General features: G+C 41.0%; 3 protein-coding genes and 2 long non-coding RNA genes across 10 annotated transcripts in view; 1 reads left to right on the forward strand and 4 right to left on the reverse strand.

Annotated features, from left to right (window-relative positions):
• Window positions 1-8187: 8187 nt before the first annotated feature.
• On the reverse strand, window positions 8188-31379 carry LOC110137547 (uncharacterized). Its single transcript, XR_002313955.2, has 4 exons — window positions 31202-31379; window positions 25332-25534; window positions 24457-24583; window positions 8188-16263 (listed from the first exon to the last, which is right to left on the reverse strand). It is a non-coding gene; the product is annotated as an uncharacterized lncRNA (long non-coding RNA).
• Window positions 31380-31470: 91 nt separating this feature from the next.
• Window positions 31471-70357, forward strand: LOC110137543 (uncharacterized). The gene is made up of 5 exons (XR_011484967.1): window positions 31471-31686; window positions 35063-35167; window positions 38061-38195; window positions 66602-66684; window positions 67871-70357. It is a non-coding gene; the product is annotated as an uncharacterized lncRNA (long non-coding RNA).
• On the reverse strand, window positions 44292-47167 carry LOC110137548 (spermatogenesis-associated protein 31E1-like). Its single transcript, XM_020893980.2, has 4 exons — window positions 46907-47167; window positions 46114-46171; window positions 45499-45559; window positions 44292-45223 (listed from the first exon to the last, which is right to left on the reverse strand). The coding sequence occupies exons 1-4, from the start codon at window positions 47093-47095 to the stop codon at window positions 45124-45126; spliced, it is 408 nt and encodes a 135-aa protein (XP_020749639.1). The 5' UTR covers window positions 47096-47167; the 3' UTR covers window positions 44292-45123.
• A 2111-nt stretch (window positions 70358-72468) lies between the features above and the next one.
• On the reverse strand, window positions 72469-79143 carry LOC139032425 (spermatogenesis-associated protein 31E1-like). Its single transcript, XM_070459423.1, has 4 exons — window positions 78919-79143; window positions 78185-78242; window positions 77542-77602; window positions 72469-77267 (listed from the first exon to the last, which is right to left on the reverse strand). The coding sequence occupies exons 1-4, from the start codon at window positions 79102-79104 to the stop codon at window positions 72998-73000; spliced, it is 4575 nt and encodes a 1524-aa protein (XP_070315524.1). The 5' UTR covers window positions 79105-79143; the 3' UTR covers window positions 72469-72997.
• Window positions 79144-102100: 22957 nt separating this feature from the next.
• The window catches only part of ZNF169 (zinc finger protein 169), a 47614-nt gene continuing 5535 nt past the window's right edge, over window positions 102101-144179 (reverse strand). For 3 of the 6 annotated variants that reach the window (XM_070459424.1, XM_070459425.1, XM_070459426.1), the window contains exons 2-6: window positions 139163-139248; window positions 132392-132433; window positions 118747-118873; window positions 118164-118259; window positions 102101-104125 (exon numbers count right to left, since the gene is read on the reverse strand). In XM_070459424.1, coding sequence (XP_070315525.1) covers window positions 102576-104125; window positions 118164-118259; window positions 118747-118873; window positions 132392-132433; window positions 139163-139240 — 1893 coding nt within the window. In that variant the 5' untranslated portion in view covers window positions 139241-139248 and the 3' untranslated portion in view covers window positions 102101-102575. Of the gene's footprint in view, window positions 104126-118163; window positions 118260-118746; window positions 118874-132391; window positions 132434-138705; window positions 138933-139162; window positions 139249-144179 lie in introns of all 6 variants that reach the window. The other 3 variants (XM_070459427.1, XM_070459429.1, XM_070459428.1) reach the window with 3 other exon arrangements.

Here is a 144179-nt window from a genome sequence, read left to right on the forward strand (position 1 = left end):
AAATAAGGATCCTCCACGACTTTCTGACTGTGAATAGTGGGAGAGAGATGGGTGCTGCAGCAAGAAGCTGACTCAGGTTGGAAAAGGAAAGTAGCTGCAGGTACCTTATGACATCCACAGAGTCAGAAAGCTTACACACTCTGAAAAAAAGAAGGCCATCTTCCCTCACTCTAATGGAAAACTCCACTTAACATCTGGAGCTAAGATCCTGTTGTCCAAATCCACATTCACTTCCAGGAATTTTCACCTGGCCTCTGAGAGAGATGCTAGTTCCCAGTTATGGTGCTCCCCCATGTTCTTGTCGACAAAATGAATATGAACTATGAAATACCAACACAAAGAAAATAAGTAAAGAGTCATTACAAAAAAACAGATGAAAATGAACCCAACTCAAGGAAGGCAGGGATAGAGAAGGTAAGACCTGATATGAGCTATTGTTTTTTCCCTGGGTACAGCTGTACCTGAAGCTTAATATTGAGCATATTGGTTACACAAGGTGAGATGCCCCTCCTGCTAGAGCAGGTTTGAATTGCGTCTGTCATCCATATTCAAAATAGTCCATGTTCACTGATATATCTAGTCTTTGGAAATTCAGGAACATTCCCACAGTTGCCAGGCCTGTAATATATCAATTTCAGGAAAAGAAATATTGAAATCCAATGGCATTGTTTTTCTGAAAATTATCTGTAACACCAAGAAATAAAGGAACTGAATAGAATCAGGGGATTAGTTTATGCAGAATCAAGCATAATCTTCAGAAAGGAAAAAACATAATTGTTTTGTAATCCATTTAATAAGCTATTGTCATTAATGATGACCTGCAGCTTTTCATAATTTTCTCCAAACAAATCAGTCCACTATAACTCTGCTACTAAATATTGTGTCATTTATTTCATTATTCCCTATTTTACTTTTGCGGTTCGTTGATCTTCACTCATTAATAAAAGCTTTTTTGTGTTTGTTTTTTGTATTTTTTGCACTTGTTTGCCAACACCTTGCATACAACAGCTGGCTTTCTTCCCACTTCCATTTTTAATAACTCAGATAATGTGGTGAAGATCAGAGGTCCCATAGTCTTAACAATGAAAGTGTTAGAAGAATGACTGTCTTCTGCTCTCATCTTTGTGAACACAAGATGCCAGATCTCTATTTTGTATCCATTTTCAACCTCCAGTTCCTGACATATTGTTTCCATTGTTAGGTCTGAGATTCAAAACTCAACAAGGTTGGGGATGATAAAAGCAGAAAGCCCTGTGGAGCACAAAGCTTGTTCCAAGATCAATGGTTATCAGGAATCTTTGTTTTCTCTTTCACAGCACACACTCTCTCATTTCTTTTGAAATGGTTATACTTTTCCCTTCAAGGGAAATAATATTATAGTTCACTTTTCAGGTATAAATCATCTGGCTGATGCAGATTGTGAATTTAGTGTTGAATTTCAAAAGATGCGGTTTCAATCTAGGCTTTAAATTTGAGTCATTTTCACTGCTTTTTGGAACCCTGAAGTCTTAACTCTCTCCATCAAACTGAGGAAGAGACAGGAGGTCCTGAGTCAAAGAAAAGACTGAGGATGGGAAAGGGGAGAGCAGAAAAGTTTTACCTTAGAGAAGCGAGTGTGTTGGGATCCCTGACCAGATTTGGAGGAGGTCTAGGGACAGGCTTGGCAGTGGCCCTGCCCACTGCTTCCCTCCCCGGCTTTGGCAGATGATCACCAACTGTTTGTACACTATTTCTAGACACATTTACTTATTTAATTCTAAAGTTCATGAAAGGATGAGCTTTTTCGTGAACTTAAAAGGAAGGACTGTGAGGACCACAGACATAGACGGTGGTTAATTTTCCTTCCCTGGGTCTAAAAGATATGAGCTTTCCATATTTTTCAGTGAGCTGATCTTACTACAAACCAGCCCCTCCCTCCCAAAAAAGGGCTGTAGTGGAATGAGATAACTGTAGTAAATACTTTTGATGTGTCTAAAAGTAAGAAAGTGAAAGTGGTTTAGTCCTGTTCGACTCTTTGTGACCCCATGTACTGTATCCCACCAGGATCCTCTGTCCATGGAACTCTCCAGGCCAGAATACTGGGGTGGGTAGCCGTTCCCCTCTCCAGTAGATCTTCCCAACCCAGGGATCAAACCCAGGTCTCCCTCACTGCAAGCATGTTCTTTACTGTTTGAGCACTAGGGAAGCCTGCTCTGTTCCAATTTTCTGACTCTGAAGCCTGCTTCACCCCCACCTCCAGGTTGGCTATATTTTTATTGCTTGATCCTATGTCAGCCAGAGCTGAGGTCAAAGAGGAACAACTGTCCCTAACTAGGGCAACCACGTTCTCTCTCCAGAACTTGGGAATTGGGATTGGAGGATGCTGGTCTGTCCTTGTAGATTACTTTAGAATATTTAAATTTAGGACCTCTCTGTTGCCATATTTGCCAAGTACATAGAAAAGCAGATAGATCGAGTCTATAAAGAAAAGCAACGCCATATTGGGAGAGGACCTGGGAAGATAAGGCAGAGGCCCTAGGGGAGATTAACTTAGAGCGGCTATGTCAGATCCTGAGCTCTTCCAGCTTCTGGTTCTGGTTCTTCTGGAAGCTTCCATGCCATTACAATGATGCCATCAGAGAAATCTCTCCCTTTTTGGATTAAATCACTGTGAGTAGATGTTCATTGCTCTCAAACAAAGAACATTAGTTAGGATAGTAATATGGGTAGAACATTGTATTAAACAGAAAAAGAATTGAGAAATACTTCTGGGCAGAGATGACTTTTACCCGTCTCCTCTGCTTTCCTCTGTCAAAAATCACTTAAATAGCCTGTTAAGTCTTACTTAATAATAAGAAGTAATCAGCCATTTCAAAGTTAAACTGGTTATTGTTTATCAGATAGTGTGTTTAAAAGGACCAAAAGTTAAATTTGGGGGATTTCAAGACAAGATGTGGTGAGATCACAGGATCTTAGTGCTGAAAGGTCCATGCACCTGTGCTCGAATCTGCCTGCCATGTCCCCTGAGTGCTCCCTCCATGTGGAGGAGTCCCAGTCATTGTCCCCCTGATTTTCTCAGTGTCTCAGATGAGGAAGAATCAACCCAATCCCACTGCAAGTCACTGCTGTGGAGCTTTTTGCCATCTTTGGACCCAGTCACCTGTAAACACACATTCAGTGGTCATGATGCTGAAACTGTCCCCAACATGATGCATGAGACCAAGGTGGGCACCTAGACATTCAGCCGCTTAGCTGTGGCTCCATACTTCTGAGCTGGTTTCAGTCCCTTAGGAATTCCTGAGATTTCAAGTGTTCTTGTAGTCACCCACACCTAAATGGGGTTGACTTGGGTCAGATGTGACTTCAAATCAACTCAGAAAGCAAATTCTTGTAATTATTTGCAAAAGAATCTCTATACTACAAATTCCTTCAATCCTGCCTCCACAGCAAACCATCAAAAGCCAGGACTTGCTGAAATACTTTTTTAACCCTTCTTTTCTTTCTTTATATTTTAAAAAAGATATTTGTGCCCTTCTGCAATATGCACTTGTATAAGCCCCAAAATCTGAACTGGTCTACTTTTGCACATTTACAGTGATGCCAATTTTTTCAAACAGACAAATATGCAAATGTTTAAATTGGGTTTTAAAATTCAGAAACATTTTTTTAAACTGAGATAGGAATGAAAATAAATTGTAGCAGGTGTAATAAAATGAATTTTGCTGGGCTTCCCTGGTGGTCCAGTGGCTAGGACTCCACACTTCCAATGTAGGCTGCCCAAGTTCAATCCCTGGTCAGGGAACTATAATAAATCCCATCTGCCACAACTAGGAGTTCACATCCTGAAAAGATCCCACACGCTCAAGGAAGATACATCTTGCATGCCCACAATTAAGACCTGGGAGAGCTGAATAAATAAATGTTATTAAAAAATCTTTTTCCAATCTTAATGTCGTTTTAAGCTTAAACACTTCAACAGTGACACCAATAATCAGTCATGCATTGAAATAGCTGTTTCCTTTACCAGAAAAATCAAAATATTTCAGAAAAAGCTAAATTTTGAGTCTTTGGAGGAAAATCTGAAACAAGTTGAACCTTTGAATGACATCAGAATAGAATTCCCTGTCACTGTCGTTGGAGAGCTGTGTAAACCAGCTGGATCTATAAATGTACGGGATTTGGCAGAAGATGCCATCCTATAAGGAATGTGCTAGAATCCTGTTATTCCTATCGATTTGACAAATTGTACTGATCATCCAGAGGGGAATTCTTCTGCCATATCCTGTTATGGACATGGATTGTGTCCCTGCTAATATTAATATGTTGAAGTCATAACCCCCAGAAACTCAGAGCGTGACCTCATAGGGAAGAAAGTTCTTTACAGAGATTATCAAGTTAAACTCAGGTCATTATGGTTGGCCTTATTCCGATATGACTGGTATCTTTATAAAAAGGGGGAAATTTGGACACTTGACACACACACACACACACACCTAGAGGGAAAAAATATGAAGACCTAGGAAGGAAGAAGACAGCCATCTACAAGCCAAGAAGGGAAGCCTGAAATGCATCCTTCTGTTATAGTTGCTAGAAGGAATCAATTCTGTCTAAACCCTGACTTTGGACTTCTGGCCTCCAGAACTGTGAGAGTGAAATTTTGTTATTTAAGCCCCTCTGTGATACTTTGTTATGGAGCCTTAGCAGACTGACACATGTCTTGTCACAATAGAACAATAGAACCATAGGGTGGCAGAGCTGGGAGGGTTTGGGGTCTCCATTTAGACCAGAGCTGTGCAGAAAAATGACAGCGCAAGCCTAGAATGTAAATACATATATAATTCTAAATTTCTTAGGGGGCATATTTTTTAAAAATAAACAAGTGAAATTAATTTTGATAATGTGTATATAATTTTTATATAATTTATTTAACCCAATATATTCAAATATTATTCTTATGAGTTATCTTATGTACTAACAAGACATTTAATAATCTATTCAATGTCTTATGTCTTTGACTTATAGTATGTGTACTTTGGAAGTACTTTTGGAAGTGTCTATAGTAGCTCAGTGGTAAAGAATCCAACTGCCAATCCAGGAGATATGGGTTTGATCCCCAGGAAGATCCCCTGGAGAAGGAAATGGCATCCTTGCCTGGAAAATCCCATGGACAGAGGAGCCTGGCAGGATACAGTACATGGAAATGCAAAACAGTCAAACATAGCTTAGTGACTAAAAACAACACATGTGAAATTTACGCTTATAAAGCATCTAAATGGTAGCAAAAGTTAGAGATATGTTGACCAATCAAGTTAAGTTTGAAAGAAAACTTGAGAATGAAATAGTTTCTCACTGCACCATTCTTCCTAAAGTTTAGTGTTGTCACAATTTGCTATGGAATCATGCTCATTCTTTTTTGTGTGTGTGCTAATATCTCATCTTGGTAAATATTATCCTTCCTGATATTAGGGGGACTGGTCACTAGACAATCAGAAGCACATGACAAGCCTATTATCTTTCATTTTCTCGCGAACAGTAAAGAGGTTTCTAAAAAGGTAATGCCAGGAATAGGATCAGATCGCAGCATTTGACACAGTGAGGACTTCAGCCCTGCTTCACACCTCACTGCCTCCATCGCTGATCATCCTGCTCACAGCGCCAATCCTCTTGCTGTTCACACGGCACACACGGGGTTCGTTGAACCCAGGGCAGGCAAAGCACGAGCTAAGAGGCTGAAAGGAGGTTCGAGGAGGCAGAGGAACTGCAGACACATTTATTCTCTTCTGGCAATGGTCATGGCATAACCTATCACAACACAACCTCTCTCCTGGCTGACGCAGCAGCCTCAACTGTAGACACGCTGTATTCTCCCCTCGCCTCTGGAGGCGGACCCAGCAGACACAGCCTGGTCGCAGCAGCAGTAATGCCCATGGCTATACGGGTGGAGGCCACACCGGTGTACTGCACATGTAACCCAAGATTGAGCGAGCACCTCCTGACGGGCACCTGCAGTGCTATAATGATCTCAGCTGTGACAAGGTTCGGTTCAGTTCAGTTCGTCACTCAGTCGTGTCCAACTCTTTGCGACCCCATGGACTGCAGCAGACCAGGCCTCCCTGTCCTTCACCAACTCCTGGAGTTTACTCAAACTCATGTCCATTGAGTTGGTGATGCCATGCAACCATCTCATCCTCTGTCCTCTCCTTCTCCTCCTGCCTTCAATCTTTCCCAGCATCAAGGTCTTTTCAAATGAGTCAGTTCTTCCCATCAGGTGGCCAGAGTATCAGAGTTTCAGCTTCAACATCAGTCCTTCCAATGAATATTCAGCACTGATTTCCTTTAGGATGGACTGGTTGGGTCTCCTTGCTGTCCAAGGGACTCTCAGGAGTCTTCTCAACACCACAGTTCAAAAGCATCAATTCTTCGGCGTTCAGCTTTCTTTATAGTCCAACTCTCACATCCATACATGACTACTGGAAAAACCATAGCTTTGACTAGTTGGACCTTTGTTGTGTGTGTGTGAAGTCACTCAGTCATGTCTGACTCTTTGCGACCTCATGGACTGTAGCCTACCAGGCTCCTCCATTCATGGGATTTTCCAGACAAGAGTACTGGAGCGGGTTGCCATTTCCTTCTCCAGGGGATCTTCCCAATCCAGGGATCGAACTCAGGTCTCCCGCATTGTAGGCAGACGCTTTACCATCTGAGCCATCAGGAGTCAGACCTTTGTTACAAGGTCCTTATTTACAAAACATAAACAGGCCACCTTGGCTAATTTGCTGTCTCCCCACAATGCCTATTCCTCTTTCATTTTGAAGTAGATTCTACTTTGGTCCTAAAAGGAGTGATGAGAATGCAAGTGTGGCCCTGAGTGGCCTAAGCAGCAAAAGATTTTGCAGGCCTACATGAGCTGAAACCTTGTTATTCTGTTCAGAGGCAATGGTTAAAGAAGGACAGAGAGGCGTGGTCATTTCTGCAAGCAGAGAACCCAGTCTGGGGCAGTGCTGACCATACCCGGGTGCCGTGGAGTTCTGGGGGTTTGGGGGCGGAGCGCTGTCACTGGGCCTTCCCCTGTGCCGGCAGCGTGTTAAGTGACATCACACCCACCTTGAAGGACCTGTCAGTGGGTGGATACTCAGATCATGAAGAACACCTGTGAGGTGTGTGTGGGAGGGCTCAGAGAGAGGTCACTGTGGGATGCTCTGAAAAGTCTCTGGGGGAGATTTCTCAGAGTGGGTGTGTGGGAAGTCCCTGACTGGAGCCAGTGTGGGTCTCTGTGGCGACTCCTAGTGAGGAACACCCCATTACTGACTTCTGCCCATGAAAGCAGGAGAAGGGCTCAGAGACTTTCTCCTTCTGGTTTCTTGCTGTTCTGTAGGTGTCCCTCTGTGTCACTCCTCTGGACAGGTGTCTAAGGGGTTCAGATTCCCCCCTGACTTCAGCACTCACCTCTCAATGCCTCCGAGAGGGCCTGGAATCAGCCAGGCTCAGGGTTCCCACTCTGTGCCCCCCTCTCCTGAGCTCTGGAAATCACTCTGTGGCCTAGGTCTCAGTCCCCCCACTCCATAGGCCCCAGCTGGGGCCCAACTGTTGCGTCCGCTCTGGAGAATCAGACCCAGAGTCAGGACCTGGATCCAGGGAGAAACCACAACACAAGCAGGCCTATCCCCGCTGCCCCTCCCCCCCTGGTCCTGGTCCCACATGTTGGTATGCTGGCAGACATGAGGGCAGAACCAGTCCTGCTGTCTCCTGGATCAGGGGCACCTCCTGGAGCAGGATTCTCCACCATGGGAATGACTGTGACACTGAATTGCTCTAGGGAATTGCTCCCGTCTTCCCACTTTCCCATGTGAACAGGCCTGGGGAGGAAAGCTGACGGCACCTTCTACCTATAGGTCACTTCCCACCCACTGGGTGACACTATCTGCTAGCCTCTTCTACCCTGGGCTCTGGGGTGAGCAAGGCTGAGGGCAGGTGAGACTGACTATGACCTCTGCTATGTCCTGCTATGACCTTGCTATGACCTGTTGAGTCTCACCATTCCCCTGGAAACCTCCTTGGGCCACACGCATAGGTAGAGGTCATGGACCACGAGTCTGTCCCAAGCTTCTGAAAGGTTGTTGCTGACACATGAAAAGCCGTCGGGATTCTTGGCCTCCGGTGGAGAAGAATTCAATCCCGGGCCAGAGACAAGGCTTGATCACTCAGAGCTTTGTGTAATAAAGTTTTATTAAAGTATAAAGGAGATAGAGAAAGCTTTTGACATAGGCATCAGAAGGGGGCAGAAAGAGTACCCCCTTGCTAGTGTTAGCAATGGAGTTATATACTCTCCAATTAGTTATTACAGTGAATCAAAAGAATGTCTGGAGGTTGTAAAGACCTCAGTAGACCTACTCCATAATTTACATTTTAAGATAATAGGATTAGCCAGAAAGTTTTTTTCCAGAGACTGTCCTCAGGCAGGATATATTATTGTTATATAATCCTAAGGAATGTAGAGGGGAAAAGAAATTTGTCCTTTCTTCCTCCTTGAGAATTCCAGACCCCTCTCTCTTTGGGGACCCCTAGACTTCTTATCAACCCAACTAGGAACTGACTCTCTCACTTCCAGTCTTGTGAAAGCTGATTATTTGCATTGTGGAGAAGTGAAGCTTCCCTTCTCGGAGGCTCCACTGCCCCTGGGAGCCTGGCCCTCTGTGGAGGAGCTCCAGGTGGCCTCACACAGTCTGGGCTCTGGGAACTGGAATAGAGGGGAGCCTCTGGGGCAGGGCTGCCAGGAGCCACCGGGCCCCTAATTTCTCTCCTCTGGGCCTGTAATTTGTGGTGGGATGCCAGGGGCTCCTTGGTCACTGCACCATCTATGGACACCTCTGCCCCTGCATCCCACACTAGGGGCACAGTGTCCCACCCTCAGACAGTGAGGTGACTGCACATGCAGTGACACCCCTACTCCTTCCCCAGGAGAGGTGGGCGTTGTGAGCAGGGCTGTCCTCTCCTCCGTGGCAGAGGTGGACCGGCCCTCGGGGGCCTTCATGCTCCACGCTGCACACCCTCAGAGCTGGGAGTGTGTGGTCCTCATCCTCGCCTCTGCTCCAGAGCACGAGAAAGGCAGAGGGAGGGTGACGCTCCTGGCCAATCTCAATCCCAGCTCCTTCTAGAAGAGAAGGGGCTTCCAGGGCAGTGTTTTGTAATCCCACCTTGACATGGGAAAGAGGTTTCTCCATCCTCTGGTCTTGGGCCAGCACTGTCCGCAAACTCCCCTCCTTATTCCAACGTGAAACTGTCGCTGATACTTTCTGAGCCTGAAGGGAATTTCAGCCTCTGAAAGCCCTCCCCAACAACCGCACAAGTCCAAGGTAGACAGAGAGATGGAGAGGACTGAGATGGATCCTGAGAAGGGGGAGGTCTTTAGGTTTAGTTCACCCTGGCATGTCCTGAATGCTGTTGCTCCTTTCTGTAATGCTGGCATTGTGGAAACTGAAGGTGCAGTGAGAGAACCGGGGTGAAGGGTGAGCATCCGACTGAGGTCCACCTCCCTCCATGGCCCTGTCCCATCTGGAAATCAAAGCAGTCACCTGGGAAGAATGGACCCTCATCCCTTCAGCCAGGACACAGACAGACCACCATTTCTCATAAGGGAAGACATTGATTTCAGGAAACCATAGAATTTGTGGTAGGAAGAAACCATTAGCACACAGAGGGCATGCTAACATGAGAGAAAAAATGTTTTTTTTTCTTCAAGATATGCCTTTTTTCTTGGAGAAGAATATTCCTACCAGGATACTTTGACAAGCATGTTCTGAGAGACCAGAAGAGGTGTGTTTCTGAAGGACACATTGCCTTGGAGAATAGAGGGGACAGTCTGGGACACTTGTAGCTCTGATCATGCTAGCAGGCTCTGCCTGGTGGGGGACCTGGCTCCCTGGGTGGGACGGCCCACTTACTGTCCCTGGGACTGGTCCACTTATTCTTTTTTGGACAGATGTGGCCAATGGGGGTAGTTTGGTGATCATCAGCTGTATTTCTCCTCAATATCCTTTGCTCCTGGAAACAGAGCAACCTATGTTGGCAGCAATGTGGACCTAATCAGTTCTGGAGTTCTGGTTTTCACCAATGTAACTCCGAGACATGAGGTCCATGGTGAAACACCATCTTCTCCTTTAGGATCCATCCAACAGCTGTCATGAGAGTCTGAGCCTCAGCAGTCCTGCTGTTCATCATCAATCAGCTTTTGACTGGTTCCTGGCTCAGGGCAGTGGCTGCTGCAGGCTTGCCTTTTTGCAGGGGCTTTTCTTGTCCTTTGCATTTACTGGAGAAAACCCACTGCAGAGGCTGCTTAATTTTTTTTTTTTTTTTTGAAGTGGCTTTCTGAAAGAACCTGTCCCTTCTTTCTGGGTTAAATGTCACAACTTGCTTCTTAGGGACTCAGCTGATTCCTTTTTTCTGGCCAGGGTGACTCATCCTATGAGTCTGGTAGGTGCTCCGTTCTGCCAATCCTTTTGTATGCTGTCCTAGTTTGGGCCTCCTCTACGTCTCTCTCCCATCAGTGGGGACAAACTTCTTGCTCAGGCTCTTTTATTTGGGACTGCCGTCTTGGGGCCACCTGCTTCCCTGGATTATCCCTCCACTCGATGCAACATCACAGTGTTTCTGGGAATTGGACATGTCTCCACTGGACAAGGTCTGGGAACAGGACAGAGGAATGATGTTTGCAGCAAGGAACATATTCCAGTGACAGTCTTTGAGAAACGTGTCAGTTGCACACTCTTGAAGGAGCGCAGCAGCGGCACAGACTTGAGCCTCTTTCTGCTGGTCTGTGAACCCTTAGAACTCAGGCTTACAACACTGCCTTAAAGCGTAGGTCTTCTGGATTTGAGACAATGGACTTCATATTGAACTTGGAGACCGTGATCTCCTCAAATCCATATTAATGATTAGGGATTTGATCAGAACTCTAGGTCCCAAGGTACCTTTCCAAGCACGGTCCCCCTCCAGGATGTCTTGTTCTCTGGAAGAATGGGAACACTCATCAAGTCCCATGACTGTCACACTAGAGCAAGATTCTGGGGAGGCTCACCCCTCAGATTCTGCCTGTCGCTTATTCCTGACCCTTGCTGGATTTGAACTGTCTTTGTCAGTCCCCACAACAGATTCACAGGCCAGATTCTGCCCCACAAAGTTTTATGTGGAGGCCCACGAATGTGGCTTGTCTTCCTGTCCAGTCAGAGGGAACTCTGAGTGCTTGTGGATGTCACCAAGCGTGGGTCCTCCCGGAGATCCTTGGGTTTCCTCACTCACCTGTGTGTGAGCTCAGAGGGGAATCTCAGGATTGAAGTGGGGGAAATTGTTATCACTTTCTCTCCTGAATGGGGCAGAGGAGGTTTCCTCAAGCCCTCAGTTAACTGGGCTTTTGAGTGGTCCCAGATTCATAGGTGGCCTTCAACGTGGACTCTTGAGCCTTTTTCAAGTTCAAGCTAAGTATGAACTTGAGGACCTTGAAGGATAGGTCCCACCTGTGCCTCACCTGAAGCCTTATTTTATGTGCTTCCAGCTCCTGTTGAACATAAGGACTGAGAACAATAACTCATGGGAGGTGTTCATGGAGGGTTCCCCATCCTGAGAGGAGTCTGGGATTTTCTGTCTCCATGGGAGCATGTGTCTCTCCAAGAATGTCTAAAACAAGGTTGGCAGCAAGCCTCAAATAATAGACACTCACAGGGATCTCACTCTCAACAGATTTGCTCTGCCTTCCTCTCTATAAGGACTCCTGAGATTTCTGGATGCCTCCTGCCTGGGCTCAACTCTCTCCCTGACTCGGGTTTCACTCTTGGATCCTTCACTGGGGGGTTGACTGAGATCATACACAGATCTCTTAGGCTCCTCCCCACGCTCTGCCCATCATCGTGGCGCAGTCTATCCCTGGTGGGATCTGTGCTGGGCACTTAAACCTTGTCTTTTGTGTGCCCTCGCTGCTTTTTCCTAGACCCACAGGGGGCCATGAGGGCTGCTTCCTGCCCTGTGCCTAACAAGGTCTTGGGAATTGATCCTCAGACTGTATCAGTTTCTGAGATGCTTGGATTCTCCAGGGCACACATGTCTGTTCCTGTATGAACCTTTTGGAAAGATGGTGCTCCAGTTTCTCCAAAAAATTAGGGCTAATCAAATCCTCAGGAAGGATGGAGACAGAACTGTGGGCCTGGGAAGACCTGTTCTCCTGGGGAAGGTTGAGAGTGACCTGGCTAAACACCCGCTGAAATCTTTTGACCAAATAAGGTAAATTTCTTCCACTCTCTAGTTGCTTTTATAAAAAAGTGACACTCCAGGTTTTCAATTGCATTTGAGATGAAAGATTGTGCCTTATTTTGTTTGGACTGCAAGATATTTCACAGGACCTAATCTGGTTTTGAGAAGAAGATGGTTGGACTGGGAGACAGGTGAGAGATGGGCAGTGGTCTCTAACTGAGGTTGAAGTCGTGGTTGACATCAGGGCATGGTTGGGAGTCAAGGGTACAGGTCAGACCTGAGTCTCCACCTGAGCCTAAGTTGGTGGTTGTTGACACGGAAGCATGGTTGGAGCCATGAGGTGTGGGTGGGCCTGGGTCTCCATGGAAGCCTCAGATGATGGCTGACATTGGGGCATGGTTGGAGTCAAGGGTAGGGGTCAGCCCTGGGTATCCAAATGACCTAGAGGTGATGGTTGCAATGGGGTATGATTGGAGTCAGCGACTGAGTTTGAGCCTGGGCCATAGGGTGATGAAAGGCTTGACCACTGACATGTTGTGAAGGTAAATTTAGCTTGAATTTGAAATGGCTCAGGCCTTAGAGCATTCACTGAATAAGATAGGGTATAACTCTAGAGGGGACCCAGGTACTGTGACAGTAATCACCAGAGACTCACTGTACAGAAAAGGGAGACCCCAGAAGAGCTGGCTGCCTGTCTTCTGTAGATGGTTCCCCAAAATATCAGAATATGGGGGCTTCTTAGGACCAAGTAGCTGTCCGGTTTGCCTTTTAGCTCCAGAAGTTTTGGCAACTCAAGGTGTCCTTCATGTCATCCGGTGGCTGAATCTTCTTTTTCAAAGAATTCAGGTGGTAGCCTGACTCCTCCTCTTTTTCATTCTCTTTCCAAATCTTCAGTTTTACTCTCTTGTGATTAGTATCTCCAGCAGTTTCTGGACATCCAAGTTGACATGGTATCTGCCTGCCTGTTTATGGGGTCTTCCTGAAATGAAGCCTCTGATGGGTGGAGGGGAAAGTGTTCTTGCCTGAACTCAAATTATGTCAAGGTAGAGAAGCTCCAGGCACTGGGGGCTGCCAGCAAGAGGGGGTTGAAAACGGACAACTTGAATGGACATGTGCTGAGATGACTGGTCTCCAAGAGGCGAGTGATGACCTGTGTGGGATGAGGCTCAGTGGCAGGGCCACTGGGTCACCCTGAGTGAGATTCAGCAGGGCAGCTGATGGCGGTGAGGCAGAGAGGGCTGTCAGAGGTGGAGGGCAGGGCCCTACATGGGGAGCGGGGAGGAGAAAGAGCAAGTGACCCTAGTGAAAGGCTGTCCAGGAGAAAGAAACTCTCTAGTGTTGGAGAGGCGCTAAGGAATGAATGGAGGAATGGAATCACTGAACCTGGAGAAATGATAGAAGCCCGAGGGAGTGGCCACTTGGCCAGAGGAGCTGGGGACATGATGGGCAGGCCTCTTCCCTGCATTGTTGATGGGCTCCCGCAGATACTGCTTTGCACATCTAACCAGGTGTCTTCACCTGATGAAAGCTATATACTTGTCAGCAATCTTCCCCAGGTGGCTGCAGGAGACATGAGGAACAAGTTGCAGCCAGGAGCTGCCCAGGCCAGGTGAGCTGGGCAGGCCAGGCAGGGGTGGGCACCTGCAGCCCATGGCCCTCCACGGCCCCCAAGCTGACTTCACAATATTACTGCTGTTCGTCACACCGGAGCTTTTACCATGCCCCGCCCCCAAAACTCCCCCTCCCAGCTCAGCCCCAGGCTCCCTGCAGCCCTGGGCTCATAGCAGAAACTCTGGGGAAGAAGAACCCAGGAAAGAAGGAGAAGATTCTTTACATTTGCAGAAGTGAAATCAGGCCCAGCCTTGTTCCAGTTCTTCCAGGCCATTTTGGCAAGCTGGAAATTGGCAGACTGGGTCATGGTGGTGAAGGCAGCAGCCTAGGGGTCTTATAGGAGACTGAGTGCACTGTCCCTTTAAGCGGGGGGTACAAGCACCAGCATCTAAGGCTACATGATCCCTGATAGTATTGATGAAAATTCATGAAAGGATGTATCATTTACCAAGTGCTTCCACATCCTTCACCCCTTACTGATCTCACAACCCCTGCTGTGCAGGAAATGGGCCAGGGTCACTGCATAGACCAATCTGAGCAAAGTTCAACAACTTGTCCATGGTCGAACCCAGCGATCTCACCTCCCAAACCAGGGGTTACTGGTGCAATGCGTTCCACATGCACCTACGGGGCCACACCCTTTTCCAGGTCCTTCACAGCTGCATCCTGCACATGGAATCTGGGAAGTATCTGGGTTCTGCTTTCCTACCCAGAAGCCTCCCTGAGGGTTGTGTTTTCTGAGTGACAGGCCCTGCTACCTGTGTTCTCAGAGTGCATAGACCTGGGCCCTCATGGCCACAGTCAGTTCAGTTCAGTCACTCAGTCGTGTCTGACTTTTTGTAAGCCCATGGACTGCAGCACGCCAGGCCTCCCTGTCCATCACCAACTCCCGGAACTTGCTCAAACTCATGTCCATTGTGTCGGTGATGTTATCCAACCATCTCATCCTCTATTGTCCCCTTCTCATCCCACCTTCAATCTTCCCCAGCATCAGAGTCTTTTCAAAGGAATCAGTTCTTCAAATCAGGTGGCCAAAGTATTGGAGTTTCAGCTTCAGCATCATTCCTTCCAATGAATAGTCAGGACTGGTTTCCATTAAGATGGACTGGTTGGATCTCCTTGCAGTCCCAGAGACTCTCAAGAGTCTTCTCCAACACCACAATTCAAAAGCATCAATTCTTCGGTGCTCAGCTTTTTTTATAGTCCAACTCTCACATCCATACATGACTCATGGAAAAACCATAGCTTTTACCAGACAGAGCTTTGTTGGAAAAGTAATGTCTCTGCTTCTTAATATGCTATCTATTTTGGTCATAGCTTTTCTTCCAAGGAGCAAGCATCTTTTAATTTCATGGCAGCAGTCACAATCTGCAGTGATTTTGGAGCCCCCAAAAATAAAGTCTCTCACTGTTTCCACTGTTTCTCCATCTATTTGCCATAAAGTGATGGGACTGTATGCCATGATCTTAGTTATCTGAATGTTGAGCTTTAATCCAACTTTTTCACTCTCCTCTTTCACTTTCATCAAGAGGCTCTTTAGTTCTTCTTCACTTTCTGCCATAAGGGTGGTGTCATCTGCATATCTGAGGTTATTGATATTTCTCCCGGCAATCTTGATTCCAGCTTGTGCATCATCCAGTCCAGCATTTCTCATGATGTACTCTGCATTTAAGTCAAATAAGCAGGGTGACAATATACAGCCTTGATGTACCCCTTTCCCTATTTGGAACCAGCCTGTTATTCCATGTCCAGTTCTAACTGTTGCTTTTTGATCTGCATATAGATTTCTCAGGAGGCAGGAGGCAGGTCATTCCCATCTCTTTCAGAATTTTCCACAGTTTGTTGTGATTGCCCACAGTCAATGGCTTTGGCATAGGCAATAATGCAAAAGTAGATGTTTTTCTGGAACTCTCTTGCTTTTTCGATGCTCCAATGATGTGGGCAATTTGATCTCTGGTTCTTCTGCCTTTTCTAAATCCAGTTTGAACATCACGGTTCATGTACTGTTGAAGCCTGGCTTGGAGAATTTTGAGCATTACTTTGCTGGCTCAGTCAGTAAAGAATTTGCCTGCAATGCAGGAGACCTGGGTTTGATCCCTGGGTTGGGAAGATCCCCTGGATAAGGGAGAGGCTACCCACTCCTGTATTCTGGCCTGAAGAATTCCATGGACTGTGTTGTTCATGGGGTCACAAAGAGTTGAACACAACTGATCGACTTTCACTTTGCTAGCGTGTGAGAGGGGTGCAATTGTGCGGTAGTTTGAATATTCTTTGGCAATGCCTTTCTTGGGGTTGGAATGAAAACTGACCTTTTCCAGGGCCAGAGAGGTGGAGAAAAATGCTTAGGGCACACAGGGCTGAAGGTCAGAACTCGCCTTTCAAAGCTTCATTTCTCTTCCTGCTCCTGCTTCTCTCCCTTGGATCCATTTGATGCTGAGAGAAAAAAAAGAACAGGGGATCATTTTCTCTCTCCCCTCTCTAGACAAGCATCAGACACTCAGTGCCCATTCATAATATGATTTTCTATGTTTAACAGAGCTCCATTGATTTTCTTTCCTTTCACTCATTTTTAAAGCAGATTACAAATATTTTCTGTTTTCCTTATGTGAAGAACATAAAGAAGGATTTTCAACATGAGATTCATGCTGGACTTCTTTCGTCACTGTTCCTCAGCTTAAGAAATGCACACATTCTCAGACCTAAGAGTGAATGTGAGCTCTGTCAGTTAGGTCTCTGCTTCCTGAGAGCCGGGCCCCCTCCAATCCCTGCTCTGAGGGTCTCGTGGCCTCAGCAGTGACCTCAGATTAGTCCTGGTCAGAGACACCTGTTCACATCTGGAGAACTGGTATCAGAGTCTGTCCTATGGTAAGGCTGAACTCAGTATCTAGTCCTCAGACCCTGTATTTGGGGACTTGCCTGGGAGCCCTCCACCACACCTGGAAACTAACTTGAGATCTTTGGATTGAAATCCTAGTGTTTACGTTATGCCCTCCCATCCTGGTTTGTACCTAAAGGGATGATGCTCTATTCTTGCTTGAGAATAGATGTCCTGTTCTTTATCATCCCAGGAGTCTTTCTAGTTGATTCAGAAGTTTGGAAATAATAATAGTAAAGAAGAGAGAATCATGTACTTGTGAGTCTGGGCCAAGGGTCCCTTACCTTCCTGATCAATCATTAATCACCTCCAAAGTGGAACTGGGGCCAAGTATCAAACTTCAGCCAAGTATCAAAAGTACTTTTCAGAGAACAGAGAGGATTCTCCATCATCCGACTTACACTGCTGCCTTCAGGAAACTGAGCAAAAGGTGTGCACTGGGGGCTAAAGTCCTAGACCCCCATCACAGAGCTGTGGTCTGGTCAAGAATGGTTCCTGAGGGTGGGGAGGGAGTAATAGGGGAGGAGGCTGGACTGTGGTCCCTCCCAAAACATCCAGCCCCACAGCTCTATTCATCTCCCTTTGCTGAGCCTTCTGATTCTACTTTCTCATCATGTTAGAGATAGATATTATTCAAGTTTCAATTAATCCCACCTGGAACTCAGACAATACTTGGTTCCTCTGAAATCTCCACTTGAACCTCATCAATAGCTTTGAAGAATCTGGAGTTGTCCCTATAATTTTGGTTAATCCTAATAATTTTTACTCTCAGGATATTCTTGTCTGCAGCCCCAAAATTTCCATATAGTATATTTGTGACATGCATCAACCCAGACATAGAATTTATATTTCTTTCATACATCTTTAGCCATGAGAATTTTTAGAGCATTTTTTTAAATTAAAAAATTTCAGCTAATCTTCACTACATTCATTTATAGGGCCTTAAAAATTAAATCAATAATTATTCAAAATTTATAGTGATATAAAGTACAAAACAAATTAAAAGAGTAAAACCTTCAAAGTAACTTTTTTGTTAAGTTTCCAGCAGCATCCTTTTGTTTCTGAAATCAATAAAAAGTTTGAGACATTCTGTACACATACACAAAAACCCTGTAACAAACCAGTCCAGCATTTTCAAATCTTAGATTCAAGCTTTTTATTTTTTTCAGTTTACACATTATCCTTCAGTAATTGTCATATGTGGGACAGCTATTAGTAAATTTTCCTGGTCTTTGTTTATCCGGAAATATTTCCGGAATATTTTTATTTCTAGAGATGGAATCCTTGGTAGACATTTTTTTCCTTTCATTTCTTTGAATATGTCATCCCACAGCTTCCCTCTGCTGTTTCTCATTGGAAGTCAGTGATTATATTGTGGTCTCCTCATATATGTAGAACAGCATTTTTCTTACTACTTTCAAGATTTTTGCTTGGTCACACTTTGACCAAGATAAATCTTAGAGTGGATCTATTTGCTTTCATTTTATGAGAGATAAACAAAGAAATAAAGGAAATAATAGAATGGGAAAGACTAGAGATCTCTTCAAGAAAATCAGAGATACCAAGGGAACATTTCATGCAAAGATGGGCTCAATAAAGGACAGGAATGGTATGAACCTAACAGAAGCAGAAGATGTTAAGAAGGAGTGGCAAGAATACACAGAAGAACTGTACAAAAAAGATCTTCATGACCCAGATAATCACAATGGTGTGATCACTCACCTAGAGCCAGACATCCTGGAATATGAAGTCAAGTGGGCCTTAGGAAGCATCACTACGAACAAAGCTAGTGGAGATGATGGAATTCCAGTTGAGCTATTTCAAATCCTGAAAGATGAATGCTGTGAAACTGCTTCACTCAATATGCCAGCAAATTTGGAAAACTCAGCAGTGGCCACAGGATTGAAAAAGGTCAGTTTTCATTCCAATCCTGAAGAAAGACAATGCCAAAGAACGCTCGAACTACTGCACAATTGCACTCATCTCATATGCTAGTAAAGTAATGCTCAAAATTCTCCAAGCCAGCCTTCAGCAATACGTGAACCATGAACTTCCAGATGTTCAAGCTGGATTTAGAAAAGGCAGAGGAACCAGAGATCAAATTGTCAACGTCTGCTGGATCATTGAAAAAGCAAGAGAGTTCCAGAAAAACATCTATTTCTGCCTTTTTGACTATGCCAAAGCCTTTGACTGTGTGGATCACAATAAACTGTGGAAAATTCTGAAAGAGATGGGAATACCAGACCATCTGACCTACCTCTTGAGAAATTTGTATGCAGGTCAGGAGGCAGCAGTTAGAACCGGACATGGAACAACAGACTGGTTCCAAATAGGAAAAGGAGTATGTCAAGGCTGTATATTGTCACCCTGCTTATTTAACTTATATGCAGAGTACGTCATGAGAAACGCTGGGCTGGATGACGCACAAACTGGAATCAAGATTGCCGGGAGAAATATCAATAACCTCAGATATGCAAATGACACCACCCTTACGGTGGAAAGTGAAGAAGAACTAAAAAGCCTCTTGATGAAAGTGAAAGAGGATAGTGAAAAAATTGGTTTAAAGCTCAACATTCAGAAAACTAAGATCATGGCATCTGGTCCCATCACTTCACAGCAAATAGATGGGGAAACCGTGGAAACAGTGCCTGACTTTACTTTTCTGGGTTCCAAAATCACTGCAGATGGTGACTGCAGCCATGAAATTAAAAGATGCTTACTCCTTGAAGGGAAAGTTATGACCAACCTACACAGCATATTAAAAAGCAGAGACACTACTTTGTCAACAAAGTTCCGACTAGTCAAGGCTATGGTTTTTCCAGTGGTCATGTATGGATGTGAGAGTTGGACTATAAAGAAAGCTGAGCACCAAAGAATTGATGCTTTTGAACTGTGGCATTGGAAAAGACTTTTGAGAGTCACTTGGACTGCAAGGAGATCCAACTTGTCCATCCTAAAGGAGATCAGTCCCGGGTGTTTATTGGAAGGACTGTTGTTGAAGCTGAAGCTCCAGTACTTTGGCCACCTGATGCAAAGAGCTGATTCGCTGGAAAAGACCCTGATGCTGGGAAAGATTGAGGACAAGGGGAGAAGGGGACAACAGAGGATGAGATGGTTGGATGGCATCACTGACTCAATGGACATGGGTTTGGGTGGACTTCAGCAGTTGGTGATGGACAGGGAGGCCTGGCGTGCTGTGGTTCATGGGGTCGCAAAGAGTCGGACACAACTGAGCAACTGAACTGAATGAAACATTGAACCTATAATGTTTTCCATCAAATTTGGTAAGATTTCAGTCATTATGTGTACAACTATATTTTCTCCCTCCTTTCTCTCTCTACTTTCTGAGGTTTTTTCCATGTATGTCGGTATGCTTGGTGGGTCCTATAACTCTTTTTTATTTTTCAAAATCTTTTCTCTTTATATATGTCTATGAATCCACCTTCAAGTTTTATGGATTCTTTCTTCTACCACCTCAAATGTGTTGTTAAGCCCCTCTAGTGAAATTTCATTTCAAATGGTTTAGTTTTCAATGACAGAACTCACATTAGCTTCTCTTTTTATAATTTGTAGCTCTTTCCTAATTTCTTTGAGATTCCCAGGTAACACTAATGGTAAGGAACCCTCCTACCAATGCAGGAGATATAAGAGACGTGGGTGTGATCCCTAGGTTGGAAAGACCCCCTGGAGGAGGGCATGACAAACCCACTCCAGTATTCTTGCCTGGAGAATCCCAGGACAGAAGAGCCTGGCAGGCTACAGTCCATGAGGACGTTAAGAGCTGAACACTGCTGAAGCACCTTAGCTCACAGCATAGCACTGAGCTCTTTGTTAACTTATATTTTCATCTAATTTTTTAAACATGACTCCTTTAGTTATTTTTGTAGGTATAGTTATTTTTAATTCTTTTATCTTTTTTCTTTACACTGGAATTATAAGTGATATATTTCTGTGAGTTATAAGTGATATGTTATATATTAATAAATGATTTACTCACCACCATTGCAACATTTAGAGTGTTCTGAATTTAACTACATACTTACTTGTCCCAGGGTCTCTCAAAGAGAGAGAATTTTCTTTTCTTCTCTCAAAGAAAAGAAATGCTTTTCTTTTACTAGTTAGTATCTCTCCATTGCAGTTTATAGAACTCCCTTTACAATTTGCTGTAAGACTCATCTAGTGGTCAAGAACTCCCTCCTTCAGCTTTTGTTTGTCTGAAAAATTCCATCAATTCTGAAGGACCACTTTGCTGGGTATTAATTCTTTGAATAAACTTTCTGCCCCTTTTTCTATCTCTTCTCCTGCTGTGGCCCCTGTAACGCATATCACTGATCCACTTGATGGTGTCCCTTAAGGCCCTGACTCAATGGACATGAATTTGTGCAAACTCCTGGAGATAGTGGACTGAGACGCTGGGTGTGCATGGGGTCGCAAAGTGTCAGACATGACTTAACAACTGAACATCAGCAAAAAGGATAGGGTCCTTAACTATCTTACTATATTCACTATTTCTCATTCTTTTCTCTTCTTGCTTTCTCTCTGATGAGGGGAATCCCACTGTTTTGTCCTCAAGTTTGCTGATTCCTTCTTCCACTAGTCTGCTCTTGAACCCCTCTGTTGAATCTTTCAGATCAGTTGCTGTATTCTTCAATCTGTGATTTCTGTGTGGTACTTATTTAAAAAGTTTTCTTTCTCTTCATAAAATTCCTTCTTTGTTCATGCTTTGCTCTTCTGACCTTGGCGAATGTCTTCATAACCAGTAGTTTAAACTCTGCGTCAGGTAAATCACTTCCCCTCACAATGTAAAGTCTGTTTCTGAAGTTTTATCTTATTCTTCTCTTTGGAACCTAGTGTCTTATGTTCCTTCAATTTCCTTCACTCTCTCTGTTTTTGGTTTTGCACATTAGAGAAGACAGCCACCTTTCCCAGTCTTGACAGAGTGGTTTCACATAGAAGATGAAACTTCTCAATCAATTCAGCCTGGGTTTTTAATTGTCTCTCAAAACCTTGCGATTGTTTCAGCCACACCCTTTGTCCTTGGTACCTCTCAGTCATTGAGGGTGTTCAAGCTCCCATCAATGTCCCAAAGGGAAGGATCACAGTCAGCACCTGGAATTTGGTTAAATGGAAGCTGGGAAAATATGTAGTTAAGCTCCTACAGGGATAAAATGGAAAGCTGACATTTTGCCTATTCCTTTCATGCTTGTATAGTTGTGAGGTGGTAGGAGGTACTGCTTCTTTGCCCATGAAGAACTGCACCTTTGTCTGCTACAGTTCTGTGGGATATGAAAGCAAACCCTATTCAGTGTCAAAAATCCAGAGGCCTGTCCATTGGGCGGCAGCCACAAAAGCTGGAGCATATGTGGACAAGCATATGATGACTTAACATGTTTATTCTGGAAGATTACACAGACATTTTTGGTAGCTCTTTACACTGCATCACTCACACACTGAGAAATGTCATATCCTTTTAACAATGTAAGAAATGTTTACATAAATTAAACTGGTCTCATAACCGGATAATCTGTAACATAGAAAACTTTTGACTTTAAGTAATTCAACCTTTAAGTGAATGAGGCTTTAGGCATGAAACACCCCTCAGAGGTTTATATTTCTCCTCATCTCACTAAAATAACTCTTTTAGGGCCAGATGATGTTGTAAACATGTGTCATATTTTTATTTTCACACTGGTTTGAATTTTCTGGTTTTTTTCTTTTTACCCTACAGTGGTATACCACCTAACCTGCACTGGGTTCCAACATCCTCCCCTCCATAATTGTTCGGCAGCTAGTTGCGATTTTGGTGTTCTTGCAGGAGAACATACACACATGTGCTTCTACTCCACCATCTTGCCACAACTAGTTGCTGAACAACCATCGACAGGAGGATGTTGGATTCTTCACATCCAAGGACAAAAGAGATGGGAATACCAGACGACCTTACCTGCCTCCTGAGAAATCTGTATGCAGGTCAAAAAGCAACAGTCAGAACTGGACATGGAACAACAGACTGGTTCCAGACTGGGAAAGGAGTACATCAAAGCTGTATACTGTCAACCTGCTTATTTAACTTATGTGCAGAGTACATCATGTGAAATTCCAGGCTGGATGAAGCACAAGCTGGAATTAAGATTGCTGGGAGAATATCAGTAACTTCAGATAATACAGATGACATCACCCTTATGGCAGAAAGCGAAGAAGAACTAAAGAGCCTGTTGATGAAAGTGAAAGAGGAGAGTGAAAAAGTTGGCTTAAAACACAACATTCAAAATGGCATCCAGTCCCATCACTTCATGGCAAATAGATGGGGAAACAAAGGAAACAGTGACAGACTTTACTTTCTTGGGCTCCAAAATCACTGCAGATGGTGACTGCTGCCATGAAATTAAGAGATGCTTGCTCCTCGAAAGAAGAGTCATGACCAACCTAGAAAGCATATTAAAAAGCAGAGACATTACTTTGCCAACAAAGATCTATCTAGTCAAACCTATGGTTTTTCCAGTAGTCATGTATGGATGTGGCAGTTGGACTATAAAGAAGTCTGAGAGCCAAAGAATTGATGCTTTTGAGCTGTGATGTTGGAGAAGACTCTTGAGAGTCCCTCGGACTGCAAGGAGATCCAACCAGTCAATTCTAAAGGAAATCAGTCCTGAATATTCATTGGAAGGATGGATGCTGAAGCTGAAGCTCCAATACTTTGGCCACCTGATGCAAACAGCTGACTCACTGGAAAAGTTTCTGATGCTGGAAAAAATTGAGGGCAGTAGGATAAGAGGGTGACAGAGGATGAGATGGTTGGATGGCATCATCAGCTCAATAGACATGAGTTTGAGCAAACTCAAAGAGATAGTGAAGGACAGGGAAACATGTCCTGAGCTTGGAAAGAGTCAGACATGACTGAGCGACTGAACAACTGAACAACATCTACACTGATGTGTTCACTGGCTATGTTTATTGTCTACTCTCTAGTGGTAAAGAACCTGCCTGCCAATGCAGGAGATGTAAGAGACCCGGGTTCGATCCCTGGTAGGGAAGATCCCTGGAGAAAGACTTGGAAACCCACTCCAGTATTCTTGCCTGGAGAATCCCATGGACAGAGGAGCCTGGTGGGCTACGGTCCAGTGGGTTGTAAAGAGCTGGACACGAATAATGCAACTTAGCACACACGCAAGCATAATTCTCATCCAAATTATTGAGGTATGATTCGCTCTGTTTGTGGTGAGAATGAAACAAACTGCTTCACTAACTAACAAACAGAATGGAGATAGGCACCCTTTAAAACACACACATATTGCCATATACAAGTTACATGTTGTAACTAAAAATGTGTGGAAAACAATCTTAGACTGTTTAGATGTTAAAGATCTATGGGAAATAGGCTGCATTTTGAGCTTGCCTTATTCTATTTTCATTCAAAAATTTCTTTTCTACATATACTATATATCTCTTACTAGAGGATTTTGGGTGCCTGTGAATCAAGGAAAATTTGCAAATAAGTCAAAATCTAACAGTAACTTCATTCACAGATAGTTCTGTTTTCTGTTTTATTGATACCGCTTTATAGATGGGTTGGAATCAACTAAAGCCTGTTGAAAATATATATGTTAATAGTAACTAATGGCTTTCAAATTTTCACTACTTTTTGTTCCATTGAAAAAAAATCTATTCTTTTTTTAAAAGTAAATTTTACCAAGTACTTTGCAAGCAGATCATAAATCAACTTTTTAAAAAATGGCATCAGTCAGTCTCACCAGTTAAAAGTGACTGGAGCAGCCTCTGGGAGGATCTTTCAGGAAATTCATCCACATACAAAGAGGACTCCAACGTAAGCATAGCTGACATATCCAGTTTCTATCACTCCATTGCCCCTGGCATTTTCTACAATATAAGTAGGTTTTGAAAAAAAATTAGTAGGTTTTGATTTCCATTTTATATTTACAGAAATTTAAATCACATCTAGAAAAACTTAGGAGGTTCTGTGGACTATTACTTTTCCTGAAGAGTGAATAGAAAAACAGATTAATATGTTATTTTTGATTAAATTTGGAGATAGAATTTAAGATTCATGTGAATAGTCTCAGGCTTCCCAGGTGGCACGAGTGATAAAGAAACTGCCTGCCAATCCAAGAGACATAAGAGATGCGGATTCCACTCCTAAGTCAGCAAGATCCCCTGGAGGAGGCCATGGCAACTCATTCTAGTATTCTTTTCTGAAGAACCCCATGGACAGAGAAGTCTGGCAGGCAACAGTCTATAGGGTCACAAAGAATCCGACATGACTGAACCTACTTAGTACACATATACCTGAATAATCGCATTTTTATGCTTTATGATAGCTGCCTCCTCACCCAAAAAAGTCAGAGCTGATCTCTTATGAAAAGACGTTCTTTAGGTTTAGATCTATATAAACTAATATTATTCAGTAAATTTATTATCATTGTTTTTAATTTTATTTTTTTTCTTTTTAATTCTATGAGCCTTCCTCGTATGTGACTGAAACTCACTCTTGCTTCTATAACCAAGCTGGAATTTCTTAAAGACTCCACTTCTTTGGTTATTTCCTAAGATCAAGTTCTGGGCATCCTGTTCATCCTTGATGCTACAATATAGAAAGTATGATGCTTACATGCTCAATTGCATCCAACTCTATGAACTCATGGACACTAGCTTGCCAGGCTCCTCTGTCCATGGAATTTTCCAGACAAGACTACTGGAGTGGGTTGCCATTTCCTCCTCTAGCAGATCATCTTGAACCAGTGATTGAACACGCCTCTCTTGGGTCTCCTGCATTGGGAGGTGGATTTTTTGCTCCTTCACTAGTGAAGACCTCTATAAAGTAGAAAACAGATGTAAAATGCAAACATTGAAAAATTAATCAACCTAAATAAGGATATAAGAAAGACACATGACAGCAAATCTTAGCATAAGACTATTTAAGAAGTCATAACAAATAATTTATGACCAACAGAAAAGAGTAAAAACCAAAATAATCTAGAAATGCTACCAAAATATATAGCCGTAGATTTTCACAATGCTCTTAGAAAATGTTAAGTGAATGGCTGAATTTAAGACACATTGGACAGGAGATGAATTTCTCATTTCAGATCACATAGTAGGAGAAATCATTAATTCTATGCAAAGGCAGTGTTACTGACTTAGTTAAGAAAGGTCACTATTCCCAACCATTTATTTTTTTCATTTATTATTTTTTTTTTCAGCTTCACCACACAGCATAAGGGGTCTTAATTTCCCAACCAGGGATTGACACTGTGCCCCCTGCTGGTGTAAGTGGGGAGTCTTAATCACTGGACCACCAGGGAAGTCCCCCAAACTGTTTATTCTTAATTAGAGATTAATTTAAATATTAACATAGGCATTGAAAATCTACAATATACCCATCTGTGGAATAGATTACTGGTAAGCATTACCAGTTCCAGGAAACAGTACCAGAGTGGGTTGCCATTGCCTTCTCTATACTGGTGTGTGAGATGAATGCAATTGTGTGGTAGTTTGAACATTCTTTGGTATTGCCTTTCTTAGGGATCGGAATGAAAACTGACCTTTTTCAGTCCTGTGGTCACTGCTAAGTTTTCCAAATTTGCTGGCATGTTGAGGGCAGCATTTTCAAAGCATCTTCTTTTAGGATTTGAAATAGCTCAACTGGAAATCCATCACCTCCACTAGCTTTGTTTGTAATGGTGCTTCCTGAGGCCCACTTCAGAGAAGGCAATGACACCCCACTCCAGTGCTCTTGCCTGGAATATCCCATGGACGGAGGAGCCTGGTGGGCTGCAGTCCATGGGGTCGCTAAGAGTCGGACACGACTGAGCGACTTCACTTTCACTTTTCACTTTCATGCATTGGAGAAGGAAATGGCAACCCACTCCAGTGTTCTTGCCTGGAGAATCCCAGGGACGGCAGAGCCTGGTGGGCTGCCGTCTATGGGGTCGCACAGAGTCGGACACGACTGAAGCGACTTAGCAGCCGCAGCAGCAGCAAGGCCCACTTGACTTCACATTCCAGGATGTCTGGCTTGGTGAGTGATCATACCACGGTGATTATCTGGGTCATGAAGACCTTTTTTGTATTGTTCTGTGTATTCTTGCCACCTCTTCTTAGTATCTTCTGCTTCTGTTAGGTCCATACCATTTCTGTCCTTTATTGAGCTCATCTTTGCATGAAATGATCCCTTGGTACCTATTTTTCTTCAACAGATCTCTAGTCTTTCCCATTCTATCGTTTTCCTTTATTTCTTTGCACTGGTCAGTGAGGAAGTCTTTCTTATCTCTCCTTGCTATTCTTTGCAACTCTGCATTCAAACTCTGCATTTCAAAAAATAAATAAATAAACAAACTCTGCATTTCACAGCTATGGGTAAGGCCTCCTCAGACAACCATTTTGCTTTTTTGCCTTTCTTTTTCTTGGGGATGGTCTTGATCCCTGACTCCTGTATAATGTCATAAACCTCCATCCATAATTCATCAGGTACTCTTGTCTATCAGATCTAATCCCTTGACCTATTTCTCACTTCCACTGTATAATCATAAGGGATTTGATTTAGGTCATACCTGAATGGTCTAGTGGTTTTCCCTACTTTCTTCAACTTCAGTCTGAATTTGGCAATAAGGAGTTCATGATCTGAGCCACAGTCAGCTCCTGGTCTTGTTTTTGCTGACTGTATAGAGCTTCATCTTTGGCTGCAAAGAATATCATCAATCTTACTTCGGTATTAGCCATCTGGGGATGTCCATGTGTAGAGTCTTCTCTTGTGTTGTTGGAAGAGGGTGTTTGCTATGACCTGTGCATTCTTTTGACAAAACTCTGTTAGCTTTTGCCCTGCTTCATTTTGTACTCCAAGGCCAAACTTGCCTGTTACTCCAGGTATCTCTTGACTCCTTACTTTTGCATTCCAGTCCCCTATAATGAAAAGGACATCTTTTGGGGATGTTAGTTCTAGAAGGTCTTGTAGGTCTTCATAGAACCATTCAACTTCAGCTTCTTCAGCATTACTGGTCGGGGCATAGACTTGTGTTACTGTGATGGTTTGTCTTGGAAATGAACAGAGACCATTCTATCATTTTTGAGATTGCATCCAAGTACTGCATTTCAAACTTGTTTATTTACTATGATGGCTACTCCATTTCTTCTAAAGGATTCTTGCACACATTAGTAGATATAATGGTCATCTGGGTTAAATTCACCCATTCCAATCCATTTTAGTTTGCTGATTCCTAAAATGTCAACGTTCACTCTTGCCATCTCTTGTTTGACCACTTCCAATTTGCCTTGATTCGTGAACTTAACATTCCAGGTTCCTATGCTATATTGCTCTTTACAGCACTGAACTTTGCTTCTATCACCAGTCACATCCATAGCCGGGTGTTGTTTTTGTGTTAGCTCTGTCTCTTCATTCTTTCTGGAGTTATTTCTCCACTGATCTCCAGTAGCATATTGGGCACTACCCACCTGGGGAGTTCATCTTTCAGTGTCCTATATTTTTGCCTTTTCATACCATTTAATACAGTATGAAAAGGTAGTATGGGGTCCCAAAGAGTCAGACAAATGACTGATTGACTAACACATTCACTTTATTTTTTCACTTGAGCACCTTAGAAAAGATGTGCCCTATAAAAATAAATTACACAATTTTTAATATTTTTATTGTTGTTGAAAACTGAAAACATATTATATCCTTACCATAAGGGGTAATAACACAGATTCTGAACTTAATGTACTTGAATAATGCATGCACACATGCTAAGTTGCCTCAGTTGTGTTCAACTCTTTGTGACCCTATGGACTAAAGCCAGCCAGGCTCTTCTGTCCATGGTATCCTCCAGGCAAAAATATACTATAGTGGGTTGCCATTCCCTTCTTCAGGAGATCTTCCCAACATAGGGATCAAACCCACATCTCCTGTGTCTCCTGCATTGCAATCAGATTTTTAACCACTGAGACACTGGGGAAGCCCCACTTAAAACATTTCTCCAAATCTGATCTCCAAAACTTTGTTAGGCTCAATTATTATGCTTTTTAAAAAATTAATATTTATTCATTTTTAATTGAATGATGATTGGTTTACAATATTGGTTTGATTTGTCATACAACAGCATGAATTAACAATAGCTATACATATGTCCCCTACTTCTTGAATCTCCCTCCCACCTCCTGCCCATTCCCACCCCTCTAGGTTATTATAGAGTCCCAGTTTGAATTCCTTGAGTCATATAGCAAATTCCCACTGGCTATCTATTTATCTGCTTTTTTATTGAGTGTAATTTAGGTGGAATTTGTTGAAATGAGGCTGCATCTCACATATATTTACATGTGACACCTGATATGAAGTGCTTTTAGGTGAAAAAAATATGTTCTAGAGTAGGCTTTCCTGCATGTTAATATTCAAAGAAGCAAACTTTGTTCAACATTTGAACAAATTCTTATGGAATTCAAAAGGAAATAGCTGCTTGTGAACAAAACACACATAAAAGAGTTTTGAGAAGACACAAGACAAACACAAATAAAAATACGTCCTGAGAAGAAACAACAGTGAAACTAGTGTTGGCACTGGGCCACATTCCTGGAAAGCAATTTGGTTCCAGCTCCTAGGATTGATGTGAACCTAAGTATATTAAAACCATCTCTGAATTAGGACACAAAATGAAATATTAGTATATATTTACCTGGCAGACTGGTTAGAAGCATCCAAAATATATATTCAGAAAAGTGTGTTTGTGTGTATGTGTGTATACAAACACATTGTTGTTGTTGTTGAAGTCATCAAATCATGTATCATTCTTTTGCAACCTCATGGACGGTACCCCACCAGGCTCCTCTGTCCTAGAGATTCTCCAGGCAAGGATTCTGGAGTAGCTTACAATTTCCTTCCACAGGGGATCTTGCTGATCCAGGGATCAAACCCAGGTCTCACGCATTGACAGACAGGTTTCTTTACCCCTGAGTCACCTGGAAAGCCCCTATACAAACATGAGGATATTTCCCCATCTATTCCTCATCTTTGTATCTGTATATTGTGGGCACACTTTGTTATTATTGTTAAATATACAGCAAAAAAAAAGAGGTAGCTTTCAGAAACTGTCATTATTTTAAACCTCAGTCAAAACTTTACACTTGATAAATCAGGAGAATGAGCTGAAGAATATCTAAGAGTAATTGCCAGAAGCCATTATGGGAGGTCCCGCCCGTGACGAGGTCATGAAGAAAATACCGGGCAGGCAAGGCCGTCTGCGACCCCATCCATGACGAGGTCACGAGGGAAAAACCTGACAGGCAAGGCCGTCTAGGATAAGGGACCCTCCAGGTTGGCCTCGGCCTCTACCCCACCCTGTATCCTCCCCTCTTTCTGCTGTTGGTCTTGTTCGCCCTGTGGCAGATTCTTGTGTTGCCTGCCGAGAGCTCTCCTGCTCCTCTTTCACTGAATGAGGACCAACTTAAAACCCTAACTAATAAACCTCCTGGATGCTGCTACCCTATGAAGGGGCCAGGGATGAAGAAATGCTTCCATTCAAACCCTTTAGCTGGCATTCTGGCTTGTTTGATAAAGTGTGTGCTCTCATTGCAAAAAATGCTCTTGATTGTTCTAAACATCCTAAGCACAATACGCTAACAAAAGAAACTATTAAGCATAGGCCCCTTCACGGGGTGAGAACAGCTCCACAAATATTATAGCCACAAATGTGCCTAATAGAAAATACTTTAGAGATTAGCTGGCGACTTCTTGCAGGTAGTTAACTTTTAGACTAAGAGCCTGTTTTGTGCCATATCTGCTGTTTTTGCAGTCCTTTGCATTTCTGTCTGTAAAAATGCAATTCTATCTAGTTCCCATAGAGATGACGCTTATTAGAAAGAAAATAGATTAATTATAAGAAAAACAGGGTCAGCTACTGAAGTTGCTTAAGTCACACCAGGTGCAAGCCATAAAATGTTATCAGGCCTGAAGGCCAAATGATAAGAAAGACTCTTGTGAAGGAAAAGTATGTGGGTGACATCCTGTTTCTGTTGAAGGTCAAGTTGCTATAATGTTTTGAGATGCCCTGTGTGTAAGCAATAGGCACTTCCCCCAAAAAGATGTTGTTAAAGGTATAAAGGGGTCATGCAAAAATAAACTTCAGACTCAGCCCCGAGCTCTGTCTCACTCTCTCTCTCTCTCTCTCACTCGCTGACGCCGTTCATCCTGAGGGTTCCCCTGGATCCTGCTTGGGCTGAACCCCAACAAGTAATAAACAGTTAATTTCCCAATTCATTAATTTCATCATGTGTTTAAACATAGCACAAGTTGTGTTTCAAAATACCATTTCCTGTTATAATTTGTAAGAAAAGAAAATATAAATTCAGCTAAAGAATATTCTTTTGAAAGCAGAATCCCTGAAACCCAGCTCTAAGTATATCTCTGAGTTGATATATTTTTTAAAGGTATAATTGAGTTATTACTGGTAAATTAATAAGAAAAGAACTACAGATGATGTGGGCCTTACATACCTTCTTGAAATGTTTTGTAGAGGCTTATAATCATCCACCCTACAGAATAAGGTAGTTCTATCTTTGCTCATAGCGACATGATCAGTCCCAGGGTTTCCCCTCCTGGAGATCTTGGTGGAGCAGAGAGGCCTGAAAGTCTAGCTCCAAGCCCTCCAACTGTCCAAAGAAACTGCCGGTATGAGGCCAACTGCTGCTCCTTGGGGATGGAAGGGTCCTGCCCCAGGATTCCAAGGATGGTACTGGCCTCAGTGGCAGTTAAATGAGAAGACTGTACTGTGCAGGCTTGATGGGCATCCATGTGTAATGGCCAAGCCTGTGGGAAAGGAGAAAATCCTTCCCTGGAGACATCCAGTGGGAGACATCCAGAAGGGCATTCTGCTGAGGACATTGTGGGTGGATCATTCAACATAGCCTTTAAGATTTTTGTTTTTAATGAGAGGATAATTGCTTTACCATGCTTGTGGGCGTTTCTGCTGTATAGCCATGTGAGTCACTCATCATAATTATATTTCTGCTATACAGTTATGTATATATATATGATATAAAGCATATACATTATGTATTCCCGCCCTCGTGAGCCTCTCTCCTACCTCCTACACCCCATCCCTCCAGGTCCTCACCAAGCACCAGGCCAGGCTTCCTGTGATATATAACAGCTTCCCATTAGCTATCTATTCTACACATGGTAGTATATATGTCAATATTACTTTCTAAATTCAGCCCAACCTCTCCTTCCCCTGCTGTGTCCACAAGCCTGTTCTCTATGTCTACATCTCTGTTCCTTACCTGCAAAAAGATTAATCAGTACCATTTTTCTAGATTCCATATGTATGCATTACCCATATATAGGCATTAATATAGAAATGTGTTTTTCTCTTTTCTGACTTACTTCAGTCTACATTCATTCACCTCACTACAATAGAGTCAATATCCTTCCTTTTTATGGCTGAATAATGTTCCACTGTATATATGTACCCCAACATCTTTATCCATTCATCTGTCAATGATGTCTAAGTTACTTCCACATCCTGGCTACTGTAAATAGTGCTGCAATGAGCATCGGGGCACATGCATCTTTTTGAATTGTGGTTTTCTCAAGGTATATGCCCAGTGATGGGATTACTGGGTCATACGGTAGTTTTATTCCTAGTTTTTTAAGGAATCTCCATACTGCTGTGCATAGGGGCTGTATCAATTTACATTCCCACCAACAGTGCAGTGCAAGAGGGTTCCCTTGCCTCCACATTCTCTGTAGCCATTCTGACTGGTGTGAAGTGATACCTCATTGTAGTTTTGATTTGTATTTCTCTAATAGTGAGTGATGTTGAGTATTTTTTCATGTGTTTATTGGCCATCTGTTTGTCTTCTTTGGAGAAATGTCTGTTTAGGTCTTCTGCCTGTTTTTTGATTGGGTTGTTAGTTCTTTCTGATATTGAGCTGCATGAGTTGTTTATATATTTTGGAGGTTAATCCTTTGTCAATTGTTTTCTTTGCAATTATTTTCTCCCATTCTGACAAGTGTCTTTTAATCTTGTTTATAGTTTCCTTTGTTGTGCAAGTGCTTTTAAATTTAATTAGGTCTTATTTGCTTATTTTTGTTTTTATTTCCAATACTCTATGAGGTGGGTCAGAGAGGATCTTGCTATTATGTAATCAAAGACTGTTCTGCATATGTTTTCCTCTAAGAGTTTACAGTTTCTTGCCTTACATTTAAGTCTTTAAGCCATTTTGAGTTTGTTTTTGTGTATTGTGCTAGAAATTGTTGTAATTTCAAAGAGTCCTTCATCCATAGTTCTCCAGGCAGTCTGTCTATTTGATCAAATCCCTTGTATCTACTTCTCACTTCCTCTATATAATCATAAGGGATTTGATTTAGGTCATGTCTGAATGGCCTAGTGCTTTTCTCTATTTTCCTCAATTTAAGTTTAAATTTTGCAATAAGGAGCTCATGATTGGAGTCACAATCAGCTCCTAGTCTTGTTTTTGCTGACTGTATGAGCTTCTCCGTTTCCGACTGCAAAGAATATCATCAATCTGATTTCAGTATTGACTATCTGGTGATGTCCATGTGTAGAGTCGTCTCTTGTGTTGTTGGAAAAGGGTTCTCTTGGCAAGAACCAGTGCTTTCTCTTGGCAAAACTCTATTACCTTTTGCCCTGTTTCATTTTGTACTCCAGTCCCAAACTTGGCTGTTACTCCAAGTATCTCTTGACTTCCTGCTTTTGCATTCCAATCCCCTATGATGAAAAGGACATCTCTTTTTGGTATTAGTTCTAGAAGGTCTTGTAGGTCTTCATAGAATGGTTCAACTTTAGCTTCTTCAGCATCAGTGGTTGGGGCATAGATTTGGATTACTGTGATGGTGAATGGTTTGTTCTGGAAAGGAACCAATATGATTCTGTCATTTTTGAGATTGTCCCCAAGCACCACATTTTGGACTCTTGTTGACTATGAGGGCTACTTCATTTCTTCTAAGGGATTCTTGCCCATGGTAGCAGATACAATGGTCATCTGAATTAAACTCACCCATTCTCGTCCATTTTAGTTCACTGATTCCTAAGATATCGATGTTCACTCTTGCCATCTCCTGCTTGACCACTTCCAATTTGCCTCGACTCAAGGACCTAGCATTCCAGATTCCCATGCAGTGCTGTTCTTTGCAGCCTCAGACTTGACTCTCACCACCAGACATCCACAACTGGGTGTTGTTTCCACTTTGGCTCAGGCTTTTCATTCCTTCTGGAGCTATTTTCTGCTTTTCTCCAGTAGTATATTGAACACCCACCGACCTAGGGGGTTCATCTTTCAGTGTAATATCATTTTGCCTTTTCATACTGTTCATGGGATTCTCAAGGCAAGAATGCTAAAGTGGCCTGCCATTCCCTTCTCCAGTGGACCGCATTTTGTCAGAACTCTCCACCATGACCCGTCTGTCTTGGGTGGCCCTACAGGGCATGGCTCAACATTTTATTGAGCTACACAAGGCTATGATCCATGGAATATTGGTATGTATAGCAAAAAAATATTTTTTTCTTAATGTCTTTGAAATTTTGCCAAATTTCCTGAAACTCCTGCATTTACTGCTAATTTCTTGCTATATTTTTTCTCCATGATATTTGCCATTATTCAAGTCTATATACTTATAAGCTCTGCTCAATGTGCTACGTCTTCACTTACAATCAAACGTTATTCCTCAGTAACATCTGTAAGCTGCCGATTCTTTACATTTCAGAATGTGTTTTCTACTATTTTCTAGGGAAGAAAAATTTTATATCCTACACTGCTAAATTTTACATACTTTTAAAGTCTAATTTAAGAAATGTAATTTAAATTACCTGAGCTTATTTTTAGATTATTATTCATAAAATTTTGCTGAATCCTCTATAACTGATTTAACATATTTCTACATAGTCATGTATACCTTCTACAACATTTAAAAGACAAGCAGTTCAAGGAATTTTTGACAATTCTGATCATATATCTACTTATTGAACAAACCTTTCAAATCTGTTTATGACTAATATTCTCCTTTTAATGTGGTCTACATGGTATAACTCAGAGCTTAAAATAGCCAAATTGAAGTGAAGTATATAAAATGCACATATTATTTTGTTTGTAGAAACTGAAAGCATAGATTTAATTAATTTTATTAATTATATAATTAATAAATAATTTGTTATTAACTATTTAAAATAATAATCTTCAGCTGTGACAATTTTAGTTTTACTGTGTCTTTTCTAACAAGTATAATTCCTTTGCCTTACTCAAGAAATAATTTAATTCTTATAATTTTAGTCATATGGGTAACTTGCCTATATAGTTTTATCTCTGATTCTGATCCCAGATTCTGTTTACCTTCAGGTTCACACACCAACAATAAGAAGAAAGGAATATCATGGTAGAATCCTCTTTCCAAACTAAGACACTTGATATGGTACAAATTTAGCAGGTCCTTGAAAAATTACAGTAAGTTGGTTTTGGTCTCTAATTCACCCCTTCCTTCCTTTCTCCCTCCATTCTTTCCTTCTTCCCTTCCTTCCCTCCTTGCCTTGCTCCTGCTTTCCTACTTTCCTGCCACCCCCACTTCTTCTATCTCTCCCTCCTCCCCTCCCTCTTTTCCATCCCTCCTTCTTTTCTTTCATTTTCTCCTAGAGACTTCTGGCTAAAGATAGCAGATTCAAAAATGCATACATTTTTTCTTTCTTATGAAATTCATTAAACCAACTAAAGAGGGAAAAAGAGTGCACAAATAAGTCAACATAATTTTGCAAGAGAGAAGAGCCTGAGTGTAGGGTTAAGAGGGCTGAAAAATCTATCAGGTATTTAGAAAGGATTTGCCAGAAAGTCACAAGATAATTAATATCTTGGGAACCTAGAAGGATTCAGGGATTAGGGACACTAGATTACGAAACTGACCAATTTCCAAGAGCCAGAGACAGTTTTGAAGCTTCTGAATCATCTAGATCTTGATGCTCCCTGCTGTGAGTATGGCAGAAATTGTATATATGTGTGAACACTACCAAAACACTTCCTGTGGGAGTTTGTTAGAAAGTAAAGGTATATGAGACTGAACATAGCATTGTAACCTATCAAGGGGAGTTACAGAATTAAGTGTAGACTGAATACTTTTTCTTTTTTCTTTCTTGTCCATTTGGTAAAAAAAAAAAAAAAAAAAAAAAATTTACCCTTTGGAGTATTAAGAAGTCATCAACTCAGTTGGTAAAGAATCCGCCTGCAATGCAGGAGACCCTGGTTTGATTCCTGGGTCAGGAAGATCTGTTGGAGAAGGGATAGGCTACCCATTGATGTATTCTTGGGCTTGCCTGGTGGCTCAGCTGGTAAAGAATCTATCTGCAATGCAGGAGACCTGGGTTCGATCCTTGGGTTAGAAATATCCTCTGGATCAGGGAAAGGCTACCCACTCCAGTATTCTGGCCTGGAGAATTCCCTGGAATGTATAGTCTCTGGGGCCACAAAGAGTCACACACGACTGAGCGACTTTCATTTTCACGTTTTTCCTAGAATGCCTAGTTCATTATAATCAGTCTGAGAATCATTTTAAACATAATCAACTTCAAAACCAAACTTTCTGAATATAATGGAGACAGCCATTTATCTGTAGATAAAAATCACGTTTTTCTGAAAAATGTCAAAAGCAAAGAAATTATTATTTTATCCATTATCTTATTTTTTGGTATTCCTTCTGTTGAGATATATATATATATATATATATATATATATATCATATATATGGTAAGACGTTTATAAGAATATAAGTGAATATTTTAAGGAAAAAAACTACAGGTGACCATGAAGTCTGGCAATAGTGACAATGTTTTTAAAATAGAATCCTCTTAATTGCTTCATCTAGGATAAAGGGCAAGTTTATACTCTGGAAACTGGATCCGCAAGTCACTTGAAGCAACATATGACAGATGCAGGTGCAATGACTAATGAGAATGCTGCTTTATCGCACACTGTTCATTACAATTGTGCAATTTATTGAACTATACATTGCTAGTGAGGGACGATACATTCATACACCAAAGCAATAAACTATTTATTATGGATGTTTGTTTATGTTCTGTTTTCAGCTTGTTCAACTTAAATTCAAACAACTGAATAATAATCAAATTGAAAAGGAAATAACGCACTTTGCAAACCATTTCCTGTATGGAATTTTTCCTAATTTGTCCCATTTTGTTAACGTCATGAAACTCACCTGCATAACCTTCACTGCAAAAAAATACCACCCTGTAGAATTCTACAGGACATCCATGACAACATTCCATCGCACTGTGATTCAATGAAATTATAAGGAATTAAGGTTGAAAATTAATTATAAATTTGTAAGTCATGGAAAATACAAGAAGGGATTTTTTTGTTGTTGAAATAGTTAGGCCCAAAAGGGGCCTAAATGATGCGATGATACTATCATCCTGATAGATAATCTAACTCAACAATGATAAATGTGCAACAGTTATGATCAATGTAAATTTTATCAAGGCAAGGAAAACTAGTTGTTTATGAGCAGTGGGAAACATTATGTATTATTAGTAAAGGGTTCCCTTTGTAAAAGGCTGGATATACAATGTGAGGATTTTGATGACTGTTGGATATTTTGTGTATGTTAATGCACACTTTGATTATTATATACATTTTCTTCCAATCTGATATGAAGAAGTTTCTTCAGGTAATTTTATTAGGCCATGTGTATATATCAAGCATAGGTGAAAAGATATCTTCTATAAAATTCCACACTATTTGAAGCAAAGTGTCATTTTTTAGCCCTGTAATGAACATAAAATAGAGCCTGCCTGCATCTTGGAAACTGTACGTTTTAAAAGAATTATTTTAAAAATGAGAACTCCTATATAGTTCATTCATTTAAACTATGTTATCTGAACATTTGGACCTTATTATATCTTGGAAACATGCATAATACTATTTGAGGGCATTACTACATTTTAAGGGAAAAAAGTGTATTTTTGCCAGAGGACAAAAGAGGAGTTTTGCTAGATATCTGATTCATTTGAAAAATCTTCATGATATTTTTAGCCTGTTTCACTTGAAAATAAAATAGAACCCACAAAGTTGACACAAACTGTGTGTCCAAAATAATGTGTTAGTTGCACAGTCCCCTGGCAAATGAGTGAGACACCACACGCCTTATTATTGCTGCTTTATTTTATTCCTAGAACCCATTTACCGCAGTTTTTTTACTTTGTTTCCAAAGTAAAGAAATCTGCATCTTGAAATCAGATCTTATCCCCAAAGAAATTTTTAAAAATATGATATGGCACCATCTGACTGGAATATGAATAAAATAAGACAATAAGATATTTGACTCTCATTGCAGGTTTGGCAGCATTTCACTCGTGTTTAAAATTTGTGATTCCCGAATCCCTGGGGCAGAACTCAAGCTACTGAAGATCTCTGGAGCAAAGACTTTTGCAGGCCTGCAGGTGGTGAACGCTGTGATTCTCCTGTTCAGGTACGATGGTTGCAAAGAGTCAAGAGCATGATCCTTTCTCCAAGCAGAGAACCCCATCTGGGGCAATGCTGACAATGGCTGGATGTCTTAGAGCTCTGGGGGTGGGTCAGGGCAGCGTCACCGGTCCTTCGCCTGTGCTGCTGGCTTGTTAAGTGACATCAGACCCGCCTTGAAGGACCTGGCAGTGGGGGGATACCCAGATCCTGAGAACACTTGTGAGGTGCGTGTTCGGGAGGGCTCAGAGAGAGGTTTCTGTGGGATGCTCCGAGAGGCCTCTGGGTGGGGTTTCTCAGAGTGGGTGTGTGGGAGGTCCCCATGTGGGGTCAGTGTGGGTCTCTGTGTGGGGACACAGTGGGGGACACCCCATTGCTGACCTTTCTGCCCAAGAAGGCAGGCGCAGGGCTCGGGGACTTGCTCCTTCTTGTTTCTTGTTCTGTCGGCGTTTGCGGGGAGAGAGCAAATTGGCCAAGAGTGCGTGTTCAGGTTCTCTCGCCCCACATTTTGTAAATAATGACTATGTAACAGCTGAGATCATTTATAGCACTGCACATGCCCGTCACGAGACACTTTCTTGGTCATGGACTGCTTTATGCAGTACGTCTGTAGAAGCTTCACCTGGAAAAGCCTGGAAGGGTTGTTGTGTTAGGTTATGCTATGGCTGCTGCATCAGCCAGGAGAGAATAAATGTGTCCTACAGCTCCTCGAGTATTCTTCCAGCATCTCAGCTCACGCCTTGCCTACCCGGGGTTCAACGAACAGTACAGACAGTGTGAACAGGAAGACAATCGGCGTCACGAACAGGATCAGCAGTACAGTGTCCTTCTGTTTCATTGCTCTGGGCCGGTGCCTAGCGGGCCCAGAACCCCCACACAGCACTCTCCTCGATGCCCCTCAGAGGACCTGGCAGCATCCAGGCTCAAGGTTCCTGCTCTGGGCCCCCCTCTCCTGAGCTCTGGCGGTCACTCTGTGACCTAGGTCCCAGCCATTCCCTCTGGCCCCAGCTGAGCCCCCGCCGCCGCGCCCACCCTGCAGGGTGAGACCCAGAGTCAGGACCTGGATCAAGGGAGAAACCACGGTGTAAGCAGGCCTGTGCCCACTCTCACACCCCACCCAGGTCCTGGTCCCACCTGTGGGGGTTCTGACAGGCGTGGGGACAGGACAATTCCTGCTGCCTCCTGGATCAGGGGAGGCCCCTGGAGCAGGACTCTCCACCGTGGGAGTGACTGACATGGAGCCCTGAATTGCTCTAGGCAATTGCTCCTGTCTCCCGGCTTTCTTGTGCTAAAAGGCCTGGGGAGGAAAGCTGACAGCACCCTTGTTCCCCACAGGTCACTTCCTGCCCGCTGGGTGACACATCCAGTCTGCTAGTCCCTTCTCCATCTGGGCTCTGTGGTGAGCAAGGCTCAGGGCAGGCGAGACTGGCTACAACTCTAGCACAGTCCCTGGGCCTGTTGAGGCCCACCTGTTCCCTGGCAGCCTCCTTGGGCCACATGAGTAAGGTAGAGGTCACAGACCGCGAGTCTGTCCCGAGCTCCCTGTCCTGTGAAAGCTGATTATTTACACTGTGGAGAAGTGAAGCTTCCCTGCTCAGAGGCTCCACTGCCTCTGGGAGCCTGGCCCTCTGTGGAGGAGCTCCAGCTCGCCTCACACAGTCTGAGCTCTGGGAACTGGAATAGAGGGGAGACTCTGGGGTGGGGCCACCAGGAGCCACCGGGGCCCCTAATTTCTTTCCTCTGGGCCTGTAGTTGTGGTGGGTTGCCAGGGGCTCCTTGGTCACTGCACCATCTATGGACACCTCTGCCACCTGCCTCCTTCCCCTGCATCCCACCCTAGGGGCACAGCATCCCACCCTCAGACAGTGAGGTGACTGCCCACAATCCTGCCCCTGCTCTTACCCCAGGGGAGGTGGGCGTTGTGAGCAGGGCTGTCCTCTCCTCCGCAGCAGAGGTGGACCGGCCCTTGGGGGCCTCCATGCTCCACACTGCACACCTTCAGAGCTGGGAGTGTGTGGTCCTCATCCTCGCCTCTGCTCCAGAGCACGAGAAAGACAAAGGGAAGATGATGCTTCTGGCCAATCTCAATCCCAGCTCCTTCTAGGAGGGAAGGGGCTTCTAGGGCAGTGTCATGTAATCCCACCTTGACATGGGAAAGAGGTTTCTCCCTCCTCTGGACTCAGGCCAGCACTACCCCCAAGCTCCCCTCCTTATTCCAACATGTGAACCTGTCTCTGATGCTTTCTGAGCCTGAGGGGAATTTCAGCCTCTGAAAGCCCTCCCCACAGCCGCACAAGTCCAAGGTAGACAGAGAGATGGAGAGGACTGAGATGGATCCTGAGAAGGGGGAGGTCTTTAGGTTTAGTTCACCTTGGCATGTCCTGAATGCTGTTGCTCCTTTCTGTAATGCTGGCATTGTGGAAACTGAAGGTGCAGTGAGGGAATGGGGTTAGGATGAGTATCCTACTGAGGTCCACCTCCCTCCATGGCCCTGTCCCATCTGAAAGTCAAAGGCGGCACCTGGGAAGTGTGAACCTTGATCCCTTCCCTTCCTCCTACCAGGGTGCAGAGAGGCATTCACCTTTCATGAGAAAAAAGTTTTACTTTGGGAAACAATAAAATCTGTGGTATGAAGAAGTCATTATCACAGAGAGGATGTGCTAAACTTGAGAGAAAAAAAATTTTTCTATTTGCTAGGCATGCATTTTTTTCTTATAGAAAAGTTTTCCCACCAGGAAAGCTGTGACAATTGTGCTTTGATTAACCAGAAGAGGTTTATTTCTGAAAGAGACAGGGCCTTGGACAGTGGAGGGAATAGCCTGGAACACCTGTCACTCTCGATCCATGCTGCTAGCCTCTGCCTGGGTTGGGGGTGGGGGCTGGCTCCCTGGGACTGGTCCACTGGCTCTTTGTGGGACAGCTGTGGCCCATGGGGGTAGTTTGGTGATGGTGGGCTGTATCTACCATCACTCTCCTTTGCTTTTAGTTGGAGAGAAACCTATGGGAGCCATAATGTGGACCTAATGGGTCTAGAGTTCCCCTTTGTACCAGGTTATCTCTGACGACTGAGGTCCACAGTGAAGCACCACCTTCTCCTCTAGGCTCCGTCCAACAGCTGTCATGAAAGCCTGAGCCTCAGAAGTTCTGGTATCATAAGTAACCTGCTTTTGACTTGTCCCCGGCTCTGGTCAGCGGCTGCTGGAGACTTGCCTTTTTGCAGTGTCTCTTCCAATCCTTTGCCTTTATGGAGGGAAATCGACTGCAGATGTTGCTTAATCTTTTTTCTCACCCAGTGCCCTGATAGACTCTCCACTCTGCCAAACATTTTTCATGCTGTCCTAGTTTGAAACTCCTGTGATTCTCTGTCCCACCAGTGGGGACAGCTTCTTGCTCTGGCTCTGATGTTGGAGCTGCTGCTCCAGGGTCTCCAGCTGCCCCTGCTTTTTCCCTCCACTGGAACAACTGGTCATAGGGCATCTGGGAATTGGACGTGTCTCCACTGGACAGGACAGAGATTCCTGCAAATACCAAGTGTTTGCAGCAATTAACATATCTGAGTGATATAGTCTTTGAGGAGTATGTTAGTGGCCCAGTCTTGAAGGAGCACTCCCCTGGTCCAGCCTTTTCTTCTGGTCTGTGAACCCTTGAAACTCAAGCTTACAAAACTCAGCCTGTAGATTGTCTATATTTGAGGAAACAGACTTAAAAAAAATTAACTTATTTATTTTAATTGGAGGCTAATTACTTTACAATATTGTAGTGGGTTTTGCCAAACATCGACCTGGGTGCACGTGTGTTCCCCATCCAGAACCCGCCTCCCACATCCCTCCCCATCCCATCCCCCAGGGCCATCCCAGTGCACCAGCCCTGAGCACCCTGTCTCATGCATTGAACCTGGACCGGTGATCTGCTTCACATATGATAATATACTTGTTTCAACGCTACCCTCTCAAATCATCCCTCCCTCACCATCTCCCACAGAGTCCAAAAGACTGTTCTTTACATCTGTGTCTCTTTTGCTGTCTCGCATGTAAGGTCATTGTTACCATCTTTCTAAGTTCCATATATATGCATTAGTATACTGTATTGGTGTTTTTCTTTCTGACTTACTTCACTCTGTATAATAGGCTCCAGTTTCATCCACCTCATTAGAACTGACTCAAATGCGTTCTTTTTAATGGCTGAGTAATATTCCATGGTGTATATGTACCACAGCTTTCTTATCCATTCGTCTGCTGATGGGCGTCTAGGTTGCTTCCATGTCCTGGCTATTGTAAACAGTGCTGTGATGAATATTGGGGTACACATGTCTCTTTCAATTCTGAGGAACAGACTTTGTATTCGAGGAGAGGCTTTTATTGCAGCTTAGAGACTGTGATCTCCTCAAATCTATATTAATACTTTTGGATTTTATTAGCACACTAGGTTCAAAAGTACCTTTCCAACCAGGGTTCTCCTCCATGGCCTCTTGTCCCCTGGAAGATTGGGACCATGTGTCAAAGTCCACCACTATCGCACTAGAGCAAGAGTCTAGGGAGGCCCACCCTGGCCTCCTCCCGTGGCTCACTGATGGCCTTGGACTGGCTGCCTCTGTTAGCTCCCATGACAGACTGTGCCAGATTCTGCCCACGAAGTTACGTTTGTGGGCCTGAGGTGGCTTTCTTCTTGACCAGTCAGAGGGACCTCTGAAGGCTTGTGGACCTAGCCAGGTGAGGGTCCTCCAACAGCCCACAGCGGGCAGGGAGGGGACTCTCCTTGGGGGAAACTGCCTGTGTTGTTATCACTTTCTATCCTGGGTGGGGCTGAGGAGGTTCTCCCAAGACCTTGGTTCACTAGGCTTTTGAGTGGAACCCAGATTCATAGCTTGCTTTCCAGTTAGATCCTAGAAGGGGTATGCGGTGAACCTTTGTCAATTTCAAGCTAAGTATGAACTTGAGGACACTGAGGGGTAGGCCCCATACCTGTGCCTCACCCAAAACATTATTACACGTGCCTCCAGATCCTGCTGAATATAAGGACTGAGGACCAGAGACTCATGGAAAGTATTCAAGGAGGCCTCACTATCCTGAGAGGAATCTGGATTTTCTGTTCACTGAGGAGACTTTGTCCAGGAAAGTCTGAGACAAGGTTGTCATCTAGTCTCAAGCAGTGTACAGCCACAGGGTCTGGACTCTCAGGGATCTGCTCTGCCTTCCTTTCCATAAGGACTCCCAAATCTTATGCTTCCTGCCTGGGCCCAACTCTTTTTGACTCGAGCCTCACTCTTGGAACCTTCGCTGTGGTGCTGGCTGAGGTCATGTGCAGATCTTTTAGGATCCCCCCCAAATTCTGATGTATATGGAAGGTCCTTCCCTGGTGGGATCTTTGCTGGGCACTTGGACTGTGCATCCTGGCTGCTTTTGCCTGGACCTGGAGAGGTCCTTGAGGGCGACTTCTTGCCCTGACAAGGTCTTGGGAATTGATCCTGAGTCTGCATCCAATCCAATGCTTGCATTCTGCAGGGAACACCACTCTGTTGCTGCATGAACCTTTTGGAAAGGTGGTGCTCCAGTTTCTCTCAAACCTCAAGGTTGATCAAATCCCCAAGAAGGATGGAGACAGAATTGTGGGCCTGGGAAGACCTGTTCTCCTGGGGAAGGTTGGGTGTGACCTAGCTAAACACCTGCTGAGATCTTTTAACCAAAGAGGGTAAAGTTCTTCCACTCTCTAGCTGCTTTTACAAAAAGTGACATTTCAGGATTTGAATTGCATTTGGATGAATGATTGTGCCTTAGTTTGGACTCTAGGGCAAGATACTTCACAACACCTAATCTGGCTGAGAAGAGATAGTCAGATTGGAAAATAGGGTTAGACATGGTCAGAGGTCTCTAACTGAACCCAAAGTGGTGGTTGACATTGGGGCATGGTTTCAGTCAAGGATTGAAGTTGAGCCTGGGTCACAGGGTGGGTCAAAAGATGGGCAAATGACAGCTGTGAAGTTACTTTAGCCTGAATTTGGAATGGTTCAGCATTAGAGAGTTCATTGACTAAGATAGGGTGTAGCTCTAGAGGAGACCCAAGTACTGTGACAGTCGCCACCAGAGACTCACTATACAGAAAGAGATCCCAGAAGAGCTGGCTGCCTGTCTTCTGTAGATGGTCCCCCAAAATGTCAGGATACAGGGGCTTCTCAGAACCAAGCAGTTGTTCTAGTTTGCCTTTTATGCTCCAGAAGTGTTGGCGACCCAACGTGTCCTGCTTGTCACCAAGTGACTTGATCCTCTTCCCCAAAGAAGTCAGATGGTAGCCTGCCTCCACCTCCTTTTCTTTCTTCTTCCAAATCTTCAGTTCTACTCTCTTGGTGATCAGCACCTCCAACAGCTTCTAGACATCCAGGTTGACAAAAGAGAGGCTGCCAGCCTCTGCCTGTCTGTTTGTGGGGTCTCCCCGAAATGAGACCTCTGATGGGTGGCGGGGAAGGTGTCCTTGCAGGGACTCAAGTGTATCAAGGTAGAGAAACTTCAGGCTTTGGCAGTCCCCTGCCACCAAGTCAGGGCTGAAAGGGACAGCTTGAAAGGACAAGGCCTGAGATGGCTGGTCTCCAAGGGGAGAAGGGTACGAACTGCGTGATATGGTGCTCAGTGGGGGTGCTAGGGAGTCATCCCTAGTGAGACACATCATAGAGCCTGGTGGGGAGTGGGGCAGAGGAGTCTGTTATAGCTACAGGGCAGCCCCTGGGTCAGGAGGGCATGGCAGGGGAGGGGAAGGAGCAGGTGGCCAGAGTGAAAATCTGTCCAGGGGAAGGAAAAGCTCTGGTGCTGAGAGAGAGTCAGGGAGGAATCTGAGTGAACAGAAACTGAGGTCACTGATCTTGGAGAAGCTGTGGAGGCCTGAGATGGAGGCTGCTCATTCAGCAGAGGTGGGGACACGGTGGGAGCAGCCTCTTGCCTGCATGGCTAGTGGGCTCCGGCAGTGGCTTCCTTGCACACCTCGCCAGGGGGTTCTTGAGAGGAGAGCTGATGAATGGTGTCCTTGTCAGTAATCTTCCCCAGGTGTCTGCAGGAGACAGGAGGCACAAGCTGCAGCCAGGAGTCCCTGGGGCCAGGAGGGCTGGGCAGGCCAAGCCAGGGTGGGCACCTACAGCCCACAGCCCTCCCTGGCCCCCATTCAACTTCACAATGCTCCTGCTGTCCTCACCCCAGGGCTTTAGATATTCCCCACTCCCCAGGACTCCCCCTCCCAACTCAGCCCCAGGCTGCCTGCATCCCTGGGATAACACCAGAGGTCCTGGGAGGAAGAGGAACCCAGGAGAGATGGGGAAGGTTCTTTACCTTTGCAGATGGGAAGCCAAGTCCCGGACCTCTTCCAGTTCTTTCAGGCAATCTCTGCAAGCTGGAAATCAGCAGACTGGGTCATGGTGGTGAAGACAGGAGCCAGGGGTCTTATAGGAGTTGAGTGCACTGTCTCTTTAAGGGGACACCATTGGGAGATTGGAGCCCAAGCACCAGCACCCAAGGCCACAGAATGCCTGATAATGATGGTGAAGCTCAGGAAAGGGTTTATCATTTACAAAGTGCTTCCACATCCTTTATCCCTTTCTGCCTTTACAGTGCCTATGGGGAAGAATGCGCAGGGGTCACTTCACAGTGGAATCTGAATGAAGTTAAACCTTGCGTTCAGGCTCAGAACTAGAGGTCCCACCTCCCAATCCAGGAGCTACTGATTCAGTGCAGCCCACACACCCCTGCTGGGCCACACCCTTTTCCAAGCCCCTCAGGACTTCATCCTGCATGGGAATCTGGGAAGTATTTGCATTCTGTTCTCTTCCCAGGAGCTGCCCTGGGGGTTCTGTTCCGAGGGACGGGTACTACCACTGACCTCCTTGGAGCCCGGGGAGCTGGGCCCTCAGGGCCCTGAGAGACACAGGGCTAAACATCAGAACCTACCTTTCAAAGCTCTATCTGTCTTCCTACCCCTGCATCTCCCGCTCAGCTGCATTTGATGCTGGGGGACAGAAAAAACGAGGACCTTGAACCCAATTCTCATTCTCCCCTCTCTAGACAAGCATCAGCTATTCAGGGTCCATATATCATACTTTCTACATTTAACTAACAGAGCTCTGTGGTTTTTCTTTCTTTTTACTCATTTTTTTTTAAAAGGGGACAAAAATATTTTGTTTTCCTTCTTGTAGAAGGTAAAGTAGGATTTTCACTTTAGGTTCACCCTGGATTTCTTTTCTCACTGTTCCACTGCTCACGAAACACATACATTCTCAGACCCGTGGGCGAATCCGATCTCCTTAGGTAGATCTCTGCTTCCCAATCCAGAGCCCCACCCCAGACCCTGCTCTGAGGCTCTCAGCGCTTCAGCACTGCCCTCATTCAGCCCCCGTCCAAGACCCCTATGACTGGCGAACCGGTGCTCAGAGTCCTGTACCGTAGTTGAGATGAACTAAGTATCCAATCCTCACCCCCTGGTCACTGTATTTGGGACTTTTCCTGAAACCCTCTTCCACACTTGGACACCTGGTCTGAAATATTTGAATAGAAATCCTAGTGCTCACTCTGTCCCCTGCCCAATCTAACTTGTCCCTAGAGGGGTGATGTTTTATTCTTCCTTGAGAATAGATGTCCTATTCTTTCCCATCTCAAGAGTCTCTCCAGCTGATTCAGAAAATTGGAAATAATAGAAAAAAAGAGAGAAGCATGTGTTTGTTGATCACTGCCAAGGGTTCCTTACCTTCTTGGTGTTTCTGTGTTTCCTAAGAGGTGGTAAAGTTGGTTTGTTCTGGAGATAGGGATGGAACAGGAAAAAGAGCCCCAGTCCAAGCAGAATAACAAAGATGGTTTCAGTCACCCCGGAAGTGGAACTGGAGTCCAGCCAAGTGCCAAAAGTGCTTTTAAGAGAGCATAGAAGATTCTCCATCATCTGAATCACATTGCTGTCCTCAGGCAACTAAGCACAGGGTGTATCTTGGGGGACTAAAGTCCTAGGTCCCCATCATAGGGTGGTGCTCTGGTCACAAAGGGCCCCTGAGCATGGGGAGGGGCTACAGGAGAGAAGGCAGTAAACAGCCCCTCCCCAGCCATCCAACTCTGTAGCCCTACTCACCTAACTTCTCATCCTGTTAGAGACAGACATTAGTCAAGTTTTGATACTTGGAACTCAGACAATACTTGGTTCCTTTGAGAGCTCTGCTTGAGCCCCATCAATACCTTTTCAAAATCTGGAGTTATCCTGGTAGTTTTGGTTAATTCCAGGAATTTTTACTCTCAGGATGCCCTTGTGTGTAACTCCAAATTTTCCACATAGCATTTTGTGCCTTCCATCAACCTAGGCATAGAACTTAAATTTCTTTTATACTTCTTCAGCTATGAGAATTTTGAAAATATTTAAAAATTTTTAAACTTTCAGTTAATATTCTGATATAGGGACTAGTCAATAATGGGACTGGGACAACTAATTATCATGGTATCATGGTGGCAAAAGATAGATTCCTACTTTATGGCAAGCAAAGATATCATTTCCTGTTGATTTAAGAATCTAAATACAAAAGGCAAAACTTTAATTTTTTTTTTTTTTAGCACTTGGAAACAGAAGGATATATAGAAATGAACTTTTTAAAAAACAATGAGAAAGCTTAAGCAATAAAAATAGAGAAAAAATTACCAAGGCTTGATTTGTGATGCGAGATGTGAGCTATCCTAGAAAATATTTCATGTGCATTTGAGAAAAATGTGTGTTCTGATGATTTTAGATGGCATGTCCTATAGATAGCAATTACAGCCATCTGGTCATTTAAGGCTTGTGATTTTTATTAATTTTCTGTCTGAATGAGCTGTCCATTGGTGTGAGTGGGGTGTTAAAGTCCGCCACTATTATTGTGTTCCTGTCGATTTCCTTTTTTATAGCTATTAGCATCTGCCTCAAGTGTTGAGGTGTTCCTGTGTTTCATGCATATATATTTATAATTGTTATATCTTCTTCTTGGATTGAACACTTGATCATTATGCAGTGTCCTTCCTTGTCTCTTATAAAAGTTTTTATGTTAAAATCTATTTTATCTAATATGAGTATTATGCCTCCCACTTTCTTTTGATTTCCATTTGCATGAAATATCTTTTTCCAGCCCCTCACTTTCAGTCTGTATGTGTCCCTAGGCCCAAAGTGGGTCTTTTCTAGACAGTATATGTAGGGGTCTTGTTTTTTGATTCATTCAGCATTCTGTGTCTTTTCATACATTTACATTTAAAGTAATTGTTAATACGTATGAATCAATTACCATTTAGTTTATTGTTTTGAGTTTGTTTCTGTAGATCTTATCCTTTCCTTGAGTTTCCTGCCTAAAGAAGTTCCTTTAACATTTTCATTACAAAGCTGATGTAGTTGTGCTGAATTTTCTTCACATTTGCTTATCTCTTCACATTTGTAATGCTTTTGATTTCTCCATCGAATCTGAATGTGATTTTTGCTGGGTAGAGTTATCTTGTTTGTAGGTTTTTTTCCTTTCATCACTTCAAGTATATCCTGATACTCCCTTCCAGCTACAGTTTCTGCTGAAAGATCAGCTGTTAACCTGATGGAGATCCCCTTGTATATCATGTGTGACTTGTCCCTTGCTTCTTTTAATATTTTTTTCTTTGTGTTTAAGTTGTTAGTTTGATTAATATGTGTCTTGGCATATATCTCCTTGGGTTTATCCAGGGAGATGTGTATGTACCTCTCTAGGCTTCATGGACTTTTGTGACTATTTTCTTTTCGAGTTAGGGAAGTTTTAACTATAATTTTCTCAAATATTTGATCACATCCTTTCTTTTTTTCTTCTTCTTCTGGGACCGCTATAATTCAAGAAGAGTTCCTCTTGATAGATTACAATGCTGTGTTAAATCTCAAGCACCTTTACTTTATAACAAACTTCCACAGGAAGTGTTTTGGCAGTGATGCCACATATATAGAGGTACACTTTCTGCCATACTCACAGCAGGGAAACAGTAGGGAACATCAAGATATGAATGATCCAGAATCTTCATAACTGCTTCTGCCTCTTTGAAGTCAGTCAGATTCATGATCTGATGTCCCTCATCACCAAATCCTTCTAGGTTTCCAAAATATTAATTATAGTGTGATTTTTTGGCAAGTCTTTTCTAAGCTCATGACATTTAGATTTCTCAGCCCTCCTGACCTCTTGCTCAGGTTTTTCCATCTTCAAAATTATGTTGACTTATTTGTCTACTCTCTTCTCTCTCTAATTGATTTAGTGAGTTTCATTAGGAAGCAAAAATGTATGATACGTTTAATCAGAAGTCTCCAAGGAAAAAAGGAAGGAAGGTAGGAGAAGAAGGTGGGAGAGAGCAAGGGAGAGAGAGAGGGAGGAAAGAAGAGATGGGTTAGAGACCAAAACTAACTTATTGTCATTTATCAAGGAACTGATAAGTTTCTTGGTACTAAGGTACTAATTGGAAAGAAAATTCTACCATACTATTCTCTTTATTTTTGGTGTGTGAACCTGAAAATGAGCAGAATCTTTGTGATTTGAATTAAAGAGATTAAAAATAAATATAAGCCAGTTACTCATATCACTAAAATTATAAGAATTGTATTATTTCTTGAGTAAGGCAAAAGAATTATACTTGTTAAGCCAAAGCATAATAAAGCAAAATCCTCACAGTGCTGAAAATATATCTTCAGTAATTTAAATATACACTTTCAGTTTCTACAAACAAACAAAATATATATATATATAAATGTCATACCCTTTATTTTAATTTGGCTATTTTAATATCTGAGTAGATCACATTAAAAGGAGAATATTAATCATAAACATATTTGAAGCATATTTTCAATAAGTAGATATATGATCAGAATCTTCAAAAGATTCTTTGAACTACTTGTCTTATAAATATTGTTGAAGATATGTAAGCCTTTAAATATGTATAAATATAATTAAATCAATTCTAGAGAGTTCAACAAGATTTTGTTAATACTAATAATCTAAAAATAAGCTTAGACAGCCTAGAGGAGGGTTGGCATGGGGTGTGGGGAGGGAGGGAAGTTTAAAAGGGAGGGGATATATATATACATATATGTGTATATATATGGCATAAACCAACACAATATTGTAAAGCAATTATCCTCAAATTAAAATAAATTAAAAACTAAAATTAAAAATAGGCTCAGGTAATTTAGATCACATTTCTTAAATTAGACTTCAAAAGCATATAAAATTTCACAGTCTTTATGATAAAAAAATTTTCTTTCCTAGGAAATAGTAGAAAATATATTTTGAAATTGAAAGAACTGGATGCTTACAGAAATTACTGGGAAATAAAGTTAGATTGTAAGTGAAGATGCTACACAGTTGAGCAGAACTTATAGGTATATAGACTTGAAGAATGGCAAACACCATGGAGAAAAAATGCAACTAGAAATTGATAGTAAATGCAAGAGATTCGGGACATTGTCAAATTTCCAAAAATATTAAGAAAAAGTTACATCTTTACTATGCATTCCATTAACAGATTTTTCATGTAGATTTACAAAACCACCAAAGTGATTCATTTGCCCATATGCATGTAACCATTCTTTTTCAGATTCTTTTCCCATATAGGTTATTACAGAGTATTGAGAGGAGCTCTCTGTGCTATACAGTAGGTCCTTGTTGGTTATCTATTTTATATATGCTGCTGCTGCTGCTGCTGCTAAGTCGCTTCAGTCGTGTCTGACCTTGTGCAACCCCATAGACGGCAGCCCACCAGGCTCCGCCGTCCCTGGGATTCTCCAGGCAAGAACACTGGAGGGGGTTGCCATTTCCTTCTCCAATGCATGAAAATGAAAAGTGAAAGTGAAGTCGCTCAGTCGTGTCCGACTCTTCTCGACCCCATGGACTGCAGCCTACCAGGCTCCTCAGTCCATGGGCTTTTCCAGGCAAAGAGTACTGGAGTGGGCGCCGTTGCCGTCTCCGGTTTTATATATATATATATATAGTGTGTGTGTGTGTGTGTGTGTGTGTGTGTGTTAATCCCAAGCCCCTGGTTTATCCAACCTCACCATGTTTCCCCTTTGGTAACGCTGTTTGTTTCTAAAGCCGGTGAGTCTGTTTGGCAAATGTATTTTAATGCCTTACTTAATACCAGACTTGATATTATGTTATGATTTATGTAAAACTCTCCTGTTATAGCATGACTCCTTAACGTTAATTAAAGCAATGAAAATAATGAAAGAACTGTCCCTGCCGTATCATGTCTTCTCATGGTTTGTACCACAAGTTTTACTGACCATTTTGTCATTCACCTAACTGTGCTTTCTGCTCCTTCAAACCCTTGCTTCAGAATAGACCCCATCATTAAGCTCTTTGTTCAAGTGCAGGTCGACTTGTCCTCTTTCACTGATTTTCAGGAGCAGTTTTCTCATTTGAGTTTCAAATCTTTCTGTGTTATCAGTTTCACCCCCAAAGAAAGAGATCCCTTTACATACTCTAGGTACACAATTACACATTTTATGATTTTTATAGTTATTTATATTACAAGGAGATCAAGTCAGTCAATCCTAGAGGAAATCAACTGTAAATATTCATTGGAAGGACTGATGCTAAAGCTGAGGCTCCAATACTTTGGCCACCTGATGCGAAGAGCCGACTCATTGGAAAAGAGTCTGATGCTGGGGAAGATTGGAGGCAGGAGGAGAAGGGGATGACAGAGGACGAGATGGTTGGATGGCATCACCGACTCGATGGACATGGGTTTGAGCCAACTCAGGGAGATAGTGAAGGACAGGGAAGCCTGGCGTGCTGCAGTCCATGGAGTCGCAAAGAGTTGGACACGACTGACTGACTGGCAACAACAAAGCGCTCAGAGTAGAAACCACACTTACCAAATAGAGAAACTCACAGCCAACAAAAGTCTCCTTGTACTGAGCTGGAGACTCAGGAGTTAATAAGGACCTGTTTTATAGGACCTTTGGTCCAAAGGCCTATGCAAGCACCTTTTTCTTCATTGGTCACAATTTTCCACCACTGCCATCAACCAATGCATTTAAAGTGTAATATCTCACAAGAGCTAAAGGGTACTAGGGAAGCACATTATCCTTTTGCAGATTTATCCTCTCAATTCAGTTGCAAAGAATACTGATCCCTTTTTTTCTGTATTATAGAAAGCTATGAACTTAACATGCATAGAACTTAAAGTGCATAGGGTTAATGCACACTGTGGAATGTGTAACATTGACAATGAGAGGCATTTTCTCACAAAATTTGGAAATAATACTCTTTTAAAACTTAAGTTTGCTGTTTTTCTTAGCATTGGATTTCTTTAGAGTTTAAAATTAAACTTAATTTTAATTAAACTTAAATTTGTAGGCTCATATGAGCAGAGGGATCTTCAGCCTGTGAGTTCTGTGTGTGGTGAGTGATATGGTTTATGATGTGTGTGTGTAGAGTCTATGAGGTGTGTGTCTGTACGTGTGCATGAGTGTGTACACAGTGAGTCTGTATCTGTGTATGTATGAGTGTGTATGGTGTGAGAGATTGTGTGTGTGTGTGTGTGTCTGTGTGTGTGTGTGTCTGTGTGTATGTGTGTGTGCAGTGTATGGGTGTATTTATGGTTTTGCCTTTGTTTCCACCAGGCTCCTAGGCTTCTCAGCCCAGGATCAGGTTCTAGTGTGACTCAGAGCTCCTGCCCCCTGGGGATGCTGGGGACACCACAGCCCAGCATTGGCTTGGTTCAGATCCTGGTCAGGGGTCTGGTCTTTGAATCACTGCTTCTCTCATCTGTTGTTCCATGGAAGCTGCAGGCTCAGATGGCATCAGTAACCTTTCTTCTTACTCCAGGAGTGAAAAGGCCCACTTCAGGTTCTGGTTTCAAGAGCTGAACATTGTTTTGTAAAACACATTCCCCCGTTCCCTGCAGATGTTGACCTCATTCCCAGAACCTGCAGGCATTAGCTTCATGACTTCAGGCTCACTCACTGCTTTTCACCCCATTCTTGTCCATGGTATTGTGGATTTTGCTTAAGAGCTTATGTATTTCTCTTTGCTTTTCTCTTATGTATTTTATCCATAAAATATTGGCATATTGGGAACAGAAGATTTGCATCTATGTGGTAATCTATTGAAACACTTTTACTGGAATTCCCTCTAACCTCTCTAAAAATATATGATTACAGTTATAACCTTGCTTAAAAGATCTCAGATTCTGTTGCTTTGAATAGAAAGACTACACTTCATATAATGATATAAAAGGGCTGCTATAATTTTATATTTCAAGAAGCTCCTCTAAACTTTTTGTGTCTCTCATGTTTTAGGAAACTATTTAAGACAAATCTCCTGAGTATATATAACACGTGGATAGACAGGAAAATATCTAGGATAATTTCTGGTACATAATGATCAGTCAATATGTTCACAGCTATTGCTCTTTTCACAGCTAGCCAATGTTATATTCCACCATTTAATCTTTAAGACCTATTAGCAGTAAAACATTCTTTTCATTTTGTACTTGATGAAATTGAAATACTATTTGAAGAGTTCTTTGTGAAAATGAAAAATGTCTTTTATTTTTATTTTTTAAAAACCAAAGAAATTTTTGTTGTTGTTCAGTCACTAAGTTATGTCTGACTCTGCGATGCCATGGACTACAGCACACCAGGCTCCCCTTTGGACCTCTACCTCTTGGCGTTTGCTCAATTCATGTCCATTGAGTCAGTGATGCTATTTTTTTAACTTTATTATTTGCACTATTTTATTATTATTAATAGAATATATTATAAGAAACAATACATAGCAATAGAGAGGAGAAAATAAAAACAAATAAAAAGAAAATAAAAAATAATAACAATGCTTGTGGTAAATTTATTAAGTGAAAAGATATCTCAATCATTACACCATAAATGTTTTGTCCATAAATTGCATTGTAAACCTAATTTAAACTATTGCATAAAATAATATTTATGCTCCTTAATGTACTTAACCATTTCTTATTTGGGTTATTAAGATTTTTACTAGTATGAGCAACACCCTAGTAAATTGTTTGTACATAACTCTTACATTGTAATTTTCATTGTGTCTTTGGGGATAAATTTCTGAAAGCAAAACTATTGATTGAAAAGTTATAACCACTTTAGGACTTAATTTACTCATCTACCAGTAGTGTACAAGAATGCATGCTTACTGAATCTGTAACAATAACTATTTTACTGCTGCTGCTAAATCACTTCAGTCGTGTCCGACTCTGTGCGACCCCATAGACGGCAGCCCACCAGGCTCCTCTGTCCCTGGGATTCTCCAGACAAGAACACTGGAGTGGGTTGCCATTTCCTTCTCCTAACTATTGTACAGATCCATATAAATTGGATATGTAAATATATTTGTAACGTGTGCTTCTTTGGTTACAGTGACAGTGGGCATTAAACACTGCTTCCGGGCTCCAAGGTCACTCTTCCACACCTGGCTTGGAAACACTGATTGGGGCTGGTACTCTGCAAACTCTTTCCCTTGGGCCACTTCTTTCTTGTTAGGTCCTGTGACTAATGGGCACCAGAGTGAGGCTGTCAAGCAAGAGGAAATGGCAAAAGACCCTCCTTGTTCATCTGTTTCCATCTTTCCAGCATCAGCTCTGCTCCCTGGTAGCAATAGTGGATTCTAACAGCAGCTGATGCTATCTTCTTTCCATTCACTCCCAGAATGATGCATTCCATTCAGTGGTATCGACACCAAGAAAGCAATGGCCTTTTCTCAGAGGTCTGGATCTAAATTCTTTAGGGTCCTCTTACAAGCTTTCTGATTGTGAGAACACCAACCTCATCCTTTGTTCCTCCCGCTCTCAGGGGAGTCGGTGATGCTATTTAACCATTCTTTCCTCTGCTGCTCCCTTCTCCTCCTGCCTTCAATTTTTCCCAGCATCAGGGTCTTTTCCAATGAGTCGGCACTTCACATCAGGTGGCCAAAGTATTGGAGCTTCAGCTTCAGCATCAGTCCTTCCAATGAATATTCAGGACTGATTTCTTTTAGAATTGACTAGTTTGATCTCCTTGTTGTCCAAGAGACTCTCAGGAGTCTTCTCCAGCACCACAAATCAGAAGAGAGGTATCAAGGGTGAAACAGATCACCAGCCCAGGTTGGATGCATGAGATGGGTGCTCAGGGCTGGTGCACTGGGAAGACCCAGAGGGATGGGATGGAGAGGGAGGCGGGAGGGGGGATCGAGATGGGGAACACATGTAAATCCATGGCTGATTCATGTCAACGTATGGCAAAAACCACTACAATAAAGAAAAAAAAGCATCAATTCTTCGGTGCTCAGTATTCTTTATAGTCCAAATCTTACATCCATACACAACTACTGCAAAAACCATAGCTTTGACTATATAAATATTTGGTGGCAAAGTAATGTCTCTGCTTTTGAATACACTGTTTAGGTTTGTCATAGCTTTCGTTTCAAGGACTAAGTGTCTTTTAATTTCATAACTGCAGTCACCATTCCACAGTGATTTCGGAGCCTAAGAAAATAAAACCTGATTCCACGTTTTCCCCCTCTATTTGCCTTGAAGTGATGGGACTGGATGCCATGATCTTTGTTTTTTGCATGTTGAGTTTTAAGCCAGCTTTTTCACTCTCCTCTCACCTTCATCAAGAGACTCTTTAGTTCCTCTTCACTTTCTGCCATAAGGGTGGTGTTATCTGCATATCTGAGGTTATTGATATTTCTCCTGGCAATCTTGATTCCAGCTTGTGCTTCATCCAGCCTGGCCTTTCACATAATGTACTCTGCATATACGTTAAATAAGCAGAGTGACAATATACAGCCTTGACGTGCTACTTTCCCTATTTTGAACCAGTCTGTTGTTCCATGTCTGGTTCTAACTGTTGCTTCCTGACCTCACAGGTTTCTCAGGAGACAGGTAAGGTGGTCTGGTATTCCTATCTCTTTAGGAATTTTTCATAGTTTGTTGTGATCCACATAGTCAAAGGCTTTTGCATAGTCAATAAAGCAGAAATAGATGTTTTTCTAGAATTCCCTTGCTTTTTTGATGATCCAGTGGATGTTGGCAGTTTGATCTCTGGTTCCTCTGCCTTTTCTAAACCCAGCTTGAACATCTGGAGGCTTTCAGTTCATATACTGCTGTAGCCTAGTTTGAAGGATTTTGAGCTTACCCTTACTAGCACTGAAATGAATGCAATTGAACTGTAGTTAAGACATTCTTTGGCATTGCCTCTCTTTGGCATTGGAATGAAAACTGACCTTTTCCAGTCCTGTGGCCATTGCTGAGTTTTCCAAATTTACTGACATATCGAGTGCAGCACTTTAAAAGCATCGTCTTTTAGGATTTAAAATAGCTCAGCTAGAATTCCTTCACCTCTACTAGTTTTGTAGTAATGCTTCCTAAGTCCCACTTGACTTCACAGTCCAGGATGTCTGGCTCTAGATGAGTGATCACTCCATCATGGTTATCTGGGTCATGAAGAGCTTTCTTGTATAGATCTTTTGTGTATTCTTGCCACTTCTTCTTATTATCTTCTGCTTAGGTCCTCACCGCTTCTGTTTTTATCACATCCATTCTTGTATGATGTGTTCCTTGATAACTCCAGTTTTCTTGAAGAGTTTTCTGGTCTTTTCCATTCTATTCATTTCCTCTATTTCTTTGCATTGTTCACTTAAGAAGGCTTTCTTTTTTCTCCTGATATCTTCTGGAACTCCGCATTCAGTTGGGTATATCTTTCACTTTTTCTCTTGCCTTTCACTTCTCTTCTTTCCTTAGCTACTTGTAAAGCCTCCTCAGACAACCAGTTTGACTTCTTGTATTTCTTTTTCTTGGTTATGGCCTGGGTCACATCGTCTTATACAATGTTATGAACCTCTGTCCATAGTTCTTCAGGCACTCTGTCTACCATGTCTAATCCTTGGAATTGATTTGTCACTTCCACTGTATAATCATAAGGGATTCGATTTAGGTCATACCTGAATGGCCTAGGGGTTTTCCCTACTTTCTTCAATTTAAGTCTGGATTTTGCATTAAGAAGTTGATGATCTCAGCCACAGACAGCTCCAGGTTTTTGTTTTTGTTTTTGTTTTTGTTTTCTGACTGTATAGAGCTTCACCCTCTTCAGCTAGCAAAGAATGCAATCAACCTGATTTCGGTATTGACCATCTGGTGATGTCCTTTTTTGCCAACCCAATAAAACAGGGAATAATGAAGTCAGTTTTCATTCCAATCCCAAAGAAAGGCAATGCCAAAGAATGCTCAAACTACTACACAATTGCACTCATCTCGCACACTAGTAAAGTAATGCTTAAAATTCTCCAAGCCAGGCTTCAACAATATGTGAACTGTGAACTTACAGATGTTCAAGCTGGTTTCAGAAAAGGCAGAGGGACCAGAGATCAAATTGCCAACATCTGTTGGATCATCGAAAAAGCAAGAGAGTTCCAGAAAAACATCTATTTCTGCTTTATTGACTATGCCAACCTCTTTGACTGTATGGATCACAATAAACTGGAAAATTCTTCAAGAGATGGGAATACCAGACCACCTGACCTGCCTCTTGAAAAATCTGTATGCAGGTCAGGAAGTAACAGAAATGGACATGGAAAATCATGCTGGTTCCAAATAGGAAAAGAAGTACATCAAGGCTGTATATTGTTACCCTGCTTATTTAACTTATATTCAGAGTATATCATGAGAATTGCTGGGCTGGGTGAAGCACAAGCTGGAAGCAAGATTGCTGGGAGAAACATCAATAACCTCAGATATGCAGATGACATCACCCTTATGGCAGAATGTGAAGAACTAAAGAGCCTCTTGATGAAAGTGAAAGAGGAGAGTGAAAAAGCTGACTTAAAGCTCAACATTCAGAAAACTAAGATCATGGCATCTGGTCCCATCACTTCATGGCAAATAGATGGGGAAACCGTGGAAACAGTGACAGACTTTTTTTGGAGGGGGGTCTCCAAAATCACTGCAGATGGTGATTGCAGTCATGAAATTAAAAGACTCTTACTCCTTGGAAGAAAAGTTATGACCGACCTAGACAGCATATTAAAAAGCAGAGACATCTCTTTGCCAAGAAAGGTCCATCTAGTCAAGGCTATGGTTTTTCCAGTAGTCATGTATGGATGTGAGATTTGGACTACAAAGAAAGCTGAGCACCGAAGAATTGATGTTTTTGAACTGTGGTATTGGAGAAGACTCTTGACAGTCCCTTGGACTGCAAGGAGATCCAACCAGTCCATCCTAAAGGAGATCAGTCCTGAATATTCTTTGGAAGGACTGATGTTGAAACTGAAACTCCAGTACTTTGGCCACCTGATGCAATGAGCGACTCATTTGAAAAGCCCTAATGCTGGCAAAAATTGAAGGCAGAAGGAGAAGGGACAACAGACGATGAGGTGGTTTGATGGCATCATGGACTCAATGGACATGAGTTTGAGTAAACTCTGGGAATATGGACAGGTAGGCCTGGGTGCTGCAGTCCAGGCAGTCACAAAGAGTTGGAAATGACTGACTGAACTGAACTGAATGAATGAAATAAGCACACACAGATAACCTAGTAACAGATTCATAGTGAACTAATTTATTTGGAGAAAATTATGAAAATATGCAGGTCATCATTGTTATTAGTAGTTTATTCAATGGATTATAAAGCAATTGTCTTTTTCTATCTTAAACATTATGTTTGGTCCTGTCATATTTTTTTCATTCTATTCAGTTCCCTTATTTCTTTATGTTATGAATAAATTTCAGAAAAAAACAATACTAGAGGAGTTTAACATTTCTTTTCTTGAAACTGATGTATTAAAAGTCCAGGCAACCATAGAAATGTTCCTGAATTTTCAAAGAATAGACACATCAGTGAACAAAGACTATTTTGAATATAGAGGACAGATGCAATTCAAACCTGCTCTAGCAGGAGGGACAGTCTCAACTTGTGTAACCAATATAATCAATATCAAGCATCAAGCACAGCTGTACCAAGGGGACAAACATTATTTTAGATCAGGTTTCACCCTCTCTATTTCTGTCTTTCTTGGGTTGGTTTCATTTTTCTTCTGGGTTTTTTTTTTTTTTTTTTTTTTGCAGTGACTCTTTTAGGCTTCTCTGGTAGCTTAGAGGGTAAAGCATCTGCCTGCAATGTGAGAGACCTGGGTTCAATCCCTGGGTTGGGAAGATCCCCTGGAGAAGGAAATGGCAACGCACTCCAGTGCTCTTGCCTGGGAAATCCCATGGACGGAGGAGACTGGTGGGCTATAATCCATGGGGTCACAAAGAGTTGGTCATGACTGAGTGACTTCACTTTCTTTGCACTTTAGTGACTCTTTACTTATTTTCTTTGTGTTGGTATTTCATAGTTCATATTCATTTTGTAGACAAGAATATGGGGAGCACCATGACTGGGAACTAGCATCTCTTTCCTGAGACCAGGTGAAAATTCCTGGAAGTGAATGTGGATTTGGACAACAGGATCCTAGCTCTGGGTGTTAAGTGGAGTTTTCCATTAGAGTGAGGGAAGATGGCCTTCTTTTTTTCAGAGCGTGTAAGCTTTCTGACTCCGTGGATGTCATAAGGTACCTGCAGCTACTTTCCTTTTCCAACCTGAGTCAGCTTCTTGCTGCAGCGCACATCTCTCTCCCACTATTCACAGTCAGAAAGTCGTGGAGGATCCTTATTTCCCCATCTTCCACTCAGCACTCCACACCCACTCACAGTGCATATACAACCCGCTCCACCAAACAGCCCTATGACGGTGCCCTTAGCCTTGTATGCCTTTCCAGGAGGTAGATTCCAGGCATCTTGTGCTTGACGTCTCAGCGTCAGGGACACTTGTGATGGCTAACTCATTCTTAAAGCAGGAATATTTCAACGCCCACAGACCACGGAGCCTAAATTCCCTACAGAGCCCAGTCCTGCGCTCACGCTCCATCCACACCCTTGCCTGGTCCCCTCCTCTGTAAGCAGAAGACACAACACACACAGGCCCTCCATAAATGTGAGTCAGAGGGACAGCTGGATGGACGGGTGAGGAATGGTGACCAAGGTTCTAGGCGCTCCAGGACTCTGGGCAGCTCTTCCAAGCCTGATGGGCATTGAGCTCTGCGGGACCACTCAGGAGACACCACCCCAGGGAGCTTCCCTGGGCTTGGCATCGTCCTTCTGGGCCTGGGGAACCAGTTTCCAAAGCTTTTCCAAATCTGCATATCACCGCAGAGTGGGTCGGTGAAGAAAAGCTCATTCTCGGGTCCTGTGTTTCCTGGGTACTTGCAGAGAACCTTTCTTCCTACAGCAACCCACTGGCAGAGCGAGAATAACCTTGTTTGAGAAGCCTTCCCACATAAGTATCCATGGCCCCAGATGGTATCAGAGCAATGTTATCAATTGTCTCCAATTGATAACAGAGAAGGACAGAGAAGGACAGCACCCATCATTCATTCCCTATTCAGGGAAATGGCACCTAAGAACCTGATTTTCACTGACTACTGTAGTAACTATTCTGAATTCCCACAGACATATCATAGATAGCACTTTTCTTAAAAATAAACACCACAAAAGATGTGCACTATTTTGGGGAGTTATTTCTAATTTAAATGAACAAGCAAATAAATACTAACACAATGTACTCAGAGCAAGGATTTTTAAGTTTTGCTTTACAACAGAACTGTAATTAACATGACAGAACTATCAAAAGACATTTTGACTTGTAATTTTACCTTTCCTGACGGTCCAAGTTATCAATTTTGCAATTATCAACTGTATAGACAAAATAAATAAGTAAGTAAACTTCATTGCTACTTTTTTGATAGCTGAGAAAAAGATAAATAATGTGGAAAAATTAAATGCCGTCTTATGGCAAAAGAGGTCATTGTTTCCTGCTGTAACTACAACAGTAAGATTTATATATTTATGTGTGTGTACATATATGTGTGTTCTTTGATTTTGGATAGTACTTAAATCTCCTTTTAATATAATTTTTATATGCTGTACATATACTTTACTTGGAACTTGAAACTAAAAATATTAAACATTAACAAAGAAGAATGAATAAACTCCTATTTGGAAAATTTATTTTTATTTTATTTTTTGTCTAGAGTGTTTTGGTCATATTTACTGCTGTAGAGTTTTAACGTGAACATATTTCAAGGTGTTCCACGGAATCCCAATTTGATTTTCGGTTTTTAGTCTCATCAGAACCTAGACCAGGTCTGCATTGTGTAACACCGCCACCTGGTGGCTAAATACTTCATTACACAGTAATCCCAAATGAAATTCCTGTTAAAGATAAGATCTTTCAAAAAATCAGAGTCAGTTCCAATGAGGTGGATGAACCTACAGCCTATTTTACGGAGTGAAGTAAGTCAGAAAGGGAAAGACAAATACCATATATTAACGCGTATGTATGGAATCTAGAAAAATGGTACCCATGATATTACGTGCAGGGCGGCAAAGAAGATACAGGCGTAAAGAATAGACTTTTGGACTCAGTGGGAGAAGGAGAGGGTGGGATGATTTGAAAGAACAGCATTGAAACAAATGCCTTAGGATATGTAAAATAGACGGCCAGTCCGAGTTTGCCGTATGAGGCAGAGCACCCAAAATTGGTGCCCTGTGATAACCTTGAGGGATGCGGTGGGGAGGGGGGTTGAGAAGTGGGTCCAGGATGGAGGGGACACATGCATACCTGTGGCTGATTCATACTGATGAATGGCAAAAACCATCACAATATTGTGTAACTATCCTCCAATTAAAATAAATTAACACAATATTTTAAAAAATCATTAACAACCATTGAAACAATCAGGTATATACAACCCATAACCAAAGACACAAGGACTGAGATATTTATATGTTCATCACACATCAAATACATTTTAATATTTTACGAAGTGTGAATCTTTACATTCCCAAACAATCTAAAGCATTCCATTTCCTGAAGGTAAATTCTGACAGGTTTTTAAAGAACATTAAGTCACATAGAAAAAAAAAAAAATCAAATACCTCTTAACCTTCCTGCCAACTCTGCTGTCTGAAGATTCACAGGACGTTGTGTGTGTGGTGTGTTTTAACTATTGTTTGTTTATAAAGCTATGCATGTTCATTTCAGAAAACTTAAAAATTGCAGAATTTTATTCTTCTGGTTCCAAATCCACCAGGAGCATTTCCTGTATTGACAGAGATAGGAAGTGATGATTTCAGGACGCCCTGGACACTGGCGTTCCTCACGGTGGGTCTCAAGGCCCTGGCTGGGCAGAGGAGACTGGAGATGCTTCCTGCCTCAGTCCTACAGCACCCTCCACACTACCCTCCACCTTCAGTCCTGCATCTGAGCCTGGCCTGTTCTCTTAAAAAATGAGGAGTGACAGTGACTTCCAAAGCATAAAGGAGAGGCTGCTCCAAGCTTAGGCTGTTGGCCCCTGAATAGGACACTGTGTCTATGCAGGACTCAGTGAGGAAAGGCACAGACCACTAGACCAGAGCTGGCAAGAAGCTGAAGTGGGATTCATTCACTCATTCAACAAATATTTGGTGAGTTCCTAGCAAACTGTGTCTAAGATACAGATGGATAAGATGGTTTGGGGTCTAGAGTTGTAATTGCTAAGGTGGTTCGATGATCATTAACCACAAATATCAGAGACAAAGTGAACACTAACATATAACAAACAAAAAGGAGAAGAAATACAAACTTCTGATTTATCTTGCAAACTGATATTACTCAGTGATTTGCTTGCCATGAAGCATAACAGTTAACCACACACACCTATAATTTCACCCATTCCAAATTTAATTTTGCTAAAAGCACTGCATAATGAGTATTTCATTCATGCCTGCTCAGGCTTTCTTTTGCGTTTCCCTCGTAGCTCAGTTGGTAAAGAATCCGCCTGCAGTACAGGAGACCCTTGCTCAATTCCTGGGTCAGGAAGATCCGCCGGAGAAGGGATGGGTTACCCACTCCAGTATTCTTGGGTTTCCCTTGTGGCTCAGCTGGTAAAGAATTTGTTTGCAATCCTGGACACTTGGGTTCGATCCCTGGATTGGGAAGATCCCCTGGAGAAGGGAAAGGCTACCCACTCCAGTATTCTGGCCTGGAGAATTCCACTGGAATTATGGGGTGGCAAAGAGTCAGGCACTTTTCAATTTCACTGCTCAGGCTTTACTGGGTCATATTCATGGGGTAGTGTTGTCTTCTCCAAATTAAAAGAGAGCTAAAGCTGCCACCAGTGCTATTCCTTAGAGTCCAGGAAATAAAACATTTGAGTAGCAGTCAAGAACATAATATCTAACTGTAGATTTTTTTTAATTTTATTTTTTTAATGGAAGGATAATTACTTTACAGAATTTTATTGTTTCCTGTCAAACATCAACATGAATCAGCCATAGTTATACATATGTCTAACTGTAGCTCTTAGGAGTGAAAATATTGTTTATGTCAAAGATGATGTTACTAGACCTACAATGGTCATAGGCCCATGTATCTTAGCAAACAGGCTGTCAGCACTCTTCGTACAGCCTAGAATCTCAAAAAGCCATGTTGACAATTATTGCCTAGGCACCCTAAGATCTCCCTGAGACTAGCTCTTGGAGATGATGTCGCGAAGTCCCCAGCAAGTTCTCACTGATGATAAGAGATTTTGGGGATTTCTGGGTCCAGCCACAGTGGAACTATGCAAACACATTCCCACCCTGACTAGCACCTGGATAACCACCTTTTAAACATGCAACCGAGCTAGAAAGTGAGCGAAGAGAGCCACCCAGGCCAGGTGGCAAAGAGAAGTTAAAACATGACCAGATACTCTGCTGACCACGCAAAGCTTCACTAAGCACAAAATTCCTTCCCATTGGGAGGCAGAAAAGCAAACAAGTGAGTAAAGCACACAGATGCTGATGGTGCGTTCTACAAAGAAAAGAAGACAGGAAGGGGTGGATATGCAGTGAGGCTTAGAAGTCTAAGTAGACTGCTTGGCAAAAGTGGCTGAAAACTGACATTTGAGCCACAACATATACGGAATAAGGAAAGTGTGCAGCAGCGGGGATCTGTAGAGTGTGCTGGGAAGGTCACAGCAGGGATAAATGCTGGGGCGGGGTGGGAGGGGGGGGGGGGGGTGGCAGGAGGGGGCTCCCAGAAGCAGGAAGTGGCTGCTGACAGCTGGCTAGGGAAAGAAGACTCTGGAGAGCTCTCAGCAGAGCACATGACTTAGGTTTATCAGGCTCCTTGTGGCTGCCAATATTGGCAACCCCAATATAATATTGAATCTAATAATATTCAAATTGAATCCCCTGAGAAGGGATTCAGTTGCCTCTGATCACCCCATTGATAGGGAGGGACGCCTGCCCTGAATGAATGACAATACTGGACAGCTGGAGTGGTCAAGCACAGTCCTATGGGGCCGTCCCAGATACAAAAGCATTTCTGTGCTCTTGTTTCTTATTCGAGGGAAAAAAGTTTTCCTAGACCTTCTCTGAGTTCCAAAGGGCAGATGGAGGGAATGCAGGAATAAAAAAGAAGTCGATGTACTGGTGTGAGAGTTGGATAATAAAGAAGGCTGATAAAAGAATTGATGCTTTCAAATTATAGTGCTGGAGAAGACTCTTGAGAAATTGATGCTAAAGGTGAAGCTCCAATACTTTGGCCACCTGATGCAAAGAGCTGACTCATCAGAAAAGACCCTGATGCTGGAAAAGACTGAAGGCTGGACCCCGGCAGTATGTTCATATATCTATTCACTGAAAATATCTTTCAAATTCATGATTCATGTTCATGATTAATATTCTCCTTTTATGCAGTCTATATGCTATGGCTCAGATTTTAAAATACCAAATTGAAGTAAAGTATATGAACTATACTGCCGGGGTCCAGCCCAGCAGGATCCAGGGGTACCCTCAGGATGAATGGCATCGGTGAGAAAAAGAGAGAGAGAGAGAGAGAGAGAGAGAGAGACCAGACAGGGGTGTTTGCAGCAGGGTCTGGCAATGCTTTATTTTTTACCGTAGCTTTTATACCCTAAGTTAGTACATTTCTAAGGGGAAGATAGTTTAAAATTACATCAGCTTGTCCTTCACGAAACCAGGGTGTTTGCTGCATACTTCTTTGTTTATGAGAGTCTTGTACATTATCTTATGGCCTTGGGGCCTATTGACATTTTATGCAAGTCAGGTGAATGTAAACCTATTTTCCATTTCTGTGATGATCTTAACAGAAAAGTTAGTCTCACAGGGCAACAGTACAGCATGTCACAACATAGTAGAAGTATAACCTTGTTAACATCAAAGTCAATTCTTCTGCAGAAGTTGTCAGTTGAATTTATCTAAGAGGTTTACCCCACACAGACTCTGCAGCTTCAGTGAGGCAGCTTCTGCCTAGCACTCCTGGCTGACGATTAACAACCATCTCATTGTTACCACACTAGGGCTAAGTCCTTATTTCTCTAGATCTTTAACTATATTAACAATGGTTTCCATAACACAACCTTAGCACATTAAGAGCAAAAACACAGCAAGCAAATGTTAACCCAATAGCTACTTTTAGAATAATTTTTATTGTGTTTTCTAATAGGGCTTCCTCACCCCACGAAGGGCTCTGTTTATTAGGGCCTTTATATGATCAGGTCATGATTTTATGATTAGGGTATTAAGAGCAGTTATGCATATTAGTACCAAGGGCATAAATGTATTTGCCAAACAAAGTAAAATACCAGCGAAAGAGTTTAAATTAAAACACTCCTTTCACCCTGGATAATCTCACAAAATACCACCACCTGGGAAACTTATTGATTAAAGTTCTAAATTGAATCTTATTTGGAAAGAGATAGGGGAAGGCCGGAGAAGGCAATGGCACCCCGCTCCAGTACTCTTGCCTGGAAAATCCCATGGACGGAGGAGCCTGGTAGGCTGCAGTCCATGGGGTCGCAAAGAGTTGGACATGACTGAGCGACTTCACTTTCAGTTTTCACTTTCATGCATTGAAGAAGGAAATGGCAACCCACTCCAGTGTTCTTGCCTGGAGAATCCCAGGGATGGGGTCGCACAGAGTCGGACACGACTGAAGTGACTTAGCAGCAGCAGCAGGGGAAGGCCTTCTGCCTGTGTCACAGAAATTAGGGAGTAGTCTATTGAAGCAAGCATCAGAAAGACAGATATCATCTTTAAGGTGAGCGCCAGGGGCAGCTTTTCGGAATCCCTGAAAACCTGATCCGCCTTGCCTGTCAGGTTTTCTCCCTCACAGCCTTGTCATGGGTAGGATCTCATGTGCTGGCTCCCGGCACTATACCTATATTTTGTTTGTAGAAACTGAAAGTATAGATTTAAATTATTAAAAATATTTTTTCAGCACTGTGAGAGTTTAAGTTTTACTATGTTTTTGTCTGACAAGTATAATTTTTTGGCCTTACTTAAGAAATAATTTAATTCTTGTAATTTTAGTGATATGGGTAACTTTATTTTTATCTTTTTGATTCAGATCACAGATTCTACTCTCATCAGTTTCACACACCAATAATAAGAAGAAAGGAATATCATTGTAGAATCCTCTTTCCAACTAAGGTACTTGATTTAGTTATAAACTCAGCAGACCCTTGAAAAATGACAATAGTTGGTTTTGGTCTCTCACCCACCCCTTCCTTCCTCCCTCCCTCACCTCCCTTCTCTCCTTCTTTCCCTACTTCCTCAGTCCCTCCCTCTTTCCCTTCCTTCCTTCTCTCCTTCCTCCCTTCCTTCCTTTTTTCCTAGAGACTTCCGGTTTACATTGCAGTATCAAGAATGTGTAAATTTTGCATTTTAATGAAACTTGCTAAGCCAACTAAAAAGAGAAAGAGTAGACAGATAAGCCAGCAACTTTTGGAAGATGTGAGAGCACGAGTTAGGAGACCTGAAAAACTTGAATGTCAGGTGTTTAGAAAGGACTTACTAAAAAGTCACAACATAATTAATATTTTGGAAACCCAGAAGGATTCGGGGATTAAGGCTACTAGATTATGAATCTGACTGACCTCAAAGAGGCAGTCCTTTTGCTTCTGGATCATCCAGACCTTGATATTCTCTATTGTATCCATGGTGTCAGTATAGCAGAAAATGTACTTGTATGTATTTGGAAACACTGCCAAAACTACTTCCTGTGGGAGTTCATTATAAAATAAAAGTATGAAAATGAAAATAGCATTACAGTCAATCAAGGGGGGCTCTTCAGGGTTAATATGATAGACTGGCTACTTTTATTTTTTTTCTTTCCTGCCAATTTGGGGAAACAAATTTACCCCTTGGAGTATTAAGTCATCATCACATAATTGCCACCCTCCATGGTTTTTTTTTCCCCTAGAATTCCTGGTTCATTATAATCAGTGTGAGAATTGTTTGAAACATCAACCAATGTAAATCCAGGGCTGATTCATGTCAATGTATGGCAAAAACCACTACAATATTGTAAAGTAATTAGCCTCCAACTAATAAAAATAAAGGAAAAAAAATAAATAAAAACCAAACTTTTAAGAGTTTCTGAATATCATGGAGACAGCCTTTAATCTGTAGATTAGAAATCATGTTTTCATGTAAAAAATGTCAAAAACAAAAGACTTGTTATCTTCTCCATTATCTTACTTTTGGGCATCCCTTTCGGTTTGGTGTATATAAATGGTAAAACATTTATAATATTTGCTGTAGGTGAATCTTGTTAAAAATAAAATATGGGTGACCATAAAGTCTGGCAATACTGACAATTTTTTTTAATTGATAGAATCCCCTTGAAGGTTTCATCCAGGGTAAAGGTGCAAGTTTATGCCATGGAAGTCGGCCACACAAATCATCTGAAGCAACATATGACAGATGTACATGCAATTATTGGTGAGAATGTTTCTTTACTGCACAACTGTTCATTGCAGTTTTGCACAGTTTATTGAACTGCAAATTACCAAGGGAGGAAAATCACATCCACACGTCATTGCAGTAAACTAATATGAACATTTGTCTGTTTTCAGTTTTAAGTTTATTCAACTGAAGTTTATTCAACTTCAGTTTTAAGTTTATTCAAATTCAAAGGACTGAATAATAATCAGTCTAATAATGTTAAGACAGTCAACTTGAAAAGGAAATAATATACTTTGTAAGCATTTCCTGTATGGAATTTTTTCTAATTGGTCCCATTTTATTATGATCATGAAACTTAACTGCATAATTTTCACTACAAAAAAAATACCAGTAGAATACTAAAGGACATCAACAACCACATTCCGTCATGCTGTGATTCAATGAGATAGTAAGGAAGTAAAATAGAAAATTAGTTATAAATTTGTAAATCATAGAAAATACAAGAAGGGAATTTTTGTTGAAATAAATAAGCCAAAAGAGCTCCCATGTCAGCTCTGCTTCTCTTAGAGGAAGGACTGTGATATTGTGATATTGTCATCCTGATGGATAATCTGCCTTAACCAATGACTAACGCTCTTCAGCTATCGTTAAAGTAGATTTTAACAAGGCAAAGAAATCTAGTTGCTTACGAGCAACAAGAAATATGTATGTATTATGACTAACGTGCTCTCTTTGGAAAGGGCTGAATATACAAAGTAAGAATTTTGATGATTTATGTACACTTTGTTTACTATAATGCATATTTTGATTATTTATGTACATTTTCTTCAATTCAGAAGTGAAGAAGTCCCTTCTGGCAATGTTATCAGGTCATGTGTATATGTTAAGCATATGATTCCCAGATGGCGCACTGGTAAAGAATCCACTTGCCAATGCAGGAGATGCAGATTCAATCCCTGGGGGTTGGGGGGGAAGATCCCCTGGAGAAGGAAATGGCAACCCACTCCAGTATTCTTGCCTGGAAAATTCCATGGACAGAGGAGCCTGACAGCCTACAGAACATGCGGTTGCAAAGAGTCAGACATGACTGAGCACATACACACATATATCAAGCATAGATTAAATGATACCTTTTGTAAGATTCCACACAATTTAAAGGAAAACGTCCTTCTTTAGCCCTGTAGTGAACGTAAAATGGAGCCTGCTTCACTTTTGGAAACTGTACATTTTAAAAGAATTATTTTTAAAAACGAAACTTTCTAAATAGCTCATCAGTTTAATCTATATTACCTGGACATTAGAACCTTGCCATATCTTGGAAATATGCCTAATTCCATTTGAGGGCATTACCACATTTTAAGGGAAAAAAAAAGTATATTCTTGCCAGAGGGAAAAAAAAGAATATAGCCAGATACATGATTCATTTGAAAAATCTTCACATAATCTTTAGCCTGTTTCATTTAAAAATAAAACAAAACCCAAGCCTGACACAAGCTGTTATATACAAAATAATGTGTTAGTCCCACGGCCCCCTTGGAGGTGAGTGAGACTCCACATGCTTTGTTGGTTTATGTTATTCCTAGAGCCCATTCGCTGCAAGTCTTTACCTTGTTTCCAAGTAAGGAAATCTGCCAAATTCAGTTCAGATATCCCAAGAAATAATATATATATACACATATATATTGACCCCGTCTCCCTGGATGTGACTAAGATACTTTCTCTCACTGGAGTTTGACAGCATTTTATTCACATTTAAAATCTGTGATTCACTAAGCAGCGGGGCAGGTTTCTGTGGTGGCTCAGCGACTGCCAATGCAGGAGACTTGGTTTCGATCCCTGGATCAGGAAGATCCCCCGGAGAGGGAAATGGCAACCCACTCCAGTATTCTTGCCTGGGAAATCCCATGGACAGAGGAACCTGGCAGGTTATAGTACATGGGGTTGCAAAGAGTTGGGCATGACTAGTGACTAGACAACAACAACAACAATAAGTCTTGGGGTAGAGCTCTAGCTAATGAAGATCTGTGGCAAGACTTGCAAGTCTGTTGTAATTCTATTCAGAGGCAATGGTTAAAAGGTCAAAAATGATGAGCATTTCTCCAGGCAGAGAAGCCCATTTGGGGAAATGCTAACAATGCCCGAATGTCTTAGAGTTCGGGGAGGGGGTGTCAGGGAACAGTTGATGGTTCTTCTTCTGTGCTGTCAGTTTAAGTGACATCAGACCTATGAAGGACCTGTCAGGGGTGGATACTCAGGGCCTGAAGAACACTTGTGAGGTGTGTGTGGGAGGTCTCAGAGAGGTCTCTGTGGGATGATCGGAGAAGTCTCTGGGTGAGATTTCTCAGGGCGGGTGTGTGGGAGGTCCCCGTGTGGGGTCAGTGTGGGGACTCTTAGTGGGGGACCTCCACGGGTCGCCTTTCTTCCCCTACGACAGCAGAAGGGTGAAGGGACGTGCCCCTGCTTGGTTTTGCTCCTCTGTGATCCTTCAGTGTGACTCCTCTGGACAAGTGCCTTGGGGGTCCAGCTCTCCCAGCTCCCCGCCCTCATGTCTTGATGCCCATGAGAGGACCCAGCAGCAGCCAGACTAGGGTCCATGCTGGGGAACTCCGGACTGTCTCCTGAGCTCCAGAGTTGGGGGAAGCATTCTGTGGCCTGGGTCCCAGCCCCTCTCTCAGGCACTGGCTAAGTCCCCACTGCTGTGCTCTCCCTAAAGGATGGGATCCAGAGGCAGCACCTGGCTTTTGGGAGAAACCACAGCACAAGCAGGCCTGTTGCCAATGATCCCCACACCAATGATCCCCACACCTTAGGTCCAGGTCCCACATGGTGGGGTCCTGACAGGCATAAGGGCAGGGCCATTCCTGCTGTCTCAAGGATCAGGTGCCTCTCCTGGAGCAGGTCTCTCCATCACAGGAATGACCGTGACACAGTCATGAATTGCTCTAGGGAACTGCTCCTGTATCCCCACTTTCCAGTGTGGACAGGCCCAAGGAAGTAAGCTGATGGCATCCTTCTACCTACAGGTCACTTTCCACCCAATGAGTGACATATCCTGTCTGCTGGCCTCTTCTTCCCCTTCTGAGCTCTGGGGTGAGCAAGGCTGATAGCAGGTGAGACTTCCTATGACCTTTGAATGGTCCCTGGGCCTGTTGAGTCCCATCTCTCCCTGGAAGCCTCCTTGGGCCACACGTGTAGGCAGAGGTCACAGACCACAAGTCTGTCCCAAGCTTCTGGTCCTGTGAAAGCTGATTATTTATACTTGTGGAAAAGTGAAGCTTCCCTTCTCAGAGGCTCTACTGCCTCTGGGAGCCTGGCCCTCTGTGGAGGAGCTCCAGATGTTCTCTTTCTGTCTGGGCTCTGGGAGCTAGAGTAGGGGGAGACTCAGGTGGGGCCACCAGGAGCCACCAGGCTCCTAACTTCTTTCCTCTGGGCCTGTAGGCAGTGGTGGAATGCCAGGGCTCTTTGATCACTGCATGTGGGGAAATTAACAAGATGGCACCAATCAGGTTCTCTCATCCCATGCTCTCATGCCCTCTTACCCCATGTTCTATAAACAATGACTTTGCATGGTTATATAATGGCTGAGATCACTTACAGCACTGCGTATGCACATCATGAGGTACTTGCTTAGTCATGGGCTGCTTTGTACAGTACACTTGTATGAGCTTTACCATGAAAGCGCTGGCTGCTACTCTACAGGGGCTAGACTGGAGTGACACCATGGTTATGTTATATGAGGGTTGTGTGCGGTGCACCAGTTTGAGCTTCACCACGAGCCCTGGCTGCTGCTGCATTGGAGCTCCACTGGAGTGGTATCATGGTTATGTTATATGAAGTTATGTTGTGGCAATGTTATGGTTATGTTATGGCTGCCACTACAGGGGCCAGGAGAGAGGCTGTGATGTGGCTGCCGTGCCAGCCAGGAGAGAATAAATGTGTCTGCAGTTCCTATGGCTCCTCGAGTCTTCTTCCAACCTCTTAGCTTAAGCTTTGCCTACCCTGGGTTCAGTGAACAGTGTGAACAGCAAAACAATTGGCACTGCGAGCAGGATCAGTGATACACTGCACTTCTATGGGCATCTCTGCCGCCAGCCTCCTTCCTCTCTATCCCACCCTAGGGGCACAGTGTCCCACCCCCAGACGGTGAGGTGACTGCACACACAGTCACACTCCTTCCCTCCCCCCATGTGAGGTGGGTCCTGTGAGCAGGGCTGTCCTCTCCTCCAGGGCAGCGGTGGATGAAGCCTCAGGAGCGTGCATGCTCCCCACCACACATCCTCAGAGCTGGGAACGTATGATCTTTGTCCTCACCACTGCTCCAGAGTAAAAGAAGGGCAGAGGGAGGGTGACACTCTTGGCCAATCTCAATCCCAGCTCCTTCCAGGAAAGAAGGGGATTTCAGAGCAGTGTCATCTATCCCCCCCATGACATGAGGAAGAGGTTTCTCATACCCTGGACTCAGGGCCAGCACTGGCCCCAAACTCCTCTCTTATTCTGACATGTGAACTTATTTCTGACACTTTCTGGAGACTGAGGGGAATTTCGGCCTCTGCCAAGCCCTCCCCTACAGCTGCACAAGTTCAAGGTAGAGAACGAGAGGGAGAGAGGGCTGAGCTGAATCCTGAGAAGGGGGAGGTCTTTAAGTCTAGTTCACCTTGACACGTCCTGAATGCCGTTGCTCATTTCCATAATGCTGGTATTATGGAAACTGAAGGTGCAGTGAGGGAATTGGGGTGAGGGTGAGCATCCACATTGGGGTCACCCTCCCTCCATGGCCCTGTCCCATCTGGAAGATAAAGCTGGCACCTGGGAAGAGTGGACCCTGATCCCTTCCCTTCCCCCAGTGGCACAGACAGGTTACCCCTTCTCATGAGAAACAAGAATTATTTCAGGAAGCAATAAAATTTGTGGTAGGAAGAAGCCATTAGCACACAGATGATGTGCTAACATGAGAGAAAAAAAATTTTATCTGAATGGTATGCATTTTTTTTCCTTGGAGAAGAGATTTCCTACCAGGAAAGCTGTGACAAGTGTGTTCTGATTGACCAGAAGAGGTTTATTTTTGAAAAAGACAGTGCCTTGGACAGTGGAGGCTATGGCTGGAGACACTTGTCATTCTTGATCTATGCTGGCAAGCTCTGCCTAGAGGGGGACCTGGCTCCCTGGGTAGGGCAGCCCATTTGGTGCCCCTGGCACTGATCCACTCACTGTTTTTAGAACAGCTGTGGCCCACTGGGGCAGCTTGGTGACGGCAGGATGTACCTCCCACCATTCTCCTTTGCTCTTGGTAGGAGGAAAACCTATGATAGCAGTAACATGGACCTAATGGGGCCCGGAGTTCTCCTTGGCACCAATTTAACTCCGAGGCATGAGGCCTATAGTGAAATACCATCTTTTCCTTTATGATCTTTCCAACAGCCGTCATGAGAACCTGAGCCTCAGCAGTTCTGCTGTCTGTAATCAGTCTACTTTTGACTGGTTCCTGGGTCTGGTAGCTGCTGTAGTGGCTACTGTAGCCGGTAGTGGCTGCTGCAGGCTGGCCTTGTTGCAGGTGCTCTTCTGGTCTTTTGCTTTTATTGGGGAAAATCCACTGTAGAAGCTGCTTCATCCATTTTCTGAAGTGGCTTTCTATAGGAAGCTGTCCCTTCTTCAAGGCAAACTGGTGGGCCTTGCTTCTTAGTGACTCTGCTGATTCCTTTTCCTGGCCAGAGTGGTTCATCCTGCGGGCCTGGTAGGCCCTCCGTTTTGCCAATCTTTTACGCTGCCCTAGTTTGGACCTCCTGTAATTCCCTCTCCCATCAGTGGGGACAAACTTCTTGCTCTGGCACATACGTTGGGGCTGCCACCTTAGGGCCTCCTGCTGCCCCTGGCTGCTCCCTCCGGTTGATGAAACATCATAGAGCGCCTGGGAATTGGTCGTGCCTCCACTGGACAAGGTCTGGGAACAAGACAGGGATTCCTGAGAAGGCAAGTTGTTTGCAGCAATGAACATATCTGAGCGACCGTTTTTGAGAAGCGTGCTAGTGGCCCCAGTTTCACAGTCTTGAAGGAGCCCATCAGTGGCCTGGCCTTGAGCCTGTTTCTGCTTATCTGTGAAACCTTGGCGCTCAAGCTTATGAAGCTGTGCCCCAAGGCGTAGATCTTCTAAACTTGAGGCAACAGACTTTGTATTCAATGAGAAGCATTTATTGGATTTTGGAGACTGTGATCCCCTCAAATCCATACTATCACTTTGCGATTTGATCAGCAAACAAGATTCAAAAGTACTCTTCCAACCAGAGTCCTCCTCCGTGGCCTCTTGTCCCACGGAAGATTGGGGCCTTTCATCGAGTTCCACTACTGAGACACTAGAGTAGGCGTCTGGGAAAGCCCATCTCCCAGCTTTCTGCTGTGGCTCATTGCTGGCCATTGCCGGACTTGGACTGCTCCAAGGCTCCAGGCTGCCTTTGTCAGCCCCCATGGTATTCTCATTGTGCCAGATTCTGCCCACAAAGTTGTACATAGGGGTCTGAGGAGGTGGCTTGTCTCCATGACTAGTCAGAGGGATCTCTGAGGGCTTAAGGATGCCACCAGGTAGGGGTCCTCCCATGACTCCCTGGGTTTCCTCGCTGGCCCATGAGAGAGTGGGGAAGGCAGTCTCCACGGGGGAAGCTGCCTCAGCTGTTATCATTCTCTCTCCAGCTTGGGGCTGAGGAGGTTTTCCAAAGACCTCTGTAGACTGGGCTTTTGAGTGGTCCCCAGATTCACAAGTAGCTTTCAAGGTGGATCTTGGAAGGGGTATGCAGTGGGGCTTTCTCAACTTCAAGCAAAATATGAACTTGAGGACCTTGAGGACTAAGCCCCACATATGCTTCACCCGAAATTTTAGTATGTATGTTTCCAAATCCTGTTGGACATCAGGATTGAGGACACGAGACTCATGGAAGGTGTTCGTGGAGGCTTCCCCTCCCTGAGAGGAATCTAGATTTTCTGTTTCTTGATAAGCATTTGACTCTCCAGAAAGGTCTACAACATGGTTGGCAGTAAGTCTCAAACAATGGACACCCACAGGGATTGGACTCTCTTGAATCTGCTTAATGTTCATGCCCATAAAGACTCCCAGATCTTCTGGATGTTTCCTGTCTGGGATCAAATCTCTTTGTGGCTCAGCCTTCACTCCTGGAACCTTCACTGTGGTGTTGGCTGAGGTCATATACAGATCTTTTAGGATCTTCCCCACACTTTGTTCTATATCCTGGCAAAGGTCCCTCTCTGGTGGGATCCTTGCCGAGGATCTGGACCCCATCTTTTGTGCGTCCTGGCTGCTTTTGCCTAGAACTGCAGAGGGTATTGAGGGCCCCTTCTTAGCCTGTACCTGACTAAGCTTTGAGAATTTTCCCTGAGGCTGCATCACTTTCTGAGAAGCTTGGATTCTGCAGGGCAGGTCACTCTGTTGCTGTATGAACCTTTCGGAAAGGTGGTGCTCCAGGTTCCCCCGAACCTCAGGGCTGATCAAATCCCCAAAAGGGGTGGTGACAGAGATGTGGGCCTGGGAAGGCCTGCTCTCCTGGGAACGGTTGGGGATGACTTGGCTAAAAACATGCTGATATCTTTTAACCAAAGAGGGTATAATTTTCCCACTTTCTAATTGCTTTATCAAAAAGTGATGTTCCAGGTTTTGAATTGCATTTGGGACAGAAGTTTGTCCCTTACTTTGGACTGTTGCATAAGATACTTCACCATACCTAGTCTGTGGTTTAGAAGAAGATGGTTGGCTTGGAAGAGATGGTGAGATATGAGCAGTGGTCTCTAACTGAAACCTAGGTGATGGTTGACATTGGGGCATGATTGGAGTCAAAGGTAGGCGTTGGGTCTGAGTCTCCATGTGAGCCCGAGGTGATGGTTGACATTGGGGTACGGTTGTAGACAAGGGTTGGGGTTGGACCCGGGTCTGAATGTGAGCCCGACTTTGTGCTTGACAATGGGGCATAGCTGGAGTCAAGGGTAGGCGTCGGGTCTGAGTCTCCATATGAGCCCGAGGTGATGGTTGACATTGGGGTACGGTTGTAGACAAGGGTTGGGGTTGGGCCCGGGTCTGAATGTGAGCCCGAGTTTGTGCTTGACAATGGGGCATAGTTGGAGTCAAGGGTAGGGGTTGGGTCTGAGTCTCCAAGTAAACCCGAGGTTGTGGCTGATATTGGGGCAGGACTGAAGTCAAGTGTAAGGGTTGAGCCTGGGTCTCCATGTGACCCTGAGGTGGTGGTTGAAACTGGGCCATGGTTGGAATCAAGGGTTTGGGTCGTGCCTGGGCCACAGTGGAGGTCAAGGGCTGGGTCAATGACAGTCGTGATGTTACTTTAGCCGGAATTTGGAGTGGTTTGATCTTAGAGCATTCATTGACTAAAATGGGGTGTAACTCTAGAGAGGACCCAGGTACTGTGACAGTAGCAACCAGAGACTCGCTGTGCAGAAAAGGGAGACCCCAGAAGAGGTGGCTGCATGTCTTCTCTAGACGGTCCCCCAAAGTGCCAGGGTATGGGGCCTTCTCGGGACAAAGCAGTTGCTCTGGTTTGCCTTTTATGATCCAAAAGCCTGCCTCCACCTTCTTTCCTTTCTTCTTCCAAAACTTTAATTCTACTCTCTTCGTGATTAGTATCTCCAGCAGCTTCTGGGCATCCGGGTTCACAAAAGAGAGGCTACCAGCCTCCACCTGCCTGTCTGTGGGGTCTCCCCAGAACGAGGCCTCTGCCAGATGACTGGAAAGGTGTTCTTGCTGGGACTCAAAGTGCGTCACAGTGGAGGAGCTCCAGGTGTTTTCAGCCCCCTGCCACCAAGACAGGGCTGAAAGGGGGCAGCTTGAATGGACTAGGTCTGAGATGGCTGGTCTCCAAGGGGAGGGTGGAGATGACCGGTGTGAGATGGTGCCCAACGGGAGTGCCATGGATTCACCCTGACTGAGACTCAGCATGGCCACTGGTGGCTGTGGGACAGAGGAGGCTGTCGGAGGTGCAGGGCAGGCCACTGCATCAGGGGAGCAAGGCGGGGCAGGAGAAACAGCCAGTGGCTGGGGTGAAAGTCTGTCCAGGGGAAGGAAAGGCTCTGGTATTTGAGAAACTCTCGAGGAGGAATCCGAGTGAACAGAAAATGAGGCGGGAATTGAGTCTGAAGAACGGGTGGAGGCCTGAGGTAAAGGCTGCTCAGTCAGAGGAGCCGGGGACACGGTGGGAGCAGTCTCTTCCCTGCATGGCTGGTGGGCTCCAGCAGGTGCTGCTTTGCACACCTTCCCAAGGGGATCTTGAGAGGTGAGCTGATGAAACTTGCCCTTTTCAGGGAACCTCCCCACATGGCTGCAGGAGACAGGAGGCACAAGCTGCAGCCAGGAGCCCCTGGGGTCAGGAGGGCTGGGCAGGCCAGGCAAGGGTGTTACTTGCAGCCCACAGCCTTCCCTGGCCCCCTGCTGACTTCATAATGCTCCTGCTGTCCCTCACACCAGGGTTTTTGCCATACCCCCACCCTAGGACTCCCCCTCCCAGCTCAGCCCCAGGCTGCCTATGGCCCTGGGATCACACTATAGGATCTGAGAGGAATAAGAACCCAGGAGAGAAGGGGAAGAGTCTTTACGGTTGCAGAAGTGAAGTCAGGCCCCGGATCTCTTCCAATTCTTTCAGGCAATCTCTGCAAGCTGAAAATCAGAAAAGTGGGTCATGGTGGTGAAGGCAGCGGCCTAGGGCTCTTAAAGGAGGCTGAGTGCACTGTCCTTTAAAAGGACACCAATGGGAGATTGGAGTCCAGGCAGCAGGGTCCAAGGCTGTCTAATGGTCCCTTACAGTGACGGTGAACCTCAGGAAAGGGTTTATCGTTTACAAAGTGCTCCCATATCCATTGCCTCCTGCTGCCCTCACAACCCCTCCATGGGGGTCACCCATGGCAGGGGTCACCTCACAGATGAATCTGAGCAAAGTTAACATGTCCACACTTGGACCTGGAGGTCCCACCTCCCAATCCAGGTGCTATTGGTCCAACGCAGCCCACACACCCCTGCTGGGCCACACCCATTTCCAGGACCCTCACAGCTTCGTTCTACACATGGAATCTGGGAAGTATGTGTGTTCTGCTCTGCTCCTCAGGAGCCTCCATGGGCGTTCTGTTTCCTGAGGTGCGGGCCCGGCCACTGGACTCCTCAGAACCCATTGAGCTGGGCCCTCAGGGCCAGAGAGGGTCGGGGCTAACACCCGGGCACACAGGGCTGAATGGCATAACCTACCTTTCAGAGCTCCGTTTTTCTTCCGACTCCTCCTTCTTCTCCTTGGCTCCATTTGAGGCTGAGAGACAGAAAAAGCAAGGACCTGGGACCCCATTCTCATTCTCCCCTTTCTAGATAAGCATCGGACACTCAGTGTCCATACATAATATGACTTTATACATTTAACTAGCAGAGTATGTGTTTTTTTCTGTTTTTTCTTCCCTTTTACTCATTTTTAAAGGGAATAAAAATAATTTTTTTGAAGAACATAAGGACGGATTTTCAATGTGAGATTCATCATAGTTCCTTTGTCACTGTTCCTCTACTCAAGAAATACACATTCTCAGACCCATTGGTGAATTTGAGCTCCATCAGGTAGGTCTCTGCTTCCCAAGTCCAGGGCCCTACTCCAGCCCCCTCGCTGAGGCTCTCAGGGCCTCGGCACTGCCCTCAGCTCAGCCCTCGTCTGAGATAGCTGTTCACGGCTGATGAACTGGTGCTCAGGAGTCTGAGGATTTCCACTTTCCTGAATCAATTAGAGAGACCCCTGAGACCTTTTGGCTAGAAATCCTAGTGTTCACTGTATCCCCTTCCCAGCCTGGTTTGTCCCTAGAGGGATGATGTTGTATACTTCCTTGAGAATAGATGTCATATTCTTTCCCATCTCTGGGGTCTCTCTAATTGATTCAGAAAAGTGGAAATAATAACAAAAGAGAGAACCATGTGCTTGTGAAGCTGTGCCAAGGGTTCCTTACCTTTATGTCTCCATGTTTCCTGGGAGGTGGAAAGGATGGATTATTCTCGAGATAGGGAAGGAACAGGAAAAAGAGCCCCAGTCCAAACAGAAAGGCAAGGATGGTATCAGTCACCCAGTAAGTGGAACTGGAGTTCAGCCAAATATCAAAAGTGCTTTTCAGAGAAAAGGGAGAATTCTCCATCATCTTTATCACACTGCTGCCTTCAGGCAACTGAGCACAGGGTGTGCGCTTGGGGACTTAAATACTAGGCCCACATCACAGAGCTGTGGTCTGGTCACAAAGGGCTCCTGGAGGTGAGGAGGGAGTGACAGAGGAGGAGGCTGGACCCTGGTCCCTCCCCCAAACACTGAGCCTTTCAGCTTTATTCATCTACCTTCTCTGAGTCTTCCTATCCTACCTTCTCATCCTGTTAGGCAGAGATTTTAGTTGAGTGTCAGTGCATCCCATCTGGAATTCAGACAGGGTTCTCAGATATTTTCACTCTCAGGATGCCCTTGTTCGTAACTCCAAATTTTCCACATGGTAATATTAGTGCTTTGCATCAACCCAGGCATAGAACTTAAATTTCTATCATACTTCTTTCAGTTCAGTTCAGTTCAGTCACTCAATCATGAACTTTTTGTGGCCCCATGGACTGTAGCATGCCAGGCTTCCCTGTCCATCACCAACTTCCAGAGCTTGCTCAAACTCATGTCCATCGAGTTGGTTATGCCATCCAACCATCTCATCCTCTGTCATCCCCTTCTCCTCCCACCTTCAATCTTTCCCAGCATCAGGGTCTTTTCAAATGAGTCAGCTCTTTGCATCAGATAGCCAAAGTATTGCAGCTTCAGCTTCAGCATCAGTCCTTCCAATGAATATTCAGGACTGATTTCCTTTAGGATTGACTGGTTTGATCTCCCTGCAGTCCAAGGGACTCTCAAGAGTCTTCTCCAACACCACAGTTCAAAAGCATCAATTTTTCGGCACTCAGCTTTCTTTATATTTATAGTTCAACTCTCACATCCATACATGACTACTGGAAAAATCATAGCTTTGACTAGACAGACCTTTGTCAGTACTTTTTAATATGCTGTCTAGTTTGGTCATAGTTTTTCTTCCAAGGAGCAAGAGTTTTTTAATTTCATGGCTGCAGTCACATAAGGGTGGTATCATCTGCATATCTGAGGTTATTGATATTTCTCCCTGCAATCTTGATTCTAGCTTCTGCTTCATCCAGCTCAGCATTTCACATGATATACTCTGCATATAAGTTAAATAAGCAGGGTGACAATATACAGCCTTGACATACTCCTTTCCCAATTTGGAACCAGTCTGTTGTTCCATGTCTGGTTCTAACTAATGCTTCTTGACCTGCATACAGATTTCTCAGGAGGCAGGTCAGGTGGTCTGGTATTCCTATCTCTTAAAGAATTTTCCACAGTTTGTTGTGATACACACAGTCAAAGGCTTTAGAGTAGTCAATGAAGTCAATGTTCTTCTGGAATTCTCTTGTTTTTTCGAAGATCCAACAGATGTTGGTGATTTGATCTCTGGTTCCTTTGCCTTTTCTAAACCCAGCTTGAACATCTGGAAGTTCACAGTTCACATATTGTTGAAGCCTGGCTTGGAGAATTTTGAGCATTACTTTGCTAGCATGTGAGATGAGTGCAATTGTGCGGTAGTTTGAACATTCTTTGGCATTGCTTTTCCTTGGGATTGGAATGAAAACTGACCTTTTCCAGTCCTGTGGCCACTGCTGAGTTTTCCAAATATGCTGGCATATTGAGTGTAGCACTTTTATAGCATCATCTTCTAGGATTTGAAATAGCTAAACTGGAATTCCATCATCTCCACTAACTTTGCTCATAGCGATGCTTCCTAAGGCCCACTTGACTTCACATTCCAGGATGTCTGGCTCTAGGTGAGTGATCACACCACTGTGGTTATCTGGGTCATGAAGATCGTTTTTGTATAGTTCTTCTGTGTATTCGTGCCACCTCTTCTTAATATCTTCTACTTCTGGTATCCATTTCTGGTATGCATCTAATCCTTCTTCAGCCATGTGAATTTTGAAAACATTAAATTGTTTTTTAATTTCAGTTAATCTTCACTATATTCAGACACAGGAACTTAAAAATTAAACAGAAAAAATTACTTGAAATTTTCAAAGCTATGAAGTATAAAACAAATTAAAATAGTTAAGCTTTCAAAAAAAATTTTTTTCATACATTTCCAACATCCTTACTTCTAAAATCAGTAAAGTCCCCAAAACTTTTGGAACATTCTCTACTGATATACACATATCCTTTAGCAAATCAAGCTATCATTTTCTTGTTTCTAATACTTTTCTTCACTTATTTATTCACTTTTGTCTGTGCTGAGTCTTTGTTTCTGCATGGGCTTCTCTCTAGTTGGAGCATATAGGGGCTAATCTCTAGTTGCATTGCACAGGCTTCTCATTGTGGTGGCTTCTCTTGTGGTAGAGCACAGACTCCAGGGCACTCAGGTTTCAGTTTATGTGTGGGCTCACTAGTTGTGGTTCCTGGACTCTAGAGAACAGGGTTAATAGGTTGTGGCACATGGGCTTAGTTGATCCATGGTATGTGGGATCTTCCTGGAGCAGGGATTGAACCTGTATCCCATGCACTGGTAGGCAGGTTCTTTACCAGAGCTATCAGAGAAGCCTAATCCAGCATTTTCAAATCTAGAATCAACCTTCTTTTTTTTTTTTTTTTTTCAGTTCAAAAAGCTTTCTTCGGTAGTATTTATAAGTAGGACTGCTAGCTTCAAATTCTCCAGCTCTTTTTTTTTATCTGGGAATATCTTAATTTTTCTTTTTTTGAAGGGTAGATTTTCTAGACATGCAATCCTAGGTTGACAATATTTTTCTTTCAGCTCTTTGAATATGTCCTCACACAGCCTTGCCTCTACTCTTTCTGATTGTCAGTGTTTTACTGTGGTTCTCTTGTATATGGAGAACAGTTTTTCCCTTGCTCCAAGAGTTTACCTTGGTTTTTCCACACTTTGACCAGAATGTGTCTTAGATGTATCTTTTTGCTTTCATTTTACTAGAGGTAAACATTGAGCCTGTAGATTAATGTTTTCCATCAGATTTGGTAAGACTTCAGTCAAGTCTACAAGTATTTTTTCTTCTTCCTCTTTCTCTCCCTGCTTTTTGAGATTGTTTCCATGTTTGCTAGTGTGCTTAATGGGTCCCATAGCTCATTTTTCCTCAACCTTTTCTCTTTGTTTTTTACAGTGATTTCTATTAATCCATCTTCAAATTTATGGATTCTTTATTCTACCATCTCAAATGCACTTTTGAACCCCTAGTCAATTTTCCATTTCAATTATGGTCGTTTTGAATTCCAGAATTTATATTTGTTTCCTTTTTTTATAATTTGTAGTTCCTCATTGAGTTTCTCTATTTGTTGACTTTATCATGTGCTCAGTCATGGCAACACCATGGATTGTAGCCCACTAGGTTCCTCTGCCCATGAGATTTCCCAGGCAAGAATACTGAAGTGGGATGCCATCTCCTACTACAAGGAATCTTTTTGACCCAGGGATCAAACCCATGTCTACTACATTGGTAGATGGATTCTTTACCACTGAGCCACCAGGGAAGCCATAGTGGTGGCTACACATGTTATTAAATACACATGTTATAAAACACACACATATATTGTCCCAATATCAGTTTCCTAGCTTTGATAGTGTCTTATTGTTACATAAAATGTAACAAATTAGGAAAACTAGATGAAGATTACTTGGGGCCTTTCTGTTCTAATTTTGCAACTTACTGTCTATATACAATTATTCCAAAACAAATCACTAAAAAATAATGTGCTTGAATAAGAAAAAAAATCTATATAGAAGTGTGGTGTGTTGTTTTGTTTTGAGAGTGTGCAACCATTCAAGACAACTTCAACTTTGAGGCAGTCATTTTATCATTGGTAACATAATGTAACTGAAAGTGGGGTCCAGCTGCTTGCCATTCAAAAGCAAATAAAGATGCAACATGAGTGTAAAGGAAAGTTTGCTCTATTTTGGATGCTAGTAACCAGGGCGGGGGTAGGGGGAGAGGGGTAGGAAAAGGTGGACTCCTGTCTGAAGGCTGGCACCCCCTCCCACAGACAACCTGTAGACAACAGCTTTCATAGACAGAGGCAGGGAGCTACAAGCAGAAACAGCACAGTCAGCTCTGACAGCCATCTTCAAATTTGCCAGGCGGTTGTCTGACCAGAGTCATCTTGATTGTTTTAAGTGCAGTTAGCCTTCAGTTACAGCATCAGTTTGTTCCCATTTCCTTCTCGGAAATGTGGCAGCTTATGTCATGGCTACAATCTGGTCATCATGTAGCTGACTTCTTCTACCTGGTAGTGGTTTCACTATTTAGAAGGCAGCTCACAGGATATGGCTCAGAATACTATCAATGGCCCTTGAGAAGAAACTAAAGGTCCTTGACTCTGTTTACTGACTAAACTATAGTTATTTTGTCCTTTTCTTTATTTGGATTACTTTTCTTTGTTTCTGCATTTTCTCACTTCTCTGATTAAACTTATTATTTAAGCTCAAGTTGTTTTGTTTTGTTTTGTTTTGTTTACAGAAAAAGATGCAGGTGGAGGACATGAGGCCCTGCTCCAGTTCAATAATAACAGAAACAAAAAATTATATCAGGGGACTTCCATGGTGGTCCAGTGGTCAAGAATTTTCCTTGCAATGCAGGGACTTGGGATCAACCCCTGTTTGGGTATCTAAGACCCCACATGCGAGGAGCAATTAAACCTGTTGTGCCACAACTGCTGAGCCCTCATACCACGGCTAGAGAGTCCGTGTACCACAGTGAAAGATCCTGCATGATGCAACAGGGATCTTGAGTGCCACAACTAAGACCCAATGAAGCCCAATAAATAAATAAATATTTTTAAATAATTATACCAGGAGACTATACCTTAATTTAATTTAAAGTACAAATTATACCTTAAGGTATAAATTTAAGGTATAAGGCAGAAATTTAATGTAATTTTTGAAGCACTGTATTAGAAACATTATTTTCGGCTAAATAATATTTGCTAACCGTTGACAAGGTTAACCACAGGTAGATAAATTTAGTAATCAATAACATTAAGATAGAAAGGCAGTCTCTTAAGATACCTGCTATCATTTTACATGGACTTTTTCATTAATTAGACAACTTTGTAGAGCTCTGATGTCAAGGTAAGTGAAAAGTTCAAAGCTGCTGAAACCTAATGAGGATTGCAAAAGGTCACACAATAAAGTGTGGCAAACTAATTAAACAATGTAAATAAAGAATTACAGAGCTGGTATAGAATTTAAAGACTTCACAGAGCACCAGGTTGAGCTTCCTGTGCCTACAGAGCAACTCCCACTGGCTATTTTACACATGGTAGGGTAAATATGTCAATGTTACTCTCCCAGGATGTCCCACCCTCTCCTCACCCCACAGTGTCCAGAGTCGGTCCTCTGTGTCTCATCTCTATTCCAGCCCCTCAAATAGGTTCATCAGTACAATTTTTCTATGTTATATATTCCATATATGTGTGCTAATATATGAAATTTGTTTTGCTCTTTTTGACTTACTTCACTCTGTATAACAGAAGCCAACATAATATTGTAAAGCAATTATCCTCCAATTAAAAATAAACATAAAATAAGAATTTAAAGACTTCTTACCAACATATTCTTTGAGAGACTCTGTGATGTTTCCAAACTTGCTCAGGACTGGGGACCAGGCCAAATCCAGACTATTTGGCCCCTGAAATGTGATAGTCCCTAAGAGCCATGCTCTGTTGCTTTCTTGCACACACTCCTCTCCTCATAAGTTGTCTTCATAGCACTGTGCAGCTTTAGCCATATTTCAGGGCACAGAGAGCCTGGCTTGAACTGAGAGCATCTCGCCTACACATGCATTTGAGGGCAGGCAGGGCCCTGCTCATTTCTGAATAATCTGCCTTCAATGAGCCCTATTATAGTTAACAAGCTTCTCTGTAGCTTAAATACTTCAGAAAGAAGAAAGAAAAATATTTTAGAAAGTACCTAATTAGAGCTATCCCAATCACTTGTTTTTTACCATCAGCCTTTATGATTCCAGGCTTTTATAACCCAAATTATTCTAACACATTTTTAGGGAGAAAGGAAAAATTTTTTCCTACCTTAATCATACTACTTAAGTCATAATAGTTTCATATTATTGAAAGTACAAGACCAAAAACATTCACATATTCATAATCACATTTGGGAAGATTTACTTTAAAAATGCCCTTTAAATGCAAGCTCACTATCAAAGTCACAAGAATACTTTCTGCAATAGGGATGTTAATGTGACTATTATTTCTCTGTAAAATGAAATATGATATTGAGCAAGTGGTAGGCATTCAATATGACCCCTCCAAGACCACGCATGGTGTTGATAAAGCCCCTGGGATAGGAGTGCTGGCCAGGTCTTGGTCTCTGAGTGAGTTTTCTCACTCAGCACCAGAGAGGCCCTGACAGGGGTGAGGCTCAGGCCCAGGACCCTAGCAGTCTCACTGGGGCCTGAGCAGTCAGGGGGAGCCACTTTCCAAGTTCCGCTCTGATCCCCACAACTCCGCCAGAATCCCTCTCCCTCCCTCCCTGCTGACCCCCTTGCTGTGAGAAGGCCCCTCTGGGTGTGGGAGCCTCTCTTGGCACCACTCAGGGCACCGATCCCATCTCGCCTCCACTTTTCTTCCCCCTCTTCCCCGCCCCATGTCCTACCTGGTTGTGCATTCCCTTAGGTGTTTGAGGTCCCCCACTCTAGCGCCTAATAGGTGCTCTGTGAGAATTGCTCCGATGCATGCATGTTGTAGCTGTGAGGAGACACAAACTCCACATCCTCCTACTCTGCCATCTTCTATCTGGGGTGAAATGAGGCTGTTTTTTTCTTTAAAGATATAATTCATATTAAAACTTGCACTGACACAGTAAACTAACTAAAAGTAACTTGAGGAGAGGGTTTATTTTTTGACTGAGATAAATCAACCATTTTAACTTGTTAAATGGCTTCAAGTACATTCACAGTGTTGTGTAATCCTTTTTTCTAGTTCAAAACCATTTTTATTACCTTAGAGGAAACCTGCTCATGGAGCCGTTACACTCTGTTCCTTCTTTCACCTAACATCTGGGCAATCACCAATCTGTTTTCTGTCTGTGCAGATACATCTATTTGGATATTTCATTTATTGATAAATGTAATTACATGTATGTGACCATTTATGTCTGACTTCTTTCACAGCATAATTTTCATGCATATTACATGCATATTACAGTATAAATCAGTACCTCATTTCTTTTTTCTTCCTATCTTTAGTGAGGTATAAGACAAATGAAAATATATATTTAAGACACACAACTTGATGTTTTTTTTCTTTCTATTTACATGTGTTCCCCATCCCGATCCCCCCACAAGTTGATGTTTTGATGTACACATACATTTTAAAAATAATTGCCACAATCAAGCCAATTAATCGCATACAATCACCACTTTCTTTATTTTTGGCACAAACACTTAAGATCTACTGTCTTAGAAAGTTATAAGTATACAATACAGTATTGTTTACTATATCATTGTACAATAGATTTTCAGAGCCTATTCTTTTTTCCTGAAACTTTGTACTCCTTGATCAATACCTGCCCATATTGCCATCCCCTATCTCCTGTCAACTACCATCCTGCACCCCACTACTATGACTGTTTTGTATTCCATATTAAAGTGATATCATGCATATTTGTATTTGTCTTGCTGTATCTAGCTTATTTCACTTAATATAATCTCTGTCAGTTTCCTCCATGCTGTCACAAATAACAGGATTTTCTTCTTTTTAAAGCAGGGGTTCCCACCCCCAGGCCACAAACCAGACAGTCTGTGGCCTGTTAGGAACCAAGTTGCATAGCGGGAGGTGAGCAGCAGGTGAGTGAGAGAAACTTTATCAGTATTTATAGCTGCTCCTCACTGTTCACATTACTGCCTGAGCTCTGCCTCCTGTCAGACCAGTGGCGGCATTAGATTCCCATAGGAGAAAGAACCCTACTGTGAACTGCCCATGCAAGGGATCTATGTTGCATGCTCCTTGTGAGAAGCCAATACCCGATGATCAGAGGTGGTGATGCTAGTGCTGGGGAGCAACTACAGACTATCATTAGCAGAGAGGTTTGACTGCACGAAGGCCATAATAAATCAATTGCTTGCAGGCTTATGCCAAAACCATATCAGGGAGCAGCAAGCAACAATTAAGCTGTGGCAAATGAGTTGATGTACTTCAGCTATACAGCTGCATCTGGTGGCAGGTTTAAGTCAGAATCTGATGCTTATTTTAGTTCATGCGGATCCCACCCATTATTTCATTTACCACTTCTGTCCGTGCCTCTTTCCCACACTGTGCACTTGTCTCAGTCCTAGTTTTTTTAAGCCCTGAAGCTAACCCTAGTCAAAATGAGAAAAAGACAAATTTTCTGGGGAGTTTCTTTGAAGGTGGAAGATTCAATGATGAGATGGCAGAAGAGAATAGAACTGCCAACAAAAAGAAAGCTATATTTAAAAGAAAATACCAAGAGTCCTACTTAAATTACAGGTTCATTGCAACAGGCAGTCCACATTCTTCAAGCCTGCTTTGTATAATATGTAGTGGCCGGCTATCCAAAGAAGCTATGAAGCCCTTTGCCACATGGAGATCGAGTACTCTGCATTAAAAGACAAGCCTTTGGAGTTTTTCAAAAGAGAAAAAAATGTGAGCATGAAGAACAGAAGCAATTATTGAAGGCCACCACTTCATCAAATGTGTCTGCACTGAGAGCATCATTCTTAGGGGCCAAAGCTATGAGGTCCTTTACTATTGGTGAAGAGTTGATCATCCCTGCTGCTAAGGACATTTGTCATGAACTTTGAGGAGAGGCTGCAGTTCAAAACGTGGCACATATTCCTCTTCATCTAGCACCATAATTAGATGAATTGATGAAATAGCAGAGGATATTGAGGTACAGTTGTTAGAGAGGGTTAATTAGTCACTGTGGTATGTAACCCAGGTTAACAAGTCTACGAGCTGTTGTCAACGAGCTGTTGACAGCTCGGCAAGAATACTTGATTTTGTGCCGTTTCTCAGGAGGATGTGCAGGAGGATATGTTATGTGCCCTTTAGTTGCAAATGAACACCACAGCTGCAGAACTATTCAAGTGTTTGATTGATTATGTATTAGGAAAACTGAATTAATCATTTTGTGTCTGTATTTGCACAGACAGATGGAGTAGAAAATGGCAACCCACTCCAGTATTCTTGCCTGGGAATCCCATGGATAGAGAAGACTGGCCAGCTATGGCCCATGGGATTGCAAAGAGCTGGACACAACTAAGCGACTAAGCACTCATGCATGCAGGCACAGACAGAGTGGCTGCCATGACTGGGTGGCTTTCTGGTTTCACTACTCTGGTCAAAAATGTCACTTCTTAATGTGAGCCTATGCATTGTGTCATGCATAAAGAAATACTGTCTATCTGAAAAATGTCACCTGAACTTAACAATGTTTTTCAGGATGTGATTAAAATTACAACCATATTAAAATACTCTTAACTCACATCACACACCTCTGTGAGGAGATGGACACAGAGCACACATGTCTTCTTTTAAACACAAATGTGAAATGGTTTTCTAAAGGTAGATCACTGGCAAGAGTTTTTGAGTTATGAGAGCTTCTCCAAATAAATCTTTTAGAAAAATGGTCACCACTGGCAGCATATTTCACGGACACAGAATGAACCACAAAACTTGCTCACTTGTGTGACATATTCAACCTGCTCAATGAACTCAATCTGTCCCTTCAGGGGAGCATGACAACTTGTTCAAGTCAGGAGATAAAGTGGCTGCATTCAAAGTTAAACAGCAGTTATGGGGGTGAAAATTTGGTTTTTGTTTTTGGAATTTTTTTAACATGTTTCAGACATTAGCAGAGATTTTTAAAGAGATTGAGCCAGGGGCTTCTTTCTCCCAAATGGTGCATGATCATCTATCTCAGCTTTCAAAAGGGTTTGAGCATTATTTCCCAACCACAAATGATCCCCAAACTGGGAAGGAATGGATCTGCAGCCATTTGTGAATAAACCAGTTGAATTGACTTTGGCCATGCTAGACGAGGATTAGTTGCTTGAGATCACAAATGACAGTGGCCTTAAAAGCATGTGTGGGGCAGTTAAGGGCTCTGGCCAGCATGTGGGGATGAAAGGATCCCTGAGCCAGGCAGGTCTCTGCTTCTCTGGGGGCACAGCGTGGATGACGGCCTGTAGGGCCCCAGGTGTGCAGGTGGTGAGCTTAGGTGGCAGCAGCTCGTCGGAGCACCTGGATGCATTGGTGAAGGACGAGGTGGTGGTCCTCCTCAAGGGGATGCCAGAGCAGCCCCAGTGCCGCTTCAGCAATGCCATGGTGCAGATTCCACAAACTACAATGTGCTAGACGACCCCCAGCTCCCACAAGGCATTAAACACTATTCCAACCAGCCCACCAGCCCACAAGTGTACCTCAACTGCAAGTTCATGGGTGGGGAGGGTGACATTCTTCTGCAGATGCCCCAGAACTGGGGAACATGTAGAAGAACTGAAAAAGCTGGGGATCTGCTCTGCCCTCTTAGATGGAACAGAAAACCAGGACTCAAAGTGAGGGTGACCGAACCAAGAGACACTGGTGTCAGAATCACACTGCCAGAGAAGCCTTACCAATTCTGGTTTTCACTCGTCAGATGACTCCTTGCATACCTCGTACAAGCAACTGGGTGATTTTAGTGATTTATCATGAATGTAATTTTAACCACTGGACTGTCATAATCAATGTTGTATTATAAGATTGCTGTTAACAAAATTCCTTCTTATGTTGTTCTTTGCTCTTTGCCTGATTCAGGAGTAAACCTAGGAGCTTTTGAATCATCATCATTATTCAGGAGTCCTCTGCAAGTATGTCAGTCTGCAAAGATAATTTATATCCCCTCCCCAATTTTTTGTAACTTGTTCTGTTAAGAAAAATAATGGACAAGGAAGACAATGAGATAACTGGGGTGCTTTTTTAATAAACTGCCAACCCAGGGTGGGGGAAATTATGTTTGAGACAACTTCAAATCTCTATACATTTTGGGTTAAAGTCAAGGCAGAATATACTGAGATTGCCACAAAAGCACTGAAAAATCTGCTTCCATTTCCAACATCCTATCTTTGTGAAGCAGGACTTTCTGCAGTGACAGCGACCAAAAGAAGATCATGGAGTAGACTGGACATAAGCAACACACTTTCAGGTGTCTCTGTCTCCCATCACCCCCAGATAGGACCATCTAGTTGCAGGAAAACAAGCTCAGGGTTCCCACTGATTCTACATTATGGTGGATTGTATAATTATTTAATTATATATCACTATATAATAATAGAAATAAAGTGCATAGTGAATGTAATGTGTTCAAATCATCCTGAAACCATCCCCCACTCAGCCTGTGAAAAAATTGTCTTCCACAAAATTGGTGCCAAAAAGATTGGGCACTGCTGTTTTAAAGGTTGAATAATATTCCATTGTGTATAGGCATACCTTGGAGATATTGCAGGTGTGGTTCCAGACCACAAAAATAAAGTGAATATTGCAACAAAACACTCCACATGAACTTTTGGGTTCCCCAGTACATATTAAAGACATGTTTATACAATATTGTAGTCTGTTAATATGCAATAGAATTATGTCTGAAAAACCAATGCACATACCATAATTTTTAAAAAAACAGCTCTTAGTTTCAGTAGTCTTTCCCTTTGTATTTTTAGTCCTTTTTTTTTTTTTTTTCATTTATAGCTGCCCTGATTTTTATTTCCTTCTTTCTGATAACATCAGCTTAATTCATTGTTTAGTTCCTTGGTGTTCTTAGTCGTTGTTGTTAGGTTGCTTATTTGAGAGCTTTCTTTTTTCTTAATGTATACTATTATCATTATAAACTTCCTTTCTAGAACTTCTCATAAGTTTTAGTATGTTGTATTTCATTTTTATTTGTCTCAAAATATCTTTCCAATTTCCTTTTGATTTCTCTTTTAACCCTTTTTTCATTCAGGAACATGTTTTCTTAATCTCTATTTATTTGCGATGGGCTTCTCTAGTGGTTCAGCAGTAAAGAATCCACCTGTAATGTAGGAGGCATGGATTTGACTCCTGAGTCAGGAATATCCCCTGGAGAAGGAAATGGAAACCCACTCCAGGTATTATTGCCTGAGAAATCTCATGAACAGAGGACTCTGCCAGGCTACGGTTCATGGGATCACAAGAGTTGGACATGACTTAGCAACTAAACAACAAAAACATTTGTGATATGTCTGGCTTTCCTACTGTTATGGATTGTCATATCATTGTGGATGGAAAAGAAAGAGTAATTTCAATTGGATTAAACTTGTTAAGACTTGTTTTGTGACCTAACACATTGTCTATCATGGCGAGCATTCCGTGTATGCTTGAGAAGAATGTGTATTCCAGGGGTATTGGACGAAATGTTCTGCATATGTCTGTTAGGTTCATCTGATATGATGTGTAGTTTAAGTCCAATATTTCTTTATTGATTTTCTTCAGGGATGTTCTGTCCATTGTTGAAAGTTAGGTATTGAAGTCCCATGGTATTATATCGCTGCCTATTTTCTGCTTCAAGTCAGGAAATAATATTTGCTTTCTATATTTAGGGTACTCTGATGTTGGATGAATAAAAATTTATAATTCTATTAATAGGTCCTCTTTTTAAATTTATTCATCATTATGTAATGACCTTCTTTGTCTCTTGTTACAGTGTTTGACTTCAAGTCTATATAATTATAGCTATCACTGCTTTCTTTTACTTTTCATTACAATAATGTATCTTTTTCCATTCCTTTACAGTGGTCATGTATGGATGTGAGAGTTGGACTGTGAAGAAAGCTGAGAGCTGAAAAATTGATGCTTTTGAACTGTGGTGTTGGAGAAGACTGTTGAGAGTCCATTCAACTGCAGGGAGATCCAAACAGTCCATCCTAAAGGAGATCAGTCCTAGGTGTTCATTGGAAGGACTGATGCTGAAGCTGAAACTCCAATACTTTGGCCAACTCATGCAAAGAGTTGACTCATTGGAAAAGACCCTGATTCTGGGAGGGATTGGGGGCAGGAGGAGAAGGGGACGACAGAGGATGAGATGGCTGGATGGCATCTCCAACTCGATGGACATGAGTTTGAATAAACTCCCGGAGTTGGTGATGGACAGGGAGGCCTGGCGTGCTGCGATTCATGGGGTTGCAGAGTCAGACACGACTGAACGACTGAACTGACTGACTGACTGACTGACTGTTATTAAAGTTGAAGTGAGTCTCTTGTTATCATGGTACAGCTGGGTCTTGTTTTTTAATTCATAAAACAACTCTAAATTTTTAATGGAAGAATTTAATCCATTTGCATACAGAGGAATTACTGATAGGTAAGGGCTTATGCCATTATTTTAATTGCTTCTGGGTTTTTGTAGTTCTTTTACTCTTCTATTGCTGTCTTCTTTTGTGAATTGATGATTTTGTTGTGGTATGCCTTGATTCTTGTCCCTGTGTTTTGGGTATCTACTAAAGGTTTTTGATTCTTTGTTATCATGAGGCTTACATACAACATCTTATATTTATGACAGGCTAAGATGATAAGCTTAATTTTGAAAATTAATACATAAAAAAGATCTACATTTTTACACTCTCTTCATTTTATGCTTTTGTTGTCACAATTTACATCTTTTTATATTGTGTATTTATTAACAAAGTATTGCAGTTATAGTGTTCTTGTATTTTAACCTTTAAAGTTTTAAGAAATTTAACCTTCCCATCACAATGTCATTCTGAATTTAACTATTTATTTGCCCATGAACTTTATACTTTCATATGTTTTCATATTCCTAACTTACAAGCTTTCATTTTGGAATAAAGAATTCCCTTTAACAACTTTCATATAAGCTCCTTCAACTTTTGTTTGTTTATGAAAATTCTATGTCTCTCCAATTCCGAAGCACAAGTTTACTGGGTAGACTATTCTTCACAGTTGTTTTTTTTTTTTTTTTTTCAATCATCCCGTTCCCAATGGCCTGCAACATTCTTGCTGAAAAATCTGCTAACAGGCTTAATGAGGATTCCCTTATATAAAGGGATCTACCCAGAGACACACTATAATGAAATTATCAAAAGTTAAAGATAGAGAGAATCTTAAAAGCAACAAGAGAAAAGTGACTTTATATAAGGGAATCCTCATTAAGCCTATTAGCAGATTTTTATATTGTGTATTTATTAACAAAGTATTGCAGTTATAGTGTTCTTGTATTTTAACCTTTAAAGTTTTAAGAAATTTAACCTTCACCATCACAATGTCATTCTGAATTTAACTATTTATTTGCCCATGAACTTTATACTTTCATATGTTTTCATATTCCTAACTTACAAGCTTTCATTTTGGAATAGAGAATTCCCTTTAACAACTTTCATATAAGCTCCTTCAGCTTTTGTTTGTTTATGAAAATTCTATGTCTCTCCAATTCCGAAGCACAAGTTTACTGGACTTCTTAATCTGGATATCTCTTTCTTTTTCCATATTAAGGAAGTTTTCAGGCACTATTTCTTTGAATATGCTTTCTGCCCTTTCTCTCTTTTTCTTTCTTGAAGACCTAGAATACCTACATTGGTTCACTAAGTAGTGACCCTTAAGTTATCTTTGCTTTCTTCCATTCTTTCTTTTCGCTCTTTTGATTGATTTCCACTGCCTTGTCTGATTCTTTCTTCCACTTGACCTAGTCTACTTGTGAACATCTCTGTTGAATTCTTCATTTATTGTGTTTTTCATGTCTATGATTTATGTTTGGTACTTTTAAAAAACATTTTCTGTCTTTTTGTTGAAATTTGTACCTTGTTCATGCATTATACTCCTGACCTCAATAAGCATCTTTATTACCATTATTTTGAACTCTCTATTGGGTAAAACACTTATATCTACTTCACTAAGGTGAGTTCCTAGAGATTTGTTATTTTGTTTGAAACATCCTCATCTCTTTACTTTTCTTGATTTTCTGTGTTGGTTTCTGTATAAAACAGCCACTCTTCCCAGTATTGACACATTGGCCTTGTATAGATGAACCTCCATGATCAGCCTGGCCTGAGCTCCTGATTGTCTCTCAGAGTTTTGTGATCAAATCCTGTCTTTTTCCTTAGTGGCTTCCCATAGTTGAGGGTGTGCCAATACTCATCAGTGTCCCCAGAGATGCAGGAAACATTCTTATACCTGTTTAGGCTCCTGTACCCTTTAACTCCCTAATGCAGCTTAATTGGAAGCCCAATTATCAGGCAGGAACTGGGAAAATCAGGACATTATATATGCAGTCTATCCTCTATCAAGAAGAATCCAGGAATTGGGCATTTTTGCTTACTTACTTTTTGTTGAACCAGGGGAAATGGTTGCTGCAAGCGCTTTTGTGTCCAAATAAAATAGCCTTTGTTTTTAGGAGGGAAATGGCAACCCACTCCAGAACTCTTGCCTGGAAAATTCCATGGACTGAGGAGCCTGGTAGGCTACAGTCCATGGGCTCGCAAAGAGTCCGACATGGCTGAGCAACTTCACTTTCACTTTCGTTTTTGCTGAACCAGGGGAACTGGTTGCTGCAAGTGCTTTTGTGTCCAAATAAAATAGCCTTTGTTTTTAGTTGTCTCAGGGACTCATGAATGATGAGCCCTGTCAGCTACCAGAGCTACATGATTTGGCATTTAGTCCTTTGGGTGGTAGTTGAAAATTGGGGTGTGAGATGTGTGGACCAGCTTTCAGGAGTGAAAATGAACACTTGGTCTTACTGTTGGAGCTGGGAGAGAGAGCCCACCAGCTTTACCAGGCTTACGGGAGGATCCCAGTCAGCTCCTACATGCAGACTGACTAGAAGCCAGAACCACAGGCAGCAGCTAGAAAAATATACAAATTCCTTCCAGGGACTAACTGGGAGATGGGCATTTTGTTTTCTCCCTCCATGCTGGGCCTGGGTGTATAAACTACAGGGAGTCTTCAAGCATCCTTTCAAAAACTGTTTCTTTGCTACAGTACTGTAGGATTCATGAATGTAAGCTCCATTGGCTTTCAGAGGTAGGCTATTTTGGAGTCTATCCCTCAGGTGGCAGTTTTAAAAGTCAGGATTGTAAACGTGTAGAAAGTTCCTTCTAGGGACATGCAGGAGATTTGGTTTCACTGTTGGAGCAAGATGGAGGGAGAGGGCAGGGTAAGTATCCACTGGCTCTTTGGGGCTCTGGGGAGGATTCAGCTCAAATGCAATCTGCTCCTTCTGCCCTAAGCTTGAGGAAATAGCCACAGGGAGTGCTCAAGCACCTAATAACAATTGTTCCTTTGCTGTAACACTGTGGGATTTGTGAATGGAAGCCCTTTGGTTCTCAGAGCTAGATGATTTGAGGGCCCATCCCTCAGGTAACAGGCTTAAAATCTGGGGCATTAGAAATGTGCCCAAATACTTTACTGATCAGGAAGGGGCTGGGAGTTGATGGTTTCAGAAAGATTATAAGGCATTATTCTGGGGTGAGGTTTATAGTAAGTGTCTCACCCTTCATGTTGGTATTTTCTCAGTTGCCCAATGTGTAGGAGTCACTCAAGCAATTTCTAAACTTCTCTCAGAGGGAACTGATCTGTGTGTAGCTGTAAACTCAGTGCATCCATGGAAGGAGGGAAATTCAGGAGTCTCTTGTGTCACAATCTTGAGGTATCTGTTGATATTTTCTCAGAACCAACTCTTGGTTTCATTGACTTTTATTATTGTTTTTCTGTTTTGTTTACATATGCTGTATTATTTATTATTTTTTCCCATCTGCTGGCCTTGGATTAAGTATTTTCTACTTTGTTAAGGCATACTGTTTTCCACAGTGGCTGCACTAACTTACATTCCCACCTACACTATAGGAGGGTTCCCTTTTCTCCACACCACCTCCAGAAGTTGCTATTTGTAGACATTTTAATAATGGTTATTATGGGTGGTGTGAGGTGGTATGTCATTGTAGTTTTAGTTAGAATTTCTCTAATAATTTGTGATGTTGAGCATCTTTTTATGTGTTTTTAGACCATCTGTATATCTTTGGAGAAATATCTCTTTAAATCTTTTGCCCATTTTTTGTTTGGGTTGTATTTTTTATATGAACAGCATGAGTTATTTGTTATCTTTTGGAGATTAATCCCTTGTCAGTTGCTTCATTTGCAAATATTTTCTCCCATTCTGAGAGTTGTCTTTTCATTTTGTTTACAGTCTCCTTTGCTGTATAAAGGCTTTTAAGTTTAATTAAGTCCCATTTGCTTTTATTTTCATTACTCTAGGAGGTGGGTCAAAAAAAGATCTTGCTATGATTTACATCAAAGAGTGTTCTGCCTCTGCTTTCCTCCAAGAGTTTCATAGTATCCAGCCTTAAATTTAGACCTTTCATCCATTTTGAGTTTACTTTTGTGTATGGTATTAGGGAATGTTCTGATTTCACTCTTTTACATGGAGCTGTCCAGTTTCCCTAGCACCACTTATTAAAGAGACAGATTTTTGTTTTTTCTCATTTATATGCTTGTCTCCTTTGTCATAGATTAGGTGACCATAGGTGTGTGGGTTTACCTCTGAGCTTTCTATCTTGTTCCATTGATTTATTTCTGTTTTTGTGCCAGTACAAAATAATTTTGATTAGTGCAGCTTGGTAATATAATCTGAGGACAGGAAGCCTGATTCTTCCAGCACTATTTTTCTTTCTCAAGATTACTTTGGCTATTTGGGTTCTTTTGTGTTTCCCTACATATTATAAATTTTTTGTTCTAATTCTGCTAAAAAAAAATGCTATTGGTAATTTTATAGAGATTGCACTTGTATTTGTAGATTGCTTTGGATAGTGTAGTCATTTTGACAATACTGATTCTTCTAACCCAAGAACATAGTATATCTCTCCACCTATTTGTCATCTTTGATTTCTTTAATCAATATCTTATAGTTTTCTGAACACAGGTCTTTTGCCTCTTTAGGTAGGTTTATTCTGAGGTATTTTATTCTTTTTGATGCAATGGTAAATGAAATTGTGTCCTTAATTTCTTTTTCTGATTTTTCATTGTTAGTGTATAGGATTGCAAGGGATATCTGTGTATTAAATTTGTATCCTATGACTTTACTAATTTCATTAAGTAGCTCTAGTAATTTTCTGGTGGCACCTTTAGGGTTTTCTACATATAGTATAAGTACATCTGCGAACAGTGAGAGGTTTACTTCTTCTACTCTGGTTGGCTTTTCTCTCTTTTTCATTTCTGATTGCTGTGACTAGGACTTCCAAAATTAGATTGAATAATAGTCTTGTGTTTTTTCTGCATCTATAGAGATGATCATATGTTTTTGGCTTTTTTCCAGTTTGTTAATATGGTGTATCACATTGATTGATTCACATATATTGAAGTATGCTTACATCCTGGGATAAACCCCATTTGATCATGGTAAATTATCCTTTTAATGTGTTGTTGGCTTCTGTTTGCTAGTATTTTGTTGAGGATTTTTTCATCTATGTTCATCATGGATGAAATTGATCTGTAATTTTCTTTTTTTGTGATATCTGGTTTTGGAATCAGGGTGATAGTGGCCTCGCAGACTGAGTTTTGGAGTGTTTGTCCCTCTGCAATTGTTTGGAACAGTTTGAGCAGGATAGGTGTTATCTCTTCTCTAAATGTTTGATAGAATTTGCCTGTGAAGCCATGTGGCCCTGGACTTTTGTTTGCTGGAAGACTTTTGATCAGAATTTCAATCTCAGTGCTTGTGACTGGTCTGTTCACGTTTTCCATTTCTTCCTGGTTCAGTCTTGGAAGGTTGTACTTTCTGGGAATTTGTTCATTTCTTCCAGGTTGTCCATTTTATTGGCATATAGTTGCTTATAGTAGTCTCTTATTATCCTTTATATTTCTGCCTTTTCTGTTGTAACTTCTTTTTCATTTCTTATTGTCTTCTCCCTTTTAGCCTCGATGAGTCTGGCTAATGGTTTGTCAATATTGTTTATCATCTCAAAGAACTCTTTAGATTTATTCTTTGTTAATGTTTCCTTCTTCATTTCTGTTCTGATATTTTTTTTCCTTTGTGTACACATTTAGTTTTATTGTAACAAAGCAACTTGTACACTTTTAACACTTAAAACTGCTGCTCTGATATTTAAGATTTCTTTCCTGATGCTAACTTTGGGGGTTTTTTTTCTCTTCTTTTCCTAGTTGCTTTAGGGTTTCATTGTCGTTGTTTTTCTAGTTGCTTTAGGTATAAAGTTAGGTTGTCTATTTGATATTTTTCTCATTTTCTGAGGTAGGCTTTTATTGCTTAAACATCCCTCTTAGCACTGCTTTTACTGAATCCCTTAGGTTTTGAGTTGTAATGTTTTCATTGTCATTTGTTTCTCAGTATTTTTTTAATTTCCTCTTTGAATTCTTCAGTGACCACTTATTTAGAAGTGTATTGTCTAGCCTCCATATGTTTGTGTTTTTCAAAGTCTTCCCCCCCCTATTATTGCTATCTAATCTTATATTGTTGTGGTCAGAAAAAAATGCTTGATACAATTTCAATTTTCTTAAATTTACCAAGGCTTGATTTGTGACCCAAGATGTAATCTATCTTGGAGAATGTTCAATGTGTATTTGAGAAAAAAATGTATTCTACAGTTTTTGGATGGAATATACTGAAAACACCAATTAGGTCCCCTGGATCAATGTGTCATTTAAGGCTTGTGTTTCCTTATTAATTTTCTGTCTGGATGATCTGTCCATTACTGTGAGTAGGGTGTTAAAATCCCCCACTATGATTGTGTTACTGTCAATTTCCCCTTTTAGCATTCCCCTGCTAGCATTTGAGGTCCTCCTGTGCATATATAACTGTTATATCTTCTTCTTGTACTGATCCCTTGATCACTATGTAGTGTCCTTCATTATCTTTTGTAATGACCTTTATTTTAAAGTCAATTTTATCTGAGTATTGCTACTCTCCTCTTTTTTTGACTTCCATTTGCATGGAATATCTTCTTCCAGTCCCTCACTTTTAGTCTGCATGGGTCCCTAGCTCTGAAATGGGTCTCTTGTAGACAGCATATATAGGAGTCTTGTTTTTCTATTCATTCAGCCAGTCTGTGTCTTTTGGTTGGAACATTTAATCCATTTATGTTTAATTCTTGACATGTATGATCCTATTAGCATTTACTTTATTGTTTTGTGTTTTTGTAAGTCTTTTCTATTATGTGTCCTGTCCAGAGAAGTTCCTCTAGCATTTGTTGTAAAACTGGTTTTGTGGTGCTGAATTCTCTTAATTTTTGATTGTCTGTAAAGCTTTTGATTTCTCCGTCAAATCTAAATGAAATCCTTGCTGGGTAATCTTGGTTGCAGGTATTTTCATTTCATCACTCTAAGTATACCCCTTTTGCCTTGAATAGTTTCTGCTGAAATATCAGCTATTAACCTTGTGGGCATTCCCTAATATGCTATTTTTTTCTTTCCCTTGCTGATTTTTAACAATGTTGCATTTAATTTTTGTTAGTTTGATTAATATGTGTCTTGGCATGTGTCTCCTTGGGTATACCCTTTATAGGACTCTCTGGGTTACCTGGACTTAAGCTGGCTGTTTCCTTCCTTATGTTAGATAAATTTTCAACTCTAATCTCCTCAAATATTTTCTCATACCCTTTTTCTCTCCTTTTGGGACCCCTATAATTTGAATATTGGTGTACTTAATGTCCCAGAGGTCTCTGAGACTGTCCTCATTTTTTTAATTTTTTTTTTCTTTATTCTATTCTGTTTCAGTTATTTCCATCATTCTATCTTCCAGGTCACTTAACCATTCTTCTGCCACATTCCACTATTGGTTCCCTCTAATGTATTTTCTTATTTCAGTCATTTTGTTGTTCATTGCTGATTATCTGTTATTTCTTCTAGGTCCTTACTAAACATGTCTTGTATCTCTTCAATCCATAACTGTGTCTCCATTTTAATACCAAGACTTTGGATCATCTTTACTATCATTACTTTGAATTCTTTCTCAGGTAGACTGCCTATTTCCTCTTCATCTGTTTGGTCTGGTGGGCTTTTACCATGCTCCTTCATTTGTTGCATGTTTCTCCAATACTTTGGCCACCTGATGTGAACAGCTGACTCATTAGAATAGATCCTGATGCTGGGAAAGATTGAAAGCAGGAGGAGAAGGGGATGACAGAAGATGAGATGGTTGGATGGCATCACTGACACAATGGATATGAGTTTGAGCAAGCTCCAGGAGTTGGTGATGGACAGGGAAGCCTGGTGTGCTGCAGTCCATGGGGGTCACAAAGAGTCAGACACAATGGAGTGACTGAACTAAACTGAACAATGATCTCTTGCCTCTCTGGCAGGCCAAGCTTTTTCCTAGACTTCCTCAAATGTCCTGTACTAGCCCCCTCAGACTGTCTTCAAGGTAGTCAACCCCAGCCTTCTCCCTGGAGTCTGACTGCTGAAGCCTAAGCCTCAATACCCAGCCCTCACTGGCCATGGTCAGTGTGCATAAAGCGTCTCAGGATGGGAAGTGCCAGTGCAAGCATCTCAGGCTGGGAACCTCTAACTCTCCAGTATTTGGACATAGGGCTCATAAGGAGGTAATTAAGATTAAAGAGTGGCAAAGGATGAGGTATTTATCCAATTGGGCTGGTGTCCTTATAAGAGTAAGAGATACCAGAGCTCACTTTCTCTCTCCAGCACATGTGCAGAAGCCTGCATGATGACACAGCAAGAAGGCAGCCATCTGCAAGCCAAGGAGAGAGACTTAAATAGAAAACAACCCTGTCAACACCTTAATGGACTTGCAGCCTCCATAACTGAGAAAATAAATTTCTGTCACTTAGTCATTCCAGCCTTTGGTATTGTAATGCCAGTCTTAGCAAACAAATACAATTTTGGTACTGAGGGTAATATCTGAAAATATGGAATAGCTTTGGAACTGGGTGATGGGAGAAGCTGGAAGAGGTTTGAGGCACTTGTTATAAAAAGTCTTTTGTCTAAAAGAGACTGTTGGTAGGAATATGGACATTAAAAGTGATTCTGGTGCAGAAATAAGGAACATATTACTGGAAATTGCAGGAAAGACAATCCTTGTTATAAAGTGGCAAAGAACCTGGCCTGTGTTTCAGTGTTTTGTGGAAAGTAGAAATTGTGACATAAGCAACAAATTTTTAGCTAAGGAGATTTCTAAGCAAAGTGTTACACATGCAACCTGGTTTTTCCCTCCATACAGTAAAACGTGACAGTAGAAAGATAAATTGAAGGAACTATTAAACAAAATTCTGAGAACTAGAATTTGGAGATTTGGAAAATTCTCAGCCTATGGATATCTATGTTGCAGAAAATGAGAAGCATGTTCTGGAAATAATACTTTAGTGTAGTTAGACATGGTTTAATAAAGAGTTGAGTTTGGAAGCAATCAACCTTCTCAGATGTAGAACTAAAGGTGACATAGATGGGACAAAATGAAGGCAGGCTGTTAGACTTCTAGGATTCTACAAGACGGGAGAATAGAGCTAACTATTTGACTACATCATCTATCAAGAAGAGGAGAGAATGACCCCAAAGGTGAAACAAGAGACGAGCAGGTCTGCCACTTCCAAAACAGGCCCAGACAGTAAAAGTCTGGGGAGCCAGTATGGTTCTCCCATGGTTTCAGTGGGCCACATACACCTCTACCACACCCACCAGACCAGAGGGCTTCTAGTCTCCAGAACTATGATACAACCAGAGACCATTCTCATGCCTTAAAAACTAATAGAATTTGCCTTGTAACGTTTTAAACTTGCTTGGGACCAATAAATCCTTTCCACTTTCAGAATGGGAATGTGAACTCTCTGCCTGTCCCATCATTGTGTTTTGGAAGCAAATAACTTGTCTGGTTCACAGGTTCACAGCTGGAAAGGATGAAATGCACTTCTAGTCTCATCCACACTCAACTTAGATGAAACTTGGGTGAGATTTTTAATGTAGAGATGAACTTGAAATGGGCTAAGACTTTTGCTGCTGTTAATTTGGGGTGAATGTATTTTGTACTTGAAGAATGTGAATATAGGGGGTCCTGAGGACTGAGCTGTTAAGACTGAATTGTTCCCCCAAATTAACATATTGAAGTCATAACATAACACATAAAGTCATGACTTTATTTGATGACAGGGCCTTTACAAGGTCATATGGTGACGCCCTAACCCAGTATGGCTGGTATCCTCAGAAAGAAGAGAGAGAGTTACCAGGAAAGTGCACACACAGGGGAAAAAATGACCATTTCAGGACTCAGCAAGAATGCAATCATCTGCAAGCCAAGGGGAAAAACTTCAATAACAACCAAACTGCCTACACATTGATCTCAGACTTCTAGTCTCCAGGACTATGAGAAAATAAACTTCTGTTCTTTGAGCTACCAAGTCTGTGGCATTTTGTTATGGCAGCCCTGGCAAATTAAAACACATTGCCAGTGCAGGAAGTAAACCATAAATCAACTATCTTATGATCACTGAAAAAATGCAACTTTTTTTTTCTCAACTGCATTTTAAGGGAAGTGGAGTATTTCCTAGTGATTTCTGCCTCCTAGACACTCATGGGGAAGGAAAGGAAATGTCAAGAGAACAGCTCCTGTGGCAGGAGGTGATGGCCAGACTTGGTTTTCCTATGCCTGTGGAGGTGAGACTTCTGGCTAAAGCCACGACCACACTCCCTACACACATATGGCTTCTCTCCTGAATGTGTTCGCTGGTGTCTGATGAGGGCTGACTTGAAGCCAAAGCCACGTCCACACTCATCACACACACATGGCTTTTCTCCTGAGTGTGTCCTCTGGTCAGAGGTGAGTTGGATCTTCGGACCAAGCCTTTGCTCACATACTCCGTACACATCAGCCTCCTCCCCTGAATGTATCCTCTGGTGTCTGGTGAGAAGTGACTTGAAGCCAAAGGTACGTCCACACTCGGGACACGGAAAAGGCTTCTCCCCTGTGTGCGTCCTCTGGTGTCTGATGAGGGTAACCTTCTGACCAAAGCCACGCCCACACTCAGAGCACACATAAGGCTTCTCACCTGTGTGCGTCCTCTGGTGGCCCATAAGGGAGACTTTCTGGCTAAAGCCACGCCCACACTCGGAGCACAGGTAAGGCTTCTCCCCTGTGTGTGTCCTCTGGTGTCTGATGAGGGTGACTTTCTGGCGAAAGCTGTGCCCACACTCAGCACAGACATAAGGCTTCTCGCCTGAGTGTGTGACCTGGTGACTGAGGAGCAGTGACTGCTGCCTGAAGCCACGCCCACACTCCAGGCACAAGAAGGGCCTCTCATCTGAATGCGAGCTACGGTGTTGAAGGAGTGATGCCTTCTGGCAAAAGCCTCTTCCGCACTCTGGACACACAAAGGGCTTCTCTTCCAAGTGTGTCCTCTGGTGCAGGATGAGGGCGATCTTCTGGCGGAAGCCTCTCCCACACTGCTGACATACAAAGGGTCTCTCCCCGGAGTGTATCCTCTTATGGTTAGTTAAGGAGGATGTATACCTGAAGTGTCGCCCACACTCCCTGCACATGTAGGGCTTTTCCCCTGAGTGCTTCCTCTGGTGTATGGTGAGGGAGGACTTCCGGCCAAAGCCTCGCCCACACTCTCTGCAACTATACGGCTTCTCTCCCGTGTGAGTCCTCTGGTGTTTGACGAGGTCTGACTTCTGGCAGAAGTTTCTGCCACATTCAGGGCACACATGATGCTTCTGGAGGCTAAAGAGGCTTGATTTTGTGCTAAATCCTAGTCTATAGTTTTCACATATGACTGCTTCAGATTCTGAGATGTTTGTCTCTGTCAATACTGCATCTGCCTCATCAGAGATCATCCCCTGGTCTATTCTTTCACTGCTATTGCCTCCCAGGTCTACGGGCTGACCTTGAGATGAGCTGAAAAATGCCCTTGAAGTCCCACTCAGCCGCAGCCTCCCAAACACAGTGCCAGAGCCTTTTCTCTCTCCATCTTCTACTTTGTCTTTCAAGCAGCTTGGAGCTTCTAGTAGGAAGTGGCTTTCTGCAGATGAACCTGGGAAGATCTGAAGGGAGTGACCACAGAGCACATATTGATGGAGGATCCGTGGACTGGAAAAAGTCACCAGGCAGGAGAGACAGGGCTGGAATTCTGTTCTTTGTTCTGCTGGAGAGAAAGTGTCAGTAAAAATCACCAAAGGTATCTTGTGGATGGTAACATTTGTCTAGCTCTCATTCCTCAGATGCTCCCACACAAAGACTTCCTTCAAAGACCTTCCTTCCAACCCATGGTGACATATTAATGCATACCTTTTACAACACACAAAACCCACATAATGAGCCAGCTCTAAGTATCAGCCCAGCTTAAGGAGTTTTAAGAAAGCATCACAGGCAGCTCTAGCCCTATAAATCACTGCCATCAGAGTTATACATGTGCCCCCAATACAATTATCCTACAAGCCACAGTCATTAATACCACTGTAAACAATATCTACAAACATATGCTTTTACTGAGAGTTAAAATACATAACTTATTACAAATTTCTTTAGGGACTTTTCCTATAAGAAAAGATGGAGTCAAAAAAGGGAATCACTCTACAGTTGGACTATAAAGAAAGCTGAGCGGCAAAGAATTGATGCTTTTGAACTGTGGTGTTGGAGAAGACTCTTAAGAGTCTCTTGGACAGCAAGGAGATCCAACCAGTCCATCCTAAAAGAAATCAGTCCTGAATATTCATTGGAAGGACTGATGTTGAAGCTGAAACTCCAATACTTCAGCCACCTGATGCAAAGAACTGACTCATTTGAAAAGATCCTGATGCTGGGAAAGATTGAAGGTGGGAGGAGAAGGGGGACAACAGAGGATAACATGGTTGGATGGCATCACTGACTCAATGGACATGAGTTTGAGTAAACTCCGGGAGTTGGTGATGGACAGGGAGGCCTGGCGTGCTGCAGTCCATGGGGTCACAAAGAGCTGGACACGACTGAGCAACTGAACTGAACTACCTCATGGAGGCAGTATAGAGGACAGGTCAGAGATCCATGTGAGAAGTGAACCAAAAGGTGTTTCCTGTCCTAAACAAGTATTTCCTAGAGGATTATGTGCTGGGACCTCTAACATGGTGTGTGGATTTGGCAGTGAAACACGAAGACATAGTCTAGGCCTACAACCCCTTAAATGATTTTGGCTCCCAATGACCCCAATCAATCTAAGACCTGCTCTTCTCAGTGCTTTGCTTTTTTTTTTTTCAATACAAATTGTTGTAAATGGAAACTTTCCACCTAAAGTAATTTTTGCAGATATCAAATTTGGATGCCTTGTTCTATCATCCTGCTTCTATCCACCTGAAGCTGATGAAAAATACCATGAACCTTAAATAAATTCAGTACACCAGGCCTTTCCAGACATACATGTTTCTTTCTTCACCAATCAAAACTGAGATGTATTTTACGAACAATCAACAACATTGGTCAGCAAAGTACAGCCAATCACGTGTTTTGTAAAGAAGTCTATTGGACACAGCCACATTCAATCTTTATGTTGTGTCTATAGCAGCTTTCACATACAAAAGCAAGGGTGAGTAGTTGCAACAAAAAAAACATTAAAACTACAAAGCCCAAAATATTTACTTTCTGACCCTTTTACAGAAAGTTACTCATTCCGTCTTGTCTAAGATATCAGCTTTTAATACTAACAATAATAGCTACCATGAAAGCCCTTCCTAACACTTAAAAGGCCCTACACTTCCTCCTCAGCAAGCTATTCAGTAAACTTCATTGTGTGTGTGTGTGATGCTAAATCTAGAGGATCCTGTGAAATAGCCCTGACTAACCTGGAGAATTCCAGGGACGGCGGAGCCTGGTGGGCTGCCGTCTATGGGGTCACACAGAGTCGGACACGACTGAAGAGACTTAGCAGCAGCAGCAGCAGCAATCACTCATAAGTACTGACCCTACTGGACTGCCAGTGAAAGTGAATATCCTTTCAGTCTTTGTATACAGTTCTGGCCATCAGGGGGTCCCACCATGGTTGGTCTTTAGCTCAGCCCATTGAACCGAGAGTGAGTTTATTTTGTTAAGCTAGGCTGTCCACATTTTCAAAACTCATGGCAGGCATGTACATTTCTGGCTAGCAGTTTCCAAGAAATAATTTCATTGTAATTCTAAAGCTCTGACAGCTGAGCTTTCAGTATTGCATTATTGTCTCCTTGTCTATGATCTGTCTGCAATGGGAAGAGGAAAGCAGCCACTGCCTTCTCCTTGAGCTGTTTTGCTTCCAGCTGGGCATAAAGTCTAAGGCCAGTGGTAAACTACTCCATTACAGGTATACTGTCCAGTGTCTTTTGTATTAAATACAGTGACTGATTTAAATACAGTTAACACTGTCCTTATGGGAGCCTTAGTCTCTACTAAGGCTGTTCATTCATCAAAATTTTTGTGCCTATCTGGTAATGTGACAAATTTTAACTAAAAATGATTAAGAGTTACAATGTTCACTGTGGCTTTAAGCATGCAAGTTCCTCAATAAAAGAAGAAATAAAATTTTGCCAAGGTAATTCTTTTTAGATAATCACGAAAGTTTCCAAGATATAAAAAAAATGATCAGTTTATAAACTCTTTTATAACCTACAGCTACTCTCATGCCAATTAATTTTTCAGACCAATAAGTATTTCAACAACTGTCCATCTTGGGATGTACAACAAACATCCCAAAGGAAACAGAAAAAAAATCCATGCCTAATGGCTTCTTAAAGAAATTTTTCCTTCTGCAGCTGTAATTGTAAGGAATAAAATTATACCAGTGAGTTAAACAGATGCCACAGGTACTGGATTACAATAGAAGAAAGAATGCTGTGCATTCACTGCTTTTAACAATCAAAAGAATTTTAAGACTTGGTCCATATTTGAAAAAAGGGAACACTTTTGATAAGAATCTGAATTAATCCCTGGAAACCAGACAACTTTCATAATATTCCATCTCCATGATTTTAAGACAATATAAAATAAATATTAAAATATGTGACAGTTAATTTTATGCATTAACTGCTCTGGCCACAGGTTGCCCAAACATTTAAACACTATTCTGGGCTTCTATGGGGTTGCACAGAGTCGGACACGATTGAAGCAACTTAGCAGCAGCAGCAGCAGCAGCTGGGTGTTTCTGGAAGACTTTAACACTTAAATAGGAAGACTGAGTAAAGCAGTTGAAAGGCCTGAGTAGAACAAAAGACTGACCCTCTCCCAAGGTAATGCTCAAAATCCTTCAAGTTAGGCTTCAGCAGTACATGAACCAAGAACTTCCAGATGTACAAGCTGGACTTAGAAAAGGCAGAGGAATCAGAGATCAAATTGCCAACATCTGTTGGATCATAGAAAGAGCAAGGGAATTCCAAAAAAATATCTACTCTGCTTCATTGACTACATTAAAGCCTCTGACTGTGTGGATCAAAACGAACTGTGGAAACTCTTAAAAAGATGGGAATACCAGACCACCTTACCTGTCTCCTAAGAAACCTGTATGTAGGTCAAGAAGCAAGAGTCAGAACCAGACATGGAACAACAGACTGGTTCAAAATTGAGAAAGCAATGCGTCAAGACTGTATATTGTCACCCTGCTTATTTAACTTACATGCAGAGGACATCATGCAAAATGCTGGACTGGATGACTCAACAAGATGTAATCCAGACTGCCAGAGGAAATATCAACAACCTCAGATATGCAGATGACACCACTCTAATGGCAGAAAGTGAAGAGGCCCTAAAGAGCCTCTTGATCAGGGTGAAAGAGGAGTGTGTGTGTGCGTGTATGTGTGTATGTGTGTGTGTGTACACATACATCCAAATGGTTCTGTTACTCAATAACCCTAATACTGATCTTGATACCAAAAAGTGGGATGCTGCTATAGCCAATACCTAAAATTTGTAGAAGTGGCTTTGGAACTAGGTGACAGTTAGAGGCTGAAATAGTTGAGGTACATACTAGAAAAAGCAAGAAGACACTGCTGGTAGAAATATGGATGACAAATGTGACTTTGCTGAGGACTTAAAAAGAAAGGAAGAGAGCTGGAAAGAAAGCTTCTATCAGAGGATATATAAATTGACTAATCTATAGTACAGAGTTTCTAATGCTGAGCTTTGCATATGTAGAATAAATTCCATTTGGGCATGGTGTGTAATTCTTTTAAAATATGGAATGTTTTTATCACTTGTGCAGGTTCGGGGATCCACCACCAACTTAATTACTTAAAAAAATGTACTATATTCAGATTTTGTCCCATCCTGTATCCGTAGTATTTTTCAAAAATTCATTCATTTCATATAAAGTGTTAAACTTGTTAGTAGAAACTTGTTCATAATATCCCCTTAGTATCCTTTTAAAGTATCAAGAATATGTAGTAACTTCCCCTTCACTCTTGAATTATTTATGTCTTCTTTTTCTCTTGACTAGTCTATGCAGCAATATATAATTTAGTAGCAATATATCATTTTCTTTTTTTAATTTACTTATTTTAACATTTATTTTTAAATTTCATTATTTACAATATATCATTTTCTTTTCAGACATTCAACATTTTCTTGGCAAATTTTTCTGCTAATAGTGTTATATTTCACAGATTTTTGCTCTTATTTTCTTTATTCCATTCCTTGCACTCACTTTGCATTTACTTTGTTCTTTTTCTAGCTTCTTAAGTCACTGATCATAGACCTTTCCTAAAATAAGCACTTAAGGCTATAAATTTCCTTCTAAACTCTGCTTCAACTGCATCTCACAAATGTTTATTTTGCTTAGATGAATTTGAAAAGATTTAGGTAGTGGCTTGTAAGAGCTGATATTGGTAAGATGTAATTTCTACCTCAAGTTATCTATAGATACAGTAAAATCTCAAAATAAACACTACCCAGGTCTTCTTTTTTTTCTTTCTTTTTTCAAATGAGAAACTGATCCTAAAATTTAAGTGGAAATGCAGAGGACTATCCAAAGCAACCCTGGGGAAAAAAAAATAAAAAAGGAGAAGACTTACACTACCTGACTTCAAGATTTTCAGTGATCCTACAGTAGCACAGACAGTATGGTTTGGTTTAAGGACAGACATACTAATCAAAGGAATAGAACAGACAGTATAAATAAGCCTAATCTTAGCCAGTGATTAGATATTCAACAAAGCAATCCAATGAGAGAAATACAAGAATTTTCAACAAATAGGGCTAGAGCCACTGTGTATCCACACGGGAAAAAAAAAAAAAACAAGACCTTGATTCCTGTCTCACACCATATACAAAAATTAATTCAAGATGAACTGTAGATCTAAGTATAAAAGCAGCTAAAACTAAACAGCATTTAAAAGAAAATACAGATGACAAAAAAAATTTAAGAAAAGACTTCCTCAGTATTAAAATATGAAAGGTTATTGTTAAGAAAATGAACACAAAAGCTTCAGACTGAGAGGATATTTGCAAAATGTACAAATGACAATGGACTGGTATCAAGGATTAGTAAAGAATTCATAAAACTCAATAATGAAAAATTATGCAGGTGGTAGGGGGCGGTAAGGAGAGGTGGAATGTATGGAGAGAGTAACATGGAAACAAATACATTACCATATGTAAAATAGATAGCCAATGGGAATTTGTTATGTGATTCAGGGAACTCAAAATGGAGCACTGTTAACAACCTAAAGGGGTGAGATGGGGAGGGAGGTGAGAGGGAGGTTCAAGAGAGGGGACACGGGTATATCAATGGCTGATTCATGTTGATGTTTGGCAGAAATCAACACAATATTGTACAGCAATTATCCTTTAATTTAATTACAAATAATTAATTTGTAATTAAAACAAATAAATTTAATTATAAAAATCAATGCAGAAAAACTGGGAGAAATATTTGAATGTATACTTCACAAAGTATATGATATATATAAAAGATCAAAAAGCACATGGAAGGACTCAACGTCATTAACCATGAGCAAAATGGAAGCCCCCTATGAGATAACTCTACATATCCATCACCAAAGATAAAAGGAAAACTGTTGGGGAGGATGTGAAGTGACAAGAACTCTCACATGTTTATTGATCATGGAAATGAGATATTGTACAACCACTTTGGAAAAGGTCTAGTCATTTCTTATAAAACTACATGTACAGTTACCCTATGACTCAGTGTACTGAACTAAATAGTATCCCACCAAAATGAATGTCAACCTGGAACATATGAATGTGGCCTTATTTTGAAAGAGTCTTTGCAGATGTTATCAAGTTAAGATGAGGTTATACTTCAATTAGACTGAGTTTTGATCCAATGACTGGTATCCTTACAAGGAGAGGGAGATCTGGATACACAGACACTTAGAAAGAAGAAGGCTGTATAACCACAGAGGCAGAGATTAGAGTGATGCAGCTATAAGCCAAGGAACACTAAGGCTTGCTAGCAACCACCAGAAGTGAAGAGAGAGGCACAGAACAGACTTCCTTTCAGAACCTCCAGAAAGAACCAACCCCACCAACAGGTTGATTTTGAACTGTGAAAAATAAGTTTCTTTTTTTAAGCTTCTCAGTTTGTAGTAATTTATTAAATCAACCCTAGGAAACTAATACATCCTAGGTATGTATCCAAAGAAAACGGAAAACAAAGGTTTGTTGAAACCAAGCAAAAAATTACCATAAGAATATTAACAGCAGCTTTTTCAAAACAGCTTAAAACTGGAAGCCATCAAGGTGACTCTCAAGAAGAATGAATAAACAGTCATGTATATATTCATATGATGGTACATTATTTGATGTTAAAGAAAGAACAGACTACTGATGTATGCCACATCATGGATGATGCTTAAAAAATATACTGAGTCAAAGAAGCCTTACACAAAAAAAAGAAAGTATTGTATGATTCCCTTTATGCAAAATTGTACAGCAGACAAAACCAATCTATGGTGAAACAGAATCAGAAAAACAGTGGTACCTCTGAGGGGTGGGAGCAGAGGTTCACTGGGATGGGCCACAAGGGCACTATCTGGATAACAGTAATCTGCATTTTGGTAAAGTTTGTGTTATAGAGATATATGCACTGTTTGAATTCACAGACTAGTATACTTAAAATATTGCATTTCCAGTAAATAAATTCTACCTTAAAAGAAACAAACTCTAGTTAATGATATTCATGCTACCCATTATTCCTGGGGCCAATCAACTTTCATGGTGCCCACCAAGCTGAAATGAACTATCAGAAGTTGGCCCTTTTAAAAACTGCAGTGTCCAAAGATGCTCAAGTGGACATCCTGTACCTAAGTCTATAGGTCCCTGCCTGTCCACCACCAGTATGAGCTAACCTAGGAAGAAACTATGTCTTTCCTCTCACCACTTATTAGATTGTCTTTGCCAGAACCACTTGGTGATCAGATTAGATTAGATCTTAAGACACACTCAAACCTGCCAACCACTCAGGGAAAATAATTGTCTGAGGAGAATAAGTGGATGTTAAAAATATCTATTTCCGCTTTATTGACTATGCCAAAGCCTTTGCCTGTGTGGGTCACAATAAACTGTGGAAAATTCTGAAAGAGATGGGAATACCAGACCACCTGACCTGCCTCTTGAGAAACCTATATGCAGGTCAGGAAGCAACCAACAGTTAGAACTGGACATGGAACAACAGACTGGTTCCAAATAGGAAAAGGAGTACATCAAGGCTGTATATTGTCACCCTGCTTATTTAACTTATATGGAGAGTACATCATGAGAAATGCTGGGCTGGAAGAATCACAAGCTGGAATCAAGATTGCCAGGAGAAATATCAATAACCTCAGATATGCAGATGATACCACCCTTATGGCAGAAAGTGAAGAAGAACTAAAGAGCCTCTTGATGAAGGTGAAAGAGGATACTGAAAAAGTTGGCTTAAAACTCAACATTCAGAAAACTAAGATCATGGCATCTGGTCCCATCACTTCATGGCAAATAGACGGAGAAACAGTGGAAACAGTGTCAGGCTTAATTTTGGGGGGCTCCAAAATCACTGCAGATGGGGATTGCAGCCATGAAATTAAAAGATGATTACTCTTTGGAAGGAAAGTTATAACCAACCTAGATAGCATATTAAAAAGCAGAGACATTACTTTGCCAACAAAGGTCTGTCTAGTCAAGGCTATGGTTTTTCCAATGGTCATGTATGGATGTGAGAGTTGGACTGTCGAAGAAAGCTGAGCACCGAAGAATTGATGCTTTTGAACTGTGGTGTTGGAGAAGACTCTTGACAGTCCCTTGGACTGCAAGGAGATCCAACCAGTCCATCCTAAAGGAGATCAGTCCTGGGTGTTCATTGGTAGGTCTGATTTTGAAGCTGAAACTCCAATACTTTGGCCACCTCATGCGAAGAGTTGACTCACTGGAAAAGACCCTGATGCTGGGAGGGATTGGGGGCAGGAGAAGGGGACGACAGAGGATGAGATGGTTGGATGGCACCACCGACTCGATGGACATGAGTTTGAGTAAACTCCGGGAATTGGTGATGGACAGGGATGCCTGGCATGCTGCGATTCATGGGGTCACAAAGAGTCGGACACGACTGAGCTACTGAACTGAACTGAAGGACATGCCAGGAAGACCTCACAAAATGACAGCAACAGCCACCTATGAACAGGTCCTCATAAGCTCTTAATCTACCCATGGGGAGAATGCAAGTCTCTTTGCAAGAAGAGTAAAGCCTTGCTACAGTGAACTTACTCAGATACGCTGAGCTACTCAGCTCTCCTCAGAGAAGAACTGCTTGTACTAAACTTCTTACTCCCACAAACTAAGGAGATACTGCTAGATATCTGATAGAATGGCTAAAATTTAAAAAAAAAAAAAAAAAAAATATATATATATATATATATATATAGTGTTAACACCAAATCCTGACACAAATGCAGAAAACTGGATCACTCAAAACACTGCTAATGGGAATATAAAATGGTATAACCATTCTGGAAATTGAGTATGGCATTTTATTATAAAACTAAACCTATATTGACCATATAGGTTAGCAACGTGCACTTCTGGGCATTTATGCCAGAAACAAAAACCATACATTCACACAAAAACCTACACACAAATGTCCACAGCAACTTTATTCTTAATAGCCAAAAATATAAAGAACTCAAATGTTCTTGAATGGTTTAACAAACTGTAGTATTGATACATTCTTTACCATGGACTACTACTCATCAATAAAAGGAATGAAATATTAGTACATACAACAATTTGTATGGATAGCAAAAGAAAAAAAAAAAAAAGAAACCTCCAAAGGTAACACATGATGTGACTTCTTTTATATAACATTCTTAAAATGACAAAACTATAGAGACAGAGACCAGATTAGTGGTTGCCAGATGAAGAGAGGGAACGAGTGAGGGTGTAGGCTGTGACTATAAAGTCTTCTTTGATATTCTTATCATAGAACTGTCCTGTATCTTGGAATACAGCGGTAGTTACATGAATGTACATATATAAAATTTCAAAGAACTAAATAAATATACACATACACACAAAATGAAGGTACAACTGATGAAATTTGAATGTCAGTGCATTGTATTAACATAAATAAAAGGCCTATTTAACAACAAAAATGTATAATTTACTAAATTATAATAAAAGACGGAAAAAGAAAAACACAAATGATCATCTGTAAAGATGCCACAAAAAAATGACAAAATCCAATATCCATTCCCAGTAAAAACTCATCAACAAGGAATAGAAAGGAAGCTTGTCAAGCTGATGAAGAGTAGCTATAAAACTTACACTTAGGAGGAAAGCATTCCCCATAAGATCAGGAGCAAGGAAAGAATGTCTACTTTCACCACCATTTAAATTCATCATTGCACTGATGTTCTCGTCTGTGCCATGAGGCAAGAAAAAGAAATTAAAGACACAAGGAATGGAAAGAAGTGAAGTATACTTACTTAAAAATAATTAGTCATTTATGTAGAAAATCATATACAATCTACAAAACTACTAGGATGACAAGTTTTGCAAGTTTACCAGATACAAGATCAGTATAGATAAATTTATTTCTATATGCTATCAACAAACTGAAATTTTAAAGTACTTTAAATAGCATGAAAAATATGAAACAGAGAGGGATAAATCTGATAAGATGCATAAGACCTTTGTATGAAAAACTATAAAACAATGCTGACAAATATTAAGTCCCATAAAAATAGAGGGACTGTGTTCATGTACTGGATGACAGAGTATACGATTTACATGTAAATTCTCCTCAAACTGATGTAGATTCAGCTCAATCCTAATCAATATTCCAACAGGCATTTTGTTGAAAATTGTCAAGCTGATTCTAAAATCCATGTGGAAATGCAAAGAATCTAGCACAAGTAAAACAACTTCAAAAAAGAAAAAATGTTCGAGGATTTATACTAAGTTCCAGACTTCTTACAAAGCTGCAGTAATCAAGACTATGTGGTACTGACATCAAGATGGATAAATAGAAGAGTGGAAAAAAATAGAGTATATATTAAATATAGACCCGTACACAATTAATTTACATAAAGGTGCACAGGGAATTCAAAGAAAAGGTTGTCTTTTCAATAAATAGTGCTAGAAAAGTTGGATATTTGTATACAAAAGAAAAAAAAAGAAAGAAAAATTGTACTTAAATCCAGACCTGGTATCAAGTAAAAACATTTACTCAAAATAAGACTTGGATCTAAATGAAAAGTAAAAATTAGAAAACTTTTAAAAGGAAAAATACATGAAACTCTTTTTGGCCTTCATTTTGGAAAGATTTCCTAAATAAATCACCAAAAGTGAAATTCATGAGAGAAAAATTGAAACTTGGACTTCACCAAAATTAAGAAATTCTCATTGAAAAACTCTACTAAGAAGATAAAGAGCAAGCCACAAAGAAAATACTTATAAATCAAACAATGGACTTCTATACAGACTATACGAAGAATTTGCAAAATTCAATAAAAACATAAGAAACCAACTTTTCAAATTGGCCAAAAATTTGAGATGACATTTCACCAAAGAAGATATACAGACAGCAAACAAGCACTTGAAACGACTATCAACATCACAAGTCATTAAGAAAATGTCAGGTAAAACCACATAAGATGCTACTACACCATTATAAAAATGTCTAAAATTAAAATCATAATACCAAGTGTTGACAAATATGTGAAGCATATGGAACTCTCACACACTACTGGTGGGAATGTGAAAAAGTGCAGCTACTTGGTGAGTTTCATTAAAAATTAAATATACCCTGTATCATCCATCCCAGCTATTACACTCCCAGGTGCTTATCCAAAAGAAATGAAAGCATATGCTTACACAAATACTTTTCATGAATATTCATATAGTCTGTATTTGTATTCATCAAAATTAGAGACTACTGAAATTTCCTTAGCCCATGAATGGCTAAATAATTGTGACATCTATATTACTACTCAGCAATCAAAAGAAATGAACTGTTGACACACCCAACATTATGGATAAAATTCAAAATAATTATATTGGGTGAAAGAATTAACATTATTAATTTATATGAATTTTTTAAATGCAAACAAATCTATGACAGAAAGCAGTCAGTGACTGTCTGGGTAAGGGAGGGAGGGGAGGACAGGCAGAGGCAGGAGATAGAAATTATAGTGAAGCACAAGGAAACTCTGCAGTGATAGGTATGCTCAGAATTTGGATTACTGTGATGGTTTCGTGACTGCGCAGATATCAAAACTTAACAAATTTTACCTTATACCTTCTAGCATAAGGTGTCAAATCTTATACCTCCTAGCATAAGATATCATACCTTATACTATAATAATGTTTTTCTATTATACAATAATTATAGTTTAATAATAGTTCTTTTTTTAAAAGAAAAAAGCATTGAGTTTGCTATAAAGTACAAGTACAGATATATGGTTGTATTTAGAAGCAAAAATAAATAACAAAAAATAAAATGCCAAGAATGTTGAAAATAAAAGAATGAAAAAAAAGGCAGAAATTTATCCTTACCTCCCAACATTCACATAAAATTAATTCCACCTTGATTAAAGATCTAAATGTTTCCAGAATGTATATGGAATTTCTACAGTTCAATAACAGAAATAGCCCAAATCAAAAGTAGGAACATACCCTGAACAGACAAGTCACAGAAAAGGAAACACCAATGACCAAGCCAACACAGGAAAAGATGGTCACGCTCTCTGGAAAGCCAAATCCCTATGACATTCCACCACAAACCAAACAGATGGGTGAAAAATGTGAGGATGTGGAACAAGAACTCATCACCACTGCTGGGAGTGTAATATGGCACTGAACAGATTCAGAACACATGTGGTATAACCTAATCAGGTTGAGGCGACCCACACCCATGAACCAGTCTCTGTGCTCCTAGGTATGCATCTTGAGAGAAACACTTGCATGCATTTCCAAGGAAGAAATAAGAATATACAGCAACATTATTTCATAGACAAAAACTGAAAATAAGTCAAATGTCCAAAAGAAGAGAAATGGTAATTCAACTGCATTAAAATATTCATATAATGAAATCAATACATAACAAATGTTAAAAGTATAAACTAAACTTGCACATTTTAATATGAATCTCACATATAGCTAGTGAAGGAGGTATACAATATGGTACTATGTGCAGAGATGTTTACAAACACACCAAAAGAACTCTCTATATGGTTAAAAGATCCACTGAAGGGATAAAAAGCTAAGGGCAGTCACAGGCATGCTAATGCTGAAGTCGGATTCTCAAGAGGCGGGGTGAAGGAGCGGGACACAACCAGGAAAGGTATCACCAGGTATCACCTGGTCTTATATAATGGTATATTTCTTAGTCTGCAAGCTTCCCTGGTAGCTCAGTCAGTAAAGAATCTGCCTGCAGTGCAGGAGACCCACGTTCAATCCCTGGGTCAGGAAGATTCTCTAGAGAAGGAAATGGCAACCCACTTGTTAGAGAAATAAAATAGAAGTAGTCTTGTCCAGGCTTCAGAGGCAAAAGAGCAGAGTGGGCCTCTGACCTTGCTTCTGACCTACCTGGACACTGCCCTGACTACTGCTGTGGATGTCAGCTACACCTGCTGTGAGTGTCAGCCACACCTGCTGTGAGTGTCAGAAGAGAAACACAATAGATATCATAGGGAGCAGATCTTGGAGTTTCTTAAGCTCCTGGAGGGGGCCTGGCCAACTAAGCCCTGACCTTAACAACATTCCAAGTTTTACATGACAAAACAAACAGCATAACACGAAGCCAGAATTGCAATTTGCTCACAGATTGATGATGAGCATCCTGTTTGCATCCTGGGATTATAAGCGGGAACCCCAAACTGCAATCTTTGAAGTCTCACCCACGGAGCAGACATGCTGCCTGGGGCCTTTTCCCAACTGGAACTCCCTATGTGCTGTGACATGGGACTTCCCAGCCCTGTTTAAGTCTGAATGTTGGTGAAAACCCAAATTGGTGATGTCCTCTGCTCTCTTTCACTTTTCTTTCAATGTTAGTATATTGAAAGTAAGCCAGATAATTCTCTAATAAATATTTTTATTACTTATTTGTATATAATGAGTGGCTTATTTTGTTGACAAATCCTTTAAACCTGAGACAAAAGTGAAAACTTTCAGCAAAACACCACTACAGTATTCTTGACTGGAAAATCCCATGGACAGTGGAGCCTGATGGGCTACAGTCCACAGGGTCACAAGAGTTGGACATGACAGTGACTAAATCACCACCACCACTTAGGCTGCAGGGAAGGCAAACGGGCACTCATTGTATAATTCTTCACATTCTGGTATAATCTTAAATAACACATCACAAAAGAAACAAAGTTATGGGAACTTATGTGGTAGAACTGCTGCATGAAAACATTACCCGTTTAAAAATAAAAACTGGACAGAATCTAGCAGGGATAGATGACTTAGTCTCAGAGGACAAGTGTTATGTTCAAGATCAGGTCAACTAACAAAAGTTCAAGAATGGGAAAATCCTAGAAGTGTTGGACAAAGGACACCAAGTGAGTGGATGTTGCTCTGTTGGGGAGGAAAGAGAGGGTGGCCAGGGAAGCCCTCTCTGGGCTGAGTAGGATGGCATGGAAGGCAGGCCTGAGGAAGAGCTTCCTCCTCAGAGGCTTACAGATGCTCCTCTTTCCTCACCTGCTGAGCACCTCACTGCCCTGATCTTTGTCTGCCTTCTGTTTTCAACTTACCTGCACAAAGGTCCAGAAGACATTCACTCTCCTCTCTCCAGGGCTCGTCTCCTTGTTCCAGTTGTATGATGAGTTTTGGTTTAGGAAAGGCAATACCTACTCACAGGGGAAAAAAATCAAGGTGACCTTTGGTTAGTGACTTAAGAGGCTATCACAGAACTCAGAGTCAGCCAGGGAATGCAATGACTCAGAAGTGGGTAGGAAAGCCAGGCAGGAGGGATGGATGCGGACAAAGATTCTCTGAATGCTGAGAAAAGATGACTAAGGGAAGGGAGGAATCCTGGCTCTGAAGGCAGTATATGATTCTCCCCTATGCTTGAATGAATACAAATACTCTGCCGTCTGAAGTAAGATCACTTTAGAGGAGGGCCTGGTCTTGGAAGGGGCCTCGAAATGCAGTGTCATATCACACAAATACACACACATGCACAACTTCACCATTTCCAACTCTACAGAATCCAGACACTCTCTGAGGTACAGAGAAAATACATGTTTCTTTCTGAGCCAAAAGCATGGTGGCTACTCCATTAAACATTAAGAGGCCTATAGGCAGAGTCTGAGACATGGGACAAGTCATCCTTACCCAGCGACACCATATGGCTGTAGTTCTCCAGCATTACATCCCGATACAGGGTCCTCTGAGCAGGACTCAGTAGCTTCCACTCCTTCTGGGTGAAGGCCACAGCCACATCCCTGAAGGCCATTAATGCCTAAAACATAAGCACACCCAGAGACCACACAGGCCCACTAGTCAACTTAACCTAAGTTACCAGCCAGGGCTGAGGCAGCAATAAGGCTGGCATGGGACATCAGGTGAGATCCATAGAGCCTGCTTTCAACCAGAATCCTTTGCCATGTATTCAAGACTACTAAACCTCTTCCCACATTGCTGGGAGTTCTATTCAGGGGTTCTCTATTCTGTTCTATCAATCTCTAAGTCTATGATGCTATGGAAAACACTGTTTTGATTGATTAATGCAGCTATACCACAGGTCTTGAAATCAGATAGATGGATTCTTCCTCCTTTAGTCTTCATTTTAAAAGATTATTTTAGCTATTCTAAGGCATATGCCTTTCCATAAAAAATTTTAGAATAATCTCACCTGTATCTACTAAAAACTGTTTCTGGAATTTGGACAAGATTTGCATTAAACCTGTATATCAATTTAGGAAGAACCAACATCTTTATCATGTTGACTCTTCAAATCTATGAACATGAGATGAGATGTCTCTCCATTTACCGAGATGTTCTTTGATTTCTTTCAACAGCTATTGTGGTTTTCAGTATACAAATCTACATAGGCTTTGTTTAAAAACTCATACCTAAAAATTCCTTTGTTTTTCTTTCTTTAGTGATTTTAATGGTACTGTATTTTTAGTTCAATGACCAATTGTTCATGAGACAAAACAATTGCCATGAAACAGTAATAAACTGTATGCTTATCCTGAATCTGGCAACCTGGTGGAACTCACTCGCTTTACTTTTTTTTCCTCCTGGATTCCTCAAGATTTCCTATGTAGACAATCAGAGGATTTGCACACGGGGGCAGATTTTTTTCCTTATAATCTATGTATTTTATTTCCTGTTTGTGCCTTAATGTAGAACTTCTAGTGTGATAATAAATAAGAGTGGTAAGAACAGACATCCTTGCCTTGTACTTGATATTAGAAGGAAACATAATGTCTCAAAGCATTAAAAATACTGCTCCACAAATATACCACATCACACTCATTAGGATACCTATCACCAAAGAAACAGGAAAAAACATTTTGGGAGGATGTGGAGAAACTGGAGTAGAAACTGGAGTAGGAAATGGCAACCCACTCCAGTAATTCTGCCTGGAAAATTACATGGGCAGAGGAGCCTGGCAGGCTACAGTCCATGGGGTCATAAAGAGTCGGACATGACTGAGCACACACTCATGGAGAAACTGGAACCTCTATTTATTGTTGTGGGAAAAGTAAAAAGATGTGGTTTCTGTGGGAAAGAGTTTAGCAGTTCCTCAAAAAGTTAAATATACCAATAAAAAAAGAGTTCAATTTATCATATGATCTAGCAATTTGAATTGTGGGTGTATACCCCCAAAGAATCAAAAACAAGAATTCAACATACTCATACACTAATGTCCATAACAGCATTATTCACAATAACCCAAAGGCGGAAACAACCCTAACGTCCACCAACAGACAAACAGATAAGAAAATGTAGTACGTATATACACATAACTGTACGTAATTCAGCCTTAAACAGGAAAGAAACTCTGATACATGCTAAATCAAGAGATTAGCCTTGAAAACACTATGCTAAGTGAAATAAGCCAGTCACAAATGACAAACATTGTTTGATTCCACTTACAGCAGATACCTGAAATAGGCAAATTCATGGAGACAAAGTAAAACAGAGGTTACCAGGAACTGGGAGGGGGAGTGGGTTAGGAACGGATAGTTATTATATAATGGATAGTTTCAGTCTGGGAAGATGAAAAAGTTCTGGAAATGAATGGTGATGACTGCATAATTGTGTGAATAAACAATGCCACTAAGCTGGACATTTTAAAATGGTGAAATTTTTATATTAAGTATATGATTATATTTTTAAAAAATAAGAATAATCCTGCTTACAGATATTTTTGTAGATGTCCCTAATCAAGTAAAGGAGTTCCCGTTTCTATCATATGGTGGTTTTTACATTTCCCACAAATGTTTATTGTATTCTGAGAAATGACTATAATGCATCAACTGATATAATCACATGCTTTTTCTTCTTTAGCCTGTTAATATGGGGGACTATACTGATTAAGTTACAGAGTCAGTCTTGTGTCCCTGGAATAAACCATGCTTGATAATGGTGTACAATTATTTTTACATATTGTTGAATTTAATCTACATAATAATTTAAGGATTTTCATGTCTATATTCATGAGAGATGTTGACCTGTAGTTTTCATTTTTTCTACTGTTCTTGTCCGATTTTATTACCAGCATAATATCTGCTCCACAAAATGAATTAGGAAGTGTCCTTCCTATTTTCTGGAAAAAAATCACGTAGCATTGGTGTTTAAGACTCCTTTAAAAATTTGGCAGATTCTGCAGTAAAATCACCTGAGCCTATACATTTCTTTTGTAAGAGTTTTTAAAATTATAAATTGGACTATCTTTGGGGTTTTTTTTTACTTTCATCATATTTTTTAATTGAGGTATAACTGATATATCACACTGTATTAGTTTCAGGTGTACAACATGACTTGATATTTGTAGATATTGCAGAATGATCACCACAATAAGTCTAGTTAACATGCATCACCATACATAGTTAAAAAACTCTATTTCTTGTGATGAGACCTTTTAAGATCTATTCTCTTAGCAACTTTCATATACACAATACAACATAACTAACTGTAGTCATCATGATGTACAGTACATTCCTATGACATTCATTTTCTAACTGGAAGTTTATATCTTTTGACCCCCCTTACTCATTTCACCCACACCCCACCTCCTGCTACCACCAACACCAGTCTGTTCTCTATATGTAACCTTTTCTTCTTTTCTAAAGATATATAAGTAACAGCATACAGTATTTGTCTTTCTCTGACTTATTTTCTTTTAGCACGATGCCCAAAAGATCCATCCATGTTGTTCCAAGTGGCAAGATTTCTTATGGCTGAAAATAATATTTCATTGTATGTATGTACACATATGCATATATTCATCAATGGATGAATGGATGTCTATTCATCCATTGATGGACATTTAGATTGTCAACAACTTATGTTGTTTCTATGGTTTGGCTAATAATTATAGCCCTGTTCAAATTATCTATTCCATATTGGTCAAGTTAAAGTACAATAGTTTATGTTTTTCAAGGAAACCAGTCCCTTTTTATCTAAGTTGCCAAATGTATGGGTGGATATTCTGTTGATGGCTACAGAGTATGTAGTAATAACTCCTGTTTTACTCCTGATACTGGCAATTTGTGTCTACTCCTTTAGTCTTCTTTAAAAGTTTTGTCAATTTTATTATTTTCAAAGAATCAGCTCTTTATTTCTTTATTTTTTATTTTCTCTATTCTATTTCCAATTTCATTGATTTCTGCCTTTATCACTATTATTTCCTTCCATTTGCTCCTCTGAGTTTATTTTGCTCTCATTTTTCTAGGTTCTTGAGGCAGAAGCCTAGATTCAGTTCAGTTCAGTTCAGTCACTCAGTCGTGTTCGACTCTTTGCGACCCCATGGACTGCAGCATGCCAGGCCTCCCTATCCATCACCAACAGATGGAGTTTACCCAAACTCATGTCCATTGAGTCGGTGATGCCATCTAATCATCTCATCCTCTGTCGTCCCCTTCTCCTCCTGCCCTCAATCTTTCCCAACATCAGGGTCTTTTCAAATGAGTTAATTCTTCACATCAGGTAGCCAAAGGATTGGAGTTTCAGCTTCAACATCAGTCCTTCCAATGAACACCCAGGACTGATCTCCTTTTGAATGGACTGGTTGGATCTCTTTGCAGTCCAAGGGACTCTCAAGACATCTTCTCCAACACCGCATTTCAAGAGCATCAATTCTGTGCTCAGCTTTCTTTATAGTCCAACTCTCACATCCATACATGACCATTGGAAAAACTATAGCCTTGACTAGGCGGATCTTTGTTGGCAAAGTAATGTCTCTGCTTTTTAATATGTTATCTAGGTTGGTCATAACTTTCCTTCCAAGGAGTAAGTGTCTTTTAATTTCATGGCTGCAATCACCATCTGCAGTGATTTTGGAACCGAAAAAAATAAAGTCAGCCACTGATTCCCCATCTATTTGCCATGAAGTGATGGGACCAGATGCCATGATCTTAGTTTTCTGAATGTTGAGTTTTAAGCCAACTTTTTCAGTATCCTCTTTCACCTTCATCAAGAGGCTCTTTAGTTCTTCTTCACTTTCTGCCATAAGGGTGGTATCATCTGCATATCTGAGGTTATTGATATTTCTCCTGGCAATCTTGATTCCAGCTTGTGCTTCCTCCAGCCCAGCATTTCCCATGATGTACTCCACACATAAGTTAAATAAGCAGGGTGACAATCTACAGCCTTGACGTACTCCTTTTCCTATTTGGAACCAGTCTGTTGTTCCATGTCCAGTTCTAACTGTTGCTTCCTGACCTGCATACAGGTTTCTCAAGAGGCAGGTCAGGTGGTCTGGTATTCCCATCTCTTTCAGAATTTTCCACTGTGATCCACACAGTCAGAGGCTTTGGCATAGTCAATAAAGCAGAAATAGATGTTTTTCTGGAACTCTCTTGCTTTTTCGATGATCCAGCAGATGTTGGCAATTTGATCTCTGGTTCTTCTGCCTTTTCTAAAATCAGCTTGAACATCTGGAAGTTCACGGTTCACGTATTGCTGAAGCCTGGCTTGGAGAATTTTGAGCATTACTTTACTAGCGTGTGAGATGAGTGCAACTGTGTGGTAGTTTGAGCATTCTTTGGCATTGCCTTTCTTTGGGATTGGAATGAAAACTGACGTTTTCCAGTCCTGTAGCCACTGCTGAGTTTTCCAAATTTGCTGGCATATTGAGTGCAGCACTTTCACAGCATCCTCTTTAAGGATTTAAAATAGCTCAACTGGAATTCCATCACCTCTACTAGCTTTGTTCCTAGGGATACTTCCTAAGGCTCACTTGGCTTCACATTCCAGGATGTCTGGCTCTAGGTGAGTGATCACACCATCATGATTATCTGTCACACCATCATGATTATCTGGGTCATGAACATCTTTTTTGTATAGTTCTTCTGCGTATTCTGGCCACCTCTTCTTAATATCTTCTGCTTCTGTTAGGTCCATACCATTTCTGTCCTTTATTGAGCCCATCTTTGCATGAAATGTTCCCCTGGTATCTCTAATTTTCTTGAAGAGATCTCTAGTCTTTCCCATTCTATTGTTTTCCTCTATTTCTTTGCATTGATCACTGAGGAAGGCTTTCTTATGTCTCCTTGCTCTTCTTTGGAACTCTGCATTCAAATGGGTATATCTTTCCTTTTCTCCTTTGCTTTTCACTTCTCTTCTTTTCACAGCTTTTTGTAAGGCCTCCTCAGACAGCCATTTTGAAGCCTAGATTACTGACTTGAGATTTCCTGTTTTCTCACATATATATTTAATGCTACAAGTTTTTCTCTCATGACTGCTTTAGCTGCATCCCACATACTTTGATATCTCATATTTTCCTTTTCATTCACTTTTATGCATGTTTTGATTTCTCCTGAGACATCATTTTTGGTGAACAGATTATTTAGAAGCCTGTTATTTTCTAAGTGTTTATAGAGATTTTTCTGTTAACTTTCTCTTACTGATATCAAATTTTATTCCATTGTGGTCAAATAACATATTTTGTTCAATTTAAATTTTTTAAAATTTCTTAAGGTAAACAAATTATTGTGTCTTATGTGTTGATTTGAGTCCAGGAAATGTCTATGTTGGTACAGTCATTCCTCAGCACTCACAGAGAAGTGGTTCCAGAACCCCCCTCAAAATCTACAGATGTCCAAATCCCTTATATAAAACATGGTATTTGCATGGTATTTGCATATAACCTACACACCCTCCTATATATTTTAAGTCATCTCTAGATTACTTATAATGCTAACACAATGTCAACGCTATGTAAGCAGTTGCTAGTCACAGAAAATTCCAGTTTTGCTTTTTGGAACTTAACAAATTTTTTTTTTTTAACTTTTTGATCAGCAATTGGTTGAATCTGCAGATATGGAACCCTTGAAAAAGCCAGGTTAACTGTAAGAATATGCATTTTGCTATTGTTAGGTGAAATGTTCTATAAATGTTGATTCAGTTTTATTGGTTGACAGTGTTGAGCTCTTACTGATTTGGGCCTAAGTATTCTCTATAACATGAACAGAAAAGTGTTGAAATCTCTTATTGTTGATTTGTTTATTTCTCCTTTCAGTTTTCTCTTCACATCTTTTGAAGCTCAGTTATTTAATGCATATACACTGGTGCTTAGTCACTCAGTTGCATCCAATCTTTCCAACCCCTTGAACTGTAGCCCACCAGGCTCCTCTGCCCATGGGGTGTTTCAGGCAAGAATACTGGAGTGGGATGCCATTTCCTCCTCCAGGGGATCTTCCCAACCCAGGGAAGATCAAACCAGTATCTCTCCTGCATTGCAGGTGGATTCTCTACCACTGAGCCATGGGGGAAGCCAATGCATATACAATAAGGACCCCAATGTCTTCCTGGTGAAGTGACCCACTTATTGTTCTCTGTGTCTGATAATTTCCTTTGAAGTCTATCTTACTTGATATTAATATAGGCACCCTTGCTTTCCTTTGACTAATGTCTGCATCTTCTTTTTAACCTTTTAAAATCTTTTTTATCTTTATTAAAATTAAACTCTTTATTATCTTTATTAAAATCTTTTAAATCCTTTTTATCTTCTTTTTAATCCTTCTTTTTGTAACCTGCCTATGCTGTTACATTTGATGCTTCACTTAGCATATAGAGTCTTTTTTTAATGTCAGTCTCTCTTAGTTGGTGTATTCAGACCATTTTAATTTTGTTCCCTCTGCTTATGTTTTCTTATTACTGACTTATTGTCGGTTACTTGAATTTTTTTTTAACGCTCTCTTTTATCTATATTGCTTTTTACTGTACCTCTTTGTATAAATTTTTTAGTAGTTGCTCTAGGTGCTAACTTATTGGTCTACTTGTTTTGTCATTTTACCAGTTTGAACTATGGAAACTTAACCTCCCATTACATCCTCTTGTCCTTTCTGTTTAAATTGTCATTAAATTATAATCATTATATCTTCTTTCTGTAGTAAGCTTTTTATCAATATATGATATCTTTCTTCATCTTGTTATCTTTCCCTAATTTAAAATATACTTTGTCTCAATACAGCTATCTCAACTCTTTTTTGGTTACTATTAGTATGAAACATCTTTTCCATTCTTTTACTTTCAACCTCTTTATATCTATATATCTAAAGTAAGTCTCTTGTAGACAGCCACACATAGACCTTGTTTTTCTTTTCTAAATCCAAACTGCTAACCTAGGCCTTTTGACTGGGGAGTTTATACTACTTACATTGAATGTGTTTATTGAAAAGGAAGGATTTACCTTTGCCATTTAGCCACTTGTTTTCTGTGTATGTCTTTTGTTCAATTCCTCCATTGCTGCCTTTAAAAAAATTTTTTTCTTGTGTTTTTTTTTACCTTTATCCCCTTCTTTTATTTTCTGTATATTTTTAAGTAGTTTCTTAGTGGTTAACACGTTAACATTTTTAACTTGTAAAAGTCTACTAACTTAGTCTCAATAGTATACCAGCACACCTGCTCCTATATTTTTCCATCCCTCTCCCCTTATTTTGTAATTGTCCAAGATTACATCTTTATACCATGTATGCTCACTAATATAGATGTACACTTTCTGTGTTTGCCTGAAACCATATAGAAAAAGCAGAAGTCATAAACTACACAAAAAAAGCACAATAATGCTGGCTCTCACACTAGCTTACACACTAGTATTCACTTCTCTTTCTAATGGTTTACAGTAACTACCTAGTGTATTTTCACTTCAGCCTGAAGTTTTGTTTTCTTGGTTCAGGGTTTTTATAGAGCAGGTCTATCATTAATGAGCTCTCTCAAGTTTTGTTTAAACTAACATCTTGATTTATCCTTCATTCTTCAAGAATAACTTACCAGATAGAGAATTCTTAGTTGACAGTGTTTCTTCCAAGATTTAAAATATGTGATCCCCCTGACTGGTGGCCTCCATGGGCTCTGATGAAAAATTGTCTATTAATCTATTTTAGGGTCTTTTGCAGGTAACAAACAACTTCTTACTTGCTGTTTTCAAAATTCTGTCTTTGGGTTTTGACAATTTGACTAATATGTCCTAGTGTGGATTTTTTTTTTTTTTTAGTTTATCTTACTTGGAGTTCATTGAGTGTCTTGGATGTATAGATTTATGTCTTTCATCAAACATGGGAAGTTTCTGGATATTATTTCTTGAAATTTTCTCTCTTCTTTCCTTCTGCAATTTCCATTATGTGTATGTAAAGTAAACCTGATGGTGTTACACAGGTCTTTCAAGAACTGTTCATATTTTACTAATCTTTTCTTTCTGTTCCTCAGAATGGGTAACTTCAATTGAAGTATTTCCAAGTGGCACAGACTTAATTTTCCTTGTTTAAATATGTTGTTGAACCCCTATAATGAATTTTTCAGTTCAGTTATTGAACTTGTAGCTCCAAGACTTCTATATTGTTCTCTTTTATAAATTCTCTCTATTGAGATTCTCTATTTGTTCAAATATTGTTGACTTAGTTCTTTTCATTCCATGTCCTCGGCTTCCTTTAGTTCTTCATGCATATTTAAGATAGTTGATTTAAAGTTTTTGTGCCAGGGCTTCCTCATGGATAGTCGTATGGGATGGGATAGAATAATGTGAATATGCATTATCCTTCAAGGAAAGAAAGGCTACTCATAAGTTGTCAAGGCTGCCAATCCCACAGGCCAAGGGACAAGGCTGCCACTCTTTGCTTACATCAGAGCCTCTCAAAGACCCACAGAGGCAGGGTCACCCCTCTGAGCTCAAGGGGCCCTGCCAACCCAGTGCTGAAAGAGATCTGAGATGGATTTGAATCCTTTCTTTTCCTATACTGTGACATCCATAAGGTTTCTCTCTGGTGTGAAATTGCTAATGCGGAAGATCAGAATTTTGACTCACGCTTTTAAAATATTCAGTACACTTATAAAGTTTCTCTCTTTACAAGTGAGAATGAATCCTCTGATACTGAGTAAGTTTTGTGCTTTCAATGAAGCATTTACTTCCATTATCACACATACAAGGTTCTCACCAGAATGAATTTTCTGATGTTGCCTGAGCTCATAACTGAATCTGAAGCCTCTACCATAAATGACACATTTCCACAAATGTGGGTTCTTCTTCCTGAAGTATCACTCTCCTTGTAGGAAAGTCTGAGTTTAGACTGATCTTACACTCATCAAATCCCTTGATTCTTGTTACTGAAGAATTTTGGGAGACATGATCACTTGCCAGAAATAAAAGAGTTTCTCAGGGAAGGTCTTGGAGAAACCTAACCTAAGCCAGTGTTACAAGCTTTCCCCAAACCAGGCTCCCAAGGACAATGCCTCAAGACCATTTCCAGTACCAAGAAGAAACCCATTATCTGAGATTTCTTCTTTCACAAAATAAGATGGTTTGTTTTCATCTTTATTGCAGAATTTGTTTTATGTTGTATACATGAATTATCTATTCAACATTAGTCCATTAAAGGAGAGCCTATGATGTTTCTGTCCTGAAATTCTCTTCCTCATTAAGCAAAGGAGACCTTGGGTTTTGGCCCAATGTGCCTGATAACAAGAAATATAGATAAAGTCCAAAGTGGTTTATCAGCCAATTGGCAAGGTAGCACTGTCGCTACAAGAAGCTGCCTCTATCCAAGTCTAAGAAAGCAAGCAGGTGATGGCTCTGAGGTATTTATTCCAGTAAATTCCCAACTACTAAGCCTACTTTCATGTCCTCAGTGCTTATTACAGACCCTGAGCTTCCACAATAAGGAACAGAAAGTGAAATGGCAGAGAAAATATGGGAGCCCAATCGGCAATACTGTCTTCCGCTCAGTCCCTCTAGGGACACTTCATGGGTCTTCAAGTTGGACACTAGGGGTGGTGGGGCTAGCCCCAAGAGTGATGGATGACACTGCTGGAAGGCTGGCAAGGCATAACTACTCAACTAGCCTCCCACAAGTTTTGATAAGTTGTATTTCCATCATCAGTCTGTTTGAAATATTCTCTAATTTCTCTTAAAATTTCTTCTTTGATGTAATGGTAGCAAGGAATGTGTTGTTTAATTTCCAGTATTTGAAATTTACTTAGATATCTTATTGTTGACTCCTAACACAATTCTCTTAGTCACAGAATATATACTTTGTATTCTTTGCATCTTTTTTAATGTGTTAAGATTTCCTTTATAGAACCCCATGTAGTCTATTTTGGTGAGCATACCAAATGTACTTGAAAAGAATGTGTATTCTGCAGTTGTAGGGTGGTATGTTCTATAACTATCAACCGGGATAACACAGTTGCTAGTTTTCTTCAGATTATCTACGACTTTATTAAATTTTACCTCGTTGTCCTATCAATAACTCAGAGGAGAGTCTTTTCCTCCCTTTAATTCTGGCAATTATTTTGAAGTTTTGCTATTTTGAGTAATTATATACACACATAATTGTTATGTCCTCCTGATGATGTGACCTCTTTATCATTCCAAAATGTTCTTCTTTCCCTTTGTCTAGAAGTTCATTTTATCTGATAGCGAATAATGCTATTTTCCTTTCCTCACTGAGCATAGTTAATATAGAGACTCTAAAGTTCTTGTCTGGAAATTTAATCCATAAGCTGAATTATGGTATGTAATATTTAAAAAAAATTAAACTTTAGGGACTTCCCTGGTAGTCTAGTAGAAATCTAGAGATTTCCCTGGTTATAAATCTGCCTTCCAATGCAGGGGACACAGGTTTGATCCCTTGTCAGGGAACTAAGCCGATGCTCTGCAACTAGAGAAAGCCAATGCACCAAACAGCCTGTGCACCACAATAAAGTCAAAGTATAGCCAAAACAAAATTTTTTTAAATAAAAGAAAAATTAAATTTAAAACATGAGTAATATTCAGAATAGACATGGAAAAAGCAGAGGGCTAAAAATCAAGATGAGGCATGTAGGGAGGAAGGGAACACAGATACCCTAAGACGGAAAGGGAGAAAGCCTATGATGTGGGAAGGGAAAAACATCTGGCAGGAGGGAAAGGAAAGCTAGTGGTAGTAGAATAGAGAGCAGAGGTGTTAGAGCATCTTGTCGATGGTTTTAAAAGCAGACAAAAAAACAGATACTCTACTATAGAATTGTAGCTCATGATTTAAAACATTCATCACTCTTCACCTGGCCATATTTTGTGGCATCTTTCTTCACTTGGCCATATTTTGTGGTAAGTCCAAAATTCACTTCATGAATAAAATTTCCCATAGAAACAATTCACAAACATTGAGAACAGGTTAAATTTCTAATGACTGAGAAACAGCAGGATGGAATAGTGAAAATCTATTAATGCTTTAACCTATAGAGTCATTGATTTGAATGTAAACGTTTGTGATTTCTTCACTTTAAAGGTATGATAGTGGTGTAGTCACTGGTTTTAAAATACTATAATTTTATCATTAAAACTTGTCAGATGCACACAGACCAAAAATATTAATTAAATTCTAGTGACAGGAATAATTGAAATACCCATCAATTGATAAATGAATAAACAAAATGGCTTATATCCATACAATGGAATATTATTCAACCTAAAAGAAGAATGAAGTATTGGTTTGGGCTACAATGTGGATGAATCTTGAAAATATTATGCTAAGTGAAAGAAAACAGCCACAAAATACCATATATTATATGATTCCATTTACATACAACATCCAGAACAACCAAATGTATACAAATAGATTAGTGGTTGTCAAGAGCTGGGGGATGGGAGAATGGGGAGTGCAGGATTCCTCTGAGTGCAGGATTCCTAATGAGTGCAGGATTTCTCTGGAGTGCTGCTGCTAAGTCGCTTCAGTCATGCCCGACTCTGTGCAACCCCATAGACAGCAGCCCACCAGGCTCCTCTGTCCTTGGGGGAAAAAAAAAGAATAATGGAGTGGTTGCCATTTCCTTCTCCAATGCATGCATGCATGCTAAGTCGCTTCAGTCATGTCTGACTCTGTGTGACCCTATGGACAACAACCCACCAGGCTGTTCCATCCACAGGATTCTCTAGGCAAGAATACTGGAGTGAGTTGCCATTTCCTTCTCCACCTCTGGGGTGGGAGGGGTCTGAAAACATTATGGAATTAGACAGTGGTGAATGTTCCACAACTTTGTGAATATACTAAACTCTACTGAATTGCACCCTTTAAAAAGGCAAATTTTATTGCCATTTATATCTCAATGAAAACTTTTCAAAATGTTTCACTCCCATGTGATAGGTAAACCCCTAAATAAGTTGGGAGTCTTGCAAGAATGGAAGTTGTGTTGTAGGTGACACTGTCTGTTGACTATCAAAGGCTCCTGCACACAGTAGATAATCAAAACAATTTTTTTAAGACTAAATAAAAGATTGCTAACTTCTTATTAGTTAGTAGCCTATAGGTACAACCCCCTTCTATGTCACAATTTTATTGCATATTCCAATTTCTTCTCTCAGGTAAAAACCCATAGGAAAAATGTCTAAATGTCATTATATACAGATCAGAAAATTCTATGTAATTCAGAACTGACATAAAACAAAGTAACTGAAAATGCAATTTAGAGAACCTAAAACATGTAATCAAATCTCTTAAGATAATACAGTGGAAGTGACAAGCAGATTCAAGGGATTAGATCTGATAGAGTGCCTGAAGAAGTATGGATGGATGTTTGTGACATTGTACAGAAGGCAGTGATCTAGACCATCCCCAAGAAAAAGAAAGGCAAAAGGCAAAATGGTTGTCTGAGGAGGCATTACAGATAGCTGAGAAAAGAAGAGAAGCTAAAGGACAAGGAGAAAAAGAAAGATATACCCATTTGAATGCAGAGTTCCAAAAAATAGCAAGGAGAGATAAGAAAGCCTTCCTCAGTGATCAATGCAAAGAAACAGAGGAAAGCAACAGAATGGGAAAGACTAGAAATCTCTTCAAGAAAATTAGAAATACCAAAGGAACATTTCATGTAAAGATGGGCTCAGTAAAGGACAGAAATGGTATGAACCTAACAGAAGCAGGAGATATTAAGCAGAGGTGGAAAGAATACACAGACGAAATATACAAAAAATATCTTTATGACCCAGATAATCATGATGGTGTGATCACTCACCTAGAGCCAGACACCCTGGAATGTGAAGTCAAGTGGGCTTTAGGAAGCATCACTACAAACAAAGCTAGTGGAGGTGAATATATGTAAATTTCTATGTCTCAAATAACGAACAGGTAAACAAACCAGCAAAACAAATCCATTGTTCTTTTTTCTTTCAGAGTAAGTTAAGATCAGGTCCCATCATGAAACAAGTATGTTATGAGTGCCCTATATCTGCAAGTATGGAAACTTCTTAAAACAAAGCTACTCAGTCCTGCCAAAGCACCAAAATCACAACTAGCTGTCGAACAATCATCAACAGGAGGATGCTGGAACTCACCAAAAAAAGATCCCATGTCCAGAGACAAAGAAGAAGCCGCAACTAGATGGTAGGAAGAGCACAAACACAAAATCAAATCCCATACCCATTAGGTGGGTGACCAACAATCTGGAGAATGATATTACCAAAGAAGTTTTCCCACTGTTTTGACAGTTCTGAGCCCCACATCCAGCTTCCCAGCCTAGAGATCCAGCAAAGGAACTGGGAATCCCCAGCGAATCTGATTTTGAAGGTCAGTGGGATTCAATTACAGGACTTCCACAGGACTGAAGGATACAAAGACTCCACTCTGGGAGGACACAAACAAAAATCTTGTACATGCCAAAACCCAGGGAAAAGGAGCAGTGACTTGCTTGTGTTGAAGGGTCTGCTGTGGAGGTGTGGGTCAGCAGTGGCTAACCATAAGGATGGGGGCAAAGGCAGCAGCAGTCCTGGAAAAGGTCCTTTCGCCTAAGTCCTCTTGGTTCAGTTCAGTCGCTCAGTCATGTCCGACTTTTTGCGACCCCATGAATCACATCATGCCAGGCCTCCCTGTCTATCACCAACTCCCGGAGTTTACCCAAACTCATGTCCATCGAGTCAGTGATGCCATCCAGCCATCTCATCCTCTGTCATCCCCTTCTCCTCCTGCCCCCAATCCCTCCCAGTATCAGGGTCTTCCAATGAGTCAACTCTTCGCATGAGGTGGCCAAAGTATTGGAGTTTCAGCTTCAGCATCAGTTCTTCCAATGAACACCCAGGACTGATCTCCTTTAGAATGGACTGGTTGGATCTTCTTGCAGTTCAAGGGACTCTCAACACCACAGTTCAAAAGCATCAATTATTCTGCACTCAGCTTTTCTCCAACACCACAGTTCAAAAGCATCAGTTCTTCTGCACTCAGCTTTCTTCACAATCCAACTCTCACATCCATACATGACTACTGGAAAGACCATAGCCTTGACTAGATGGACTTTGTTGACAAAGTAATGTCTCTGCTTTTTAATATGCTATCTAGGTTGGTCATAACTTTCCTCCCAAGGAGTAAGCATCTTTTAATTTCATGGCTGCAATCACCATCTGCAGTGATTTTGGAGCCCCCAGAAATAAAGTCTGACCATGTTTCCACATCTATTTGCCATGAAGTGATGGGACCAGATGCCAAGATGTCCTTTTCATTACAGGGGACTGGAATGAAAAACTAGGAAGTCAGGAAACACCTGGAGTAACAGGCAAATTTGGCCTTGGAGTACAGAATGAAGCAGGGCAAAGGCTAATAGAGTTATGCCCAAAAGAACACACTGGTCACAGCAAACACTCTCTTCCAACAACACAAGACTCTACACATGGACATCACCAGATGGTCAACACCAAATTCAGACTGATTATATTCTTTGCAGCCAAAAATGGAGAAGCTCTATACAGTCAGCAAAAATAAGACCGGGAGCTGACTGTGGCTCAGATCATGAAATCCGTATTGCCAAATTCAGACTTAAATTGAAGAAAGTAGGGAAAACCACTAGATCATTCAGGTATGACCTAAATAAAATCCCTTATGATTATACAGTAGAAATGAGGAATAGATTTAAGGGACTAGATCTGATGGACAGAGTGCCTGATGAACTATGGATGGAGGTTCCTGACATTGTACAGGTGACAGGGATTAAGACCATCCCCATGGAAAAGAAATGCAAAAAATCAAAATGGCTGTCTGAGGAGGCCTTACAAACAGCTGTGAAAAGAAGGGAAGCCAAAAGTAAAGAAGAAAAGGAAAGATATACCCATTTGAATGCAGAGTTCCAAAGAAGAGCAAGAAGATATAAGAAAGCCTTCCTCAGTGATCAATGCAAAGAAATAGAGGAAAACAATAGAATGGGAAAGACTAGAGATCTCTTCAAGAAAATTAGAGATACCAAGGGAACATTTCATGTGAAAATGGGCTCAATAAAGGGCAGAAATGGTATGGACCTAACAGAAGCAGAAGATACTAAGAAGAGGTGGCCAAATACACAGAAGAACTATACAAAAAAGATGTTCATGACCCAGATAATCATGATGGTGTGATCACTCACCTAGAGCCAGACATCCTGTGAGCCTTAGGAAGCATCACTACTAACAAAGCTAGTGGAGGTGACGGAATTCCAGTTGAGCTATTTCAAATCCTAAAAGATGATGCTGTGAAAGTGCTGCACTCAGTATGCCAGTAAATTTGGAAAACTCAGCAGGGGCCACAGGACTGGAAAAGGTCAGTTTTCATTCCAATCCCAAAGAAAGGCAATGCCAAAGAATGCTCAAACTACCACACAATTGCACTCATCTCACACGCTAGTAAAGTAATGCTCAAAATTCTCCAAGCCAAGCTTCAGCAATATGTGAACCGTGAACTTCCAGATGTTCAAGCTGATTTTAGAAAAGGCAGAGGAACCAGAGATCAAATTGCCAACATCCGCTAGATTACCAAAAAAGCAAGATAGTTCCAGAAAAACATCTATTTCTGCTTTATTGACTATGCCAAAGCCTTTGACTGTGTAGATCACAAGAAACTGTGGAAAATTCTGAAAGAGATGGGAATACCAGACCACCTGACCTGCCTCTTGAGAAACCTGTATGCAGGTCAGGAAGCAACAATTAGAACTGAACATGGAACAACAGACTGGTTCCAAATAGGAAAAGGAGTACGTTAAGGCTATATATTGTCACCCTGCTTATTTAACTTATATGCAGAGTACATCATGAGAAACGCTGGTCTGGAAGAAGCACAAGCTGGAATCAAGATTGCCAGGAGAAATACCAATAACCTCAAATATGCAGACAACACCACCCTTATGGCAGAAAGTGAAGAGGAACTAAAAAGCTTCTTGATGAAAGTGAAAGAGGAGAGTGAAAAAGTTGGCTTAAAAGCTCAACATTCAGAAGTCCTCTTGAAGGTCACCATTAACCCTGCAATAGAGTCCACAGACCCCAGGGATGAGCTGCCTCAGGCCAAACCCCACCCATCAGCAGATAATTGGATTAAAGTTTTACTAAGCATGCCTCTGCCCACCAGAGTAAGACCCAATTTTTCTCACTACCAGCCTCTCCCCTGAGGAAGCTTATACAAGCTTCTCAGCCTCCTCCATCAGAGGGCAGACAGAAGAAGCAAGAATTACAATCCCACAATAGCTAGAAAACCACTAGTAGCTGGAAAGTTAACCAGGATGAAAAAGCAGAGGGTTTTGTCCCAGATGAAAGGGCAAGTAAAGTTCCAGAAAAACAACCAAATGAAAAAAAATCAGAATATTGATAGTGAAGATGATCTAGGATCTCTGAAAAAGAATGGAAGCAAAGATTAAGATGCAAGAAATATTTATCAAAGACCTAGAAGAACTAAAGAACAAACACAGATGTACAATACACTAGAAGAACTCTAGAGCAGAATAACTGAGGCAGAAGATAAGATAAGTGACCTAGAGGACAGAATGGTAGAAATCACTACCACAAAACAGAATATAGAAAAAAGAATAAAAAGAAATGAAGACAGCCTAACTCACCTCTGGGACAACACTAAATAACACCAACATTCACATTATTGGGGTCTCAGAAGGAGAAGAGGGAAAGGACCTAAGAAACTACTTGAAGAGATAACAGCTGAAGATTTGCCTAGCATGGGAAAGAGAACAGTAAACCAAGTCCAGGAAGCACAGGGCATCCCCAGCAGCATAAACCCAAGGAGGAGCACACTAAGACAACATAGTAATCAAATTGACAACAACTAAATACAAATACAAAATATTAAAAGCAACAAGGAAAAAACAACAAACAATATACAAGGGAACTCCCATAAGATTATCAGATGATATCTCAACAAAAACTCTACAAGCCAGAAGGGAATGACATGATATATTTAAAGTGATGAAAGGGAAGAACCTACAACCAAGAATACTCTACCAGCAAGACTCTCCTTCAGATTTGATGGAGAAATCAAAATCTTTCCAGACAAGCGAAAGTTAAGAGAATTCAGCACCACCAAATCAGCTTTACAACAAATACAAAAGGAACTTCTCCAGGCAGAAAATATGAGAAGGAAAAGGCCTACAGAAAATGAGCCCAAAATAATTAAGAAAGTGGTAAAAGGATCACACGTATCAATAATTTCCTTAAATGTAAATGGATTAATTGCACCAACCAAAAGACATTTACAGTCAGGGCAGAGGAGAACATGTGCATGTATGTACTTCCACTTATCACATCACTCTACTTAACCCACCAAATTATATGTAATTATTTTCTATTGCTAGGTTAATCATGTTTTCATTGTGGCTTGTAATTGTAAATTATCTTTTATTTTTTGTCTAGCTATTGACTGTGAAAACTGATAAACATTTTTTTACTATTGTGATTATGTAGCATATGTGATATGCTATTATGTAGAATATGTGATACAGTATTATTAACTAAAGTACAGATTTTGTTCAAATTTCACAAAATTTTATGCTAGTATCCACTATTTGTTTTCATATCTTATTCAAGACTTCACATTGTATTTAATTGCATTGAGCAGCTTCAGCTGCATGCAAAAAATTCTGGTAAATTTCCTTTTCATTTTTATTCTATTACAAGTATTTTCTAATTTTCCTGGTTATGGCTTCTTAGATATACCCATCATTTAAAAGTGGACATTTAATTTCAAAATACATGGGATTTTGTTTAAAGTACCTTCAATATTAATTTCTCATTTTGATACTAATTTCTCATGTAAATACTTTCTTCTTTGCAATCATCCTCTGTGTTTTTTTTAGTCTAACTTTATTGAGGCTTTTGATGGCTAAGTCAAAGATCTCTCCTGATAAATGTCACACGGCACCTGAAAATATGTTATTTTCAAATATCATTTGATATCAATTTCTAACATAATTCCACAGTGATAAGAGAATAGACCCTGCATGATTTCAAAATTTTTAGACCATGAAATTTTGGCACCTTGTTTTATGTCCCTGGATACGTTCCAGTGTCTCCTAGTTTACAGTCTATAGGAACTTGAATAAAATTTGTATCCTACTATTGTGTGAAAATTGTATAAATTTTAATTATGCTGAATCGGTTCACAGTGCTTTTCAGATCTACTATACCCTTCTACTTCTCTATATTCTATTAATTTATGAGAGTTTGAAACTCCAACTAAAAATCTTAACTTCTCTACTTAAAAAAAAATTATAATATATAGTGGAACTATATGTAACATTGTTCTGTATTTTCCAAGTCTCCTGTGAATGTGTTATAATACTTCCACAATTTAAAAAAATTAAAAATTAAAAGATAAAAACAAAGCTACTCAGATGCTAATGCCCTGGGATCAATTTTTAATGAATGAATAAAAGGAAAAAAATGTATATTGAGAGATGATGATCATAGACAGGATATGGTTCAGGGTGTGCTAAGGATCCCACAGGAAGGGGCAGGAAAGTAATGTTCCATTTTGGCCAAGAATGTTTCTCTATTAACATCAGTAATGGTAAAGAGAAACCTATAAAAGAAATTCCCCCCACAAACACCTTAGGAAACATTCTGAATTGCATGTACTGCATAAACATTTTCTCTCAAATAAAAGATTTGACAATTGAGGGACATACAGCCCTCAATGGTATCTGATAACATCAAAATCAATTATTTTTAACTGATACAGTAACAGGCAAATACCTACCATATGAGCTCAGCATTAAGAGCAAGTTCAGATCCAACAAAAAAATTTTACACTTGTCATATTTTTTATGACAGGCAACACAAAATTTAATTAGACCAACTGACACTATTTTTTGTAACTGATAATAATCAACAGAAGTATCCTACCTGGCGTCAGTTTAGGCAGTCAGTAAATGTTAACTCCATTTGATTATGTCAAGGTCACAAACTGCCTAGTCTTAGGGATTAGAAAATCTTTCCTTTACGATATATATTCATTCAGTGACTACTTATTGCAAACTTCTCAAAATCCTTCAAACCTAACTTGTTCCAAGTTCAAGCCCAAACTCCTCAGCCTGGATTTCAGGATTTTGGTTGAACTACCTCCATTCAGACTCAGTGTGGGTAAAAGCAAAACCTTCAGAGCTGAGGCAAGTAATGAATGAATGAAGCAGGCACTTCAGCCATGGGGTCAAGGGGCACAAGAGGCTGTGACTACACCATGGGGATCTGTTTGGTTCCAGCTACTTGTCATATGCACCAAGAATGTGGACTCAGGACTTAGGTGTACTCTTTCAATTTTTAAGTGTGGAAAACTCATTTAAATATAAAGCATGGGGCCAGCCAAATTATAGCTACCCATGAATCACCAGCAGACAGTAGTTCAGCATCCTCACCTCTACACAGAGAAAACTGATGTAACAAAAGGCCATGGACTGCTCCAAGCTTCCCATATGATGAGCGACAGCCTGCAGATCCCTTGGTCTCAGAGAAGGGCTAGGCTTCCAGTCACATTCTCACAGAAATATATTCCTTCAGCTCTTCAACTTGCCAAATCTTCAGGGGCAGCTCAGGCAGCTCCTCCTTTGAAAGCCTTCCTTCACTCTTTTAGGCCCTGGAATCACTGGGCACATAACCATGATTGTGTTTTAACTGTGCTGATGACAATTTACTACTTGATGAATGTATAGCTCATGAATGGACCAGAGGAGTCTGAGAAAAGGCTCCAGGCAAGACAAGTCACACCTCCAAGATCAGGGCTAGGTACAGCCTAACACCATCAAGGCAGCTCCAGTAAAAAATAAAAGAAATGGGTCCATCCTATAAGAGCTAGGAAGAAATTTTAGGACTCACCTCATCCCTAGTAGTCAGGAGCCCTGGGACCATGTTCTTAGTCTGGTGAGTGCTCTTCTTAGAGAAGACTTGTTGCATAGGCAGAGCTGGAGAAACAGAAAAGAAGTAAAGGGATGTGTGGGAGGAATATCCATCTATCCAGCCTCCCAGTTTAGCAAGGCAAGGAGGAGGTAAGGAAAGCAGGCTGAAGATGGCATTAGAGGCACCCCTTCTTTTTTTAATTTAAAAAACTATGTCTTATTGGCATATATTTGACACAAAATTATACACATATTTAAAGTATACAGCTTAGTAAATTTGAAATACTTATCACCTGTGAAAACATCACAACACTGCGGAGAGTAAATTTATCAGTCATTTCCAAAAATGATCAATGTGCTCGTTTGTAATCTTTCACTCCCCTCCCTAGTAGCATTGATCTGCATTTTGTCATCAAAGATTTCTTACATTTGCATTTTCCAGAGTTTTTTCCTTAATTTATTTAAATTGGAGGATAACTGCTTTAAAATATTGTGTTGATTTCATCCATACATCAACATGAATCAGCCATAGGTATATATATATATATATATATATACATATATATATATATATATATTTCCCCTCTCTCTTGAACCTCCTCCCACATCCCACCCCATCCCATCCTTTTAGGTTGTCACAGATTATGTTTGAGCTTGATGAGTCACACAGCAAACTCCCACTGGGTATCTATTTTATATACGGTGATGTGCATGTTTCAGTGCTACTCTCTCAATTTGTCCCACCCTCTCCTCCCCAACTCTGTCCACAAGTCTGTTCTCTATGTCTGTGTCTCCATTGCTGCCCTGCAAACAGGTACATCAGTGCCATCTTTCTAGATTTCATATATACACATTAATATATGATATTTGTTTTTCTCTTTCTGACTTGCTTCACTCTGCATAATAGGCTCAAGGTTTAACCACCTCATTAGAACTGACCCAAATGTGTTCCTTTTTATGGTTGAGTAATATTCCATTGTATTCCAATGTACAACTTCATTATCCATTCATCTGTTGATGGATATCTACTTTGCTTCCATGTCCAAGTTACTGTAAATAGTGCTGCAATGAACACTGGGGTACATGTGTCTTTTTCAACCATGGTTTTCTCACACTGCATGTCCAATAGTGGGATTGTTGGGTCATATGGTAATTTTATTCCTAGTTTTTAAGGAATTTCCATATTGTTCTCCACAGTGGCTATATCAATTTATATTCCTACCAACAGTACAAGAGAGCGCCTTTTTCTCCACATCCTCTCCAGCATTTATTGATTGCAGATTTTTTTGATGACCAGTGTAAGATGATACCTCATCATAGTTTTGATTTACATTTCTCTAATAATGAGGGATGTTGAGCATCTTTCCATGTGTTTATTAGCCACCTGTTTGTCTTCTTTGGAGAAATGTCTGTTTAGGTCTTCTGCCCACTTTTTGATTGGGCTGCTTGCTTTTCTGATATTGAGTTGTTTGAGCTGCTTATACATTTTGGAGATTAATCCTTTGTCAATTACTTCATCTGCAGTTATTTTCTCCCATTCTGAGGGTTGTCTTCTCATCTTATTTATTGTTTCCTTTGCTGTGAGAAGATTTTAAGTTTAATTAGGCCCCACTTGTTTATTTTTTCTTTTAATTTCCATTACTCTAGCAGGTGGGTCATGGAGGATCTTGCTATGATATATGTCACAGAGTGTTCTGCCTATGTTTTCCTTTTAGAGTTTTATAGTTTTTGGTCTTACCTTTAGATCTTTGATCCATTTCAAGTTTATCTTTGTGTATGGTGTTAGGAAGTGTTCTAATGTCATTCTTTTACACATAGCTGTCCAGTCTTCCCAGCTCCACTTACTGAAGAAACTGTCTCTTCTCCACTGTATATTCTTGCCTCCTTTATCAAAATTAAAGTGCCCATAGGTGCATGGATTTATTTCTGGGCTTTCTATCTTGTGCCATTGGTCTGTGTTTCTGTTTTTGTGCCAGCACGATACTGTCTTGATGACTGTAGCTTTGTAGTATAGTCTGAAGTCAGGAAGGTTGATGCCTCCAGCTCCATTATTCTTTCTCAAGATTGCTTTGGCTATTCAGGGTCTTCTGTGTTTGCATATGAACTGTGAGACATTTTGTTCGACTTCTATGAAAAATGCCATTGGTAGTTTGATCAGAATTGCACTGAATCTGTAGATTGCTTTGGGTAGTATAGTCATTATCACAATATTGATTCTTCCAATCCAGGAGCAAGGCATATCTCTCCATCTATTTAGGTCATCTTTCTTTCATCAGTGTCCTACAGTTTTCTGTATACAGCTCTTTTGTCTTCCTAGGTAGGTTTATTCCTAGGTATTTTGTTATTTTTGTTGCAATGATAAATGGGATTGATTCCTTAATTTCTTTCTGACTTTTCATTGCTAGTGTATAGGAATACAACTGACTTCTGTGTCTTAATTTTATATCCTGCAAATTTACTAATTTCACTGATTAGGTCTAGCAATTTTCTGACAGTATCTTTAGGCTTTTCCATGTATAGTATCATGTCGTCTTCAAACAGTAAGAGTTCTACCTCTTTTCCAATTCTAGATTCCTTTTCTTTTTCTTCTGTTTGCCATGGCTAGGACTTCCAAAACTATGTTGAATATTAGTGGCAAGAGTAGGCCCCCTTGTCTTGTTCCTAGTCTTAGTGGAAATGCTTTCAGATTTTCACCATTGAGGATAATGTTTGCTGTGGGTTTATCATATGTGGATGTTATTATGTTGAGGATTTTTGCAACTATGCTTATCAGTGATATTGGCCTGTAATTTTCTTTCTGTGTGATGTCATTATCTGGTTTTAGTATCAAGGTATTGGTGGCCTCATAGAATGAGTTTGTACATGTTTCTTCCTCTGCAATTTTTTGGAAGAATTTAAGGACAGGCATTAGCTCTTCTCTAAATAGTTGACAGAATTCACTTGTGAAGCCATCTGGCCTTAGGCTTTTGTGTTTTGGGAGATTTCTTTTCACAGTTTCAATTTCAGTGCTTGTGATAGGTTGTCCATAATTTTCTATTTCTTCCTGGTTCAGTCTTGGAAAGTTAAACTTTTCTAAAAATCCGTCCATTTCTTCAGGTTGTCCATTTTACTGACATACAGTTGTTTGTAATAGTCTCTTATGATTCTTTGTATTTCTGCATTGTCTGCTGTGACCTCTCCTTTTTCATTTCTGATTTTGTTGATTTGAGGCTTCTCCCTTTTCTTAATGAGCCTGGCTCATGGCTTGTAAATTTTGTTTATCTTCTCAAAGAATCAGTTTTTAGTTTTATTAATCTTTACTATCGTTTCCTTCATTTCTTTTCATTAATTTCTGCTCTGATCTTTATGACTTCTTTCCTTCTACTAACTTGGGGATTTTTGGTTCTTCTTTTTCCAGTTGTTTTACGTGTAAATTAGGTTGTCTATTTGATGTTTTTCTTATTTCTTGAGGTAAGATTGTATTGCTATAAACTTCCTTCTTAGAATTGCTTTTGTTGCATACCATAGGTTTTGAGTCATGTCTTTGTTGTTATTTGTTTCTAGGAATTGTTTTATTTCCCCTTTTATTTCTTCAGTAATCTGTTGGTTATTTAGAAATATATTGTTTAATCTGAATATATTTGTGCTTTTTACAGTTTTTCTCCTGTAATTAGTATCTAGTCTCATAGCAGTGTGATTAGAAAAGATGCTTGATACTATATCAATTTTCTTAAATTTACCAAGGCTTGATTGGTGATCCAAGATGTGGTCTATCCTGTAAAATGTTCCATGTGCACTTGAGAAGAAAGTGTATTCTTCTGCATTTAGATACAATGCCCTAAAAGTTTCAATTAGGTCCATCTGGTCTAATGTGTCATTTAAGGCTCATATTTCCTTATTAATTTTCTGTTTTGATGATCAGTCCATCGGCGTAAGTGGGGTGTTAAATTCCCCTACAATTATTGTATTACTGTCAATTTCCCTTTTTATGTCTGTTAGTGTTCGCCTTATATATTGATATGCTCCTATGTTGAGTGCATAAATACTTACAATTGTTATGTCTTCTTGGATTGATCCCTTCATCATCATATAGTGTCCTTCCTTATCTCTTCTATTAATAATATTCTTTATTTCATGGTTTATCTGATTTGAGAATTACTACTCTACTTTTCTTTTGATTTCCATTGGTATGGAATATCTTTTTCTATCCTCTCATTTTCAGTCTGTATGTGTTTCCAGGTCTGAAGTCAGTCTCCTATAGACAGCATACATATGAGTCTTGTTTTTGTGTCCATTTAGCCAATCTGTGTCTTTTGGTTGGAGCATTTAATCCATTTACACTTAAAAGTAATTATTTATATATATATATACACACATATATGTTCCCATTGGCATTTTCTTGTTTTGGGTTTGTTTTTGTAGGTTTCCTTCCCTTATGTTTCCTGCCTATATAAGTCTCTTTAACATTTGTTGTATGCTAAATTCTCTTAACTTTTGCTTGTCTTTAGCTTTTGATTTCTCCATCAATATTCAATGAGATCCTTGCTGGGTAAAGTAATCTTGGTTGTATATTTTTCCCTTTCAGAACTTTAAATGTATCCTGCCATTCCTTTCTGGCCTGCAGCTTCTGCTGAAAGATCAGCTGTTAATCATATGGAGTTTCCTTTGTATGTTATTCGCTGCTTTTCCCTTGTTGCTTTTAATACTGTGTTTAATCTTTGCTAGTTTGATTAGTATATGTCTTGGTATGTTTCTCCTTGGGTTTAGCCTCAATGGGACTCTCTGGGCTTCTTAACACTTGATGGACTATGTGCTTTCCCATGTTAGGAAAATTTTCAACTATAATCATTTCAAAAATTTTCTCAGACTCTTTCTTCTTTTATTCTTCTGGGACCCCTATAATTTGAATGTTGATGCATTTAATATTTGACCAGATGTCTCTGAGATTATCCTCTATTCATTTCATTCTTTTTCCTTTACTCTGCTCTTCAGCAGTTATTTTCACCATTCTATCCTCC

The sequence above is a fragment of the Odocoileus virginianus genome, chromosome 31, assembly GCF_023699985.2.
Source record: "Odocoileus virginianus isolate 20LAN1187 ecotype Illinois chromosome 31, Ovbor_1.2, whole genome shotgun sequence".
Classification (NCBI taxonomy): Eukaryota; Metazoa; Chordata; class Mammalia; order Artiodactyla; family Cervidae; genus Odocoileus; species Odocoileus virginianus.

Excerpts from the sequence above, each read along its gene's own strand:
- LOC139032425 (XM_070459423.1), bottom strand. The coding sequence starts at position 79,104 with ATGATGGAGAATTCTCCCTTTTCTCTGAAAAGCACTTTTGATATTTGG. Across the intron at positions 77,603-78,184 it reads GAAAAACGGAGCTCTGAAAG|CTTGCAGAGATTGCCTGAAA; the intron begins GTAGGTTATGCC and ends TCTGATTTTCAG. Across the intron at positions 77,268-77,541 it reads CTGACTTCACTTCTGCAACC|CCATGTGGGGAGGTTCCCTG; the intron begins GTAAAGACTCTT and ends TGTCTCCTGCAG.
- LOC110137548 (XM_020893980.2), bottom strand. The coding sequence starts at position 47,095 with ATGATGGAGAATCTTCTATGCTCTCTTAAAAGCACTTTTGGCACTTGG. Across the intron at positions 45,560-46,113 it reads GACAGATAGAGCTTTGAAAG|CTTGCAGAGATTGCCTGAAA; the intron begins GTAGGTTCTGAT and ends GCTGATTTCCAG. Across the intron at positions 45,224-45,498 it reads TTGGCTTCCCATCTGCAAAG|ACACCTGGGGAAGATTACTG; the intron begins GTAAAGAACCTT and ends TGTCTCCTGCAG.